Source organism: Calypte anna, chromosome 1, assembly GCF_003957555.1.
Source record: "Calypte anna isolate BGI_N300 chromosome 1, bCalAnn1_v1.p, whole genome shotgun sequence".
Lineage (NCBI taxonomy): Eukaryota > Metazoa > Chordata > Aves > Apodiformes > Trochilidae > Calypte > Calypte anna.
Window position 1 is genome coordinate 156,964,571 of NC_044244.1, and position 144,179 is coordinate 157,108,749.

The following is a 144,179-nucleotide window of genomic DNA, read 5'->3' on the forward strand; positions in this document are numbered from 1 at the left end:
TGCCTTCCACTGCTCGGTGACCTTCCTCTCTTTGCGGACCACCTTCTTCCCCTTCCCATCGCGGGGCCGCTGGGACGGGTCGGCAGCACCTGGCAGAGCTCAGGCCACGTCGTATTTTGGTTTGGAAGCCGGGGCGGTACCGTCCCACCCCTCGGCCGAGGGTGGCCGGGCCTCGGAGACCGTTCGGGGCGTAGCTTCTGCGCTCCTCCCCGGGGCGTTGAGAAGGAGGAGGAGGAGGAGGAGGAGGGAGGCGGTAGGCGGGGGTGACTCGGTCGTCCTTCCCCTCCCCAAAGGCTGACCCCGCGCCGGCAGGCAAGAGGAGGCGGCTGCGCTCCTCTGGACGTGCCCGCGGGATGCGCATTTAGCGGCGGCCCCGACCGAGCCCAGGCCCCGCCGGCTGCACCTGGCGCCGGGAGAAGCGGCCACCAAGCGCCGCGCCCCCCGCCCGAGGGACCCGCCATGGAGAAGCGAGAGGAGGGCGAGTCGCTCTCCCACCCTCTGGAGCCGGAGCCCGAACCGCAGCCGGCCCCGGCGGGGGAGAAGCGCTTCAGGCTGTGGTACGTGGGTTGGTCGTGCCTGGACAGGCGGACCACGCTGCCCATGCTGCCCTGGCTGATGGCTGAGATCCGCCGGCGCGGGCAGCGGCTGGAGCCCGCAAGCGCCCTGGGCAGCGGGGTGCCGGCCCGAGAGGTGCTGCTGCTGCTGGGCTCGCCCACGCTGCGCTGCGTGCCCGCCGGACCCGCCAGCCCCGGCCGGCCCACTGGCTCCGGCTCTGGCTCCGGCCCCGCCAGCCCCGCGTCCACCGTCTTCATCTTCGAGCACAAGGCGCAGCACATCACCCGCTTCGTCCACAATAGCCACGACCTCACCTACTTCGCCTACCTGATCAAGGCGCAGCCTGACAACCCTGACTCCCCCGTGGCCTGCCACGTCTTCCGGGCCACCGACCCCAACCAGGCGAGTGGCGGCGGGGGCAGAGGGAGGGGGCGTCTCCCGGGATTCCCTCCCCAACCCCCGCTTTGCTTCTTACCCCCTCGCCCGACAGCACCGGAGCGTGCTCCGACGGGGCAAGGCGGCTTTGCCCCCTCCTCCACCCTTCGCCCACACATCTACCCCCGGGGTGTATGGGGAGACCACCCGGGACTGCCCGTGCCCTCTGGGCTCTCCTGGGGGCAGCCGTCCCGGGGCTGCATCGCGCCGAGCTGATGGGGCGGCTGCAGCGCCCTCGGGATCCGCAGAAAGGGGGGTGGGGAGGGGAAACTCCCACAGAATCCCCATGGCAGTGGGGTGCTGTGCCGCCCCCTATCCCGAGTCCGCGGCTCACGGGGGTACCGACCTCTGCGGAACGCGGGTGCGCTGGGAGATGCAATCCCATTATTTCTCCCCGTTCCCTCCTCCCTGCAGCCGCCTCACGTCCCGCAGCAGCTCGGTGGCACGCACAGGTTTTTCTGTGTGAGCAAAACGCAGAATTTGTGTCACACTCGGTTGGAACCGAGTAGCCAGGACGGGGTTTTCAGGGCTCTAGAGACCCGCATTTCCCCCACGCCCCCACCTCCGGTGATGTGGAAACCAGCAGGCCGTATTTTGCTTACGGGTCATGCTAAGGACACCTGGCCGTGCTCAGGCACACTCGGTAGTGCCACAAACAACCCTAGGTTTGGGTGGAGACATTGTTGATAAAGTGCCAACTGGAAAAAAAGAGCCAACAGAAAGACACTATTTTCCTGACTCTTTAACAGCCTTTGGCTTATGCATCAAATGTGCACCAGACTTCTTTCTCCTCCCTGTTTGGAGTACGTGAGAGATGGTGGTTTGATGAGTAGAGCCTTTATTTAGTATGGTGACAGCAAGAGAAAGGACTTTCAATGGTAATCCCTTCCCTTGAGTAAGTTAAGACACCTTCCCCCCTGTTTTCACAGATGCATATGGAGGATAAACAGGCACAGTTATAAACACTGGACTTCACTGAAACTGCTTAGCTGACTCATTAGATCTACTGAACAATTGCCTGAGTTTCTTTTTGTTGTGGTTTGGATTGTCTTTTTTGGGGGGAAGGGGCGGTAGTGTTTGTGTTTTTCAGTGAGGAAGGTAGGAAATATTAAGAAAACAACTGTAAAGTTCTTAGTGTGTTAATTTTTATTTGAGCCAACATACTGCCAGAAATAACATGTGACAGATTTAGATTGCATGCATAGCTATGGCTTGAGCCATCATCCAAGGTAGGACAGGTGGTATCCTAGGTGGAGGTAACTACACTTAACTCATTGGCAGCTTCTGCTGCTGTTGCACTCTGCCAGGAGAGAGCATGCAGGAAGAGCATGAAACAGGGGATTGTATCAGGCCAGGCAGGAGCCAAAATGTCCTTTTAGGAATCTGACCATATGGACTGAAGGTAACTGAAGTTCCTGCTGCTGGCAGAAGATGCCAGATTTTTTTGTGGGGATAGGGCTTTTTCTGGTACCATGACTCTGTAACAGACAGTCTCATTTCATAAGATAGTGGATCCCGATTACTCTTGTGGACATGCAAAACATGTACATTTGGGAGGGTGTTTCTGACTAAACCTGTAATCCATGTATCTTCCCTTCTTTCCTCGTGGAGGATGTCCTTATGTGCATGGAATTAAATCAAATTGATACTTTAGGTAAAGCCTTCCATTGAAGAACATTAATACTATGAGCAAGTTCCCTTTTATAACCTTCTATCCTGTTATCGTGTTCTGACAATGCAGTCTAAATTTCATTTGGCAAAAATTTATTTAGCTTTCTTATCTTTTAATAAAGAATAAGCGCCTTGCACAAGGGTTGCTCAGCACGTGATTTTCAGGCAAACTACAGCGAGGGTAGTAGATGCATAGCCAGTGATGTGGTTCACAAATATCTGACTTAACAGGCAAGTTTCTTTCAGGTATCAAAAGGAGAAGGTGGAATTTTTTTCCCCTCCTGAGTTTTGTTACCAGTTATTGAGGCTTGGTTGGCTAAGTCCCTTCAGGTCTGTAGCAGTTTATCTGTGCTTAAGCCTAGTCCTGAGCGGATGAAATCAAGCTGCAGGTTGCTAGCTCTGAAAATCTGCTTCTGAAGCTCTTAATTGTTTGCTAGAAAATAGGTGCTATTCTTGCACACTTTCACAATCAAGTATGTGCTCCTGTTTCAATATTGGTTATGTGAGCTTAGTGGTGTATATTAGCTTAGAAAGTATTTTTCACAGCTGTTATTTTAAGACGACCTCATTTTCCATCATGGGCCATACTCACTTCCAGCCAGCCTAAGTTGGCACCACTGCTGAGAGGAGTGATCCTCTCCTCTTCAAGCCTCGACCTCTCATTCCTCCTACTCAGCTTTATCCTCATTGCAGCATGACTGTTCATGCTACCACACAGTGAACAGGAGCAGGGAATTGACTGGTATTAAACTCGATTTTCCACTACCTTTGCTGGTTTGGTTCCAAACCACTTCCCTCAATTGCTGTATTGTGCATCCTTAATACCGTTTACATCAAGAGAGGTAGGCTGGAAGCACAAGGCAGCAGTGAGTGCCCGAGAAGGGGAAGGGTGGGATAACCTTTTCAATGCTTATAGTGCCTCCAGACTACTCAAAGATGACTGCAAAGCTGTGGTGTTACCCATCTTGGCCATACTAAGTTCAGCAGTATGCAAAGTCAATCTGGAATGAAGAGTGCAGGATTTGTCCTGTGGTCTTTGAGTTAGAAGACAGCTTGTCATAATTTTTAGGGGAGGTTGTGAATTATGAAAGTGAGAGGATAATGACTGACTGCCGACACGTGAGTGCTGGTGCAGTAATTCAAAAAACAATGTAGGTGAGAATGAGAATTTTGGCTTGAAGCCTGTTGCTTTGTCTGCCAGTGGTGTTGCACAGTGTCTAGGTGCACACGTGTTCACTGTGACTACAAAAGAGTTTGCTATTCACAGAAAAAAACCCATTACTTTTTGCCAGTCCTTGCACTTTCTTTAGCAGATGACCAGTAAAAAGCCAGTGTAGTGTGTGCTCTGTTAGCATCAGGCAGGAAGATAACATCTTTTAATGTTATTTGCTGCAGCTGGAGAAAAACGAGACAGTAAAAAACACCTTCATGTTTTATTGGAAAGCCTGCAAAGCTGCAAAGTAGGAGCCAGTGGATCAAATCCTATTCTGTACTTGGGCACAGTATCAAACCCAGAGCTCAGCTGTTGGCATGGGGGTGGGTCCTAAGATACTTTCAGTAGAATGAGTCTCTTTTATGCTTTAAATGTAAGGGGAGTCAGAAATTCTGGGGCCATTTGACTAGTGAGGATGGGAACAGAAGTTTTTGGACTTTTTTTTTTTTTTTCCCCTTCAGAATTACTATAGTGTTTGCCATTCCTCAGAACTTTTCAAAGCAGCAGCCAGATGAAGTGGATGGAGGGTGGTTATCTGTTTGGTGCTAACTTGTAGCTTCTGAATAGCAGCCAGAGATTTTTTAGGTTTGTACTGTGGTCATTTGAGAATTATTTAGGATGCATGGAGTCTGTAGGCATCAGATGACAGCATTGTCTCATTTTATATTTGTCAGCTTTTCTTCACAACCCCAGGGAATAGATTTATTACTTATTTATAAACTCTTCTGTTAAAAAGAGCAAGCATACCCTTCTCCCAGCCACCCACAAAAGCCTTTTTGATTCGTGTTTTCAAGCTCAGCTTCAAGTTTTTTTACCATAAAATAGTGATTTTTATACTATAAACCAGATTTTAATTGTGTGAAATGAATTGATGATGTTTGACAATTGCCTTGAGTTCTCTGTTCTCTAGGGGAGAAGTTTATGGTCTGGTTTCTTTCTGCATTTAAAAAAAAAAAAAAAAAAAGGATTTTGCTGGGCTAGACTTCACATTTTCCTCTTGAAACATGAATAAGCCTGTTTTTAGAGATATTTTTTTTTTTAACCTGAGCTGGGATCCTAAGTCTAATTATACTATAATTGGTTGTTAGTGAAGATAGTTGGCTCCTCTGAGTGAAGCAAGAGCTTACTTGATGCGTTCTGTATTTCTTTTAGAAACCTTAAAAGCAACGATCCAAGCTGATTGCTGAGGTTTCAAAGCTAATCCAAGGTGGCTGTGAAAGAAAAACATTCTGGTGCACAGACCTCAGTATGGTTCAGCTCTTATGTGTGTGATACAGCTGCAGCGTCCTCCTGCAACCACATGCCAGGGGGACAAGGCTGTCTCAAGGGGAAGCAGGAATAATGGGGCATTTTGCTGACCAAGTAGAGCTGTGATAAGAGCTGGAGAGGTAGAGGGCTGGAGACAACAGCCGGAGGCAGCCTGCTTGTAACCCAGATTGCTGCACAGGCTAAAAGTCAGAAACATTTGTCTATTGCAAGAGTGTGTTAATTGTCTGTTGGGCCACAAGACGATTTATTCTGGAAAACAAGCATCAGGACAAAGTCTTTCAATTTAGCTATCCAAAGGAGGCTTTTATGCTGTAATACCACATTCTCTAAGGCTTCTTATTGAAAAGTGTAAAGTTAGAAATGGCCGGAGAAGAAAGTTCATGAACTTTACATTCATGTTTTTCCTGTGCTTTGATTTTTTTTTGTGACACGGGAGCACAGGCTGAATGCTAGGAAATTCTTGGCATATTAAATACATACATACAGCATTGTCATAGTTCATATTAAAATGCTGCACAGGTTGAGTCATCTGATAAGATGTGTTTTGAGTAGGTATAACAAACACGAGAAAGAAGACAGGCTCTGGGTTTTGAAGGATTCTTCAGGAAATGGGAAAGATGCACAGTTTGGTTGTTAGATTGACTTGAGTGCGCTGTGATTGAAAAGAATTTTCATCAGAAAGATAGGTTGTCTCAGTTTTAATCAAGAAAACAAGCCTTGGAGAGACCAAAAGAAAATTTTCTCTAAATTTGTGTGGGTCAGAATTTCTTTCATGGGGTGACAAACTGAAAAGCAATAACTCAAAACAAAGGCTGGATGCTAAAGGCTTGCAATGAATGCAGAATTGCTCAGTGAGCAGCCTCATTATCTCCAGCCTGCATGAACAGTACAGCCTCAGATGAAAAATCTTGCACTCTTTTTTTTGTTGGGGGTTGTTTTGTTTGTTTTGTGTTTTTGTTTGCTTTTTGTTCTTTTGTTTGTTCAGTTGTTTGACTTTTTAAAGCATCTGACTTTAATATTTAGGAAATGGAACTTACAGTTGAGAGATTAAAGTTTTGGTTTTGTTTTTCTTAATGATAGATTCTGCACTTTTTCTGAAAATGACCTTCTGAAAATGACACTTCTCGTTTTAGGCTTGTAAAGCTTTCTTTAAGTTCCAGTTTTGAACTTCCTGTCCATGGTATTTTTCTCCCAGGTCCTGAACACAAGAAATCCTATAAACATTAAAATTGTTAGTTTTTTCTGAATGGATGGTGATATGTAACCTTTTTCTCCCTTATTAATATTTAGGAGAGGAAATGTTTGTTTAAAATAATCTTATCTGCTCTGTTTGTAGAAAGAATTAATTCATTTTCCCTTTTGCAGTTTTGGGGAAAACCACCCCTTACTGGGGGAGTAGATGTGACATGAAGTAGGACTCTGTTTTCAGCAAGGCAACATCAAATATAGAATGAGTAATATAGGAAATTATGTGAACTCACTGAGAGTGGCTGTAGGCAATACAGTGATCAAATAAGGCTATTTTATTTAAATGAGCTTGTATGCATCTGTGTACACCAACTCAAAGCTCTCTCTCCTTATTATCTGTTTCTACATTTTTTTTGTTCTGTTATTCAAATGTTGAGACAGTTCCTTTTTAAAAATAATTAAATAGAAAACTGACTTTCAAAAGGTTTGGCTAGCTTCTGCTCTCCCTCTTGGCAACAGAAAGAGTCTGATTTTTAGGGATGGTAAAAATCTCAGACCAAGATGCTTGAAGGTAATGTTTACAAAAGTGAATGTGGTACAGTTTCTAAATGATTCAATTTCTAAAGAGCCGTTGCAGAGCAGTAGTGTGACAGACTCCTGCCAATGTCTACTCTTTTCTAGAATTTGCTGTAGTATTTGATGTTCACAGCTCACCCTTCCATGCATCTCTTCCATATGTCTTCCCTGTTTGTCTGGAATTTCCTGAGCCTTTTGTGTTTCTCAGAGGTGAAGTGGTGAACACCATGATGAATTTTTGAGCCAGCCACAGAGATTGCTGTCTAGGCTGTAGGCCATGCAGAATTTTCAGCAGTGTTGGCACGGTCTCCTCATGGCACCAGCTGTCCTCTGCCACCTGGTTTTATTTCCTTTGTGGTTTCAGCTACTAATTAAAGTTCAGAGAAAAAAAAAAGTTATTTCCATGTGGCTTTTATTATTGAAATATGTGGACTGTGGCATTGTCTACCTTCAAGTTCTACACTCTTCTGAGAGACCACAAGGATATGGACTTGAGTTAAAAGACCAGACCTACTGAAAGTCTCAGTATATTAAATAATGTGGTGTTTGAGAGTAGATAGAAAGCAAACTTAAGACAACGAAGTAACTTAATTTATTAACAGGATCTGTGCTTTTTCTGTTCTGTGTAGACTATTCTGTAATACAATATCTGTGACCTTGTATTCTGACACAGATAGGTAGGTATATCAAGACCAAATGCAATAACATGGGTTCTAAAATAAAGCAGAGCATTGGTATTGCAAGATACTGTGTGATCATCATGTCACTAAAAACTGCATCTGCCCTGAAGGGGCCTTCAAAGTTTAAATAGACAACACTGAATGTTTGAGGGTGAAGGGAAAACTAAGTTTGCAAGTGATTGCCCCAGGATGATGCATGAACTGTGACCTCCTGTTTATGTGATCTGTTTTGGGCACAGAGAATGTGCATCAGTTTTGGAAATGCATGTTTTCATCCATGAACATGATTTTATGTTTTTTTGTTTGTTTTTTTTTTTTTTTTCTTTTTTCAGGTGTTTCAATTAGGTGACAATTGGTAGATGAGTGAGGTGGGAAAGTAATCATTCTTGGCAGTCCTGAAGATCTGAAAAGACCCTGGAAATTCTTGGCTGGGGGGTTAGCCTGTTAGTGCTGTAGGGGATTAGTTCTAGTAGTATATTTAGGACTACAAGGAAAGGACATTAAAAAACAAACAAACAAAAGGCAAATAAAAGCACATAGAGTTGCCTCGAAGGGTTCATCATTTGTAGCCCATATAAGAATTTTAATTTGCATGTTTTTATAAAAGCTAGCTGGGTATCTTGAAAAATCCAGTGAAGTCTTCACTCAGAACACAGTCATGCTTAACCAGCACAAAACTACCATGGTCTGAAGCTGCACTCCCTCACTCACCTCTGCCCATTCGCAGCAGCCAAACCCCCTGAAATAAACAGGGATCCATCCTGCTGGTTCCAGTGAAGCCATCCCTCTCTTAAGACACTGCTGCTTAGTCATTCCCCTCCCTGCTGCAGGGAATTAGGACTTCCAATGAGAAGGTTTTCTTCTGGTGCCGCTGGGATTTCTGCTGTTCCCTGAGCAAACCCTCTCTGGGCACAGAAGGGAAGCTGTAGCAGCAGTGAGGCCACTAGATAGCATTTCACCTTCCCAAGGTGAAATTCTGTGTGTTGGCTTCAGCTGCAGTGCTTAAACCTGGCTTTTCTGTCCTTCAAAGTGGTTTTGGTTACTTAAGATAACTGAAAAAAACCCTGCAATGTGTGCTTCAAAGGCTATCATATTATGAAGACTATTCAGCCAGGGTAGTTGGCATATAGTAAGAACATGTATAACATGTCATAAATTTTATTTTTATGTCAGAGCTTCTGAAAGATGTCATGAGCTACTAAGCAGTTACATGGATGTGTTAACAGTTCTCTTCAGTTTGGGTCCTTTTTAAGAGAGGCAAAATATTTCAACTGAATACTACAAAAAATTGTTTGTGTATATATACACACACACACAATATAGGTATGCAGTATATATTTAAATGCTTTCCCAGTGCCTTTTAGGCATTCTGCTTAGTGCTTTGGATAAGTTCTATCTATTAAACCATATTTCCCAACTTCAGAGGTTACGTGTGGTAGTGAGTTGTCTTCATCTCTGCTCAGATCAGGTTGCTTTCTCATGGAGTCCATAATTTCCTTTTTTATCCTTTTATCTCTTCAGAATTAGGTAGGATTTTACAAATTATCTCATCTGGAATTTTGTAAGGTCCGTATGTATGAGGTTTTTCTTGTTTTACATCTCTGGACTCGCTCAAGATGGGTGGGATTTTACAGTATTGGGCATGTGACTTTTTAATGAAGGATTACATTATTGTAAAATGCAAACATGAGAAAGACCCTTGTTCAAAGCCTGTGTAAAAGACTTATAGAAGCTATTAGATAAGATAAACCAAACCAAATACCACTGAAGTGTGGCTTTTTCCCAACTCTACCATCCCTTACTCTGTGGTTTTCCTCCTTCCATTACATCTGACTTAAAAGTGTACTTCAGTTGTGAAGTTCATTTTTGCATGTTAATAAACTTAAACCAGCAGCTTGCTCTGCTAAAGCAATTGGGGTTATTTAATTACTTTTCATGGCAAGAGTGTGTAGATCTGCACAGTGCTCTTTAGAGATCCTTGATGCACTGAAAAACATGTAGGAAGTCAGAATATTGTTGTTGAGCAAGGGGTTGTTCAGCGTGGAAAAGAGGAGGCTCTAAAGTAACCTTATAGCAACCTTCCAATATCTGAAGGGGACCTACAAGAAAGCTGGGGTAGGGATTTTTACATGGGTGTAGTGAGAGGACAAGGGGAAATGGTTTCAAACTTGAAGAGCAGAGGTTTAGTTTAGTCATTAGGAAGAAATTCTTTAATTTGAGGGTGGTGAGACACTGGCACAGGTTGCCCAAGGAAGCTGTGGATGCCCTCTCCCTGGAATTGTTCAAGGCCAGGTTGGATGGGGCCTTGAGCAACCTGGTCTGGTGGGAGGTGTCCCTGCCCATGCAGGGGGCTTGGAACTGGATGACTTTTAAGGTCCCTTCAAACTCAAACCATTCTATGATTCTGTGAACATTATCCTTAGGGGCATAGCAATCAATGCCTTCCAGACTGTTTATGATTTTGTTATTCCTCCCAAGATTAACAAATATTTTTTTTTTAGGATGCTGATGTTAAATATATTTCATGTACTCTGTGACACTGACATGGGTTTCCTGTTATGTTCATTTAAAAAAAAAAAAACAAAAAAAAAAACAACGTCCCAGGAACGTTTGGGAGTAGTCAGTGGTCTGTGGATTCTTGAGTATTTTTTAACTTGAGTAAATATCCAGTAACAGACTGGGACATGCAATGCTAACTTGCTGAAGCTTATTTTTATATGCCTTCTCATAGTTTATTTCTTGCTTTGGCTTGATCAGCTTACGGTAGGATTTCTAAATAAAAATAGAAGTAGGGTAGTACATATTTAACAGATCTGTGTTTGCCAGAGAGGAACCAGTTACTTTCTTTAGTACTGCTCAGCTGGAAGGGTAGAAACAAAGCAGCACATAAACTCCAGCTCTCCAGCTACACCCTGTGCCAAAAGCTGGTGTATGACCTTCAGGTTGATGCTCGTGGTGAACTGCAGCAGACACACAAAGCTCTGAGATTCCAGCCTGCCCCAGCTCTGCCATAGCCTGCAAACTCATGGCTTTGCTAGCCTAAGGAGGAAAAACTAATTGCTGCTAGTGTGCAGATCAGAAAGAGAAGTGATTTGTGTGTATGACCTCCTGCCATACTTGGCAATGGAAGTAAATACCAAACTACCCTCAGTGTAGTGGTTCTTTGCTGGCAATCTAAGAGTTTAGGATACAAATTGCCAAACAAGCTATTGTAACTGTATGTTAAAAAAAAAAACACAAAACCAACAACAATCCCACAAAAAACCCCAAACCAACTTCCCCCACAAAAAAAGAAACAACCACCCAAAACATGATTTAGGATGCTGAAGCATTGCTTTGTTGTGCAAATCCCATAGCATGTGATAGGAGAGCTTTCTATGAAAAATGCTGCTCTTCCTGTAGCATTTGTAAACAAGACTTCCTTATTTATGGAGATTGTAAATAATTTTCAAACAAGTATCACTTCTGTAGAAAACACTTCTGGCCTGACTTTGTTGTGATACTCAGTGAAGAGTCTCTTAATTTTCTGTGCAGCTTGAGCAGTTACAAAACAGTCTCTGAAGAGGATCCACTTTTTCTGTAAACTAACTGCATTATAAATAGAGGCAAGATGTTGGCTACTCTTCAGCACTACTTTTTTTTTTTTGAGCAAACCTTGCCAAAAGAGCAAATCAAGTGAGCCTTTCAGTAAGACCAGCACATCATATTTTTATCTGAATTATTCATGAAGGAACACACCCAGATTATCCATGGCATATGTGTGCATGTATTCAGATTTATCCTTGAGGAAATTTGCTGACCTAAACATGGTAGCAGAGTTGGGAGCGAGGCAATGTGATTAAATCCAGCTGAGAAGGAGTGGGTTTACATCCTGGCACTGTGCCTCGGATTCCCTGTCTGCTTGATGCTAGGGAGAACTAAAAATAATATCTGCAGTTTAGTGGGATGGTGTGAAGTTTACAAAATGAATAGGTTTCCTCCATAGTGACCTTCTGACTGCAAAATCACCACAGAAGGCAATGTAAAAAAATTTATATAGAGCACATCTGTGGATCTGTATGAATGCTGGTTTGTGTTAGGTGGTGGGTTTTGGGTTTTTTTGGGGGGTGTATTTTTTTATTTTGCTCAAAATGCAGGTTGCCCTTAAAATGCACAGCATCACAGTTGGGAGTGTGAGAAATGTGAAGACCAGTCAACACTTTGTGATTATTCTAGATTATTATTATTGTGTCCAGACATTGGTCTGTGCTTCATCTGACTGAATTAACAGTATACACTTGTTAGTTGGTGGTGCTGGATGGGGATTTGAAAGGGAACTTTAAGTTTAGTGAAAATTAAAGGTTGAAACTTAAACAATCCTTTACAGTGATGCCACCAAAAGTAAGATGAGTAAAAGCTATGATGTAGTGCCATTTTATTTCTTATCTGAGTATATTTTTTCAGATCTGAGAGGCTATTTTATGTGCTTCTGCTCTGAGTTCTCCCATGACCACCATAAAAAAGGTCAGATTTTGAGAAAACAGTTAATACTTGATTTCCCCACCATAAAGCAGTGGATGCTCTAGATAAAATATGTTACTTTTGGAAGTGTCAGCCTCAGGCAACTCAGGGAGGTATATGTATAGGTTGCCATTTATTACTTATTGGATAATACATCATGTTGTAAACTGGCATATCACGAGCTTTGCCACTGTGCTAAACTTGAGGTTTCATTCTGTTACTTTCCTTCAACATTGTAGTGCTAATACATTGGATTTTATCTACTTAGTTCTACAATTGCACTTTTGGATTTTATAGTATACCACCCCCTGAAAAACCCAGAGTTCCACTGTCTTTGATGTTCACTTTGCAGATTTTACAGTTCTTGCTGTTACTCTGTCAGAAACTCAGAATACTCTACCAAGTCCCACTGATTGTTGCCATCCTTGTAGAAACAGCACCCAGCCTGTGCATGCCTGCACAGCCAGGTACATAATCATTCACTTAATGAGGCAAAAAAAGTGGTAAAACTCTCAACTTGGCTATTTAATCCTTTTGCATAATGATTTGAAGCATGCTTGCACCTATGTTGTATTTTTGAGTGGGATTATTGGTTTCAGGTAATATCAGGTAGGCTGTTAGGTTTAAATTTAGGGTCACCTGGGTTCATCTATAGAAAGTTCAGGCTTTTTTTTTGCGTGATATTCTTTCCATTAGTCATATATGTTATTTAAGTCTGTTACCTGTGTAGCATACAGAAGATAACTTCCTCTCAACCCTGTACTGGGCCATTTTGTTGGGAATAAAGAGCAGGCTTCATGGTGTCCTGTTACAGAGGTCAATTCATTCCCTTGAGCTGGTTCCCCAGCCATATTCCAGGGAGCAGCATATATGTAAATTGTAATGGATCACTTTTGGAAAGGCTGCTGTTATGTATCTGCAAGAGCCCTGCATGAAACTATGCAGGGTCTGCTTCAGGCTTTCATCCTGGACTTTATTGCTGTGGGTTGCTTTCAGTGGACTATTCAGTCATCAGCTGCTGGATCTGTCCAGAGAGCCCTGTTCTTAAATAGGAACTAAGTCACTGAAGTCATTCTGCCCATATTGCCCTGTGTTTCCCTATAGGGTTGACAGCTGCTAGGAGCTCACACTACTTTACTGGCCTGTAGGACATTTTGGGTTTTACAACCCTTTCAGTATAATCCTACCATCAAATATAGCATCCTCTTTTTATTACAACGTCATAAAAATAGTAATCTTAAAGTTTCTTGTTTCTGATAGTATTGTTCTTATTAAAACGTCAAAATATCTTTCAGCTGAATAAGTGGGTGGATAAGGATGTGACAGACTTCTAAATCAGATTCAGTACATGGTGCTACTGTCATTTAGAGCCCTGCAGAGACCTAAGAAAACATAACAGCTTTTATTGGCATGCAGATTTACAGGCTTTGTTTGTTGTACACACCAGGAGCCTTCATCCAGGGGAGCACACTTCTTAAAAGGATGTTTTCTCTGGTTGATGCCTGTGAAAGACTCTGATGAAGTCAGGGCTGGGAACCATGACATGAAGGTAATAGGGAATCTGGTACAGAAATCAGAGCTGTACGCAGAATAGTGAAGAACACAGATCACTGGAAGATCCTTTACTACTTGTCAACAGATGCATTAGTTTTCAATTTTTCAGGTTTTTCCAGCCTTTTTACTTCATGGGTATACAAAGCTCTTGCTTATTTTTTTCTCATGTCATGTCTCTTGTTCCATTTTTCTCAGCTCCTTAAAACTGTCAATCTAGGAGTATAATACTGTTATCTCTACTGACTGTTGGCCATGAAGAGGCAAAAAAAAAATTGTTGTCCTCTTCCCCCCCTCCACTGCTTCTCACAGTCTACTTGCCCCAAATTAAAACTTGCAAGAAAAAAGCCATTCATTCTTTTAATCACATGTTGCCAGGAGCTGAGCCTTTCAGATATCACTGTCAGTGTTAAAATAATTTTAACTTTATATCTGTTTGCATTGCTAGTCCCAATATTTCACATTTTAGAAATATCACAAAGTCCAGCTCCTCTATTTCTTTTCCCATTAACTTTTTTTTTCGATATTTTTTCTAGTAACAGCTGTTTATTGAATAAAAATTAAAAGAAATTGTGTAAAAATAACCATGCATGATGATCGTTTCAATTTTAATAGAGCTATTCTAAAGTTTTTACTTGCTCAAAGTTCCCTTGCTTTTAAAATTTATCACCTTCATGACCTTTTTTAAAACATGGGACCTCCCATGTATTTATTTTTAAATCAGGACTATATGGCTGTTGAGAAGTGAAAGTTGGCTTCCTTGGCAGTCATATCATGTTTTGGGAAGAAGGTATGTAGCCAAAAAAAACCCCAAATAAACAACAACAACAAAAAAACCACTAAACCCAGCACACAAACCTCAACAACACAGCCCTACGATGGAGGGGAAGGGTTCTCTGCTGTGTTGTAAAAGGCTGTAAAGTAACTCTAGGACATGACGTGGAAGCCGAATCAAATTGCTGCTACCAAGACAAATTGCTGCTGAAGGATGCTTGTTCCTGCTGCTACAGCTGGTAGATTGCCTGGTCAAGAGCAAAGTAAACTTGAGCCTGGTAAGAACTGCTGTGAAAAAGTACACACCAGATAAGCATACTTTAATCTCTGGAAGATTTAATTGGTTCAGCGGCGTTTTCTAGTGCCTGAAGTTTTCAAATGTGCAAACATACTCATGGAATTGACATAATTAGCAATTTCTAATTTATTCTTCTCTCTTAATCCACTAGTAATAGTATGAGAAGAACTCTTTTTTACTCTTAATACAGTTATGGTTCATCTATCAAACTATGAAGTTAATATTTGTTCTTGAAAGTCTCCTGACTATTACATCTCTGCCTCTTAATGTTATACAAGGCTGTTATTGTAGGTCCCTATGCTCATCTTTTGTCTACCTAATGAGGTCTGAATGTGTTTAATATGAGTATATGAGTGTGTTTTCTATGCAAATATGTAAAATTATTTTTAAAAAAAATGTGTATTCAGTTTGTGGTCTTTGAATATCTCTATTGGTAGAGGTTTTGTTTTGTTTTGTTTTTTGACAGAGCAGTTGTTGATGATTATTTTTTAAAAACATGTTTAACTCGTTATGATAGGCCTGACAGGAACTATGAATCAGATACTTTCATACATAAGCTACTGTTTGAAATTTGATTTTAAGACTGAGAGGACTTCTGCCTTCCTTAATAGACCCTTCAAGTGAACAGACTCAAAACTTTTTAACTGATAAACCCTGCCCAGGTGCACTGTGGCAAAGGGTGAGCGGGTCGAGTCTTTAGGAAACCCTTACTTCTTACACTGATCTTAAAGAAGCTGTAGAGTTCACAGGACTGGAGTGGTATATAACAAAATTGCAGTGTGCTGTTCCTGAGACGATGTTTCAGTGTAGGTTAGAGTAGGAGGGAAAAGAGGGAGCAATTGCCCTTCTTCATGAGGGAATGGTAACCCTTCCAATGGGGTGCTTGTGGTCTGCTGGAGGAACAATTAGTGGCTGTTTGGAGGAAAAGGGGAAGCTTCTAGTGTCCTGCATAAGTATCAGACTTGTGAGTAATTAACCATTGACCTTGACAAATACCTTGACAAATTCCTTCTGCTTCTCAAATCATGTTAATTTTAACACCAGACATGGTTAGTCGCCAGTAGAGGTGTAGCACTACAACTTTATAGAATAAATAACTATCTAAATATCTCTTTGGGTGTCATTCCTCCCATTAGCCGTGGCATCTCTTGTCTATTTTTGCTTTGGTGCTCTTTTTCCTCTGAACTCTATTTTTTTAATCCATATTGGGTGGTAGAAGGTTGTTCATTTGTTTCTCTGCTTTATGGAAATCTGCATAGTTTGAATATAGTAACATGACTTTAAAAAACCCCCCAAACATAGTAGTAATTTGCTGAAGTCAATATTTCTAGACCCTTACAGATTCAGGAACCATAGAGTACTCAGACCCTTCCCCTTGTCTTCTAACCAGGGAGCTCAGAGTGCTACAATAGGTCTTCATCTCCCATTTAATCCAGTCACTTATTTCCATCCACCTGGATGGTCTTAGTCTGTAGCAGCATCATATATATGACAGTACACATCAGTGCATATTTTTTGCCCCAGACCACCGAGAATAAAGTAACAGATGGCATCAGCTAAGGGAAGAGAAGATATTAACTACATGAAAAAATTCCATGTTTTAGAGAATGCTGCTGCATGAAAACGTTTGAATAGCTCAAGCATGGGAATTCCATTCATAAAAGTACTATTTCTCTGGGGTTTTTTTGCAAGTTGGAACTAAATTTATTGAATTAGACTAGCCATAATCTTTTAGAGAGAAGTAAATTTAAAAGAAAGTACTGATTGGAGGGGAGTGTTGGCTTTATGTGCAGAATGCTTATTAGTGCTGTAAAAAAAGATAAGATGCTTTCAGGAGTAGATTAAGCCACTAGCAATGTTTAGTAGTCCACATTAACAAAAATGCCTCTTTCAAGTCTTTGGGGAGTTCCAATGCTTGTGTATTTCTCCAGCTTGTCTGTGTCGGATGACCTTGTATCAGTAAAATTTCCTCTCAGCTTCTACCATTATTCTATTTTCACAAGCATAGGTGACTTTCACTTTGCTGTTCAGGTTCTAAGTATCTAAGCTTATATACAAGAACTGCATCTTTTGCTGTGCACTCCCAGGAATTCCTTAATGTAATGATATAAAGCAGAAGCATCCATGCCTTACAAAAAACCCTATAAAATGGGAGCATCTGGACCTTGTAAAGTAATTTGCATGTGATCAAGCATAACTGATTTTTTTCCTGCCTGGTTCTGCAGTTTCACATAAAGGAATCTGCAAATATGATACTGATGCCTGCTTTAAACAACATGAATCCTGTTCCAACAAATGGTAACTTCCTGTTCACCTGACTGATCCTCTTAAAATTCCCAGCTCTCTCTCTATTATATAGATAAATTCTTTTTCCTTAAGCCTTTTCTTCTGGATCCCTGCCTAAGAACATGCAGCAGGGATCATATATATATAATTTCTAATAAAGTACCTTACCTCAGGTTATTTTCCAGCTTACAAACAACCTTGCAGTCATGCTGCCTGCCTGTGAGCTGCAGTTTTTGGCTGAGCTCAGGGTACAATCGCCCAGTGCTACGGCTATTATTATACAGAACTATATTCTTATTATATTTTACAGAACTATATTATTCTGCTAATATCTGTACGCTTAAATACTTAGAAGTGATGATTCTTTCCAAGCTTATTTCTAAAGGTGGAAGCTTTTCAGATGTTCTTGGACAAATCGAGCTGACTTCAGGGTGCTGGCTCACTGGTATGGATTTTCCAGAAATTGGCTGCAAGTCCAAAATTTGACAAACTAATCTGAAGAGTGCCATAGTTACATCTTGTTCACACCTGAAAGCTTCTGTGTAAGTTTTAATTTTTACGAAGACTTTTTCATAAGATCTTTTTGCTTGTTGGTTGCATTAAAATGTGCCTTAATAGGAAATTATATCTTCCAGCAGGCACATTTCACTTTACTGTGAAATATCAACTTTAAATAATTGAAAAATATTCCAAAAAGAAGCTGTTACTTGTTCTGCCACAAACTCAGGTACTTGAACCTGCCATTGGATATTTCTTCCCAATGCTTTTTTTAGCAGATTGCGTTTATATGACCTTCTCATAATTCTGGGATCTGTTGGAAAAAGCAGTTTAATTAGAGCTGTGATGTTAACTGTGAAGACTTTTTTTTTTTTTTTTTTTAATTTCATGAGCCCCTGTAGATGGCACAAGGTACAAGAAGTCTGTAGAAAATAAACTGGTGACAGTTTGATGTATAGTTACTATTTTTACAAAGCATTACAAATATTTGTATTTATACACCAATGTCCATACTAACTGCTCCAGGGGGTTCTCTGAGCTATTTGTTACTGTTGGATATGGATGTTTTACAAAGGCATAATTAAATTCATTTTCATGTTTGTGAGTAAAGGGAAGAGGTGTCTTAATTAAAAAAAAAACAAAAACCAAAAAATTAAAGTCCCAGGAAGAGATTTTTAACTGGATAGAAAAAAAAAAAAAAAGTCCGAATGTTCAATTTAGAGTGTTTAGGAGCTGTCTTGTCAAAATGGTTGATATATTTAGACCTTATGCCAGCTTCTGTTCCTGCTGTAACTTCTAAGCCTTCCATCTCAACAGATTCCAGGGCCTTAAATCAGTCACTCAGACACTGAAAAGCACACAAAGCATTGGACACTAAAGCAAAAGCAAAGTTTAAACACTTTCCCTCGCACCACAGGAGATCACAGCAGTAGGAGAAAAGTGACAGTCTCATTTTGTACAGTTTATCTTCTGTAACTACAGAGTCATCATCCTCCTTTTTTTGATTTCTGTTCTTTGGGCCATGGGAAAAAAAAAAAGGTATCTAACCACAGAAATTGTCAAGAACTTCACTAGATCCACTGCAAATCTCCGTCCTGTTTGGGCTACTTGGATACCTAATGGCAATAGAAGCCTCATCCATCAGTGCTAATGGAAAATAAGAAAAAAAAGGAAAAAGTTTTAATTTTTTGCCAGACATTTACTGAGAGAAAACATTTCAGATGCTGGTGTGGTAATTATAGTGGGTGCTGAATTCTGCATTCTCATTCTGCTTCCAGTTTACCTTTGCTTAATCCCATTCCTTTGCTATTGCAGCTCCTTTCCTATTTGCAGGCTGCTGCCACTGCACTCATTTGTACTCAGTATGACTCTTAACTTTTCGTGTCTTTTCTTAGCTCTGTGTTTTTGTTAAGTCTTTTTGAATTTGCAGACTGTGGTCTGACACAGGTCCTCATCAGTCTCTCTTTCTTGCTACTATCTTGTTCCTTCTGTTGTGTTTGGCCGAAGTCCCTGTTATTCTTCCTTTCAGCTCCTCCTTCAGGTCTTTGTCTTTTCTCAATCCTCTTTGGTCCTCTTCTTTCTCTCTTTCCCCTCCCTAGCTTGTTATCTAAACTCAGTCTTTCCTTCACACATCTGAATTTGTGGATTCAGTCATATTGCAAATCCACTGTGAGCTGTGTTTGCAGGCAGAAATTGCTAAAGGTTGTATAAAAATATTTTCAGGGTCTGGTTGCACTTTATAGATACATTTATCACCAGATAACTATTAGCCCAAATCTTGCAGAGATTTATAATTTGGATAGATTTTGGTGGAAGCAAGAATCTCAAATTATACACATAGACCAAACTGAAGAGTTAGCATGTCCAAATGCCTTGGAAGTGTTGCTTGCATTGATTTATTATTTTTTAAAAGGAAGCAAATACCCAAAGAAAAGTATAATAGTTCAGTAACTGAACTGTTTTGAGGATGTCAGTCCAAAAACCTTGGCAATGTTCTGATCTAAAACCAGAGCCATGTAGCATGAGCTATTGGTTTACTTGAGCATTTGTTCATTCCAAGGGAAATGAGAATTCTTTATTTTAAAAATGTTCATTAGTGAAAAAACAATCCAAAGTAGTGCTTTTCCATAGAGGTTTAGACATTAATTTAAGTTATCAAATGTTTCATTGAGGTTTTAATAAGGATTTTCTGGAGTGTGGGGGATGTCTGTTTCCGTAAGACTTTTTCAGCTCACAAATTATGAGAATTCTACCAAAATGTGAGTGGAAAAAAAAAAGAATGAAGCTGACTGTGTTATGAATTAATTTAGTCTCAGACATGGGTGTGTGGAAATGGGCAATTACATATGTTAAAAACACATTCAGATTTAGCATAATGAATGTTTCCTTTTTTATGCCTGAGGTTATACTAGAAGAGATAGCATTTTGAAAGTGATTAGGAGGCAAAAATGTCCATCTTTAACACCAGACCTGTGCTAAGGGCTCCATCTTTCCCTGGCTTACAAGCCTATGTTTACGGAGTAATAAACTGGTACAGGTGAGTAAAACTAGTTGAAAGCTCAGCTCCTTCACAGAACATTCATCCCTGAAACACAGGTTAAATAGGGTCAGAATTTTGTTCTGAAGTAGAGATGCTAAATGTGAGGTGGATCTCCAGAAAGAGTTGAACAGATGAGAAGATGGATAACTTGCCTTTTGGGCCTGTCATTGGAGACCAGGTTTCTGACACTGGTTGTCTGAGTAGGTTGACAAATTCGAGCCAAGATGAGGTGTATTTTCTCAGATGTGGGAAAGAGGCATGTGCTCACATCTTATCAGCTGATGCTAGATATGTGCAGGGTTATTCATTGTGTATGTGAAAAGAAGAAAGGAGGGAAAATCCACACCTCTGGCTTTCCCCTTCACCACCACCCTACAGACACACACACACACACACACACACACACACACACACACTTAAAAGACAATTTTACAAATATTGAAATCCACAGATGCCTTTTGTATTTTGAAAATACAAAACAGACAAGGAGAGAGGAGCTGTACTGTGAACTCACCAAGGCATCAGACCTTGGTGACTGAGCAGCCACAGATATGGTGGGCAGCTCACTTTTGCTACAGGAATGCTTGTGCCCAACTTTTCAAACAATTAGCTTTCTGAAAGCAGCACAGATCTGCTGCTACTGAAATTTCTCCTATTCAGAAATTATTTTCATTCATGTTTTACAAGTATATTGTATTTTCTGATGTATTTTAAGCACCAAAGCACTGTAGTTTCCCTCCAGATGGACCAACAGACCAGCAAGGAGAGAAACTGTAGTCTTTGGGGACAGGAGAGTCTCTAAAAACAGAGATTTCTTTTTGAGACTATCTTCAAGGAAGGATGAAAGGTGATGATGCTGATATCAGATCCTTTTCCCACCTATTCTTACTTCTGAACAAAAGCTAGGGGACAGAGCATCTTCCTGACACACCAGTTTAGGGTTAGGAAAAAGTAAAGCTCATCAGACCTTCTGTGCTGGTCATCCCTTCTACCTTAAGAGTAGACAGTAAAGACAGAATGCTCAGGCTGTATATTGTATGCAGTCTGGAGGGCTGGTGAAACCCATGTGTGAAGTCCAGTGCTGAACCTGCTTCCAAATCAAGAAAGCCCTGAAGAGATGCTTTTCAGGACACAGTGAAACCAGAGAGATAATTGCATGGCTCAGCCGTAAGCATCTTGAGCCAGGAGCATGATATAAATTCCCCTGATGATATGGAAAAAATCGATGAAAATACAGTTTATTTCCATAATATTTCAAAACAGCAAAAGCGGTAGAGATGCTGGGAAATCCTAGAGTTAATGAATTCCCTACACACTTCAGAAAAAGTAATTTCATTTTAAAGAGAAAGGCCTTCCAATAGCATTAAAAGTAGTTTCACAGCTTAAATGAATTCAGTCATGCCTCTTAGTAATGAGTGCATTACCCTTTTTATTACCAAGTGTGAAAACTGCTCTTAGGCTACCTTTGAATTCAAGACGTGATGGTTTGACTGGTCTGTGCATAGTTGAAAGGGACTGATCTCATTTTGGGGAAGATATTTCTTAATAAATTCATCTGTTTATAACCTGGAGTTTCAGAAGGGAATGATCACTCATTTACTGAATCCAAATATAAAAGGGCAGCTTTTTATAGCTATCCCCTAACTTTTAGTAATTGCTCTCAATATACATCAGCTACCTTTTTAAAATATGTTAACATATATTTAAGAGCAGATATGATGCTTTGACAATAAAAAAGACTGCCAGCTACTAAAAGATCTCCTTTTACCTAAAACTAAATATAAAATACCCTGATACCCTTTTGAGACAGAAACTTGATATTTGGGAACAATTTTTAATCATTCATTCAGATTTCCTCACATTTTCAGTGACTGTAGCACCTGGATTATCTGTAATCTATCCACTTGTACTTCAGTTTCCCTTTGAAGTTTCCAGATTTATTTATTGGTAAAGGTTTATAGGTCCCTTTTCCTTCCCATTATGGGGTAGACAAACTGTAACAGTTTTTAATTGTTCTCAGGTATTTCTGTATTTGAAACAATCAATTTGGAGAGACTGAACTCGAAGGAGAAACAGGTGCAATGCCCTGTATCCATTCAGTATTACAAACCTATTTAATATGCAAAGATAAAAATTCTTTGCCTGCTATGGGCTGGGGCAAATGGGCCTAATATGGAACAAGGTCTGTTAAAATACCTAGCACTTTATATGGGCAATATTGTGGACCATGTCCTTTATTTTAGAACTGGAGTTAACAGGAACAGCTGATTTTACTTCATGTCTGTGGTTAACTCATCTTTTCTTTTAGGTGGAGTGCCTTATAGTTCCAGCTGAATTGCACTTGAAAAAAGTTTTTGAAAGTATAACCTAACTGCATGCAAACATTCAAAATTCAGACATAAGCTGAAATGTAAATCACTCACAGAGAGACCATCATCGAGTCTGACTTCTTGTTGACATAATGCTGCAAAGGGTAAGCACAGTAGTTAAAAAAAAAAAAAAAAAAAAAAAGCCAAAACCAAAATACAGACTCAGTGGAAGCCAGTGCTTCAGGCTTCCTAGCTTTTGAAGAAGGTTGGAATTGTCCTGTGGAATTTGTCCCTTTATTCAGTTCTGCATCCAGCCAACACCCCAAAGCATCATCTCACCCTTTTAGCCAGAATCTTGCCATTTACTAGGAACAAAAATAGACAAGAATCTCATTTCTGGATTTCTGTATAAATTTACACACCACAATTGTGGTGTGCCAAGAGAAGAGATATTTCATTAAGATTTTTTTCACATTTTTTTTTTTTTTTTTAAGACTGTTAATGAGCCAATGAGGTTTAGAAACCTTTTCAGTTTCTTACCAGCACATTGTTTGAATTAGGATTGCAAGAAAAAGGAAACTCCCACGGGAGGTTGCCTCATGTACCCAGCAGAATATTAATCTGGTTTAGTTGCTCAGTGCAAGTTTTATAGAGCTTCAGTGTAGTTTGAGCAAAATTGCTTCTCTTTGCACAAATGAGCTGCTCTATTCTTTTTTTCAAGTCAAAGGTGGGTGACAGATTTGTCTTTACATCAGAAGATAGCCTAGGTTCTCAGTTGATGCTTGTAGTATGGGAGACCAGGAGTGGTCTTCACCTTATGCTTATGCTGTTTGCTGTCTGTGGCAGGAGATCTGAATTCACACCATCTCCTACATCCTTTTATTCCTATGAGACACAGAGACTCCAGAGGAGTAGGGGAGCTATGGAGTACCCCAGAAGGCACCTCAGTCTGAAGACCAAGCCTACCTCATTGTTCAAAGGGTGTCATGGAAAAATGTCACCTTGCAGAGTTAGCACTGCCTTATCAGTGTGTGCCACGGGAAAGAGTCGGAAACCAGGCATACCAAAATAAATAAATTTTCCTCAGAAACTGGAACTGCATTCTTATCAGAAGATTTTTTTTTTTTTTTTCTGCTTTCTGCCTGTTTTTGAAAGCAGATGTTTGGCAAAGGACTGCTCCCAGATTCCCAGTGTGGAAAGATCCACACTATATCCCGGATCTATGGGTTAGCTGGAGCTGAAGCTGGTCCCTCAAGACCTGGTCCTGTCCTCTGAGCAATGAGTCAGGACATGAGAATTTCTGGAAACATGTGTTTTCTAAGGCCATCACTCAGATGTTAACATTAGTTAATAAATAAATAAATTCAGATATATTCTGACTTTACAGCAGTCTTAGGTTGACCATGTAGCTCCTTCTGGTGGTTTAGGGTTCCTGATCTGAATACAGTGCTTTATTGTGAACATCAAAATACTTCAGTGGGACATAGCTTCCAGGCATCATGGACAGGCATTTTCTTATGCAATAACTATTTCTAGTGTATTAAAGGTTAATATTTATATAGAAAGCTAACTAAGAATAAACATCCTGTGCTGATAAGGTAAAAATAATTCTCCATTTAGTAATCACCTCTTTTTTTAAATGTTCCCAAGTTAGATCAGAAGCATGTTTGTTGCACTTTTGGTTATGAGCACAGTTAATCATTCAGCTGATAGAAATATTGATTAAGCTTAAAAATATGTTAATTCAACTTGCAAATATTTATTAAAGGAAGCGTAAATTCATCTCCGGTCAGTTGTTAAAAAATGCTGTTACTGGTGCTCTTAGGTTTCAGTACAGACACAGATAAATCAGTGTGATAGTAACTGCTGTCCTAAAGGTAGGTCCTAAAGGTCTAGAATAAAAATAATAATAATTAAAAAAAAATTAGATTTTTACAGAATAATCTGTTATATCAGTAACATTTCAACTGTATGACATTGCTGCTTTCTCTGGAAATGTCAAGAACATATTTTCAAAAACAGCAGACTCAATGTGTTAAAAGGGACTAAGAAAAAGTGATGTATTCCTAGGGGTAAATTGAGATACACAATTATTAAGGAGAAGGAGCCTAAAATCTAAGGAAGTGTTGACTGCAATAAATGTTCTTTGGTATGGTGCCTATAGGCTAAGAAACCAAGTCATGATTGATTTTTGGAACATGAATTTGCATTTTACAGTTGAAACTGCAAATAAAGTACATAAACCAATGAGGAGATAATAAATGAATAGGAATGCAATTGAAGGTGGTTTTTTTTTCTAAACAGAACTTGAGAACATGATCATAACATTTCCAGAGTTTTTGCAAGTGTCAAAGCTCCACATAGTTGTAAACAAAAGAAAAAGGTCACGTACAGTCAGGGAGAGCACAGTGCAGGAAAGCTTGAGTTTGCTGAACCTTTCTTTGCCTTGCATCTGGCAGTGCAGAAGTCATATGGATATTGCTTATTTCTGGAGATTACTCAAGCTCTCAGCATCTTTGCTTTATCGTTAGATATTACAAGTTTTCTTAATGTTAAAATAAGCTTCTCACCCTTGGAAATGGAGCAGGAGATTGTCATTTGTATTCCTGAGGTTTCGTGGGAGAGATTAGATGTAACCCTGCTTCTTAGTATATATTAGAGAGGCTTTAGTGTTGGCACAGAAGGGCAGAACTTGCTTGCTTTCATGTGCAGCCTCCCTTGACCTCCAGCAAGTTTTTTTGATTGCTTTTGTGGTTTTTTTTCATCCCCTTGGACAAACAACTGTGGCATTTCCAGGACCACCTCACTGTTTAGATGTAAAAGAACACAACAAAAATTAGTTTGCAAAAGCAAATGGGAGTAATAAGTACTTGAAAGCAGTGGCCCTGGGGACATTTTCCCTGTCCAGTACAGCAGGAGAAGAGAAAACAATGGGAATCACGTTAAGTTGCTTACTACCTCTATCTGTGTTTAAATCTTTTCCTGTCACAAGTCACATACTGCTTCTCCTTTGGAGGAGTGAAAAATGGGTAGGAATTTTGTGATAAAAATGCCTTTGGAAGGGCACTATATCTTCTCCTGGGGAAGGGGGAGAAAAGGGTCAAATATATCATCAGCGTTGGACTCGCTTCCCTTTGGGCTCTCTTCCAGTGCCAAGGCAGTTCTGTTTAGAAATTCCTAGTATTTCTATCAGTCTGCAGGCTTTGGGCTGGTGTGTCTCTGTATTTTAAGCTGTCATGTTTTGATTGAAGGGGAAGAATGTCAGGTTTTTAAGATTTTTTTTTAAGGTTTTCAGAAATGAAATCTGCCTTAACAGTGATGTGAATCATGACAATAAAAGATTTGCATCTCTTCAAAAGCCTTAGCTAGCAGTTCTGGCTAGATTTTTCTTGGACTATTCCTCTCAATTGCTTAACTCATTTTAGTGGTTCAAGGACTGTCAGAAACTGGCTGAACACATCACATCAGCTAAATCGGTTTGAAGTTGGCCTGAAATTCTTAAATCCAAAATCCTATAAAATGGAGAAACCAGGGAAGATGTTTCTGCTCTAGTCATCCAGCTAAAGTTATTTATACTTATCTGCTTCTATATTTAATTTTGTTGCAATTTAAGTTCCAGTTGGAATACAGCTACAAGATGACAGACGATGCTTTTAAGCAATAACATAGTGCTGTTCTTTCCTGGAAAAAATGTGTATATTGGATAAATTATGCCATAGTTGACAGGCAGGATTAGTTTGACAGTAAGCTTTAAAGCAATATGGTTGAAAAAAAATTCTAGTGGATGTCCATATTTGCTGAAGAATCTGGATTTGCAAATTATTGAATGTATTATGAATTGCAAATTAAGAATACTTGAAAGCTTCTCCAAGTCCTGTGCCTGCAACTGTATTCTAGGTCTCCATGATTTGAAAAGCTTTTCTCCTTCTAGATTAGAAGGTTGAGAGAGTCAGCTTGGTTAGCCACTTGTTTCATAATGCAGCTCAACAGCCATAAATGAATAATGGCAAACTACAAAAGCGTTTTGCTAGTAAACATTAGGACATTAGAAAAAAAAAAGGCAAAAATATTTATTTGTGAAAGGCAGAAAATCATAAGGTTTTATGATATCCATTATAGTGCTTTTATTTTAAAATAAACTTGAGTGTTTCTTAGAGGGAGACTGAACTACAGGGGGAAGCAGTAAGTGTTACTGAAAACCTGGGTGAATGGATGGCACCAGGACCTGCAGGAAACAACTCTGGAACAATAAAAGAAGGAAGAACAGTTCAAGGGTTGTTACCATCTAAATTTGGGTATCCAGTGACCCATTCACTGTTGCTCTGTACAAGAAAGCTACATACTAAGAGAAACCCAGACCTTTATTTACAGGAGATGCTGAGATTTCTTAACTTCAACCATAAACTTTTAGGGTGGCTTGTAGTTTGCTGTGTCTTATCACCTTATTTCACATGTTCTTGTATTTCTGTAGGATGTAGATTTTTTTTTTTAAAACTGCTGAATGGTTAAACAACTTCCACCCAAGATTATTTTTCTGAATGGGACAGGACATAATTTTAAAAGGTCTGTAGTCTTTTCTTTTTGTTGTAATTTCAGCAGTGCTTTATCTTCCCTTAAGTTGAAAAGATCCTATCAGACAGGTCTTGAATAGCAAGTGCAAAAGCAAAATAATCAGCGTAACTTAAATTAACTGAGGGCTTCAGCTCGAAGTTGCTGAATATTTGAAAACACTCATTAGTGTTTTCATTAGAGAATGGAAACTTTGGCATAGGTTTTTTTCCTTTGGAGGCAGTGACTGAGAAAATTAACACATTTATCTGCTGTCCTGTTCCTCATGCACGGTCAAAGTTCTTGTATATTTTGCCATTTACTGGGCATGTTAACATGTTTCTAATTGAGTTGTCAGTGCAGAGCAGGTGGCCCATGAGCTGTTCTGTCTCCCAGTTCAACCAAGTGAGCTGCAGGCTCTGCCCTCAGTTACCCTGATGAAACTGCAGTCAGAATTTACAGCTACAGGAAATCCTAATGCAATTGAAGGCAGAAGTTTATTGTTAGATTTTATTAGTCAGCAGAAAAGTACACCCCTCAAACAAGAAAAAAAACCCCAAACCCGAACAAAAAACACCAAAAAAAAAAACCCCCCCAAAACACAAAACAAAAAACCCCCCAAAACCACAGCAAAATCCACTCCAAAAATATGGTTTGAATTTTAAATTTTAGGCTGAATTAACAGAAGCAGCAATGGAACACAATAAATTGTTGTATTAAAAAAGGTTGTCATTGAAGTACTGGAGAGCAAACTGCCATTTTTGAGTTATTTGGGTTATCAAGGTGTTTTCTTTCCTTCCTTATTTTAAGGAAAATTAAGGAAAATCAGATAAGACTTGAGGTCTAGCAGTGCAAACAATGAATAATGCACAGATGGAGCAGTTCTTATATACAAGACCAGCACATAGCTGGTGTGCTTGATGAAAAGCAGCAAAATAAACATCTGTGAAATAAACATCTTGCCAAATAAACATCTGTAACCTGAATGCTCATAGTTGATCATTGAAAATACAGATCATATTTGGGATAGTTTTTAAAGAGGCTGGTCAAATCAAGGCATCTCGTGGTTTGGATCAGTAAAACACTATGTAGGACAGGCAGAAATGATTGTAGGGTAGCCTAAAATACAAAATGTTCTGCAGTTAGGTACTTCTTGATGTGATGAAGCAGTCAAACCACTCCTACTACCTAAACACAGGAGATACAATATGAAGCTATTCCACTTAGAAACAAGCATTTTAAGCAAACACAGTATTTTTAATTGTGTATCCAAATCTGAAGTTTGCTTTCTAGCAAAGCAGGGTAGAGTGAAAGTTAATTTTGTTAAACATTCTAATGTAATGACATCTGATTGTCTCTCATCTGAGGTCAGATGAGCTTGCTCTCCTAAAAAGAGAGCATTGAAATTTGTTCATCTCCTATAAGACGGGCTGAGAGAGTTGGGATGGTTCAGCTTCTAGAACAGAAGGCTTCAGGCAGACCTTATAATGCCCTTCCAGTATCTGAAGGGGCCTACAGGAAAGCTGAGAAGGGACTATTTACATGGACATGTAGTGAAACAGCAAGGGGTAATGGTTTTAAGCTGAAGGAGATCAGATTTAAGTTAGACATTAAGAAGAAATTCTTTAGTGTGGGGGTGGTGAGGCACTGGATCAGGTTGCCGTGGGAGGCTATGGATGCCTCATCCCTGGATGTGTTCAAGGCCAGATTGGATGGGGCTTTGAGCAACCTGGTCCAGTGGAAAGCATCCCTGCCCATGCAGGGGACCTTGGAACTGGCTGATCTTTAATGTCACATTCAACCCAAGTCATTCTATTATTTGTGAGTTTTTGTAGCATGCTAGTTACATGTCTCAAACAGGGCTGGAGGAGTAGCACAGAGTAAGACTATTTTTTTAAGCAAATGAACACGAGGAGGAAGTTCTTCAGACTTTGTCAAGAATAAGTAAATTCATATTTTCTTATTTAGAGCACTTAGAAGCTAAAAAGAACAACTAGAGTAAAGGAGAGCTTAGTGAAAAACATATATGGCATATAATAGTCTAAGAATATAAGAAGACAAATTAAGCAAATATTACCCTGGAAGAAAATTGAGGCCTATTATCATCTATGAATAAGAAGGCACAATACTTCTTGCATCTTTACTGTACTAACAAAACACAGTTGGAAAGGATAGTAAAGAGTAAGCAGGGAAGATCCAGGAGATTATAGCGTACAATAAGTATTTGAAAATATGCAAAGTATTAGTCAGATTTAAGCTTCTATTCTTAAACTAGAAAATGGTAGTATATTTAATTTCATGATGACTTTAAACCGGATTCTGGTTGTTATGTAAAGTTTATTCCTAGTTCCTTTTTTCAGGAATGTAACAGATTTTCTTTTTTCAATAGATTTTGAGACACTCTTCAGAAGTATCACTTTCTGGGTAGTTTGTAACTATAAAGACTGAAAGTAATTTCACTAACAAATATGAATAGTTATATTTTGTATAGATTCTGGATCAGTGAACTAAAACATCCCATGTTTTCAGAATTAATTTTTGTACCTTATTTATAAACCCCCTCTATTTAAGAGGAAAAAAAAATGAAATTCTAGATGTGTTACCTTAAGCAAACATTACCTGTATTTTTATAAGCCTTTGAATGTGCTCCCAGGTGTTTTCTATGTAAAACCTTGGCTCCACCTCCTCAGTGCTCAGTTGCCTTAGTTGCATTCTTGAGGGGAAATGGTACTTAACATGAGTGTGCTGCTAAAAGGAACTTCTCTATAATAGCTTCTTACATGTGTTTTAATGGAATTTTATGGTGTCCTTCAGTATATTAATAGATACAAAACAACGGCTTTCGTAAAAGTAAGTTTTTTGCATTTAATTTTTATGTTGTAGTTAAGCATTAGTTTTTCAAAGCTGTGAAAGATAAGTAAGAGAATCAAAGAAACTACTTGGGTTTAGTATTGTTTCAATCATATAAGTGGTCTATTTGAAGATTTCTGATAGTTTTTAAAGATGTCTCCAGAGCTAACTTGTATGATGCCTTCTTTAATTTTCTTGCCCTTCTCTTCCTCAAAAGATGTTCTTTTATGACTATTAATGTGTCAGTGTTTCACATCTCCCTCTTATTCCCCTATTTATGTAGTCTTTTCTTTTAAAAAAACCTATTTTTTTCCTTGTGAATCATCAGCTAAATCCTGATTTTTGTTTTTTGTTAATTGCAAAAACTATTGCATAGAAGAAATCCACAAATAGTGCTTTTGTGCTTGGGATTTGTATGGAAATTGTTACTGCTGCAATGAGGAGCTGAAATGATTAAAAAAAGTGCCAGTCCTAAACCTGTGCAGATGATTTTCCCAGGCATAATCTGTGCTTTAGCTGTAGGTTTTTCATTCCTGTTTTTTTTCAACTTGCCTTTGTTTTCCTGCTTACACTGTTATGAGATTTCTGTGGTGTCGCCTTGATAATAAAACTGTTCAGGATAGTGAGGGCAGGATAGGCTCTTCAGAACAGCTTGCCATGTGGGTTATGCTTAAAATGTATTCTGGGGTAGTCCCTTTGGAGAGCATTTCTAAAATAGCTTCTCCTTCAGGAGGAAACTCCAACTAGAATAGCTATGTTATGGGGACATCTTATTTTCGGCTGCATTTTGCACAGGATGAAAACTTAGATGAGAGCAAAGGAAAAACAAAGGAGTGCAAAAGTTATGGCTTATATGTTTTTCTATAGATTTAGAAATTGCTTAAATACAGATTTTGCTAGGTGCTTGTGCTGAGTGTTGTGTTTCTGTATCTAAGAGATTCCAAGACATGAGTGCTGTGAAACTGGTTCTTCATGGGTCTGTGAAGAAGGGGGACATAAAGGAAAGGAGGATTATTTTGAGCAGTGTGGCCTTTTCTCCAAATACATTGGACAAAGGTGGAGTTGAATTTTGATATTCTTTTACTCATGGGAGAGGGCAAAAGTTGAAGCCAGGAGGGAAACTACTCTGTAGTACAGTGACAGAGGCTTTAATGCACTGAGTTATGCATCAGGCTGTTTCTTTCATGTATCCAAAGGGCACATACCTGATGCCTTCACTCATTATAGCTGGGATTTCAAATAGAGGCATATGTGGGAGATAATGGTGAAAATCTGTGTGCCGTGTTTCACAAAGCACAACTTTTTTGAAATGATGCCTCCATTTTGAAATGATACAGGATGAACCTCTTTCACGAAACAGCATTTCAGTGTTCAGGTAGGAACAGAGCTTAGATCTGTTATGGACTCAATGTGATTAAAATCAGTGTTTTCCAGTGGGGTCCTGTCAATCATAATGAACAAAACTGCCAAAACAGTAAGTGTTAAACATATTGACCCGGAAAGCATTTGAAGGCATCACTATGCTAAATTGCAACATTCTTGAAGGATAATGACATTGTGAACAGCACTTGCTTTGCCAGATGTTGTAGTGTTCTGTGTGAGGTACAGGTTTGAGTGCCAGCTCTTATCTAATTATGCTGAAGCTGGTAGCATGAGCAGTTGCAGTCTCTCTTGCACAGCTCAGCAGCCAGGGTCAGTGCTGCACTGCAGTGGGAGCCATGCAAGCAAAAATAAAGATTCAGTCTTGTCCTTGAAGAGCTGCCCATTTGAACCCATCCAGCTATAGGCATCTCCTCTTGGAAGTCTTTGCGTTCCAGCTTGCCCAGCTAGCTCACTCCTGAGGATACAGGTTGTGTCCACACTGCCCCACTGTGGGGTTTTATCTGGGTCACAGGGTCTCCAAGGGTAGGTGGGTGCTTTGTATGGCTGGAAATGCTTTTCAGAGGTGAGGTTGGAGTTGGCAGCTACAGTAGTGACACAGAGGCTTGGTGTTGAAGTGGTCATATTGTGCCCTGGGAGTTCACCGAGAGGAGGAAGTGTTCAAGAGTTGAAAGTGACACTTGGGGGTTAGTATTAGAAGTGCAAGGAGAAAAAAAGTTTTGTGCAGATTGTGTGCACTGTTTTGCCTTACTATAAGGGTGCCTGTAGCAGATAATCCTTGGCTTAATGCTTCATGTTTAAGGACATGAACTGGATAAGACCATGAGAGCCAAAGCAATGCTTGGGAGTGAGTTTGTGTGCAGTGTTGGGCAAGCAAGGGTGAGACTTAGGATTGAAATTGGAAGCAAGCAGCAAACTTAAAGGCATCAAACAGCATTTTCAAGGTATTTTATTTTGGTGGCCTGAAGAGCATCATTAGTAAAAATACTTGGCTAGCTACTTATCCACAGTGAAGAAGAGAAAGCTGCTAAATGACTTGATGTGAAGAAGTAAACTGCTGAGGACACTTTTTAAAGGGAAGTAGGTGTGAGGAGACTGGCTGTTGTGTTTCTCTGGAGGAACTTACAGGCAGTTGTAGCTGCTCAGACTGATAGTACAAGAAGCAAATGATCAAATCAAACACAGGAAAATTTCTGGATGTGCAGGTGAAGCTTGAGGTGAAGTTTGTTAGGAAGCTGGTCACATCTAACAGCAGCTGTGCCTGCTTACTTATATAAATGAAATAATCCTTCTGGTGAAGAGGCATTTTCAAGTTGGGAGATCCCGCAGAGAGCAAATGGGTAAAGCTGGACCATCTTCCTCTCTCTGATGAATGTGAGGATTTAGGCGTTTGTTTTTATGGCTCATTTCCTTTCCATTTACACACGAAGTAAGACATTAAAAATTGTTTATTTTATTGATGCAAAATCAAACATTTGTGAATGATTGTTTATATTTAACAGAACATATCTATAGGAATACCTAATTCATTATATGTAAGGAAAATGTATGTGCCCATTTATAAAGTGATTATACAGGCGTATGACAAAAGTTAAGTGCTGTAAATTACTTGGGTTATTCTTAATGTCAAATAAGGAGTTTGCCAGTGCCTCTCATAATTCATGCCTGAATGCTTATATGACACTGCCTTTGTATTTAATTAATGATAAAAACTTTGGCTCTGAATTTGAGAGCCAGAAGTATTTCTCTAACAGTATCAGGAAATGTTTCCACAATAGGGTTGTCAAATTGCCTGTTGATTAAAAGTGTCATAATGAAAAAAACATGGTAATCTTTTCTGCCCAGATCTGTGAAATTTCACATTGCAGTTTAATATTGCTAATGAAATCACTTGGCCATCACTTTGTGAGACTCTGTCTCACACTGTAGTCACAACCCATGCTTGGGTGCAATTACAGGATTTGGATGCTTACAGTGCTGATGTTCTCCTATTCTGTACCATTACTGAGTGAGTGCATAGTGAAGGGGGTTTAGGCATTGTGTTGTTTCTGTGGGTTTGTGTTGTTGATTTTTTTTCTTTTCTATTAGTCTCTGACTTGAAAAAATGTCATTGTCCTAGCAGTACCACAGCACATGCCTCTGTCTCCTGGGTTCTCTGATGCTGCTGCTGAAATTACAGCAAATGCAAAATACTGATTTGAGATCTTTAGTTCTTTAGACCGAAATTGTTCTCTAATAATTGTAGTAGCTGGTCGGCATTTTGGATGCTTTCAAGGTTTTTTTTTTCTCTATTGTCTTGGTCCTATGACTTCTGGATTATCAAAGCACATAGATAAGTGAGGCTCAGTGTGCTGCAGGAGTAAAAAGGCTGAGTGTTGAACCCAGGCTGGGGCTTAAGTGTCTGTAGTGCAAATACTGAGTGGTTATGACTTGGTTATGAGCTACAGGTATGGTTTAAGAAAATAAAGAGCAATGGGGACAGGGGAAGGGAAATCACATAAACCATGCATTATTTCTTACATTTAATTAATTAATTAAATTAATTTTGTCTACTTTCTTACAGTTCTGAATTACATTTCTTTCCCTGCTACTTATTCCTCCTCTTGATTACACTAAACAGCACCAAACAGGGTGGCTCAGGCCACTTAGGTGCTTGTGCAGGTGCTGTTTGCACAAACATGGACTTCCTGGACACGTGCTTCTGCTGTGCAGAATCTGCTACACCACAATTACAGCCCCAGCTTCCTAAGGAGTGGGTGTTTTAACATAAGCTGTGTCTGTTTCCTTGTCCACACTGCTTTCACTCTTCCAACAATTTGAGGTTAAAGAAATATAAGGAGAAGTGTTTCATTCACAAGCTTAGGGTTTAAGTGGTCCAGCAGCGGAACTTATGCGGTAGTTATGATACATTTACTAGAATAATGCTAAAGGAGGTAAGGGAAAGGGAAGAATTACTATTGCAAGTAACTGAAATAGTCTGGGGACAAAAATCTGTGTCAGTGTCTTTAAAGGATTGTTTTTATGTTCTTTTAAATAATTTCTAAAGTCTTGAAATTATATTATAAAACTTCACAAAAAAAGGAGGGAAAAAAAAAAAGTCTTGTTCCTTTCTTATAATTCTGTATTAATTCATTGTGGTTCTCAACTGATTTGTGAGGGTTCTATTTCCAGTAAGGAGGTGATGTCTTTTTTTTTTTTTTTTTTTTTTAATTTTATGTCTGTTCCTTCATAATGTTTGGAATGCCTTGAGCAATAAGCATATGGAATGGGTGCTGAACTTCCATGCATTCCCCTTTTCAGTGCTAAAGTCTAAAAATTCAATACTGAAATCAGGTGCAGCCATGCACAAATAAATGTGGCAGGTGTAACTTGGTCACTGTAGCGCTTTTTTCAGAGTGGTAAAACTAAAGGTTTTCAGCCCCCAGTTACATAGTTTCATTTAACAAAACTGATAAAACCTTTGTTGAAACATGTTCTGTGTTTGTGCCCCTCGTGCTCTTTATCCACATTTGAGGAGCTGCTTTTATTTAGAATTTCACTACTCAAGCACTTGCATTAATCATTAATGCAGTATACAGTTACACAGTAAATATCACTTACACAGAAAAATACTAGTACTTCCTTGCCTTCCCCCCTCTCCCACCTTACCCATGAGCATCCCCCTAAAGCAAAGCTTCTATTTTCTGTACTCTCCTGCTGCCTCATCCTCATGGCACTGCTTCTGTAAGGAGCATCCTGTCCACCCCATCTATGGGTGTCTGGAGCTGGATGTGTGAGACCTGGGCTTGTGGGACCCTTCCCATGCTGTATGAACAAGGTGCCTGAAGCAGCTCCTCACAGAGGTGAGGTGTGGCTGGGCATCTGCCTGTGTAGATTCTAGATTCTTTCAAAAAAAAGCAAAGCTTTGAAGTCCTTCAAAGAAGCCAGTGGTATGCGTGCCTTTTGATACAAAGGATGTTCAGTACAAATAGGAGAATACATTGAAATGTTAAGATAAGCAAATTTTGTGGTCGCAAACAATGATTCCTAGGGGAGAGCTGGTGGTGACCAGAATGTACCTAAGCAAAACCATACTTTCACTCAGTGAAATCGCTGAATAAACAAACAACCTTGATTAAAAAGAAAATGGACCAAAGCACAGGAGTGACTGTTGGTGTTACGGGTAAAACTAAAGTCTTCACACTACTGAATTTCTCTAAACATCAGATCAGCTGTGTCTGGGCTTAGTTTTATAGATTTTACTGCCAATACCTAACAAGTAATGGGACTTACCATATCTTTTTAAGTGGATAACCATCCTGAAAATGTTTCTACTTATATTGAGGTTCTTGGGTTTTTTTCTTCTATGGAAAAAGGAGGTTCAGATTTTGGTGGAGGGTGAGTAGTCTGTAATGTAACAGAACTTGGTTCATCTCATGCCAAACACCAGCACTTAGCATCAATAATCTTTGACACAAATCTTGCTTTTGGGTACATTTATCAATCCCATTGTTCCATAACACGGAGGGAAAAACAGTCTTTAACATTTGCCAGCAGAGAAAATCTGCACGCAGTGGGAACTGGAACAGTTCTTGCAGTTGTGTAACAAAACCCAAAAATGTTGGCAGTGCTCTGGACCTGGAAGAGGATTTTTGTTGGTGAATGTTAGCAGTGGTTTCAGGCTGGTGGGCATTATTCTTTTCACTCTGTGTGTGGTATTGAGTTACACTGCACGTACAAAATATAATCCTTAAAGGATGTGTGTTTTTCTCCTCCCCATCCCAGAGGGAGTAACTTGTAGGGAACATGACTTGTAAATTGTGACAGTATGAATTTGAATTTTCCTATTGAATGACTGGCAGTATAAACCTGGGTGATGTATTTGTACTGTGTAGTTAGGTCAGGCTTTTCTGAAGTTCAGTGGTGCTAGCCTCTGCTTTGGACCATGTGTAGATTTTCAGGGAAAAGAAAATACAGGATATTTCCCTTCAATTTCTTTCTTGTAAAACTGACTAAAGCACAGAATGTTTTCTTCCTTTCTGTACCCCTGTTGCCACAAACTGTGGTAAGAAACAGAAACATCACTTCCTAAGACAAATAGTTTTAATTAAACTTCAGTTGGAGTGCCTTCTGACTTTAAAAGATGATTGTTTGAGAAAATAAGATATTTCTGAGGAAAGCACAGAATGGTATCTCCCCTGCTCCCAGTTCAGCTACCTAGTTTTTCATGTTTGGGGAAAATAAATTGAAGCCCACTTTAGGCTTAAGTATATTTTTGTTGTTTTGATGCTGTGTGAAAGTGGAAGATGAGATTTCCATGTCCTTAGGAAGATGGGATAGTGCACTTCCCTTGTTTCCTCTTCTGGCCCTACTGCCTTCTTAGTCTTCCATGGTGGCAACTGGGTAGCAGACCCCAATGCTGGCTGTGCTTAGGTGGATGCTGAGGATCCCCAGTTCTAGTAAACTGGTTCAGTGCTGCCTTTGGGTGGGTTTGTGTTAAACCCAAGCTCTCATCCATTACACTGTGGCATCAGTGTGGAAAGGCTTCAGACCAACCCTGAGAGTGTCAGAGGTGCAGGCTGCAGCATGAGGCACATTCCAGCTCTTGTTCAAGCCTGTCTGCTTTGCAGTGAAGAACACAGGGAAGGGAGACACTGGCAGCCTCTGCAGCAGAGCTGGGCTTTACTCAGAGCAGTAATGCAGCAGACATTCAGCACCTCCATCACACCCTCAGCAAGGATAAAGTGTGTCAGCACAGGCAGCCATGGGACATGCTGTGCAGAGAGAGTATGTGAAGCACATAGTGGAGCTTTGCTCGGGTAGATTCATGAGGCTCCATATCAGCTGCAAAGATAGCAGTTGCCTGATAATTGTACAGTGAAGATGCAGACTCTGTCTTCTGGTTATTGAGATGCTTAAATTTTTTAATTCTCCCTTTTATTAAGATGCTGAGCCTCTTTGGTTGTACAGTTTGAGTCAACGCAACAGGAGGCAGGGTTAAGAAAGGATTTCTTTATGAGGAATTGATCCATAATAAAACTTATCACCCAATAGATGAATCAGCTTTTAAATTTTATCTCTTGAGTGTCTCAAGCATTTGTGTTAAGTTAGGGACAATTTCTGGGATGAATTCCTTACTCTAGAGTGTTTGCTTGCTTCCTTTCAGTTAGTGGGGTCATTTCAAGGGATTCTAAAAGGATCCACTAGTTGGTAACAAACTGCTCTGACTTAATGATTCCAAATACTAATATTTGGATAAATTGTTAGCCTGAGTCTTATGCCTGAGAATAAGTGTTCCACCCACAAGAAGAAACTTGCCCGGTCTCAGTTTGCCTGAAAACACTTTTTGTTCTGGGTGCATTCAGCTGCCTTGCATTTTGTAATGAGAGCAACTGTGTTAAATACCTTTATCAGCATGTCTGCTTGGTGCACAAGACCTCTTCTGTTTATGTTGATGGTTTTGGAAAGACTGCCAGGTTGAATCACTGATGTAGCAATAATATTTTATAATAATGCAAGATAGCTGTTCCCTTGACTCATTACCATTTTCAAGAACAAAGTCTAGGTAGGGAGTTACATGCTGCCAGGTGGTGTCTGCCTACGTCCCAGAGCAGCCATGCTGATCTAGCAGAGCTGTAGTTTGGGATAAATCTTTACATTTTTTTGGAATATTTCATTGTGTGATACTTGGTACTTGTGACTAAAAAGGATTTTCTGATGTAGGGAGGTATGGTGGACTAGGTATGTTCTTAATCTGTTATGCTGGTCCATTTAAGTAGGAGGTAGGAAAAGCAGCTTCTGCCCACTTAGCATCAGAATGGGTTCTCAGTAAAGAGCAGAACTTGCAAGGGTTTTGTGCAACTTTCCCTGAAGAACTGGGAAATTACCACCTGCTGCTCTTCCACCTTCCATCACTGTGACCAAAATATCTTAGTAGTTTTTGCAGGATTCCTAATGGTATCTTTTGACTTCTGACATAATATTCAATGAAAGGCTGTCATTTGAAAGCTCTAAGGCTGTGTAAGATTTAGCCTCAATGGCATTTTTCATGTTTAAAGTTAAAATTAGTTTTTCACTGTTACTCAACATTTTCTCCTTTGCAATTGAGCTGTCTCCGTAGCTATTGTAATAGTTTGGATAATATATTTCAGTTCCTAGATGGAGGTCAGGAGTGAAAAAGCAGTTGGGGGAAACAGTGGAAGCTATTATGTGGTGTTACTCTTGATTAAGTACTTTGATAAAGGCAGTTATGGACAAATAATCAACTGATACATTGTAGCATGCTTTCCTTGGCTTTAGCAACACCTTGTTTCCCAGATGATGGCGTTGGAAGGTGTTCAGTTTGCCTTCACAATGCCATGCAACTTCCAGGAAAAGATTATTTCCTACAGGCTGGTACATCATTGTCATCATTTACAGATGACCCTCTCTGACCTCATTTGCATCATTTCTCCCACATGCACTTAATTTTTATGTTGTCGGAAATTAAATTGCAGAGTTGATCTCTCCTACAAACTGACTAAAACTGAAGTCTTTTGTATGATTTGAACCTAAACATGGATTTATTTTCCAAGTTTAGAAAAAAACTGCTTTCCTTATGCTAGCAGTTCAGACAGAACTAATTGGGAGAGAGGTTATCTGCAGCAGGCATGGGTTTATCTTTCACAGAACTCTTGAGTCTCCTTATTTGTGTTTCTCTGTTTAGATCTGGTACCTTTTGCTGCTTCTAAAATAAGAAAAAAAACCCCACCAAAACACAATAACCCAGAAGTGCCGAAATAATAGAATTAAGGTTCTTTGTGTTTTCCTCAAGTGGGAGATATTAAACTGGAGAAATTTTCTTTGGGGTGCAAAAATGGCTTCTTCGTAGGCATAACTTCATCATCACTATTTATTGAATTGAAAACTTGACTATTTCTGTATCTTCTTTAACCTTTTCCCATCCTACAATTTTTTAGAGTTTGCTTGTTAAACTGACAGCTTTGCAGAGGTATCTCTTTTGTCTCTAACTTTTAAGCTAATTAGTTGTATATGACTACTGCTTTCTGAAAATTCATATGCTTCTCCAGAAAACAGCCAATACAAGGCACAGTTTTGATGAGGCTGGTCTGCTAATTAGGATCTGTCATAAAAACCTGTCTGGCAGACTCCTGAAAGTTCTTAATGAGTATTGTTGCCTGCAGTTAACCACTTGGACATAGCAGGACCATCTTCCACACAAAGAGGAATCTGTGTCTCAGACCAATTTTAAAATGTTGAGCTGCTTTCCATGAGCAAGAGTCATTGAGAAAAGACTGATTAATATCTGAAACTTCAGCAATACTTTTTTAGAAGCTAGAGACTCCCTGCTGTAACAGAAGGGCTGGAAGGACCTCTGCAGCTCCCAGGACTGTCAAAGTATGATAAATTATTCAGTAAATGCTCAAGAGCTGATCCTGTAGCCACTTGCTAGAGCTTTGTGGTGGGACTCCCCAAGGATCCCAGGCTTGCTAGACATGATTTGGTTTAAGCCTCTGTAGGATTTATCCTGCTAACCATAAGCTCTGAGCAGAAAAGATCCAGAGCTGATAGCAGGGAGATTATTCCCTCTGAAATCAATGCCTGTTTCCAGGTTTATACATTAAAAAGGAAACCAGCTCTTAATGACCACAGGAGGGAGTGATGGAAGTTGTAGAGCAGAAAGCTGTTAACACTTACTCAGGTATAGATGTCTGAACATTTTTCTGTCATTGTGTATTTTTTACCAGACGTTGAAGTGGAGGTCTTTAAAATGCATCTGTAAGACAATGCTGAATGTGATATGAAATGCCCTGCCCAGATGTTTATGCTGTGTATGATAACAAGTACAGTAAGCAGCACAGATGGCAACTGCCCATTTAGCCATGCCTAGAGGGTTATAAAAACCTTTGGATAATAGTGCAGTATGAAAACAGGATGTGAAGGTTTGTCTTTTTTTAAAAAATTTTTCTTTAATAAAAACTTGTCTTCCTTGGAGAAGGTTAAATTCCAGATAAAAGCCAAAATTTAAGCACGTTAGTTCTCATAAGTAATTAGTTTGAAATTAGGAAATGCCCTGTTGCCTTAATCCTTTTCTAAAAAAATTATAACTGAGGAGTTTATGAAGGGTTTTCTTTGGGAGGAATAAGTTTCTTAAAAGTAGGAATTAATCTTTTACTTATACAAGACAGCAAGGAAAAACATATAAGAAATAATTAGGAGGCAATTGGTAAAGAAATAACTAATATGAAGTAAAAAAAAGTTTTAACCTCTTCAATATAATCTCAAATAACAGCTTATGTTCAATAAACTTGATTCTGACATGGCCCTTATGAAAACTGAGTCTTTCCAGTGTCTTCAGTGGAACCAGAATAGATTTTTTTTCCTTATTGCTTAATATTTAAATAAACTGGAAAATGGAATGCAACAGAGGAAGATTAGATGTGTTAACTTGTCTTTAAAGGGACTTTTGCTTAGTTTGGGGTGCTTGAAAAGTAACCTTGGGCTTGGTGTGTGGAGAGATGATAAAAAATTGAGCTCTGTGTTAGTGAATTCTTGCCCTGTTGCTGTTTCACAGTCTTGAGTTTATTCACCCATTGGTCCCTAACACTTGGGATTAACAGATTCAAAGTGCCACTATAGTTGGTGATAGTCTGGCAAATTCTGTGCAGCCTGGAGTGCATGTGCCTGACCAGATGTCAGCAAGATGGAAGGCACTCTGCAGTCTTAACATTTCTGCTGCCTGCTTTGAGAATATCAATATTTCAGTCAGACTCATTTCAGGAGGGAAAAAACAAAGATGTTTGGGGATGGGGCAGGGCAGGATGGGATTCAGCTGTAGGTTATCAACTGGCTACTATACCTCATTCACATGTTGTAATAAATGTCTTCATCTTTTAATCACCATCTGCTAAATTATTAATCCAGTTTGTTTAGTCATAATAAATGGTCTTGTCTAAAGCATGAAAAGTTCTGTTTTCATCATCAGTCACAGAAATAGTGTATGCATGAATTATTCTAGCTCATGTTGTCAAAACTGATCAGTGTAAGACCCAGACTCAAGTTTTTGAATTTTAAATAGCTATACAGGATTTGAATATCCCTGACTTGCCAAACACAGTACTTCTACATCTTTTTGTTGAAAACAAGTACACAAAAAGGTCAACTTTACTAATTTTTTTAATACTGAACTTGATCATACCTAAAGTAACAGTGGCATTGTCTTACAGGACAGCAAAATCCTTTCTGTCTCTGCCAAGTGTTGAGTTGTTTCTCTGCATGAGGGTTGTGTAACACTCATTAAATTTAACCAATTAATCATTTCAGTCCTTGAAGACTCATAACAGATACACCAGCTTGGTGGTATAACACCCTTGAAAATGCTCTGTGGAAGGAGGTGAGGAATAGTTATTACATATTAGGAAAATGGGAAGTATTTACATCTAGAAGCTGTGGACACACTTAATGCTCCAGAGAGCCATGATTGTAAGCAATGAAATATTGCAAGGTGTCTGGTTGAGAGGGAGCGTGAAGGAAGCCTTGAACTTGTAAAGCAAAGTGATCTTCCCTTGGTGCCTGAAATGATTAACACTGGGTGAGTGTTCATGTAAAACTGTAATACTCAGTAATGGAGAAAATACAGATTGCTGCAGAACCAATGTTCCAGACATTTCATAGTTTACAGACTTTCTTGTTTTGATCCACTTCCTTCTGTTTAAAAGAGATAAGAAATTTGTATTATAATCTGCTGGATAGCTAGGAAGATTCTGCTAGGCCTTCAGCATTTCCTGGAAAATGAACATGAAATCATCCAGTGAGATGAAGCAGAAATGAGGGAAGAGAAAACACAAAGTGCACAATAAGAATTTCCTCCATATAAGGCTATTTATCATCTTCTTTTTTTTTTTTTTTTTTTTTTTTTTTTAATCAAAACACTCTTTTACTTTTCCAGCTTCTCCCATGTTCTCAGCAAGTTGCTGGGCAAAAGCAGTGTGTTATACCAGATGCAGCTGATGTTTGCTATACACACATTTATGTATGTGTTGGCCAGCTGAGCAGAACAGGTGCCTTCAGTACATGGTTGACAGTTCTTCTGTGTGTGGGTGTTTCTGGTTTACACAGCCACTTGCTCACTTTCTTTTCCTTCCCTGAGAAAGGTCATTCTTGAGGTGGTGAGATAGTGGTCAAAGTTAGTAGAAGACATGGACTGTAAGTGCTTGTGAGAGTGGGGAAGACAAGAAGGAACTGCTGATGCAATTTAAGAAGCCTTTTTTTCAGGTGGGAAATGAGGCTTACAAGGTGCCTGTAGATGGTCCTTGATGTTTTATATGGGACCTGTGATTATTTCCTTCAGTCCCATGTCCTGGGGATGCAACTCTTCTGTTGTGAGAAGCCTGCCAGCACACTAGGAAATGGGGCGCCTCCAAATTAGCTATGGAGATCCCAATAAAGTCTTTCACTCTGTTTTGTAAATAAGTAGATGTTCTCTCTTTTTTGCTGTCTAGGAACTGAGGAACTCTAGTTTTCCCCTGAGGGGATCAAATACCCAAGGCAAGGAATCAAGTTTCAAGTGCTGCACACTGGTTATCTTCAAGCAAAAGAAGGCCACTCAACGTATGCTCTCTCTGTCTGTGCTTGAGGATGTCATTTCTCAGTATTACTCTTCTATTCCTCATGATGCTGGGGATGGAACACAGCTAGTTGTATGTGAGCAGCATTCTCTATATTCCTGTCTTCCAGGAAATTGCTTGAGATGCTACCTTATAGCTGTAACTAACACAAACACCTCTCTGAGCAATAGGCCTTGTCTAAGACCAGGACAAATTCAGACAATGTGGAATCCCTGGCTGAGTTCTGTTTCTGAGCACTAGTTGGATGCAAAATGGAGAAAAATAAGCATTGCTATGTTCTGCTACACTGCACCTTTACTTTAATAGCTTCTTCCTGTAGAATTATAAATCATATTACTTTCTAAACAAAAATCAGTTTTGCCTGGGCTGGAATTTAGTAAGAACTTAAGAGTGTATGAAAAATGAATGTAATAAGTCCTGTTTTTCACTACAAGCACTTGTTTACCAGACTGTGAGCAGTATGAACAGTACTGTGAATGGTTACACTGGCTATGTTGACAGCAAAATTTATGATGCACAGATGCAGGCTACTGTATTGCCTGGTTTCTGAATCCTCAAAACAAGCTTGTGAGAACAACTGAATCTCTTCCCAGCTCTGAATTGGCTTGAAGAACCAGAGTTAGCAAATTAACTTCCTTCCTAAAAGGTGAAGCTTTTTCAAAGTTCCTTGAGAGCCTATTCTTAAATAGGAGTTGTGGAGAATTTATTTTGTCTTTGCAAAAGCATTGTAGAAAGGCTTTGTCTTGGCTTGTTGCAGGGTGAGTTGAGGTGAAATGAGCAGGGTTTTTTTGCAGTCTCTGCATTTATGAGGCCGTTCCACTTACCCATGGCATATATCAATGGGCTGATGTCCTGTCTGTTGTTTGTCAGCCACCACAGATCAGATTGCACTCTTTGTGCTAATTATATGCTATGCAACATAAATCAACTTTATTAGGGCATGAAGTATCTGAAATCACATTTTTTCAAGTAGAAAGAGACAATCTGATGCCTACAAATTCAACCTTGCCTATCAGTTGAGTCTGACTTAAAAAAAAATGGAGCTTTTAAATATTCTATTCTCACCAAATTTTTATAGTGCTTGCCAATTCTTTTGTTTCCATACAGAATTCATTATAAAGCACACATATATGATCTCTCTCCAAGTTCACCTTTAAGTTGCATGGTTGCAATGTTTTCAGTTGTTGCATAAAGATTCAGTACTGCATGGTATTTTTTTTCTCTTTAAAAAAATATTATTTGATGGTGGCTTTTCCCTGTTGCTGGAATCTGAGGTGTTGGCATCTTCCAAAGCATATCACATTCCTTAAATGTATTTGAAGACAATGCTAGTGTCAGGGACTTCAGTAAGAGTAACAGAGATACTAAGAGGACACTGCAGGCTCACCTTTGTGCGAACTATTGTAGGTTTGCTGGAACCTGGATACTTTAGGAAATATCAGCTTGCAGCTGAAAGTAGGAATGACACAGGTGAAATGGAGCAAAAACTTTATCTTCCATCATCTTCATTTTGAGAAAGTTTGATTTTATTATTTGGTTCAAGTTTTGTGGAGAGTTTCCCCTCTGCCTCACTGGAAGAAGAGAGGAGGACAATGTGCATATTTAACTTATTCATTAGAGGCTACAAGATATAATAAAGATGTAATAGCAACTTTGGTTGTTCCTTTTGTTTGTTTGGTTGGTTGGTTTTTTGGGGGGTGTTATTTTTTTTAAAGTCAGATGGAAGTAGATAATCTTTTAAACTCAGACATACTGTAACAAACTCCAGAAGAGTTGCATGCCACTTTTTCTATGGAATTCTAGCCAAGGTTGTTTTTGTTTAAATGGTAAACAAGAGGGAGAGTCCAGATTTTGAGCAAACCAGTTTCTGTTTCCTCCCCTCCACTGCTCACAAATGAAATGAAGGGTATTTCCTCTCTAGCTTTATAGTCAAACATCCAGGACAGAAGGACAGAAAAAAAAAAAAAAGTAACCTTTCTAAGGAACAAAAGAGCTGCTACAGCTGCCAGGGTGAGAAAAGTAATCATCTCAAAACCAGAAAACAAACATACCCACTGCTCCCTTCCCAAGGAAAACCCCAACAAACCCTTTTGGCCTTATAGCTAAGCTGCTGCTATTTAAGCATTCTGATACAGAAGCAGCTCAAATACAAATGGAACTAATTCACATGCAAAAGTTTTGCTGGTTTGTTTTGTGGGGTTTTTTTCCCCCTTTTTTTACTGGGTAGCTTTTGCAATTACTTAACTGAAATCTTAGTGCATACTTCAGATCAGATGAAGCTATGTAGCTGTTTAAAATTCTGACCTTCCAAGTGAATTTGAGAGGAAGACCCTCTGTCCTTTATTCATAGTCACCTCCTGACTAGAAATGGTTGAGCAATCTATCTTCTGGATATGGCCTTGAAAAAGAGGATTAAAGTCTGCATCTTCACAATAGTAGAGAAACATTATTGGGGCAGGTGAGAGTTTACTGTCAAAAAGAACAGAGGTCTCAATATTTCATCTCATTCTGGAGTGTTTCAGAAAAGTAAGTTGTTCTTTTTCCCTCAAGCAGTTTAAACACTAACAAATTTGATACTTCTACTGGCAAGCTTACCTGGAAAAGCTGCCAAAGAAATGAAATAGCACTTGTAAATGTAACAAACACTGTCATAAACAAATTATTTTCTTTTTTTTTTTTCTTGCCGTTCAGGATAAAATGAGGAGTACTTTAGTAGCTTCTGCTTTTAAAATTGAAAGCACTTTCAGAGGGCCCCCACGGAACCCTGAGAATATGGCAAAACAGCAGGACTGAGGGTAGGCATTGGACCCTCTTGGCCACACCTCTTTTGGTTTCTTTACCAAGTGCCCACTGCACTTGTTGCAAGATTTATTTACATTATCTTTGCGTGAGAGTGTTTCTTGTCCCCCTCCTTGATGCCTTCAGGACCTCATCTTAAAAAAAAAAAAAAAAGCCTTGCTGTCTGGTGGTTTTCTCCCTATATGGGAAGCTCTTAGCCAAAATGCTCAGCTGAACATGACTGTTGATGTAAACAGATGTAAAGGTTAAAATGCACAAATCTCAAGTTAGAGTAAAAATCAAGCAGTGGAATGCACCCTAAGGCCTGCAACTCAGGTGCTGCTCTAAGCAGAAGGTGTGGAGGCAGCATTGGTGTTGTCAGGTGTTAAATTTCTGCATGAATGTCTGAATTCTGCCCCCTTCTTCCTTGTGTCTGTCAGGTGGTCACCAGTAGCAAAGGCACACAGGGCTTTGTTGGCTTTCCAGTTCAGTGGTGTTGCTGCATTGGGCATCCATGCTAATGCTGTAAAGCAGTTTGAAAAATGCAGGTATAAAACCAGGCTGGGGGTAGAAAGTGTCATTACTACTTCCCACAAGCTGCTAAATAAAATCATAAGGGTCTCTGTGTTTTAACTGTCTGTGCTAAGTTAACCTGGGCCAGCAGCCAGACACCCACCCAGCTGCTCAGTCACACCCCCACCCCAACTGGATGGAGATGAAAATAGGATGGAAGAGCCTGTGGATTGAGGCAAAGATGGGGATATTGCTTACCAGCTATCATTGTGGGCAGAACAGATTTGACTTGGGGAAGATTAATCCAGTCTATTGCCAATTAAAATATATTTGGATTTGGAGAAAGAACAATGACTAAAAAACCCTGAATGAGCCACTTTCCCCTACTCACCCCTTATTTTCCAAACTCAGCTTTATTCCTTCATTCACAGCTTCTCCACCACCCCCAAGCAGCACAGGATGATGGGGAGTGAAGGTTGGGGTCAGTCCATAGCAGTTCCTCTCAGCTGCTCCTCCCTCCTCATCCTGTTCCCTCCTCCAGCATGGTGCAGGGAGGGGCAGTTCGCATCAGGAAGGCCTGATAGGATACAGTAAAGTGACTGAGTTTTACCATGTCAGATCATCGAATCATAGAAAGTTAGGGGTTGGAAGGGATTTCAAAAGATCATCTAATCCACCCCCCCCTGCCAGACTAGGGTCACCTACAGGAGGTCACACAGGAACATGTCCAGGTGGGCTTTGAATGTCTCCAGGGAAGGAGACTCCTCAACCTCCCTAGGTTGGGAGACTCCCCATCCCTGGGCAGCCTGTGCCAGTGCTCTGTCACCCTCACAGTGAAATAATTCTTCCTAATATTTCTATGGAATTGCCTATGATCCACAGCAGTCTTGTCCATGGGATGCAGGAGAATTTCTATTCCACCATAGAACACCTTTCTTTCCTTCTTTCACCTTGGTGTCTGAGGGGCTGTTTCTCGCACTTTCTTCTTTGCTTTGCCTGTATGTTTTGGTTTTTTTTTTCCCTTTTTTAAACACATTTTTTCTTAGGTGCCACCACCCTGTATGGGGTGTTCAGCTATGCCCTGGGGGGGGTTGCTTGGAGCTGTTTGGAACTGGATGCATCTGGCTCAGGGCAGCCCCAGCCACTCCTCACAGGGGTGAATTCTTCCACCTGAACCTTTCCACCTACACCCAATATACCATCCGATTTTTAATAAGTTGAGAGGGGGTTGCAGGCTTCTAAACTTCAGTGTGGCTTTATGGAGAGGGAGAAATTTGTAGAAGTCTTCTACTTCAAAAAACAAACTTGGAGTCTTAATTGTTTTTCTGTCCATTTTCCCTGCATGGAGGATGTAGGGTTTTTTTCAGACCCTGTAGATTAATTTTGTAAATCCGCTGATAGCTTTAGTTGACCACAACTGGCACAAGGTTGTAGCAGTGGAAAGTATTAAAAGTGAAGAAACTTAATTCTTCAAGGGAAAGTATGGGAAGGTTCACAGTCATTCTGGGGTTTTCAGAAAAGGGGGCGAAAACCCAAATCAACCCCAAACCAACCTCAACCAAGCATTGGGTCCTTCACTTCTTCTTGGGCTGCCTCTGCCATCATTGTGTCTGTCCCCACTTCTTATCTTAGGCAGTCAAAGCAAACACAGGACTCAGAACACATAAATTAATTATTTTTATTACTGTGCTCTGCAAACAGCAGCCCTTTGGCTGGTGCTCTTCCAGACCTTATGAAATGGCTGCCAATTTAATCCAAGCTGAGTACATAAACCTGGTATCAGCTGTTACTGAGGTGCTCCTAATGGGGCTCAGAACCCTGTGTTCATGTCCTGGTAGAAAGGTAAGGCTGCCTTAGATCAGTGTGTTCTGTCATGAAAGTGGGGTGTGTGTTTTGCTAGATAAGGTAGGTTGGTGTTCAGATAAGTGAAGAATTAATACAAACACAGCTTTATTCTTAATGTGATGAAGGAACACGTTGTATTATAGAGAGCAGCTCCCTTCCCGATTCAGTCTGTCAGATATATTTAAATTATTTACAGCCTTAAGAACTCTGTAACTCCATTTTAGCCAGTTCATGAGAAGCAGCTGCTGGATAGGTCACATACTTGCAGTTCTTGGTCTGTATTCTGGGAGTGCCTTCTCACAAAGCCTGTAAAAGCACTGGGAAAAGGTGCAGTGGCAAAACTTGACTATTTTTTGTAAATCAGTGTGTGGAAGTACATTCTTACTTTCTGAGGGTGTGAGCATCCAACTAAGCCTTGTAGAGACATGAGGATGTCCTCGACTATATTTGTGGGCAGTTAAAGTGATAAATAATGAGAAGTTAACATTTTTGGTATGGTAACTTGAGAAAATACTGGGGAGGTGATGGTGAGGAAGCATCTCAACTTCCAGGTGCTTCTCCCCCTTCCCAGCTGCCTGTAGGAACCATTCTAAGGACTTGTCATTTGAGGTACAGGTGTCCTTTCTGGTAGGGGTTTCTGTCATCACAAGCAGTGAATTCTTTTAAATTCAAAGCTTTTTAATCATGCTACATATAATTATGGGATAAGAAACATGCTGTTTTCTCCACTGCAGTTTTGTTGGATGCTTGGGTGGTTTGGGGTTGCCAGTGAGTGTGCTTTTAGCATCTGGACTGGATTTGCTTGCTCTTTCATCTCTTCCCCAACCTAATTACATGCCTTAAAATATCGGCCTTATCTGAAGGCAAAACTCTGCTTGGTTTGAGAGGACTGGTACTGTATCAGTAATTATGTGCTTTTCCTGCTTATGCCTGTATTACTGAGTTGTTAACTGCATGAACCATGATTTCAGCTCCCAAGAACTACAGAATCCAATGTGTTGTATAGTTCCACATTTTAACACCATAACTGCTTTATAAAAGTCTAGCATACACTCTGCTCTCTTACCAGAATCTCAGGTGTCAGGATTTGACAGCTGCTATAGTTGCAGGTAGGTTATTTCTTTTCCCTCCTGGAAAGTATGGTAAGTCACAGGATGAAAAAAACAGAACTCAGAAGAACGTGCATAAAAAGCAGTGGGTTAGTACTTCCTCCATCAAGTAAATCCTTTTGTTGTCCACAGTTTTTTTCCATGCAAAGAATCTTGTATGAATTCTGAAGCTGATGCAGTATAGCTGTAAAGCAAATAAAAGTGTTCTTTTAAAATCATTCTTTAGTATAAAAATATTTGTCCAGCTATCTGTATGGCTTTATCTTGCAAGATAAAACTGTAGGGTATTTCATAAACTGGGAGAAATTATAAATTTGCTTTTCTGTGGTTTTTTGTTTTTTTTTTTTCTTGGAATAGATGACAGCTCCCTTACTATAAATTTCTAGGCTGTGAAATAAGATGTAATTTAAAGTTTAGGGGGAATCATAATTTGAGTGGCAAGTGTTCACCTCTCAGGTTTAATTGAGGTGTGCAGCTTGTGCAGCATGAGTAATTCTCAACTTACTGAAAATTTACAGCAAGCAATTGGTGTAGTTATATATTAATTCAGGGCCCTTGGAAAAGTTGTCTGTAAAGATGACTCTGCCTTATTTCTGGTAAAATGCTTATTACAATCAAGGTATATTACATCAGCATGTCCTCAAATTGATCTTAATTTCCTGCATATACTTATAGGTACCTAAGAACTGAATAAAATAGTATCATTACTTCTTATTCTTTGCCAGTATCTGAATCTTGCAGTATTCAGATATTTGCCATTGGCAACAAACTTGGTATGTCTGAAATCCTACATTTTGCCTTCATGTCACTTAAGAATACCCCATATAATACTAGGATGTTATTACATGATGTGTATCTGTTGTTACCTAACATGTCTCTTTGAAGTGCTGCCTTAAAATTAGCCTTCTGCTTACCTATTTATCCACATAAGGCACTGACTGATTTCCAGAAGTGATGAGCACTCAGCTTTGAATATATTTTTTTTTAAACTCAAAAGACTATAATTAAGTCGTACTTAAGAATTTCAAACCTATCAGTCCAGCAGCTTGTAATGGGCTTTGTTCTGTGTATCCATAATTAACTGAATTTGTAAGTAGCAAGAGTTTTTTATGCTTTGTTTTCTTTTTTTTTTTTTTTTTTGGGGGGGGGGGGTGTATTTGTTTGTTTGTTTTTGCTTTTGTTAATCCTTATTTCAGTATGTTATTAACATGGATTGAATACTAATGGTTGCTCAAAGTGCTTTCCTCCTGTGCTCTTAATACAAAAAGCATATGCAAGTTTTAAACTTGCTGTTTGGCTGCATTTTTTTACTGTATATATATAAAAAATACTATTAAGCCTTACAATTCCCTTGCAGCAACTTTAAGAATCCTTCTAGAATCTCTCTCCACTATGGTCACCCTCAGAGCAGGCATCATCTAAATATGTTAGACCAACAGTCATCATCAAGGTGCAACTACTTGCAAGTTTCTCAAATGTCATGTCCTGATGACATTGGCAATTCCAAATTGTTTCATTCCAAGGCTGGTGTTTACATGAGATGGATCTCTGAAGCAGTCAGACAGGCTAAACAAGGATTCTGATAAGCATAAGGACCTTGGCATAAAATAAGTCTTATAAGGCTACTTTGCAGCTTGGGGAGAGGAAGTATATTGTCCATATTAATATTGTCTGTATTAATTTCTCAACTTCATAGTTATAATAAAATTATCACGATAAACTATGAATCTGCTACACCCACTTCATTGTATTATAAATCAGTTTTAAAGTCACCAAATTCATGCAAAATGTTAAGTTTTTCGGAGAGCAAAAACACAAAAATGAGCCAACTTGTATCCTGTGGTAGCTTCAGCTCCCTGAGAGCTCATGAACAAATAAACTACAGCACCTGGAACCAAAAGCTTTAAAAAAATCCCTGAAGAATAATAAACCCAATTACTATTTTATATTTCTGTCATGCTTGGGATAACCCTTGAAGTAGAGATTTCTGTTGTTCTTCCCTGAAGTGTACTAGCATCTCCCATATAGCAGTGCATGGAATTTGGGGGGGGAGCCCAAAATTACATCTGAAATTGGAAAGCATGCTTACGAATCCCACCACCCAAAAGACTGAAGCTTGATGAATAAGACATATCTTGTCTTCTTAGATACGATACTGGGAAGCACAGAACAGATGTATTATGAAATGTGCTTGCTCTTATTGGTACAACTGACATGTTTCCTTTCTGGCTTTACAAAAACAAGTTTCAGCCTTGACTTCAGTGAGAACAGAGCATCCAGACGTGACCAAGAATGAATTCCTAAAGCAGATAATTCCCAGATAGGCTGAGCTACCCCAGGGGAGGGAGAATTGACTGCTGGGAGAAATGAAGTTCACTCCCCAGGGGAGCTTGTTTTCTTATTTCTGTTAATAGTTACATGTTCTCTGCACTCACCAGCAAACTGACTTTCAGTTGCAGAGAGAAATATTTCATAATCTGGCCTATTGTAAGTCAAAGATAGCTTCAGATGTAGAATGATGAAATTACGAGTAAATTATGAGTTTTAAATTCACCAGTGCAGAGAAAATTGCTGTGTTTTATGAAAGAACTTGCTTACTTTTTTCTGAAACTTTTAAGCTACTTGAAGCTATCTTGCTTTGATTGTGGCTGAGAATGACAAGTAATACCTTAGCTGAAGTGATTTAAGAAACTGCTGTTGTAATCTGAGGTGAAGGGGATTTATACTATCCTTCAGAATAGCTTAAATGTCATGAGAATGCTGTTGTGTCAGTGGCAAAACCCTTTTTCCCTTCTTATCCCTCTGCCCATCAATCCAGAAAGGCCAGAGAGGGACAGGGATTGCCATGTTATATCTAAGCATACTTTTGTCAGGCTCTAGACATTAAAGCTATGCTGCCCTTCTTCTCTATGTGTAGGGAATGTATCTAGGTACCCAAGTAAGATATGCTAATACTACCAGCCTGATGAAAATGCTGCTGCAGAACATGAAGCAATGTGGGCTTTCATAGGATCACACCAGGACAGAGGTTGGAAGGAACCTTGGGAGATCATCCAGCCCAATCCCCCTGCTAAAGCAGGTTCATCTAGAGTCAGTTGCATATAATCATGAATATTTCCAGAGAAGGAAGCTCCTCAACCTCTCTGGGCAGCCCATTCCAGTGCTCTGCTGCCCTCTTAAGTAAAGTTTTTCATTATGTTGAGGTGGAACTTGCTACTTTTCCAGTTTGTTCCTGTTGCCCTTTGTCCAGCTGCTAGGCCCCACTGAAAAGAGTCTGGCCCCATCCTCCTGATGTTTGCCCTTTGGATATTCATAAGTGTTGGAAAAATCCCCTCTCAATCTTCTCCAAGCTAAACACAATCAAAACTCTCAATATTCCCTCAAAGGTGATGCTCCATCACCTTTGTAGCCCTCCACTGAACTCTTTCATGGATTTCTTTCTTTTTTTGAACTAGGGAGCACAGAACTGGACACAGTACTCCAGGTGGAGCCTCACCAGGGCAGTGTAGAGGGGGAGGATAACCTCTTTTGACCTGCTGACCATACTCAGTGCACCCCAGGAGATTTGCCTTCTTCACAGGGGCACATTCCTGGTTCATGATTAACTTGTTGTGTATCAGGATTCCAACCAGGTCCTCCTCCATAGAGCTGCTCTCCAGCAGGTCAGCCTGTAACCTGTAGAGACACATGGGGTTACTCTTCCCTAAGTGCATGACCCTCCACTTGCTTTGGTGTGCATTGGTAATGAACTTAAATTCCAGAAGTCCTGGGTATATTTGTGATCATGTTGCTGGGACATGATAAATCCTCTGCCACTCTTCCTATGAATGTTGTTAGCAGTGTTAGCTCTAGTTAATCCAGCCAAGTTAGTTAATCCAATCTACCTGTTCTGTTCACCTGTGTATACTTAAGCCAATTCCAAAAGCTGGTTCCGTACATCTGGTTTACGCTATCAGGCAGCACTGGGCAGCATCTGGTTCAGAAATATCTATTTCCTTCCAGGCATACTAAATTGAGAGAACAAGAGTTAAGAGCATTGAAACAAGCAGCATCCACAAGTAGCAATTAGTGAATCACTGCAGAAGTAACTTTTCCTGAGTTGTATGAAAACATTGCCTGGAAACCAGAGAAACTCCCCATATACTCTCAGAAACGACTTCTTCTTGTCTGTGTTGGTTTTCTGTATTAATTACCTGTTCTGTTTTCTTCTTTACACAGTAACTAAATACTTTCATGCTCTCTTTTTCCCTACATTTTTTTGAGGACCCAGATTTATAGCCAAAACAAGACACACTCTCACAAGCTTTTTGGGAATATATACAAGTGGTGTCATGGGTCTTTATCAGACCCTTAGGTTATTTATCACATATATCTCTACAGGGGCAAGAGTCTGACTTTTTAAGCTACTTCTCTGTAAGGACCTTACTGTCTCTTTACTTCATTGATTCATTTGTCTCAAAGCTCTCTGGGAAAGCATTTCCTTTTTTGTTGCCTCTGAGTCTTGTGGGTTGGGTTTTTTTTGTTTATTACTATTAATAGTAACCCTGTAGCTCTTTTGTAATTCCTCTTCATGGAGAAGTAAAACAACCATGCATTTAATTACTTCCAGCTATTAAACCCGCAATACCTACCCATTCAGCTGTGTCTGTGCAGATTTACTTTTGAACACAGTAACTATCTGCATCTAATTCTTTGTGCAGCTAACAAGCAGCTGATGAAATCAGTATTTTTTACGTACAGTGATTGACAAGATTAGACACTGTTGTGACTCCCAGCGAGAGCAGCAATTGGTGTTTTGTGGGGTGCTAGTCCTGCTTCCAGGCATGGCATTCAGTATCGCTCTGTTATCATCAGGCAAAGGGGTGATCCAAGACTTCAATGCTGGAGGAAGTCCAGTTAGGTGGAACTCCCTGCTCTGCCCTTCAAGCACCTGAGAATTCAGCATCTGGGTCAATATGGCTTTGAAAGCCTATTTCACTGTTTGTGTTGGGATTGTTTGCTGGTTCTTATCAGGGAAAAGGTAATTGTAGTAATCGTTGCTTAGGCATTTGATACTGTTGCAAGATAATGCAGCTGCTCTTGTGAACTGTGGATTGCCAGACAAGCTGGAGCTTGTACAGGTATTTCCAAAGTGCTGGAAAACTAATGAGAGTTACTTGGCATGGGTACAGAAGGGGTTTAAAGGCTATTAGATTGCAATATATATATATATATTTCATTTTTTTCCATGTTGATCACTTGTATACATTTGTCTTTCACAGTTTCTTAGTGGATGTCCTTTTGAGAAAAAGTTTTGAACACAGTAGTAATATTTGTGTCTCTGCTGCAGTGTCACCTGTTGCTTGGCACTGGTGTTTGTGTCCTCCTTTCCATAATCAGAGCCATTTTTAAGGAAAGTCTGTAGTCTGAAAATTTTCAGTACTGCAGTTGAGTTCTGGGAGAACATCAGATAGGCAAAAACCTGACTTCTAGGCCTCGTGTCACTGAGGAACTTACAGCCTCATTAGGAGGACTAGAAGTTACTGCTGTACCTGGACCAAATATGTAGACATCTGCTACATCTCAGACTGAACAGTCTATAATTTTTCCCAACTCCCAGAGGGAGTGCTGAATTACTGTAACCATTAACCATCTTCTCCTTCAGTGAAAAAAAGTAGTGATTGTAACAAGTAATTTACAAAGGTATTGGCAACGTGGCAATCAGATGGAGGGGGTCTTCAGCCAAATCTGGGTTGATACCAACTTCAGGAATTGTCATGGTCTGCCATGTAGGAGTCCTGAAACCCTGATCTCTCAACTAGGGAAAAACAGACTTTCCAAGGTATGTTTTTTTTCACAAGGAGTCAATGTGATAGTTCATGTTTTTAAGTTAAAATCTTTAGAGCTTCTATCTAAAACTACTGAATTAAAAAACTCTTGTCTCTTAAACATGGTGCATGATGTACTTCTTCCAGTCTCAGCACTTGCACTTGAAATCTCTTAAAATGAAGTTCACTATCTCAAACACTATTAGGGTTTGAGAAGTGACCATAAATGGGCAAAATACTTCAGTGAGTTCTCCAACTGTAGCTATTTTTTTTTCCCGAAAGGAAATGAATGCAGAAAATGTATTAATTGTTTGGGACTATCCACGTGACAGCCTTATCTTCTCAGGCAAGCCCTTTTAAAAATAGAATATGTGCTAAATATGATGGAATTCTTAAAAAACATATTTAATAAATCTCTTACTGGAAAATGAAATAAATTAATTTAAAATTGCAGAGTTTTCTGGAGAAAATTCCTAATTAATATCTGAACTTGCTCTTTCATACTTTGGAAAAGCTTGCGTTAAAGCAGTTGTAAAGTTTAAGGTGAACTGATGTCACAAGAGAGGTGTACATTGCTAAATCTTTCACTGAGAACTATGTCCTGAACTTGGAAACAAACTTGAGAGTACTTGGATATGCTCAAAGTACATAACTGGGAGGTGAATTGGGACTTGCTGTTCAATATATTCAAAGAACTTATGATCCATAAGACCTTATGAACTTACGGAACTTCTGAGCTTTTTATGACAGCACTGCACTCATACTTCTGTGGGTTGCAAAGTATTCATCAGAGTGAGTGGGAGGTGTATCTGAGAGGTGGAAAAGTGTGTCTGACTGGCCTAAACGTGGGAGTGAAATATTGGATACAAGAACCTTCCTTACATATATCAATGTTCCTGTTGGGCTATGTTGTCACTGCCATCACTGAAGTTCTTTGTACCACTGTAGAGTGTTTGTAAGTATAAAAAAGGCATCTGTTGTCTGCTCAGGCATCCAAACAATCTTGTAACTCTTACACATTCTTTCCTGTTAAGTAACTTGATCCACCATCTATCGCTGTAAGGCTTATTTAAATTTGCATACTTGGCAAAGCAGCATCTGTGTAGCACACAGAAAGTGTTAAATGATCGATGAGTTTCCAGTAGCAAATTAGGTAATGTGGTGTAAAGTGTAAGCTGTGCAACTCTGGTAAGAGTTTTTTTGCTTGTTGACTTTAAAAAACAGCACAAGTAATTTTTGAGTTGGTCTCCTATAAGTTACTTTGTGAACTGAATTTTATTTTATTTTAGCTTACTCAACTGAAAGACTCTCTTTCTTTAGGCTGGTTTAATGGTAGTCTTCAGCTTTGCCTTCAGCAGGATTCTATGATCTCCCCAACATATGGCAAGAGGTTAAATTTTAGATTGAAGTGAGTGCATTGCTGTGTAGGAGTTCTTTAGAAACAAATGTAGTTGGGTCCTGACCAGTGACCTGGAAAAAACAGGCAAATAGGAGGAAAACTCTTGTCTCCTGAAAGCAAAACTTTGCTACATGCAGTTTGTGAATGGATTTATTTCTCATGTTCCTGTTGATGTAAGCTTTGACTACACCCATGAACCTGTAAACAGCAGAAACATGGAAGCAACAGCTGCCAGGAGTGACAGTCATCTTGAAGCTCCAAAGGCTGCTTTCACTGGCTCTTTTTTTACCAGCTCCTGTGTTCCAGTTTTTCTGCCACTGGGCTTGTGTTGTGTTAGCCTGGACTTGCAGCAGAATAAATTGGAGCTGATGGCAGGTGCTTTTTCCTGCCTGCTGAGAACCCAGCTTTCTATTTTCTAAACTGCATTTTTAGAAGTACAGTAAGTGTAGGTGGGTTATAGAATGCTTAACAATTTGGCTGTTGTTCTTTTTCATTTATGAGCATTTTTCTTGGCTCCAAATCCTCCTCGTGTCTGTAAAACTGAAGATGTTTGGTATTCCTTCAGCACTAAATCAGCCAAGGGAGACAAATTCTTCTGCTCTAGTTTGTAAATATCTGTAGCATAAAAAAACCCCCAAAACCTCAACAAATTGCTCATTTGACTCCATAAACTGAATTGCTCTTTTATCTCTTTATCTTTTTTAATGGTGAAAACAGTTAAATGGAGTACTGACACCAGTTTGGAAAGAAGCAGGCTCCTGTGGATTTAGAAGTGCAACAGGTCCAGATTATCAGTGCTGTACTAACTGGGTGGCAGTTATTACATTTATAGCAGTTAAAATATTTATAGCAGTAAAAACACTTCTTTTTCCCCTTTCCCACCGTTGTTTAGAATAGTTATTGGCTTCTGCACATTGGCTTGCATTTAGGTGTGTTTTTGTACAAGATAAGAGCTTTGCCTCGGTGTCAAATGCCTGATACATAGCAGGATGTGATATGTGGCTTTTTTTGTCTCTGTTTATGTTTTACTGCTGTGGCTGGGTTCTCCTATCTTGTGGATATGTAACTTAATGCTAACTGAAAGGAGAGCTGTGGCCAATTGCTCCTTATTTTTCCTTCCAAGTTTCTAATCGATAGACGTCAAGTTCTTTCTGTAACTCTCAAAGCACAGGGCGTTGATTTCTGGGCAGTATCCTGTTTCTCTTTTGTTCATTTTTTTTTAAATATATACATAGCTAGATCACGAGCAGGACTCATTATTCAAATCCCAGGCAGCGCGGGTGCTTCCAGCCCTGGGTCAGGAAGTGTTTGGCTTTTGAAGCGTAACGGCTGCGGCGTGGAGCTCCCTCTGTGCTGCCGTACCATGAACCCAGCCTGAGGAGATGCTGGGGATCTTTCTGTGCTCCCTCATCCAGGGAATCTCTTCCTGAGACTTTCCCCTTCATGACACCGAAGTTGGGTGACAGTTTTGCTTGGACATGCCCGTGCTTCTGAACTGGATCCCACAGCAGAAGGTACTGACTGCTCCTAAGGTGCATGCGTGAGGTTGGTTCGTCTCTCACCTCTGTTCGTGTTGGAAGGGATCTGACACTGCACCTTGAGTGGTGATGGAGTGAGAGGGGCCCAAGCTTCTTCCTTGCTTTGAAAATGATCTCCTCGCTAGAACTGCTGCCATTAAGTAGCCAGATTTGTTAAGGGTGTTTGTTAGATTAGTACTTCACTGTGATGCTGATGTTTATAAGCCTTATGGTATGGAGAGGGCCTTTGCTTTGTTAATAAATTCCAGACTGAAATTTTCCATGTGGAAGCTAGAAACAAAGTAATGAGCTGCAGCTTCTCTGCACAGTGAAATTCCATCCAGCTGTAGAATATGCAAGTGAATTCTGTTCTTCTTTGCAATAGCACTGAAGTTCTAAGTTTGTGTTAAAATCAGAACACTGATCAGTAATTATTGCAGGATGTGTTTGAACGTTATCCCTGCAGCAGAAAGAGGAACTCCACCTTTGTTTACTGGAGGCTGTTGCAAATTTAAAAAGAGTATATTTTTTGAATGCTTCGTCTCCTTTCACTGCTATTCAGGAGAGCGTGCAGTGTCACCATGGAGATACTCTGCATGTTCTGGAGTTGTGACAAACTGTTCCAGTGTTATGCTGAAGCATGGATGATTGAGTAGGCTTGATGGCCTCTCTGTTTTTCAACTTCAATATACTGATGATAAACACCTCGTAACTGAAGTTCTCCTTCAGAGTTTTAAAGCAGAGTTGATAAAGCTGGAATTAATGTTAACAAAAACCTAGTCACGTAACATGAGAAGGCATGCAAAGAAAGTTTTAATTTGACATTGTTTATTTTCCTGGAGTCCTGTCTTTGTTTTCCATCAGGACAGGTAAAAGAACTTGCATTAATTTTATCAGCTAAGCTGGTATTTCCAACATGAAAATATATTTCTATCTCGAACACAATGATGCTTCTTGGTGAGTAGTAGAATAGTCCTTGGCAGTACTACTCAAATGCTCTTTGAATAGCATACTATTTATGCACAAGAAAGGTGTTTTCTCTCCATATGACCCTGTTGTATTCTAGTCACAAGGGACATAACTGGATGGACCCCATGAACTGCAGAACTGGTATTAATAAATCTGTCTTCTAGCCAGGGTGAAGTACTGCAGCCCTATTCTGCAATAGCTGGCCAAATGGATGATGTACTGCGGTAACTCATAAAGTCTGTAACAAACATCATGGGGTTTGTGGGGTTAAGATGGTGTAATGTGCAAATGGAATAGATTTGGGGACCATTCATGCTGTTATTAGTTTCAGCTTGCCAAAATTCTACCGTCTCTGTTAAAGAGTTGTGAGAGTATAATATCCATCATGTTTTTTTCTTAATATTCAGATTTGAGTCTTACTGTAGGTGATGCAGAGCTTGGTCAGTGCCTTCTGTTCTAATTTGAGTACAGCTGACCTTGCTTGTTGCATCCCCACCTATTGAATCAGATGTAATTGATTCAAGAGTGATTCATACGACCGTAAGCTATGCAAATATGAATAAGAAATTCAATTTGGTACCCAGGTGAGGGTTTTTTCTTCTCCATAATTAGACTTATTAGATCAATCCAGTTTCCTTGGAGTAAAATATCACCTCTTTAATGTCGTCATTATGAAGCTTCTCTTACTTGCTTCTTAACTCAGTCTTGTATGTTCAATTTTGGTGGTTTGGGTTTGTTTTTCTTTTGTTGCTGTTGTTGGTGGTGGTTGGTTTGTTGTTTTGCTTTTTTTTCCCCCCTCTACCTCTTAAACCAAGTTTTGGAGTGTTCCTTACACCGAGAAACAGACCTACTATCACAGGTCTTGTTTTGGCACAGGCCCTGAACAAGGATCTCTGCTCTTCCAAGTTCTCTTGGATCTGTTCAGAGATTTAGGAGTTAGTACAAGCATTGTTTCAAGGGTCTTAAAGTTCACATGACCATGTTGTCTCCTGACAGGCCTGTGCAGCCCTTGAAATCCTGGAGCATAGGAAAGCTCTTGCATCCATTTTGTCTGGTATCAATTTATTAATACCTGGCAGAGTTCAGTGTGCCTGTAGCTGTTTAAGCATGAGGTCTCTGTTGTATAAGAAAAAGCTTTGTGTTCTGTTCCAACACATTTGGGTAAATACATTGTTTAATCCCTTCATCTGGATAAGATGCCATATCTATCTAGTTCTTCATGAAGCTTGTCAGGATTTTTGTTTGCTTTTCTGAAAATTTTTCATATGTTTGCCTGGTGATGTGTGTGGTCTTGGGTCTTAGCTCCTAAGGACCTTGAAGCTCCTATTCTTCTCTTCTCTGTTTTCCTTTTCTCTTCATCACTTGAAGATTTTTACATTCTGGCATCAATAATGCATTATATTGGACAATTAACATTTAGAGTGTCAGTTTACGAGGCTTATGTTAATTTGTATAGACTGTGGATATGCTTACCTCTAACAAGTTTGCATTGTCTTATCACTGTGTTGGTTTTAAATATTATTTTTTGGTAACTGTCTTGTTACACTTTATGTTGTAGCCTGCTACTCCTCAACATTTTAGGGAAATTTTGAGTAATACATATTGAAGAAATACATATATATAGGCATGGCTTCTGATTTCTCTTTCTGGTTTGTGAACAATCACAGCACCACTGGCTCCTACCTTTCTGACTGAGGAGGTCTCTGCAGCTCCTTTTGGGATGTAGTCATTATCATCTTCTCTGCCCAGTAATATTTGGAAAAAAAGTGATAGGCCTCTAGAGCATGGGACTTGGGAGAGGAAGAGCATGGGAAAATTAACTTTGTGCGTTGTTTTGGCACTGACACCACTGGGTTTCTTTGGGCTAGAAGTGAGCTTGAAGAGAAATATTCTGCATATGCTAAATAGTTTACTTCTTTAAATATTTTATGGATTTATTTGCTTTATATATAGGTGGGTTCTACAAAACTGTGTGATAACTCATTTGACCTTTCTTCTTTGCTCTACTGAAACAGCTGGTAGTATATATGTCCAGGAAGATTTATGATGGTCCTGTGGGTTTCAGGGATAAGAATCCCACTTCTCCCCTTTGGCTGCTTGGTTTCATGAGACTGCTATAGGGAAATACTAGAACTTGGACACACTTTAAGTTTTGAATGTTTTAGGAGTCTGTCTTGGTATCAATAAACTGTTCTAAAAATACTTAAGAGGTTTAACCCTGCTAATTCAGTATTTTTAAATCACCTATCTTGTCTAAACTTGCCCTGCAATTTCAACATATAAGCTAATAACCTAATATCCAAATAAAAAAAAGTTACACAACTTCAATGGCAAAACTAGGGCTTCTTGATATACAGAGGAACAAAATGTTAAAAACCAACAACATTTGCCAGAGAAATGTGTAAGAAGCCACACTGGTGTGGTTGCTGTGCTTGACAATTGTGTAACTTTCCCTGTACCAATTTCATGAAAATGTAGATGCAAACTCCTGTTTAAACTCCACTTGATCCCAGTTAAGGTTTTATGTCCAAAGACAAAACATGAAACAATAATACTGTAATCTGATCAAGTACCTCTCAGGTGGCAGTGGCTCTTTATTCTTGGTAGGGTAGTATAGCCCTAGAACTGAAGACGATCAGGTCTAACAGTTTAGGCTGGCACATAATGAATCATTTGGCTCATTGTCATCACTATACAGTTACTCCTGTACACTAAAGACTAGTAGCAATATTAGTATATCTCTTGTACCTCCTGCTTGAAGCAGTTTTTCACACTGTACTATCTTCAGAATCCATGAAACAACCAATGAGAATGTGGAGCTGGTTCTAGGTTGTCTGGCACATATTTCTTATCCATTGTGGTGTGTCTGTATTACATGGTTTTTCTCTTCATCTGTGTATAAGAAAAGTATTCATAACTATGGAGATTAAATGGGTCTAAATATTTCACTTTGATACATCACTTTAATTCTGGGAATAGGAAGTAAAATGGGAAAAAAGTGAACACAGATGAGGGTGCACACTAAAAAATAACTTATTAGCTTGTAAAAAAGGTTATCTAAATAAAGCAGGGAATAAAGACTGGTATGAAACTTCTGTTCTAATATTAGGATCCCTCTATGCTGAAAGGAAAATACTGTAGCAGTAAATGCAGTAGGTACCAGATATAGAACAAAAAGCTACACAGGTAGCAGGGATTGTGAAACAGAATTGTGACAGAAGTAGTAGTGACTGGTACATCTGGAAAAGATGGAAATAAAAAGCAAGTGATAAATAGCAGGATGGTAAGGTGGTTTTAAAAATAGAATTGCTTAAAAGTCTGTATATGTGCTCGTGGAGGAGATTTCTGAGAGAGGAGGAAATGGATGGGGAATCCTATTGTATTAGAGCTGGTCGTGTCTTATCCCCAGACTGTTTGGACATTTGCTGGTGGGGGAGGTGAGGGGGAAGGATGTGTTAGGAGTCTATTGGGTATTATTGCAAAGACTTCAGAATTTCTTCTCCAGTCTTTTATCTCAGAAGAGATGAACACGCGATGCAACCCAGTTATTGGAGTGGAAGTGATGGTGCACTTCTTAAAAATCCAAAATGCCAATTAAGCAGCTGACATTGTTTATTCTAGTTGACTGCCTGTACACTTTATGCACTTTGAGTAGAATTATTATTTGTCACTGTGCTTGATATAGCAATATAGCTGAATTGTCATGTAGTAAATGCTTCATTTTAAAAAGGGAAATGTAAATTAAAGCACTGCTAGTTTGTGAATTCTGCTAAAATAGAGGGCTAAGGGATTTAAACTCTAGCCCTTCTTTAAACATGGGCCATAGAAAGAGTAAGAGGACTGATCAGCAGAAGAGCAGCTGCATCAAGATATTAACTGGTAATGTACACAGGGACAATGTCCACGCCCAGCTCAGCTGGCTTGCCCTAGGAGGAAGCACAACTTGGGCAATGGTAAAGCAGCCTGGTAGTGAGAATGAGTGAAAATTAAATACATTTTAATGTCTGTATCAAATGAAGACTCCAGCGTTTAGCATTACTGAAAATTGAGATGATGATGGCATCTATAGGGATGGAAGCCAAAAGGTCAGTAGATCATAGGGTGGTTGAACTTCATTTTGCAATAACTGAACTGGAAGCAGATTTCAGTTCAACGTCCAATGGATGAGGAGAATGTAATAGGAGATGGGAATCTAGAGGAGGTAGTTTTCCACTGTGACTTGCAAAAGTACTGGGATACAAGATTACTGCCTCATTAGCAAGTTGCAAATGTCACTGCAAAAAAAGATACTGTATCGAGAATGGTTTATTTACTAAGGTGTAACTTCGGAGTTTTGTTTTTAATAGAAAAAATACTTGGGAACAAATTATCATATATTATAGATACAGTGGCAAGTTTTATTGAATATAAAAGCTGCTGATTGATTGCATTGAATTAGGCAACTGAGAACAGATTTATCTTACGAAAAAAATCAGATATTCTCTCTTGATCTCCTTGTTGCTAGTAACATCTCCAAGGCCTGTAATGTGATGCCATTTGTTACCTTTCCAGAGATGGTGAGACCTGTTGAGAAAGAGAGTTGGTTAAGCAGAGTTAAGAACAACTAGTTGTTCAAAAGAACAACTAGAATCACTCTGAGCTGTGGTCAGGAGATTTGGACAAGTCTTTGTTTTCTTTAGTGAAGGCAAAATGAAAAAGGACCTTTCACACTAGATATGTTCCTGCCAAAGGCAGACATCTCCTCAGGATGGTTGGGATAAAATGGAAGAAGAACCAGATGCCCTGGAAAGACTGGGTAATACATGGATAAAGTCCAGAGTTTTTGCTGGAAATGTGTAATATGGCCTTCTAGGGTATGGTAGGAATCTGTGGTGGTAGGGAAGCATGATGAGAGGAGGAGAGAGATTTGGGTGTGCATGATGACTGAGGCAGCAGGGAAATGTGACTTTAAAGTAAGCTGTGCCAGAGCATGGATGGGGTGAAATTGTTATAGTAGAACATAAAGGAGTTGTACATGGTACTTCAGTAAAATTTCCATACTCTTCCTGTCTCTGTTCCAAACCTTTCAGTTGAAACTGATGGGGAATGCTGGTCTCTCTTTCACAAAACTGTTTCAACAGCTGTCCTAAGAATGAGTATCTAGATCTGCAAAATAATGGAACAGTGATGCCCCTACGCAAAATACATCAGCAAGGAATGCTGATGTGGGAAGAGGGAGCTACAGAGAAGGCAGTCTCAGAACAAACAGAAAAAAAGAGTGTGAACATTTGTCAGTGGACTTTCTGGTAATTTAAAACTCATGTTCTGAAACAGGTTACAGTAAAAAGAAATTAAAATTATATACCAGAAATTATTAGCTTTGTTTCCACTGCATAAATTTTCTATGCAGAATTTAGAATTTACTATTTTTATATTGCCAGCCAAGAAGTTAATGGCACTTCACTGGAGAAATATGTTGTGTGAATACTTCACTTTAGCATGTGTTTGACATATCACTGTCTGTGTTTTCTCTTTTGTGGCTACTAACAGACCTTTCAAACTGTTGCTTTAGGTTCCTGATGTCATCAGCAGCATAAGACAAGTCTCCAAAGCAGCACTAAAAGATGCCAAACCAAGTAAGGACAATGAAGATGCCTTCTATGACTCTCAAAAATTTGAGGTCTTGTACTGTGGGAAGGTGATGGTGGCTCACAAGAAAGCTCCATCCACACTAATTGATGATTGCATTGAAAAATTCAGCCTTCATGAGCGCCAGCGCCTGAAACTATTAAACGAGCAGCGGAACAACGAGTCCGGTTTGGACTTAACCCTGTGTGAAGGAAACGTGCCAGCTTCTCCCATAGACAGCCCATTTGAAGAGCTGGACTGCCCAAATAACACCACAGGGCATCATGCAATGTTTACAGTTGGCAGCCAGAGCAACTTGACCAACCTGGCCAGCACTCGTGGCTCCTTTCCAGAACGAATTTTGGAGGACTCTGGTTTTGATGAGCAACAGGAGTTTCGCTCCCGGTGCAGCAGTGTCACTGCAGTTATGCAAAGAAAAGTTCATGACACTAACCTGAAAATACAGTCACGCAGAAGACATGCAAGTGCCCCCAGTCATGTTCAGCCCTCTGATTCGGAGAAGAACAGGACAATGTTGTTCCAGGTTTGTGGTAGGATGAGCAATTTCTCGTTGGTTTTTGCAGCGTATCTTCCGCTGTGCAGTTTGATTGAGGCCGGGGCAAGTTTTGCAAGATAAGTAATGTGGGTCCAGTATGGTTTCATGATTTGTTCAAAAATATTTATGTATCTGTTCATAAATGATTGGAACACAAGTAGCAGTGAGGTTTCTTAAGGAAGTCACCTTAGCTCCTGAGCTCAGGCAAATTTTAAGAAAAAGGAATCATTTAAGGAGTAATTACTTATTCTAGGAAAATCATTATTTTTTGTGCAGTTCTGATCCATCTGTGTTGGTGAGATTTAGGACATAGCTGGAAAAAATGAGTATACTTTAAAAAATAGAATCGATTAAGACTTCCAAGTGAAACATCCTATTTTTTTTCAATACAATTAAAAGAAACTCACAACTTCACACGAGGCTTTCAGAGCCTTATGTTTGAGCCAGCCTCTTCTTGATAACTTGTTCTGATGTTCAGTTTGTCTTTCCCTGGTGAGTATTCAGATGTCTATTCACTGAAGGCTTCTTCCTTCAGACCTCCTGGTTATTTCTTCTCTTGCCTGGAGAGCATTTGACATCTTCAGAGGCTGTGTTGAGAAAACAAAAGGACACTTAAAGGAGGTGACCCATAAAAGAAAAGTTCTTTGGACCTTAAAATAACAGAGGGCAAAACGCCTGGGCTTTAAAGATCATTCTTGCCTTTTATTCTCTTGGGGAAATGCTAACTCAAGTGAGAATACATTGCCCTTTAGAAAGCCACGGCCATCCTTAGTAATGAAAAGGATTTGTCTGAGAAACTCCCCAATCCCTATGGAATAAGTTTCATAGGCTTGTGAAGCAGTTTGGAAAAACTGAAAGATAGCTTGCTGCAAAACAAGCTATAGAATTATGACAAAACCAAAAAGTATCACCTTAAGATCAACATAGTTTATCAGATGACCTACAGCATACTTTAAAAAAAAATTAATCCACAAATTTTGGGTTTTGTTGCAGCTGTTAATTTAGTCTCATTTTTTCCTAAAGGTTTAAGTATTGTCCATCAGGCATGTGATCTTTGGACCAAAATAATTCAAAGAGAAAAGGGAGGGGGAAAAAAGCTGTTTTCTTCCCAAGTCTTTTTCCTATTCAAGTGAGTGTATTGTTCTTGCTGAAATATTCTTGCTCAGTGTAGTCTGAATTATGGCATCCTTGTTCCTGCTGAGTAAGCTGTTGTGCTGAAGGTACTGTGTGTTGAACCAGAAAGGGCTAGATTGTGACAGTTTTGTTGCCATTAATTTGTGTCTCTAAGGCACAAAAAGACATAAGCTAAGCTTATATTCTTTCCCTTAGGTTGGAAGGTTTGAAGTTAACCTCATCAGTCCGGACACCAAATCTGTTGTGCTTGAAAAGAATTTTAAAGATATCTCCTCATGTTCTCAGGTAAGCATTAACAAAAAGCAATGTGTAGATCATCAGAAGAAAAAGAATTTACTTTTTCTTCAGTTGGATTGTCCTTCTGTTCTATAGGCAACAGAAAAAAAAGAAGTACTGTGGTTTTTTTCAGCATTTTATGCTGTTTTCGTCTATACAGTCTCAAAAGCCATTGTAAAACAATTTATCCTATCTAAAGTACCACGAATAAAAATAAATTTCTGATTTACCCTATTGGCTCCTTAATTAAAAAAAAAAAAAAAAAAAAAAGAAGAAGAAAAGAAAAAAGGGCATGGGGGGATTTTGATGTAATTTTGCTGATTGTGACTATGTGTATACAAATCCTGGATGAAGTTTGAAGCATTGATTTCTTTGGGGAGTACATCTGAAGAAACTGGATATTAAAGTGATTGCTTCATGGAGACTTGCAGCAGACTTGAAGGACTGATTTGCCATTACAAGGGTGACAGCTGTTACTCAGATCAGGGCTTTCATTCATCTGGCAGCACTTGCAAGTAGATCTTGCAGAAAAATAATTCAGTGCCATTCCCAAAGAGCTTAAGTACAGAAAAGATAAGTGCAAAATAACAGGCTGAGTTGTGGTAGTGGCGACTTTGATCATTGATCAGAAAACAAGGCATAAACTGTTCTGCTTTGGGACAACACTGGGAATAACTTTGGAAGTAGCTTAATCTCCATTTAGAATGCTCTGAGTGTGCTCTCTCTGAGGAACTAAGCTCATGAAAGCTTCTGCAGTGCAAGGAGGAGAGCATCAGATCAGCCCTCCAGAAGAACAGCAGTTTGCTTGAGTCATTTCTTCTAGAAAATATGATGATAGATGAGCCTAGCTATGTCTAGTAACAAATAAATGTGTCATCTAGGGTTAAATGCCAGGGCTGAGGGACTCACATTCTATCTTTTTGCTGGTTTTGTTCAGCACCTATTACTTCTGGCACGTATTGTTTTATTACCTTTTGTCCTTCACTATGCACATGCATCATTTCACTATTCCTTAAAACTTGATATTGTAGTTTACAGTAAATTTCCTGGCATGCTCTAAACCTCTAGTTCATCCCCAAGTGAGTTTTTTCATTTGAATGTTAATCTCAAATCTTCTTTTGCATGACTTTATTACCATTGCTAATACAAATTAAGACCTGGTCAATACTTGTAACTCCAGTGGGGCCTTGAGCTACCCCATAAAGGTTTAGGCCTTTAAGTCAAGTCTGCTGTTTAACTAAAATTTGTATTGCTCTTGGTAGAGAAAAAAAGAAAAGGAAAATATAAAATGGATCAGTATAATCAAGCAATCGTATTAATAGCTTTAGGTTAAAGAAAAATCAAATTGTTTCTTGAAGCAATGGTATGGAAAGGAAAATTTGCAGACAGCTTGAGTCTTCTTCTGCTTTGTGGGTGTACTGAGCTGAGTAAAAGTGACATTCAGGTCCACGAACTGTGCTCCTGGGTTGCATGTACATACTGTAACAGACAAGCCAAACAGGCCTAAGCAGGGACAGTGTTTATTCTGCTAACTTCAGAGCCTGGTGGAGACCAGCAAGACCATGACAGACCTTCAAGAACTAGTTTTCCTTCAGTAAAATAACTGTGTACAGGAAACAGTGTTGAGTGATGCTGTGCGTTGGGCTTTGGACATGGAGTTTTTCACTCCACCTCTTCACTTTCATTTAAAGCAAAGCTTTTGTTGTTTTGCACGCTTGCATAACTCAAACAGGCACTAACAATACTGTGGAGGGTTTCGTTGTTGAGGATTTTTTTAAATGAAAAACTAATACTTTAGGGAAGCTGGGTGTTTTTTCTGTGTCCAATAGAAATGAAACATTAATTTATTTGGATTTGGTTGCATAAACCTCATCAGTACTACTTATAAGAACACAGTGCTAGCCACAGGGCTTCTCTGTTGTGGATTTATAGAGTAGTGATTTACTGCATATTGTGAGACTGCAGCTTAGGAATGTTTGCTCATTTAAGCTTTACAAACAATGAAAAGGAGGTGTTCTCTTCAGTTTTTATTCTGGATACTTTTAGTCTGGCCTAACAAAGGTACTTTTATTCTGTAGTTTAATTATGGTTGATCTGCTGCATTCAATAAATTATCTGCAGTCCATATAATTGTCAGAGCAGCAAATATAATTGATGATAAACCCTTGTGCGTGCCACCTAAGCTCAGGTGTCAGACAAACCATAGAAGTTTTCTTGTTGCAGCATTGCTGACCTTGAAGGAACCCAGTACAACAACTCTACTATTTTGGCATGACAGGTGTGGCCACCCTCTTAAGGAAATGTGGTGGAGGTAGTGTTAACTGAGGAATGTACTGTGCTATTTATGCTTCAGTGGTGCAAGTGTCACGGCCATTCACCCCCCACGCACACACACAAATGTTCTCTGGCAGAGATTGAGAAATCAAACAGCAGCAGACTTGTTCAGACACTGTTAGCTGTGAGAGAAATGGCATCTCACTGAACCACCTTAAGTAAACATGGTGTCCTTGCAAAACACAGGGCAACGTTTTGCTGTTAAATATATCTACATATGTGTATACATCTGTTCCTTTTTATTTTATGGTTTTGAAGTCTTCGTGTGTCGCAGGAAAATGGGTTCAATTAAGTGAGGATCAATGTGGTACTGGATTAAGGGTCAGGCTTTTGATGATCTCGGAGGTCCTTTCCAACCTGGCTGATTCTGTGGTTCTGTGATTCTGTGGTAAATGAATGTCATTTGTGCCATCTTAGGTGTCATCTGCACCTTTGTTAAGTTTTGCTTAAGTAGTACAAAGGTAACTTATGGGGTTTTCTTTCTAAAAACTGCAGCATGTAGTGACAATATGTTCAGTCTGTCACATAGTGCATTACCAATTCTATCTGGAGTGTTTTCTGTAGTGATTACTGTAGTGACAAACAAGTTGTTTAGCCTCATCCTCCCATTTTCTAAGATGCAGGTATTTTCTTTGGAAGTGGATCCAAGCAACAGATTTCTGCTCTTTGTTGTATTTGAACTTGCAGGATTAGGCTTTCTTTTGGAGAAAATCTACTATTACCGTACTCAGATGATAAAAACATTGGCAAAAGCTTTAACAATAGTGAGTCATGTTCTGTGAACTGAGCCTGAAAATAGTGTTTCTTAGGAAGCAGCTTTCTTTGATCTTCTCAATGCTGTTTCTAGCAAGGCAGTGCTCCCTGTCAAGCAGCTAGACTGGAATCTTGCAAGAAAGCATCAGTAGTAAGTCATGAAACTTCTAGTATGTAACTCGGTCCCAAAGAATCTAAGAGTTTGGTTGGAATTCTGCATGTCACCACTCATTCCCTGATCTTTTTGCTGTAGTCCAAACTTGTATTACACAGCAAAGCAAAGATCTGTTGCCACTTTGATGCTACTCCTGTGTTTTAACGTGGGCTTATAACATCAAGTTTTCACTGCAGAGGCAATTTCAAATAAAATCTAGGGCCCTCTTCTTCACTTCCCTGAAATTTTTCTAATGGATGAAATTCAGATCCAGATTCAGATCTCTTGCTGTGTAACTTATTTTATTGTGTAAAGAGCTGTATGTAATCTTTAAATGCAAAAAAGCAATTAAAAACATAACTACTGTAGTTGTAAAATAAATCATTAGGAGTATGTATAGATAGTTTCTCAGTTTTTTTGTGTTGGTGAGTGTAGGAATCTGGTAACTATTTTTAGGATCACTCTGGAAACTAAACTTGTTTATGACTTATTCCATTAATGCTGGTTTTGACCTCTTTTAGGGCATTAAACACGTTGATCACTTTGGCTTCATTTGCCGGGAATCTGTTGAACCTGGACTAAGCCAGTATATTTGCTATGTGTTCCAGTGTGCAAATGAGTCTCTGGTAAGTATTAATGATCCTAACCTTCCACAGGAAGATTTCTAGGCATTTTCTGAACCATGGGGGGGGTGTTACTCTGCTATGTCAGCTGAGCCTCAGGGGTCACATCTTCTCAGGTTTGAGACCTCAGCTGTGAATATGAAAACATGCAATAGGAAATACATTATTTGCAAATACAACTGTATCCTGGTACTCTGCTGATGCATCTGGATGGATAAGTTCACACATGCAGACTGAGTTTATTTGAGCCTTATATTTGCATTTAACTCTTGGATTTCTGATTGTTGAGACACTTGGTTCCTCATTAAACATGCAGTTATAGATATAACCTGTTGTAGCTGGGTGGGGGTTGGTCTCTTTTCCCAGACGACTTTCAACAAGACAAGAGGGCATGGTCTTAAGTTGTGCCAGGGGAAGTTTAGGTTAGATATTAGAAAGAATTTCTTTATGGAGAGGGTGATCAGACATTGGAATGGGTTGTCCAGGGAAGTAGTGGATTCTCCGTCCCTGGAGATATTTAAAAAGAGACTGGATGTGGCACTCAGTGTCATGGTCTAGCAACCGCAACGGTGGTTCAAGGGTTGGACTTGATGATCTCTGAGGTCCCTTCCAACCCAGCCAATTCTATGATTCTATGATTCTATGATTCTATGATTCTATGATTCTATATTGAATTGGTTACAAAGATGATAAGAAAAACCCAAACATACTTTCTAGGTTAGGGTTTAAACTACTGGCCTGATCCTGCACACATCTGTAGTCTGCATGTGGCTTTAGCATTTTCCCTATAGTCTGTTTTGCTCTTCAGGAGGAGAAAGTAGCAGCATCTGATCAGAGCAGTAGAAAGTCATGAGTGGATCTCTGTAACTGTAAAAAAAGTGCTTTGGACATTTGATTAAGTATGTATCAATGAACTGAAGCTGTAGGTGCCAGTGATTTGCTGAAACCTAGCTACAGTTTGTACTACACTTCCTTTGTAGTCATAATCCATGTGTTTAGCATTGTTCTGTAGGTCTTCCATCCGAGAGACATTGTTGCCAATTTGAAAAAATGATCAGTCTGTGCTGCAAGATGTTTATTCATCCTTCAGTGCCCTGCTTTATTGCTAACAAGAGAGAGCACCTAGACAATACTGATAGAGTTTAAAATTCTGGAGCTTAATAAATAAAACCTAAATATATCAGGACACAAAGTAATTAAAATGTTTACATTCAGATGCCCCCTTCCCTTTCTTTTTCCCAAGTGACAGACCCTCAAAAAAATCTGTGTGTTTCCAATGCTAGGCTGAATGATTTCTCAAATATTTCAGCTTTCTTCCTGGTTATTAGAAAAGTGACAGGAAAGAGCAAGGACCTGATTCTGAAGTACAATACTGTCTTCCTTCCTAAGATTATCCTCAAGCTCTTGTCTCCTACTTTCTGTACTAATGCAAAGACTCACGGGCACAGCTTCTAATGAACGTTGTGTTCCCCTAAAATACAGAGAGGGGAACCCCAAGTGCTTTGTATTTAAGGCCAGGGAGTGTATTTGAATGAGTGTGAAGAAACATTGTCACTCTGACCTTGCTTACACAAAAGCTGAGCTTCTCCAGTGCTGGTGTGTGGGACCGTAGGTACCTCTGTGTTTGTGGCAGTGGCAGAGGAAAGATCAGGGCAGACTGCAAGGCAGGCTGGCACTACTTATCTGTATCAGCTGGAGATTGTAACAAAGCTAGGTGCCAGTCAAGTAGCCTGGAGAAAAGTGAAATGCTGTGGAAATGCTGTCTGCTAGCAGGATGTGTCTGCTGGGTTTTGTTCTAAAATGGTACAGCAGTGGGAGGAAAATTGTTGAGAGGAAGCACGTGAAGTTTACAGGGGAAATGTGAAGCTATAGGGAAAAGAAATTAATGGTTTTTATTTATCCAGCATATAATCAAGCCAAAAATTCCCATTTGTGGCTTCATAAAATAGTGGCTGCATGCCCAGTAAGCTCAAGTAACTGAAGTTCAGATATTAAACATTACACTTTCTGGCTGAAATTGAACATGATGAGACAGAAAACACAAAACCTGGGAAGGCAACCTTTATCTCTTCAGAAGAAGGCAAATAATTTGGGATTTTTGTTGAGTTTTTTGTGATTTTTTTTTTTGGTTATATTTTTGGTGGGTTTTTGTGGTGTTTTTTAGGTTTTGTTGTGCTTTTTTTTTTTTTTTTTCCAGATGTAAAGCACCTATCTATGAGGTGATTTATAAATCTAATTTGAAGTATATGGCATACATTTTTGTTCATATATTGTCTTTTGCCTCCCTCCCTCTTAGGTTGATGAAGTAATGCTTACCCTGAAACAAGCCTTCAGCACTGCTGCAGCTCTGCAAAATGCCAAGACACAGATTAAACTTTGTGAGGCCTGCCCTATGCATTCATTGCACAAACTTTGTGAAAGAATTGAAGGTAGTAGCTGAGTTCATTTTCTAATCGTATTTTTCTGATTATTCTAGACGACAATATATCAGTTAGTTTTAGTTATTGCAACCATGCACTTTCAACTTGTACAGTGTAAGAGCAGAGGGAAAAGCATCCCAGTAAGCAGTTCTCACCATCACTTCGCAGTATCTGTAAGCACGTGTGATAGCAGAATGTTACCACGACTAAATGTAGTATAGCTTGCATTATAAATACATACTGTTTCATCATTGTATCTCTCTTAAATATTAAGCATAGCAAGAAACCAGTTCATCTTCTGTCTTTTCTGTTTGTTTTTTTCTGAAGATGCATGCTTGTAGCAAGTGTGAAAAAAAAAAAAAAAAGACAGCTGTGGTCAAAAAGAATCTTACTTTCTCATGTGCATGTTCTTTCCTGTGTAGTGTTATTTTTTCCTTCTCTATCTTTATTCTCTTGCACACTTCAATCCTAATTATATTGTGGGAAATAAATTAACTCATAAGATTAACATATAACATAGAAAGTTAAGACTACCTGGCTTCAAATATGAATATACAAACATTTGTAGTTTCTCTGGGGGTGAGATATTCTAGAGCACATGCAAAAAATCTTATACTTTTTTTTTTTTTAAATTTAGTAGTAGAATCCCGTTTGTATAGTTACTCCAGAATGTATCCTTGGAAAGTGTTACATGCAAAAACCCCACTGTCTGGTATCCTCTGGTATGGTGATGATGGTGCTGATAATTGCCCGTTCTCCCATTCACTAGAAGTCACCATTGCCACTTACCTCCCTCTGGTGGATGAAAAGCAAAGCATAAAATCTTGGTGGAGCGAAATTCTCTCAGATTGTGATTGGTATTTTTGGGGTTTACAACAGATAGTCAGAAATGGTAAAACTTAAATGGGAAAGTCTTCTGTCAGTGAAAAACTATAGAGGCTGCTGTATTAGTCAGTTTAACTATCTTGAATATAGGTACTTGCAAACCTGGTGAGTATCCAGAATCAAATAAAATCTCTTCTGGAGTAAGAACTTGAGTCCCAGAATAGTAGATTCATAAACTTTGTATTTAATGACCAAGTTATTTAGTGTCCCTTTACTTGTATCTGTCTTTGTTTAGTATCTAGAATCTAACTGTAGTCAAACCCAGAGCTTCTTCATGACTTTGGAAAATCTTGTGCTGGTTTGATTCCAGTTCTCTATGAATGATATCTACCATGGGTGGAAAAAGCATGTATGTTCATCTGATCCAGATTTGTTTTCCCCACAGTTTTTGTAACTTCCTAGAATAAGCTCTTTGAGCAAATATGTACTTTACTGAATGTCAGCAGTTCTTAATTCTTAAGCTCTAAAGCTGCCCTTGTTTATAAAAGTATCTTCAGTTCTCTGGTATGACCTGTACCCTAACCTTTCCTGTGTAGAAATGCATCTAAACTTTTTGAAGTATCTGAAAACTTCTGAGTATCTCATTCATTTGAGTATTTTTCCATTTATATTCCTGATCTCTTCCTCTCTTCCTCCTCTTCCATACAGTTGTCAAGCTGCTGTATTAGTGATCTCTTGGTACTGTGACAAAAGGCATGGATAGAAAACCATGTGGTTAGCAAAGCCTGAAGTAATTATATCATGGATACTTCAGATACACAACTGTGACGTGTTAAACTTGTATAAACTCAGATGCAGGCTTATTTTCTATTATAATTTATTTTTCAAAAGTTTTTGAGAGAACATCTGAGAATCTGGAAGCTTTAACGTTCCTTTCTTGTCTCAGGACTCTATCCACCAAGAGCCAAACTTGTGATTCAGAGACATCTGTCATCCCTAACTGATAATGAGCAAGCGGACATTTTTGAACGTGTTCAGGTAATATCTTAGAAGCTGTTTTCTCCAATTTGAAAAAGACCATGATGAGATGGATGAGGCATTATTTTCATTTGATTATGTTTGTTTGTTATGCACTTGAATTTCTGATCTTTCCATCAAACATCATACTGAAATAGCATGTTCCAGTATAACCTTATGCATTCGCTGCTATCAGATAAGTCTCAGTTCCCAAGTCTGCCGAGGTGTTCTCTGTTCATGCTTTTATTTTTTGTTATTATTTTTTTTCTGAGCTTAGTTCTTCACATTAAAATGCATTACTAGAAAGTGATGTGGGAATTAGCTGAGAGCCGGTGAGATATGCAGGTACAAAAGAGGTGGTTGGTATTTGTGGAAAGTATCTTTTGACTTATTCTGAAGCAAAAGGTGTAAGCAAGTGTACTGAGCAGATGAAGTATACAGTCATTTGGGCTTCCAAAGGCTGCACTCCTCTCTAGCTGCCTGAAGCAGGGAACACCAGTTTGTTTTTTTAGCTTATACAGTGGCACACAACTTTAGAAAACAAAATACGCAGGTTTAAGGCTCCCTCCTCTCCACAGCCTATAACAGTTTCCACATGGAAGGTTTTACAGTTGTGAAGGCACACAAACAGAAATGCAGTTTGATGCACTAATAAGCACATGCTGGCAAACCACTATATTAACTTCAAAGAATATGCATGTATAGAGGGGAAAAAAAAAGCAAATCATGACTTGAAAGACAACTTCTTTCTTTTGTTTGCTATTACTTACAGAAAATGAAGCCTGACAGTGACCAGGAAGAAAATGAACTTGTGATCTTACATTTACGCCAGCTCTGTGAGACTAAGCAGAAAACACACATTCACATTGGTGAAGCACCATCGGTAAAGCTTGGGTTTATGTTATTCCTCTCCCTTCTCCCACCCTATTCAAATGCAGCCTTAAATACTAGTAGGGCAACTGCTAGAGTTCATCAGTGATAGCTGAAAGCTGGGTAGTGTAATTAAGAGAGGACTGAGAAAGAGAAGTAATTTGATTCGATTTACAGGGGTGTACTTGGGGGTTCTTGTTAAATTTTGGGTAGCAGGAAAGGAGGGAAGAAAAGCAACCAATTATTTTTTGGTCTGGATTTCATTACAGGTTGAGGATACCTTTTCTGTCCTTTTCCTTCTTCCCTGATCCCCATTCACAAACAGTAATTTCTAGGGGGGATAGCTAGGAAGGAAGGCACTGGTTTCAGTTTAAACTACGAACTTACCTAGCAAAGGAAGTGGGTAACAGTATTAATAAAATCATAAGGTTTTAAAAGATAGTCCTTAGGGATGAGATGTGCCTTTAGTGGTCTTTTTTTGTGAGTTTTTTGAGTTTGGGTTTGTGGGCTGGTTTTTTTTGTTTGTTTGTTTCTGTGGGTTTTGTTTGTTTTTTTCTTTTAATAAAGGCCAAGGGTATGTTGTTTATTATGTAACTTCATTCAGCTCCAATCTTTGGAGGTCTGCAGTTGCAAAAATAATTGTCAAAGCTGAATTGTGTCCTTGTTCTTTTCAACAGACCATTTCTAACAGTACGATTCCAGAAAGCACCACGAGTGGTGGCAGGTTTAAACTTGACGTTCTGAAAAACAAGGCCAAGAAATCCTGGACTAGCTCTCTGGAAAATATCTTCTCAAGGGTAAGATTAACAACTCATTGTCAGCAGCTCTCCCAGATATCCTTGACAGTAAAGACCTATCAGATATTTTTGTTTGGGTTTGGCCTTAGCCTGATAAATACTTAATGAAGCAACACTCCTGTTGTGAAATCTGAGGGTTTTAGCTAGGTTGATGGTGACTTAAAAAAGCTTATGGTAAGGCCACATAAATAAATGGAAAAAAAGCAACTTTTTCTGCATAAAGAATGTTTGTTCTAGGTGGCAATTAAGTTAGATGTGCATTGTCAGATATGTTTCTTCAGAATAATTAAAAAAAATAATTGGTATGGTTGCGTGATCTTATAAAGAGACGCTATCATTTTTCTGAAAAGTTGGCTAAATGTGGCTCATTAACTGGAAATAACTAAAATTACTCATTAGTCACAAAGATTCTTTAGTAACAAAGTTGTTCTTTTTCAGCAAAAAGAAAGGTAGAGATTAGGGAGAGTCCTGAAATCAGAGAAGAGTCATACGGAGTAGTAACTGAAGAAGACTAGGTGCCTGGTCCTGGTCAAATCTGGCCTATGTTGTGTAGCAAGTTTTATATGCTAGGGACTATGTCTGAAGAGAGGGAGAAAGAGTGCACAAAAGTGAGCGATGGCAGTCAGATGATCTGGGTAATTTCAGCAGTCTGGAATGTCATCAAATGGTGACAGCTACAGTCATGCTTGTGCTGAATGTAATTTTTTTTCCACGTCTAAAGGACATGTGACTGGAAAGTGATCTAGCTTTGATGGTGGGTCACTAACCTTGTGGTGACTCTGGAACAGGAATACGTCACTGGGAATAACACCATAAATCAACCCTGCCATATACAGACATACTAACACTCTGATCATGTCAGGGAAGAATGCATTTAGATGAAATACATTGCTAAAGCTGAAGAGTATCTGAAGGGAAATTGCCTATATATTGTTGTTTTTGACACAGTATGTTTATTCTCACCAGGCCCACTGTGACATGCTGCATGTTTTATTACAAGCACCTAGTGTCCATGTTTGTGTTCAGGAGGAGTGCAAATCACGTGGTATTGATGTAATGCGATGCTAATTATTGCATGACTTAATCATCTTTATGTTAAAGTACACGTAGGTAAATAAAAGAAATTTGAAATTCAGGGTTTTTAAAATAATGGCATTCAGCATCCTTTTGTAGGTAAAAAAAATTAAGTAAAAAGTGAGTAAATGTCAGCCTCAGTCTTAGCAGAATTAGAAATAAGTATGTAGTCACCAGATACCTAGGAACACTTTAAATGGATGGCTCCTTAGCTAGATAAATAGTATCAAGTGACATTTTAAGCTACTTGAAGGAGTAGCGTCTCACTACTCACCAAAAGGGAAATATGCAGGGTTCTGTGCTATGGCTTCCCTTAGTCCCAGAGGAATGTTGCTTTTTTGCTTGTTTGTTTTGCTGGACTAATCATATTTTTGTCAGGTTTGAACTGAAAACAGGCTGTGGCTTCCTAATTGAGTTCCTCATAAAATAATAATTACCTTTGTTTGACCTTATGAATGGATTTCTTATAGCTCATGCTGCACTAACTTCTTCTGTTGTTTTTTCTGAACCAAAACCCCCTTCTTACAGTGCAAAAAAGTGTGTGCTTTTAAAGCTAATGAGAAACTTCCACGTTATCCTTTGCTCCTGTTTTATTGTAAGGGTCAGTAAAGAGCTTCTTCGTGTCAGAGTATTCATTGGTAATGAGTTTAAATGGGGTAATGTACTTAAAGGGCATTTTAAGTCTTGAATATAAACCCTACCAAGAAAAAGAATGCTAAATAAATACTGCTGATGTTGGCAAAACTTCCCCTAAACTTGCATGCATACCAAGAGGAGCTCTACTTGTTTTTCCAATGTAGACTATTTTTCCCCTGATGAAAGTGTTGAAAGCAACTTACTTTAGCAGTTGCAAATGTCCAACAACACGTTGGACCATCATCCACCTTTCATGTGAGTTTGTTAGGAGTGGAAGGTAGTCAATAGTATTGTGGTTCTGTCACCTTTTCCTGTGAAACCAGATTACTCTAACATTTTTGGGAAAGATCTGCTAACATTAATTTCTAGTAAATTTGCCTCACAGTTGTCTTCGTAATCAAAATGCTTGTTTATATCTGGCACTATTTGGCTGGATTTGCGGCCAGAGAGCATTTTTTTCCCAGTGCTAAATGCTTTTATTACTTTTGCTGAAGAGTAACTAGTTTTTCAGAAATGTCTAGATATGGCATAAATTCCCTGTTTAGGTTGCAGCATGTCAAATACATCCCTTATCTGCAGTGCATGCACAGTACTGAAGTCTGGAGCTTTTGGAACTCAGTTGTTTAAGCCAACTCAGCTGTTTTGCCTCAAACAGATCAAGAAATAAATACTCAAGATGCTTCAGACAGCTGAGCTGCTGAAGATTTAAAACTTCTGGGAGCAAGGGGGGGCAGAAGTTACACTTTTGACAGCCTAATGTCACTGCTTTAAAATCCAGTGCTTGTCCCATGATTTGTGGTCTTGTTTAAAATGTCACGTGCTTGAACTGTCCTGCATCCACCTGCACAGCTGTTGCCATCTTTGATTAACCTTCAGAAAAAGAGGAAGACAACCAGATTAAATTACTCACCTTTTTTTTGCAGGGAGCCAACAGAATGCGAGGCCGCCTGGGAAGCGCAGACAGCTTTGAGCGCTGCAACAGCCTTGCTGCTGACAAAGTATGTAAGGAGCTCAGGGAAAATGCTCACGCTTTCATTCACCTGGGTTAACGAAGAGTAAATATGGCACTCTGCTTCAATTTGAAGTAGCACAAAGCACATCAATTTGCAATACTCAAATAGGTGTTTCCACTGGGAGGGTGTAAAGAAATCTGGCATGTATGTTGACTTGGAGCTTCAGCTTTATCTCTTGTTGGATTGCCAGTCCTTTTTTCTACGCTTGTTTTTACAAAAAGTGCGGAACTTCTGGTCAGCTTCTCTCTTGCTTCATGGAAGTAATTAAAAAGAGGTCATTTCTTAAGGAGTGGAAATGTTCTGGAGGTGAAGAATCCTTTCTCTAAGTAATAATCGCTTTAGGGAAGTAAGACTTTTCTGACCTAAAATTGTTGAGGATGCTGTATGGGGGCGAGCGGGCGGAACTCTGTTCACTTTCTTTGTATTTCCTGTTTTTAATGTTTTACCTCACGTGAGGATTGGTTGCTGGTTTTCCCAGGAGGTGAAGATTCTGTTATGGTTTTCCTGCTACAGCTGCCCATAAATGTGGCTGTGCAGTAACAGTCTCTCCTCCAGGATATCGCTGTGACGGTACAGGAAGTATGCTCGCGATATGTCGAGGAAAGTAGTTGAAAGCGATTTCCCTTGTTGTTTTGATTCCTCTGTTTACCTGAAAGAGCCAGAAGTCTGGTAGCTGGAATGCCGATCCCTGTGAGAGGGTGCCTGGAGTAATCAGTACGTTGTTGTTTGCCTTGGGCATTTTTTGTTTTGGTTTTGGTTTTTTGAAGGAGGACGCTGATGCTTTGGAGCAAATCACCAAAGGATGTCTGGTTTTGGTGATAATTAGCATACAATAGGCCGTGACCAAGAAGGGGGGGGAGAGGCTTTGGTGCCCCAGTGCAGCCTGTGGCCCATGGGGTTAAGCGGATCACTGTGTCAGGCCTGGGAGCGGCAGGCCTCACCCTGCCACCGCTTCCTTTCAGGACGCTTCGCCGGGCGATTCCCCACCAGCTACTCCTCCGGCATCCCCCGTGTCCTCGGCCTGGCAGCCGTTTCCCGAGGAAGATTCGGATTCCCCCCAGTTCAGGAGGCGCGCACACACCTTCAGCCATCCCCCCTCCAGCGCCAGGAGGAGGATCACCTTCCAGAACGGGAGATCCCAGAGCGTCCGCTCCCCGCTGCTGCGGCAGACCTGCGTCGGGGCGACAAGGTGAGAGTCCGGGTGTGCCGTGGTTTCAGTGCAGGAGCCTCTTGCCCATCTTCCTTCTTACAGAAGCCGTTCCTGCACCGCTCTGCTATTTATTTATTAAATTACTTATTTTCAGCCTCTCTTCTCCGCTTCCGAGTAGTTTGGCGCTGTGTGGTATCGCAGCATCTCTCTGCTAATCCCTGAATTTCCCGGGAAGCGTCAATCCCGTGAATTGTCATCAGGCTGGATGCTGGTGCTCTTTGTTATCTGTCACCTCTGAGCTGAGCCTTTCTGGCAGTGTTGGTAGTCAAGCCCTCAGTCAGAAGTGGTCCACGCTGCTTTTAACTGCAGAAACCATAGCCTGGCGTTTTAATGCCAGGGTGAAAAAGGCAGTGGCAGCTTCCAGCGTCAGCTGCTGCATTAGCCGAGCTACCAGAGAGTATGTCCAGAGTTAAAACTGGTGAGGAGTCTCAATGAGAGGACTTGAGGGCTGAACGCAAACTGAGAGGCATCCAGTTTCCCCGTTTGCCTTTTTCCAGAGCTTCCCTCTTAACTTTTTTCCCCTTCCTTTTTGGAGACTTTCCAGCTACTGGCATGTGGAATTCTGTTCCTTCAGGAGTTCCTTCACTCAGTCAGAAGAGGTCCCCATGGTTCCTTGTGGCCTCTGAGGCTGCACTTTCTTTCTCTGCCTCCATCCTGGCTATCTACTTTAAGTGACTCAACTCCAAAACCTTTACAAGATTCAGGCCCAAAAGAGATGAATTTTTTTTTTCCATTGAAAGAGGACTTTCTCCATATTATTTGTCTGTTTCAGTTCTTGGCTGCAACTCTGTAGGCTCTTTGTAAAAAAGGCTTTAAATAATAGTTTCTCACTCATTTGTCTAGATTTAGAATAGCAGTGTGAATGCTGCACCAGCTTGTGCAGACAGTGGAAGAGGGTGAAGGGTAAGCAGCTAGCCTTGAAATAGCTTTCTTGCATCGTGTTTCTGAACAGATAAATAATGTGTTTTTTACTGAGATAAACTTTGGTTATTTTTTTTTCCACTGACCATGTTGTCTGCAAACAGGAAACCCTGACAGTTCAAACTGAAGGACTTGCTGACTTTACTTCTTTGTAATAACTTTTAAGAAGTCGCTGATTAAGTGGCATCATCAGCAGATTTTCAGTCAAAATACAGCAAGTGTGACAGCCTGGTTCTGGGCTGGGAGTTTTCCTTCTCTCCTTTGCTATTGAGGACTAATAAAAAATGTAAAGTAAAGAAACCAAATTAATTTTTATGTTGCCTCAACGTTAACTATTATTAAGAAGTAATACTTAGCTGTGTTGTAGGACTATCTTGATTTAAAGCCTTCACAAAAATTTATCTAGAAGTACTGCATCTAAGTATATTGCTAGAACACATAAGAAAGGACAGACTATGTTATTTAAAAAAAGACAAAATTGAAGGAAAGAAACAATGTGGTTTATGCTGTTGGAAGCAGCTTTCTAAGGGTATTTTCTGAAAGTTTAACAGACTCTTTTTCTCAATTTACTTTGAGAATAAATAAGTCTAGAGAAATAAGGTTGTCTGCCTGTTCTGCAATGTCACTGAAAGGTTTCTTAAAAGGAATCGGCTGCAACAGCAAAATCAATGTCACCAGAGAAACTGCCCAGTAGTACACTTGACACATTTCATCTCCTGGAAAACAAAGTTACTGTAACCCAAGATGAGGTACTTGGCCAATATTTTTAATCTGGGTGTTTTGTTGTCGTATCTGAATCCATGCTGACCCATCTGCTGTGTTCTCTTGTTGCCTGCACAGTCCTGTTCTCGGGGTTCGGCGCGCTCTCAATGAGAGTGAATCTGTGTCACCTGGTCTCCCCTCCTCTGTCTCTGCCCCTTCTTTCCTGAAAACCTTTTACCAGAGCTCAGGAAGGTTGCTCCAGCACTCGGAAGGTGACCTCTCCAAGAGGTGAGAGCGTGGTATCCTGCCTAGTTCTTCAGTGCCACGAGCTTAACAATGGGATTCCTAGTGCTATGCAGCACATGGGATCTCTCCCTTGTGCTCCTGCATTCCTAACAGACTTCCTATGTAGTTAATGCAAATGAGTGATCAGGCTTTTAGCCAAAAATGAGGCTTGAATGCTGACATTTAGTAGCTGTGACCCATTACTGTTGCAGTGTTGCAAATCTCTTGGATTGGTTTGTCACTTGAAATGCAATCTTTTGTAGGAGCATCACGCCAATTTAATGCTTTCTCTGCTAAATGCAAGCCAGCATGTGTTGCTGTGACCATTGGCATGTGAAAATAAGAGACTAACGGTGTGAAGAGTGTACAGTACTAATGTGGGATGCCTGTGCATGAGGTAGGGGAAGTGCCAAGTTATCTGGGTGGCACTAGCTGTGAGATGTTTAGAATCGGAAAGTAACTTGCCATTAAAGAGGTAGAAGTGAAGAAGTGAAAGTACAAGAAGGGCTTTGTGACATCAGTGTGAAAGACTGAGTGAATGGAAGTCACGCTGCTTTTTACTGTAAGAATAGGCTCTCCTTCAGGAGGGTGCTGGAGGAAACTGCATATGGGTTGTTTTTCTGAAGTAGGCCTGTAGCAAATAAGGTGAAGCCGTAGTTTTGAACTTCATAGTGTTTTCTTGCCATTTGCTGGCCTTCTTATTTCTCTTCTGTCAGTGACAACTCCTTTTCTGTTTGTCAGCCTGTCCTTGTTCACTGAACTTAACTCGTGTTTCTGGTGCTCTGAGTGTGGGTCTCCCCTAATCATTCCCAATAGAAACCCAATGAGTTGTACAAGGTCCTTTTGTGACTGTTTCTCCCTGGAAAAAATAACAGATTTCATTCTTATCAAAACCAAGTATTTGTGAGATATGGATTTTTGGTTTTAGGACCAAAATGGTCCTAAATCCCCTACTACATGGGGATTTCAGTTGTCTGAGATGGATGTGGAAAGTTTTAGGGGTGCCTGAAGAATTTTTTTCACCTTGCAGAGTGCAGTTTCATTAACCACAGATTAGTTTATAATCTCCAATTTAAGTAAGAAATTACTTAAATATATAAACTAGTGTGAGAGGCAGTTGACCTTAACATGGCTTTAAAGTACAGTTTGGTCTAGTTTTTTCAAGTAATATATAGGTTAGGATAAATAGAAAGTACATATCATCTCTTTAAGAAAACTGTATCCTACCACGATTTTTCTGACAGCTGAAGTATCTCTTTTGGAACTCTAATCATTGATTTGGTGTAAAGTGTGCAGCCAAAACCTGTAATTTAGACACACTTCAAAAAAAAAGACCAACAAAAAAACCCACCTAGTGGTAAATTTCTAGAGTTTAGGTACATCCAGAAGGATAAACTTGTGTATAAGTGGAATAAAGTGAGACATCCTTAGAGGGAGGTGTCTGTGTAGTCTTAGTGGCAGGACCCGGGCCAGTCCTGCCCCTTGTACCCCGAGCCCCACAGCTTTTAAAAAGGAAATGGTAATTGTCTAGATTCGCTTTCTAATACAGGGCTAATGTAAACTAATAATAAGACCTCCTATGAGGTCTTTTCAAAACTGGTCTTAGAAATATTTAACAGTTTTGAGGAGGAAGTCATTTCAAGGTAACCCCATCTTTCTACCCTAGCACAAATAAATAAGGAATAAGCAGTGTATATTGTTGAAATCTTAGAGGAGAGATCGACATCTCATCCAGCATAGAAGCAGGGCTTCAGTATTGCCTCTTCTAAACCTTGTGTCCAGTAATAATCACTATATAAGTGAATTGGATGCCTAAATATTCCATTTCCTATTACACTGCAGTAAGTAGCAGGTGAATTATTAAAGCTGAAATTAAAGGAACTGATGAGTGCACACCAGAGTGTGCAGGTAAATGGCAAAAAAATAACTTCTCTCACAGACTGCCTCTCATTTTACTTCCAGTCCAACTTTGTTTCTGTGTTCCCTTCAGTAAGCAGACTTGGTCCAAGCTGAACCAGTGCCTAGGTTAGTTTGTACACACAGAGGAATGGCATGAAACCTAGCTTTCTGGATTTGAAAAATGTGTGTACTGAGTATTAATACTATGCTTTAATGCCAGCTAATTCCAAGCTGAAATTTCTGAGATATCTCTCTTTCTGGGGTTGGTAATGGATGCTAGTCAAGATACTGCATTTCATTGTAATGGAGTTTGAACTGTAAGCTGCTGGACATCTTCAAATTAGGAGTAGTTCCCAGAAGATCATCCTCTTTCTACTTAGGTTTTGTAGTATACAGGTTTATTCTGCTATTTAATCTTGGGTTTGTGCGAAAAGTCTCGTGAAAATAGGATTTCATTACCTATAGGTCTTGCTGGTAGCAACTGAGCCCGAACTGTCATGGTTAGGAAATTACAATAAAAAAGGTTGAAATGTTGGCATCTAGTTGGGCTCATGCAGAGAAAACAACAAACATAGTCAGAATCAAGTGCTGAGTGAATAATGCTGATGTGATAAGAGTGACTGAGGTGATTCAACTACCACTTGACCTGACTTATGGAGAATGAAATATATTGTCTGACTGAAACTCTTTAATGTGATAAATCTTGCAAACGTGTGTCATGCCACCAGGTTTACGAATGGGAGAGAGTTTGTCTTTTTCAGCATGGTTTTTCTTGTGAGTTGTTTTGTGGGTTTTGTTTTTTTTTAATTTCCTGTGGCTATTTTTAACAGAGGACTATCTTCTATCTCTGATAAGCTCAACATGAGGTGTTCTTAGCATTTCCATGTGAGTGTTAGAATGGAATTGAAGGTGGTGTGGCAGTCCTTCACAATCTGAACACTATAAGCTGTCCAACTGTTAGAAACACTAATTAAAATCTCAGTGCGTTTCTCCCCAAGAATAATCACAGAATAATCTACATATGCATGAAATGTATCCTAGCCACACTGCACGGGAGAAAAATTCTTTATTGTGAGACTTGTAGCTTTGGGATGCAGCAGGCAGTTTTTCTTTGTATACTAGTGACAGAAGCAGAGCCACTTTCAGTCAGAATTCATTATGAAAAGGTGTTTGGGTAGCAGTCAGATAGGCTTATGCAAAGAACACAAGGTCAGCTGAGGAGCTAGGTGTTAAAGGCAGCTCTACTGATCATTTGTGTCTTTATATATTAGCTGCTTTATAGAAGATAATTCCAATTCATGTTAACATTGCAGTATTGGAGGTACAGGGCAGAGTGGCACTCAACTGATTGTAGATACCTTCATCTCATCTAATCAAAGGAGAGGAGTTGGTGTTTCTGCACCACAGTTGCTCTCATCCTAGTGGGATGGTCTGTAATATTGTGACATTTACAGAGCTGATCCTGTGTATTTATCTACCTTCTTCCATGAACACTAATACAGCCAATTGCACAAGTCACTGGGAACATGTTCATTTAGAATGCATAAATCATGCCCTAAAAGATTTTTGGCCTTCATTGAACAGGAAGCCTCAGTTGGCTTGGTCGGATTTAAATGGCTGTGTTGGAATATCTAAAGACAGGAAAAAAAATTTTCTCTAGGTAAATTCACTATGATGAGAAATGCCTTTTTTTTTTTTTCCCCCTTACGTTTATGGGGAGGTTGAGCTCCGAGTTCAATTCTACTACTGTGGCACTTTTTGTGGAAGAGATAAAGCATCTGTTTTCTGCTTTAAGGAATGCACAGTATAGTAAATTTGGCATCAACACAGTGTTTGTAGGTGCCTTCAGACTGTTTCACTGCACTGTCGATTAATTTCTGTAGAGAGAATTCAAGGATATGTTCTGTGCAGAGTTTAATATTAAAGAGAAGCACACAAAAGGATTTTAAAAAATAGCCTGCCAACATGGAGGTAAACAGCAATTTCAGAGCATAATCTGTATTTAAGCTTCTATTTCTGTAGCTTCTGAAAATTCTGGCTTTTATCCAACAGCTATAATCTGTTTTAATGTAAAAGTAAAGGCTGCATTTTAAAAAGTTGGGCAAGTGTGACTTGCCCTCACTGTCTCTGTTCATTGTATTGTTATGGAAGGATAATTTAAGCTCATCTATCACTGCTTGAATTGAAACAAATAGATTAAAAAAACAACAAAAACCAACCAAACAAAACCCTTTGTTTCTTATGCAGAAAATAAAATACATGAGACTGTTATTTAAAGAAATTAGTGAAAAGTAATTATTCAGAATAAAAATACATGACAGGAGTGAGAGCCAAGGAAGGTATGAACTGCTTTGAATTAGTTTTTCTTCCTCACAGAGCAGGAATACTTCATGTATTAGCCTTACATATAGGCTTCTGCCAGCTTGGAGCTGAGATCCTAGCTGTCTTTCTGTACTTGATCTGGGGGGTTTTGTACCATCTTAACATCCAAATTACAAAGTAGGTCACATTGAATCAGTGCTGCTTAGTGTAATCAAGAGAAGCAGTTGAAATTAAAATAAAGTGGGAAAAAATGCAAACCTTGACATGAGCAGAAACACAATTTATTCTCCAGTCAGTTGTCTTGCATGAACTCAAGTGCAAAGTAGTTCAGGTAAGTGTTATGTAAGGAGTTCACAAGAAACTATTTAACTTTGAGGTTTTTTTGAGTATTGGGCTTTGGGTTCATTTTAAAGAACAGTTTTGGGAAGAGATTTGGGTAATTGAAACAAGCAATAAACATGTTTGAACAAGTTGTGGGGGTTTGTTTTGGTGGGGTTGTTTTTGGTCTTGGTCTTTGTTTTTTTTGTTTCTTTGTGTGTTTTTTTTAATGGTTGTTGGGCTTTATTTTGTTTTTTTCCTTTTTTTTCGGTAGTTTTTGTTTAGTTTTTTGGTTGGTTTTGTGTGTTTGGTTTTTCTGTTGTTGTTTGTTGATTTGTTTTTTCCCCTAAACTAGCTGTTTTCTCTCATTATCTGATAGAATAGTGAATGGGATGCTTTTGTGAATTTTATTTACACTTATCTAATGTAAAAAGCTTAGGTGATCAGTATACTCTCAATACTCTTGGGAACTCGAGTTATCACTTTGAACGGGTTAAGGATGAAAGTAGAGACTGAGATGTTTGAGGTGTTGTATTGAATTTATAGCTTTTCACTTCTTACTGCATACAAACTGATGAATGCATTTTTGTTTCTGTGTTGGGTCAGGAGGATAGGCTCAGTAGCCTTGTGGAAAACCATGAGCCTTCAAACTGAACTTGGATGAATTTGTCTAAATATAGAGTATTACATTGTTACAGTTTTCTGGAGCTGAATGTGAGGTATGTTAAGTGGTTAAAACAGGAAGAGTAAGTAAAAGAAATAGGAAATATCCAATTGTGTGGAATTTATCTATTGAACTATTTGGCTTTGCCCTTCCATATGTTTTACAAAACTGAAATATTCTGATGTCCTCTTGTCCCTATATCTTGGTGTTTTCAGAGGTGCCCAGGCCTTCCATTTGAGATGGCAAGGTGTGTACATTAGACTTTCAAAAGTTTTCCTCAAATCAGCCACCAGACAACTCTGAAAGAGGAGGTGATTAATGCCAGAGATTCAAAATGCCAGGGGAATTTTGGAAGGGTGAATTTAACAACAGACATACAGATGTTCAGAACTGTATGTTTTGCAAACTTCACAAGGCTGCACACAGGACTAATCAATCCCACTGTAAATTCTGTTACTCAAATGGTATAAACAGCTTTGTTTCAGATCCTAAACCAGCCCCACTTACTTTCTTTTAAATTTTACTACTGCAAATTCAACAAGATTCTTGGGCCTGTCTGAACGTTTAGGGGCACAGTAGCTGAATGTAGCTTTTTGTACAGAGCAATAGAAAGGAAGTGGTCATTCCCTTGTTATGTAGCTTCTATTTAGTAAGCCTTGGAATGAGTTAGTTTTTGTGTTCTAACATGTGCTATGTAAGGCTTGAAATAGCAAGAAGTGGTTTCACTACAGTTATTTATAGAAATATGAGCTACAGAGGTTCACATATCCAAACTCAGTAGATTCTCAAAGCTTGTTGGACTGAAAGACCTCTGGAAAACAGCAGGTCTAGATTAAAAACTAGTTTTGTAACCTGTGTTTAGGTAGCACAAGCAGTGATTACCCCACTACCAAAGTCTGTAAGAGTTAGCCAAAGACAATTGTCACAAGGCTTCCTGTTGCTATTTTGGTTAGTGCCACATGGGACTCTGCTGAGACCACCTACTAATAGAATGATGCATAGGGAATTGAGGCAGTTTAGGAACTAAATCAGAAATAGAGAATAATTCAGATTATCTCTTATACAGGGATCCCAGCCCATAGCTCTGTCACGCTGTTGAAGTTGCATGGTAGGGTTTGTGTCAGATACTCAATGTACACATTGCTACACAAGATCTATACACCTACTTAACTACCACAAATGCAAAAGGCTGAACTAGTTTGAAAGTAGCTTGAGTACTTCTGAAAGCTACTCTCTTTTATCTGGCAACAGTCAGTAGAGAGATTTGCTTGGTGTCTTCTTAAAATGACCTCCTAGCAAAACTTCCCTGTAGCTTCTCCTAGCCTCTTTCAGCATCATAAGCTACTATTAAAATTACTGTGTAAATATATTTCTGCATGGCAGCTGGGGGGAAGACCAGCTCTTTTCAGGTCCTTGTGGTAGGATCTGAACCTGCCCTCCCTTGGCAAAAGCTGTGTTCATTTAGCAGGAGACGAAACATGAGGACATTTGGCAAATGCAGCCTGATTCCCATGTAGCCTCTTTCCTATGCTTCAAGAAGGCTAGAAAATTGTCTTTAATGAAATATTCACCCATGAGCTCATCGTGCCATTTAAAATAGCAGTAGAAGGGATGTTATACTCTGCTAAAGCAACATCTGCTAAAGCAACTTGTGTGCAATTAGGGGTATTACATCAGGTCACCCCTCTAAAACTAATGTATGGCAAAGCAAACCCCATTGCTGTCTAAATATTACTATGTTTTTCATAGCTTTTCAGGAAGTTTAGCTTTTATTCTAAGCTTTCAGCTGAACACTTTATGAATTCTTCCTGGTGGTATGTAGCATGAACTTCCAAGCACTTTGTTACAAGAAAACCATTGGGCTATTCAAGGTGAAGCTCACACCCAGCATGCTTTGCCTTCTGATGCTTCCCCGCAAATGCTCCGGCAGGTTTGATTGTACATTAGACAGACTTACTAAAGATTTTTATTTTTTTTTTCCTTCAAAGATGACTGATTTTCATTACCCCATCTGCTTTTTCTTTCCTTCAGTGATGGGGAGGGAAAGAAAAGAACATCAACTGTCTGCAGCAGTGAATCTCTAAATGCTGGGGGGGCCACACTCACACCTCGCCGCATCTCCTGGCGGCGAAGAATATTCCTGCAGGTAGCTTCACCTATGAATAAATCTCCTCCCAAGATGCAGCATCCAGGTCTGTGTGTGCTTTTAAAGAAAATAAACAAGCAGTTGTTACTGACTAGTTATTGCTATAGCAAACTGCAAACTTTCTTTATCAGGGAGGAGAGGGGGAATTAATAGAGAGCATCTGTTATTTGGTTTAATTGCTGGGCCAGTGTTAAACCCTGACAGATTTTGCCATCAAAATCAAAGGAATTGCAATCTACCATGGCTGCAGTGGAAGCAGGGGAACTAGAAACTACCTCTCGCTGACAAAGATACCCTCTTTAGCAGTTAGCAAAATTTTACCCTAGCATGCTTACATAACAGCAGTGTTGCAGAAAATGGTAATTCTTCTGCTTTGTCTTTGTGCTATGCATTGAACCTGTTGAGTGTGTTAACTATTCTTACAGCCTTAGGTCATTTGAGGTAGCAACCTCTGAAGTATCTCAAATCCTGCTACCAACATACTCTAGCTCTACTGGGGGAACTCACAACCATAGTTAAATAACAGACTCTATATTTAGTGACCCTAAAGTCTTGTAGCACTGCCTATGGCATGGCTTAGCAGGTGGAAAATGTTGCTTTTAGTACATCACAGCAATGTAGTAAATCACAGCAGTAAGCAAGCTCATCTGTAAAGGAGACTCTATGGATGAGTGCCTTTTTATAACTCCAGAAGGAGCTAGCAGGGGAAGGGGTCAAAATACTGGGTGAGCCTTTATCTAGCTTTATTTAATTTAAATAAAACTTTAATTTGAATAGAACACTTTATTTTAAAATAATTCTCTACTGTTGAACTACATTTTTTATCTTTGGAATCAGCACCTCACTGCTGAATGTGGAAGACAGCTATTTTTGTTCTGCTGTGACTTAGACTGTTTGACATATCACAAAAACCTGAATTTCCTGTAATAGCTTTCTGATTCTTTGCAGATGGTCTTGACGGAAGTGAATTGTTACCATTATCCCCTCTTGCTCCACCCTTGGAGGAGGACCCTTTTGTTTTAGCATTGCAAAATGAGGATGGTTCAAATAAAACTGGAGAAAGGAAAAACTCAGAAGAACTACAGAGTCTGTGGAGAAAAGCCATCCATCAACAAATTCTGTTGCTTCGAATGGAAAAAGAAAACCAGAAGCTGGAAGGTTAGCTATTTAGAAAATACCCCTTAAAACTATTACAAGTTCTGCTGTCTGAAGCTGAAAACTGTACAGATGTTGGACTCCTTAAACAGAGATGTGGTTCTGTAACCTACTTGTTAACACTGCTAGTAAAAAACCATGTTGGTCCAGTCCTGTCTCACAGTTTGCCAGGCTATCTGGCCACTTGCCAATTCTTAGACTCACCTTAGTTAAAGGAGAAAGTTAAAATTTTCCCATTTTGAGTGCATGTTAGACAAAGTTTGCTACAGTTGGTTTTCTGACTGACCAAGTCTCACAATTCTAATGTGGGGTCAGGAGAACAGATGCCATGTGAACATTTAGGTATGGTAAACCTTACCCTCTACATTTTGTTTCAGTCCTTTGTCTCATGTGGCATTTCATGTCCAGGCTTTCTGTCCTTTGTTATCTTCATCACTGCATCACAGTGGTAGTTTATAAATATCTGAAACCAAATATGATTTTTGAGCAACTAACTATTGAGGTATGTCAAAAAGTTCTTTTTCTCAAGAAGATGAACATAGTACATTGAAAATTGAGTGCTGCTACTGGAGGATCTGAAGTTGGATATGCTGATTTGTCAGCTCCCTGAGCTTCTGGCTGTGATATTTTATTATGACGGCTCAAGATTTGCACAAATAAAAGTCAGATGCAGTGTCTGTCCTATTATAGAAGTTCTTCAGTATAATAGGGTAATAGCTTTCAGTGCAAGTTGAAAATTTCAGATGTCCTCTCTGCACAGAGTAGTGCGATTCTTCAAACAAAATGTAATGATCTTGTTAAAGTTAGTTAACTCTTTTTCATTCTTTAGTGGTCTTTACTGGGAAGACAGCAAAAACAGGAGGACAACAGGGGTACATCCTTGAATGTATTCCCTTACTTGTAGTGTGTTTCTCTTTGAATTCTCTGAAGTTTGTTTACCTGCTTATGCACACTTCTGTAGAAACTCCTGGATTCATAGGGAACATCTACACAGAAGGCTGTTTTCGATTCAGCAAAAATCTTAATTTACTGTTTTAGCAAATGGTCAAGTGTACAGTGGTGGGGTGGGGAAGCTGGTTGTTTCCAGGAGTGACTAATGTCATGGTTTTGCCTCTGGTAGTTTGAGCTGCTGGGGGAGAAATTATTTTCTCTACCCACCCTGCATGGCTGGAGGGTCCTGAAAGCTGTTAAATTGGTCCAGTTCCTTAAGACTCATAAGTTGTTTCCATTTTGTAATGGAAAGGAGAAAATCTGCCTAATTATTATTGTTGAAAATAGGAGTGTCACCAGTGGAGGCTCCAAACTGGCACTCATCTGACAGCTACATCTTGGTTAGTGCTCCAAGGAGCACATCTTCATTCTTGTATGCAGGTTTTTAAGTAGTGCTGGTGAAACTGGTGCTCTGGCTAGCTGGAATTCATCACTTTGTTTTCAAAGGATGAAAAGTAAACTGTCTTAGTGCCTGTGTCTAGGCTTCCTTCCTGTGGGCTGGTGCAACATTGGCTGCTTTATGAACAGGACCTACACAGAACAGATAAATTCCAAACAAGTGCTGGTTGGGGCAGTGGTTGGCATTGTAGTCTGTGGTTAAATGTAAGTCTCAGGAGCAGGAAATGTAATAACAGAAATGCAGCCATTTCTCTACTCAAAGTCAGGTTTTATGAAATTATGCAGCTGTCTATAACTGGTTTTTGCCCCTGTACTCAGCGCTGGTGAGGCCACACCTCGAGTACTGTGTCCAGTTCTGGGCCACTCAGTTCAGGAAGGATATCGAGGTCCTGGAGCAGGTCCAAAGGAGGGCAACCAGGCTGGTGAAGGGACTCGAGCACAGACCCTATGAGAAGAGGCTGAGGGAGCTGGGGCTGTTCAGCCTAAAGAAGAGGAGGCTCAGGGGAGACCCCATCGCTCTCTACAACTACCTGAAAGGAGGGTGTAGCCAGGCGGGGGTTGGGCTCTTTTGCCAAATGACTTTCAACAAGACAAGAGGGCATGGTCTTAAGTTGTGCCAGGGGAAGTTTAGGTTAGATATTAGAAAGAATTTCTTTACGGAGAGAGTGATCAAGCATTGGAATGGGCTGCCCAGGGAAGTAGTGGATTCTCCGTCCCTGGAGATATTTAAAAAGAGACTGGGTGTGGCACTCAGTGCCATGGTCTAGCAACCGCAATGGTGGTTCAAGGGTTGGACTCGATGATCTATGAGGTCCCTTCCAATCCAGCCAATTCTATGATTCTATGATTCTAAGACTAGAATTGTTGTGGAGTTGTTTTCAGTGGTTTTGTGTTAGTTTTGTTGATTTTTATCCACAAAATATTAATAGAATCTCTTTCCTGTTCCTTTCGCTGTCGAGGAGACTCGAATACTATTAGCTCATTGTTTTACAGAAGGTAAGTTCTGTGAATTGTACTATTTTGCTTTAGCTGCTTTTTTTGTTTGTTTGTTTTATTTTTACCTGAGCACGTAAGAGCTCCTTTTTCCTGTAGATCCTAGAAATATTAGAACTAGAAAAAGTAGCAGGCCACCTAGCAATTCTTAGGAAGAATGCTACCATGCTTGGCATATCAGGTAGAGCAAGTATAATCAACAGGCTTGCAGACTATCAGTAGGCTTAACTGCAGAGCCAAAGTGATTGATAAGCCAGTCACTTAATTCTGGAGTCCATTGTCATGCTGAAATATGTTTCTGTTGTCTTGGATCTGTCACATATGAGAAAGAGCTTTCTCAAATGAAAACATACAGCAATAGGGTAGCATTAAAACTTGCTCCAGCTGGTCTGCAAATTCTTGTGGGGAGATCATATTCCCTTTATAATGGAAGTGCACTGCACCTTGTATAGTTGTTGCTTCTACAAGGTCCCCTATAGTCATGAATAGATATGGCCTTTCTGGTGAAGCATACAGTTTTTGGAAATTAAAATTAAAAATTACCTACATTTTTGGAGTAGGCTAGGAGGAATCTTATGGATTCCTCCAATATTTACTGTATTCAAAGCGTGCTGCTTAAGTGAAGGAAGTGATTGTCTCGTTTTTCAGGTTGTATAATAATGTGAGTGAGAGTTTGCCTTCACCTAAAGATGAAGGTGGGGAAGGGTGTTCATCTGTAAGAGGAAGGAGTCAACAGCAGGGAACAAGTACTGTTCATGGATCAAGGCAAATTTGGGATAAGCACAATTGTAGCTTTCAGAGATCACATTGTGAAATGTACAGTTCAATGATAAATGTGTCTCTGTTAATTAAGACCCCTTCAGGTGTTTATTCTAGTTTTACAGCAGTAGTATGAGAAACTGGAGTGCATTCCTGTGTGCATATCATGCATGTAATGGAAGTGAAAGCTGCTCCTCCATGAAATTCCAGAGCCTTATTCTGCAGCTTTATTTCAAAAAGAGCAAGTCCTCCAGAGTAAATAATCTTATGCCAGGTAGTCCTGTGCAGCAAATCTGTTAAGTATACAGCCACATGAGTTCTGTGCTTCAGTACAGATGTACCTTTCTGGATGTGGTTAATGTTGGTTCATTCTGTTTTCTTCCAGTCAGCTTGATCAGGCCAGGTAGCAGTGCCAGGAGATTTTATGACTCTCTGAAGGGACATGTGAAAACAGACTGTTCTGACAGACTTTGGTTTAGATTTGCCTGGCTTGCTTGCCTAAATATCTATGGAAAATATTCATATGTTTGGTACTTCCCATATTAAAATAATTGCCAAGTTTCATATACATACATAAAAAAATTATCAAAGGTGATTTTTTACAGTTGGAAGAAGCAGCAGATGGGGTGAAATAAACTGTGCTGAATGGGTTTTTCTTCTTGCCCCAAGCCTTAAAAAATGTTTTCATGTACTTCGTGAATTACTGATGTTCATGGCAGAGTAATAGAAGTTAAAATGGTACCTGCAGCATCGTAAGACAGAAGGCTGGCCCCATCTCAGCTTTTAACTGATGAATTGTAGGTGTATTTATCCATTGTCAGATAATCAGATGGGTATCTCTAACTTAAATGGGTGTTGCATGTTTGATGTTTCTTGTAATTTTCTGATGTTCTGTTTTTTCCTGTGCTATTCCTTTGTCTTCTGTGCTCTAGCAAGCAGAGATGAGCTGCAAACAAGAAAAGTCAAACTGGACTATGATGAAGTTGGTACGTGTCAGAAAGATGCCATAAATGTTTGGGATAAGAAGTTACTGAACTGCAGAGCCAAAATCCGATGTGACATGGAGGATATTCATTCCACTTTGAAAGAAGGTATTTAAATAGGATGGCTTTTGCCTATGTAGTCTAAGGACTTTTTTGTTGTTGCATTTCAATACTGAAGAAAATCTGCCAGCAATGCTTTTTCCAGTAGCACGAAATCATGAAAAAAATGCCTTTTTTTTTTTTTGCAATGCACCTACTTTCTGCTGCCAAACAGAAAATAGGTTCTGCTGTGTCTACTGAATATGGTGTCAGCAATGTCAAAACATGTATAGTCATACTTCTGAAAGAAGTAGATTTGTGCCTGTGTATTATTATGTCAAAGACTGAACTCGGATTTTCTGCAGCTAATACTGTGACTTCTGGATTTGTGACTCCTATCTAATTGACACTGATGTGACACAAATGCTGTGATTTTTACTTCCTTAAAAGGCATGACTAAAATGTCTAAGGTGGACTTTGCCCAAAACCTAGTGTAATCATAACCAAACTTCAGAGAGTTAGAAATAGCATATTTTTCTGGAGTTTAGACTTATGGCCTTTTAGTATTTTATTTTCTCAAGTGAAAGTCTGGGGTATTTGACTAGAAGTAGATCTTCATGTGGTCTAGCCCTAGGCCAGAAGAGGAGCCAAAAGGCCTTGTTACTGTAATGTAGATACAGAGTCTGATTGCACTGTTGTGCCCTCCTCCATAAAGTCTGATGTCTGTATTAGAGAAAATGAAAGATAAATGTTTTAGTGTAATCTGGCTGTGGTACAGATGGGAAATTAGAATTGGTACCAAAGAAATACATGGTAGAAATAGTGTTGCTACTGGTGATCCTACTCTGGCAGTGAGGTTGGACTCGATGGTCTTCGAAGGTCCCTACCAACCCCTAACATTCTGTGATTCCTTGCTGCCCCATCTTCTTCTGCTGTTCTGAGTCAGGAACAAGGATGTGCTTTTCCTAATGGGCATTTTTTTTATATCATTATTTGCCTTGAAAGTATTAGCAGAGCTGACAATTTGTCCTTACTTTTGAAGTTGGGTGTATAGTCTCAGGGGATGGATGTATGCAGAAGTCCAAAAGTAGTGTTTTAATTCAGTTGATGCTTTCATAGGTGGTTGGCTCACATGAGAGAAATGCTGTCTTTTCATAGGAGTGGTTCTGTGTCCTTCCTTTGGTACACAGAGTTAATGCTTTTTTGTCTTTGAACTATTTGGTAATCTGTATGTTTTTCTCCAAGTCTTTGGACTGATGTGAGCAGCTCCTTGGGAAGAGGATAAGGAGGGAAACATCCCTGTGTTTTACACCTCTGAGTTCTATGTAGCCTTTCTAAACTGTATGATATACATTCTGGGTGTAGTCATACATCTTTTACTGCTGGAAGCCAACAGCACAGAGGTGGCCAAAAAAGAGATGTCTGTGTTTTTCTGCTCATTGTAATCACTGTAAGTTTGTAGTTAGTGTTTAGCTAGTAGGACTGAACTGTGTCTACCAAGGGAATGCACTGCAGAGTGGATGACTTCTGAAGCTGTTTGTAAGGGATCCTTCAGAGTGGTTCAGCCAAGATTATGACAGGCAAAGATTGAGGCAGGCGAGATTACAACGAAGTAAGTTCTTGTGTGATACCACTAAAAGTTGGCTTTTGCTTAGGCATCTTTCTTTTTTTTTTTTTTTTTTTTTTTTTTTTTTTTTTTTTAACTGACCTGCAGGTGTACCAAAAAGTCGTCGGGGAGAAATTTGGCAGTTTTTGGCTGTGCAACATCGAGTCAGACACAGACTGCCAAACAAGCAGCAGCCTCCTGACATCTCTTACAAAGAACTTCTGAAACAACTGACTGCTCAACAGCATGCCATCCTTGTAGATCTAGGTATGTCTGTTTGTAGCTATGAAGTTAATTCTGGCTTGTTTCATGTGTGTGAGTGGAAACACTCTTACAGAAAGGTGTTGCTGGAGGCAGGAAGCTGTTCTATAAGCACCACTTCCTGTGTTGTAAGGATACATTCTGTATATGCCACTTAGAGTCCTGTAAGCAAATGATGTCTTAGGTTCTGCTGTTTTTTATTGATGTTCTTCTACAATTTTGTGAAAAGAGAAATCGAGCTCTGTGCAGGTGAGAATATAAAATGAGCTCAATGGATACAGTCTAAAATCTGTGGTAAAATGTGGATTGATCTGACTGAAATCAACCTGCATGTGAAAACCAAGAGAAGTGCTGGTTGTCAAACACATTTGGGGTTTTTTTAATGAGAAAAATTCAGTATCAACTACTCTTCTCTCTTTACATCAGGACGGACATTCCCAACACATCCTTACTTTTCTGCCCACCTGGGAGCAGGACAGCTATCACTTTTTAATCTTCTGAAAGCATACTCTTTGCTGGACAAAGAAGTGGGTTACTGTCAAGGTATCAGCTTTGTAGCTGGAGTGCTGCTTCTACATATGAGTGAAGAACAGGCCTTTGAAATGCTGAAATTCCTCATGTATGACCTTGGTTTCCGGAAACAGTACCGGCCAGACATGATGTCACTACAGGTAAGTCAATCCTTTCCATGTAGAAAACCAGAGTTTTAAATGAGGTTTGAGCTTTCAGAGGTTGCTTATATTCTCTGGGGTCTTATGAAACATCATATGTTTTTTAAAGGGTTGTTAGGTGCATGAAAATGTTATTGTCAAACCTCTTTCTGAGTCTGAGGTTGCAAACAGAGAAGTTCAGAGCCAGCAGACTTTTCCTGTCACACATCCCCATCATCTCCTGTGTGGAAACTCTGCTTTCTCTGCTATTTTGCTCTTCCTTTTATTTTTCTAACTTCTCTGTCTTCCTTAATTCAGAACTCTTGACATGCTTGCATGTGTATAATTTAAAAATAAATTTGGTTTTGTTTTCCTTCAGTCCATAAGCACATAGATGTAGATTTGTTTTCCTTATAAACTCCAATTCAAATCCATAGTGACACCCAGTGGCCACTCAATGTAATCGACAGGCATTTGTACTTGGGACTGCTCTGGCTTGCCTCATTATTTCCACCTCTTTTCTCTCATCATCCTCTACTCCACCATCTCCAACGCAGAAGGAAAGCAGACGAATTTTTAACCGTTTCGTTTGCTTAGGCAGTGATTAAAGGACATGCCATAGTGAGCATGGTGATAGAGATATATATTTTTTATTTTTGTATTACTGGGGGGGGGTGGATTTTGACTGTTGGACACAGTGATCTTAGAGGTCTTTTCCAACCACAGCAGTTCTGTAATTCTGTGATGCATGCTCAGAAATATTAGATTTTAACAGGTAACTACAGATATTCAAGGCTGCTTCAGAAGGAGACAGAAAATCTTTCAGATCTATATAAATTCCAGGGTTTAAAATCTGAAGAATATTTCACCTTGAAATGCAGCTCTCCACTGGCTTAAATAACTATATTCTGTAAGTTCCTAATATTATAAAGGATATACCACTGCTGAGTGAAAGCTTGTAATCCACAGTGGACAAAGAGAAAACTAATGAGACAAAAGTCTCATTTTTTTTTCATTCTCCACACACAGCAAACACTTACAATTAACTAAAAACTTAAGTGGGAATTTCAGTCCAGATTTCATGACCAGTCTCTTTAGGTGCTTATCTGGCAAATATAAACAACTATGGAATAGATTTTAATTGAAGAAATTGATGAAGAGGAGTGCTTTACTGTGGATGTAAGTATGTTACAAGTTTGTTGAGATGAATTAAGAGTGAATAGCCATAGAGCATCTTTCTGATCAATCTTCACTGTCTCATTTACCACTAAAAATATGTTTTGCACCAGTGGAGGCCAAACTATGATAAATGTGTGGCTGTGGGGTTTTTCTCCCACCAAGATTCTCATTTAATGTTTGTATGTTATACTGCAGTTGTAGGCAGTAACATCAGATGTTGTGAGAGCATTCAGATATCCAGCATTTCACTTCTTAATTGAAATGAGTCTGAAACTTTCATTATCAGATGCTTTTAGGAAGAATGCTTTTTACATTTGAGAAGGTTTACTACTTGTAGTACTGTTTACCTTTTGAATGAGATGACCTTCCTTTCTCTGCAGTTTGCTTCTAGGCAGTTAACCTAGATAAAAGTACAAGTTTTGTTTGAGACAAGCTGGACTATTGAAGATGATTTAGGAGGATCTCACTAAAGCCTAAACCCTTATTTTGGTTTTCAACAGTAGAGTACTTGCAAATTTTTCTGCATGTACAGTACTGAAACATGAGTAAGCTTATATGAAGAATTAGCTTCTGTCCTGTAGAAACAAAACTTTGGATGTTTCTTTAAGATAATGAAAACTAATTTTGCTTACTTTTAATTAATTGTCTAGAAAAAGTAGTTATCTAGATCCTTAGTTCATAATGAACTCATCCAGTTTGTTTACTGCCTCTGTGAAGCTGTCCTAATTTCATATGCAAATGTGTTTTGTTTTGACACTGTCCAAAATGTGTTTAATTAGTATCTTTGGCAATCAAAAGAAGGACTCAAGCACATGCACAAAGTTAGGTAATTTGCTGGAATGGGAAGTAATGTTTCTGTTTGCAGACCCTGCTGACTGATTGTTTCAAGTGCAGTTGGTTTTTGGTGAGGAAGAATCATGGCCACTAGAAGGAGGAAAGCAGCTGGATCTAATAAGTAATTTTCTTGTTGAGGAATGGACTCACCTTAAGCATAAAACACTGGCAGCAAAATTGGACCTGACAGCTGATCAATATATGCCTGTTTCTCGTCTTCTGCTTTCTGAGAGAAGTGTCATTCTGTTCTGTGAGCAACTTACTGTGGAATATAAACTGTCAAAATTCCAAGGAAATGATTTGCCTCAGAGTGATATTTTTAGCAATGAATAGCAACTTTTAACCACTCTGCAACCTTTTACAGGTTGTATAGCAGCATTTTTTGCATCGGTGTCTTAAATTTCTCTGGACCACTGGTGTGTGGGGGGTGTGCTGGAAAATATGTATGTGGTACTCTACTGACTTCCTATACCTAATGTACTTTGTGGGTATAGAAGCTGTCCAAAGTCATGATTTAGCATAGGGGTTCTAAATGGGGAAAAAATAAGGCCAAGATTCAAAGAATGAAATCTGAAATGTGTACATTTTGCCAGAAATGTACTCTGTGGGTACAGAAGCTGTCCAAAGTCATGATTGTAGCATAGAAATTTTAAATGGAGGAAAAAAATGGCCAGGATTCAAAGAATGAAATCTCTTGTGTAAATTTAGCCAGAAATAGTTCAACTGTGTAATGGAGAGCTTTGGCATCTTGGAAGAGGTGCTTCTATTTTCATTGCTGCAAGACCGAAAGTTCTGGTTTGTTGACAAAGTTAGTTCAATATATTCTCTTCCTAATATAAGCCTGATGAATCTAAAATTATAATTAATAATCAGCTTCAAGCTGTTCTTTTTTAGTGATTACCAGGTTGATTTTGATTCATTAGGGGTGGGTTGTTAATACACGAGTAGATATCACTCAAGATCCTATGCAATAATTGAGCTTCCTTTTACAGTGCCGTCTGAATTGGAGTTAATTTCCCTTGAGTGAAATGTGAATGGTTTGAAAAAAATGACTAAAGCTGAACTTTTCTTTCTCTTCTTCCCTCCCTCCCCCCCCCCCTCTCCCAAATCCCCTTATTCACCATAGATTCAGATGTATCAGCTCTCAAGGCTTCTTCATGATTACCACAGAGACCTCTATAATCATCTTGAAGAAAACGAAATCAGTCCCAGTCTTTATGCTGCACCATGGTTTCTTACACTATTTGCATCTCAGTTTCCATTAGGATTTGTAGCCAGAGTATTTGGTAAGATAGTTGGTTTTTTTTTTTTTTTTTGCAATAATAAGCAGAACAATGTTGTCCATTATGTTTTGAAAGTCTGAGGGAGCACTTTTCTACAGACTAGGGACATTTGGGGTTACTGTTGTGGGTGGCAAGTAGTAATGCTTTTCATGGTGGGATGTCAGCTCCTTTTCAGAGAGGAAACTGAAGTGTATTTTTTGAAACATCAGATTTGAGCAATTAAGTATGTCTGCAGTTGTTAGCCAAAAGATTTCTCAAGTGTGAACACCAGCAAGTTTATTCTTGCAAATGTGTTTTATGCATCAGGTATTCAATCTGTGTCTACAGAAAGTTCATCCTGTTGAAAAAAAGAGAATGTATTGATTTTCAATGACATTGTGCCTGAATAACTGATTCCAAAGTGCTTACTAATAAAAATTCAAGTAAACTTTAACTTAAAGGGTATTCAGGTATTCATCTATATATTGAACAGTTTCTTAGTGTTAGTATGCCTCTTATTCCATTTAGGTTTTTTTGGTTATATGCTCCCCATCAAATAATGTGTAGTATAGAAGCTTAAGTGTTAATTGTGCCTTGCGGAGTTTACAGTATCAGCATGTCTAGTACTTGGTTTTGTGTTCTGTTCTTCTCAATAAGAACTGACAGCTTAATCAGATCTCTAGTAATGAAGAATTTTTAAATTTTTTTTTGATTTGAGACTTGTTGCACTCAGATACACACCAAGAAACAAGGAGCGTATGTCATATACTTCCTCTGAAATCATGTTTTTCCATTTGATTTTTCTGTTATCACATTACACCTTTTGAGTTATATATTTTTATTATTTTTCTGTTTAATTAATTATTTATTTGTTATTTATTTTCTTAATTATTTATTTTACCCAGTGATTTCTCTGTTACTATTTTTTTTTGTGTACAGGAAAAAAAAAAAGGGTAAACAAATGATTGTATGTGTTTCAGTGATACTCACATGGTCAGTACTTCTCTTTCCCAGTGGGGTTGTTGAGTTCTGGGATACTCAGGCATATCAGGGTTTTTTTGATTTTTTCTTTTTTCAATTGTGTTTTTCAAGGTTAAAGTATTTTGATCTTTTTTTTCCTTCAGTAAGCTTTGAATTTGGAAAATTAATTTTTTAAGTGTGGGGAGACTCGGTGTTTATTTCTCTGAAAATAAGCTGAATAAGGCACATTCCCATTTTAAAATTCAAAAATCAATGTTATTTTCCTTCATTGTGCTTTGGATTCCTGCATCTTCAGTGTCTTATGTGCCAATGTCATGTGCCAGGAATGGATGGTTCAGATCTCTCCCTCACAAAGTACCAACTTATCCTTCTTGAATGTGCACTGTAGACTTGACCAGGGAGACTTTTAGGAACTGTGTAGGAGTGGGTTGGCTGTGTCACCAGGGTCCTGATACTACCCTGTAATACTGAATTAGGGCCAGGGATGACCTCTTGATAGCAGGATCAGAAGTTGAGTTTGTTCAGTGGTGTGACAGAGCCAACAGCAGAGGAAGCTTTTTTGAACTGCTCAAGTGCTGTGCTCATCTCAGTAACTGCAAGCCCACCACTACTGGGGAGGCTGAGTTTCTACTTACTGTGAGTGTTTTCAGTTTCTGTGCAGTCTGTCTCTGCTGACTTCTGCAAAGCATGGACTTCCATCTCCATGTAATTGTACCTCAAAGTAAGGGCTTGGGTCTTATTATAATTATATTATTATTATTATTATTATTATTATTATTATAATTATAGCCAACATGATTGCTGCTATGGATTCTGAAAATACTGTGATTGGGAAAAATACTGTAAAATACTGTAGATGGAATCTACACGACTGTTTGTTAAGGGCTAGCTTCTCCCTGTAGAAAAGAGTAGAACATCATCACTTTGTTGAGATTCACTTCCCAATTGCTTTTCAGCCAAAGATGCACTTAAAACCAGTTAGCAATTAGTTAACAGTCTGTAGTCAACAGTAAACAGTAATGAAATAGTTATTTCAGACAACAGTGAGGGATGTAACAAGCAAGCAATGTTTTCTTTAATGCTTTCTCACATCTGTAAGATGACAGAAAATGTTTTTATGGGCTCTAGCCTCATGTTGAAATAAGACAGATTTCATTTCTTCTAAACTGAATAAGTCTATAGTATGATTGATTAAAAAGAAAATCATCCCAGCAAACACATATCCAATGGCTTTAGCTCTCATTTTCAAGATATTTTAATGATTTTCTTTTTCAGACATTATTTTTTTTCAAGGAACAGAAGTCATATTTAAAGTAGCACTGAGCCTGCTTAGCAGTCAAGAAACATCTATAATGGGATGTGAGAATTTTGAGAACATTGTTGATTTTCTTAAGACCACTATTCCAGATATGACTCAGCCTCAAATGGAAAAAATTATTACGCAGGTAAGGTTGGTTTTCTCTTCACTTTTTCCCCTCATTTAGTTTACTTTAAACAGATCACACCTGAGGTATATGTAGAAGACTCCTCAATATGTCCCTTTTGGTTTGAAATGCAAAGGAGTCATCTTCCCAGTCAGTTCTGTAGATACATGCTAATATCAGTGGGGTTTGAACTGCATTTTCAGAAATACTTTAATTGCTACCTCAAGGTTTAGTACAAAAGTTCTTTTGTGCCCAGTTATTGGGAAATCATCACTTAAAAAATTTCACGTCACCTTGAGAAGGGTAAAAGCAGTTTGTTTTCCAAACCCAGATGTTGCTTCCTGCTAATGAGTGAGTAGTGCAGCAGTTTGTGATGGGAAACACAACTTGCCATGGGGGAAAGAGGCAGCATCACAACAACTTCTCCTCCTGATGCTTCAGATTTCTGGCTGCACAGCACCAGCTACTTCAATAGGAACTTTTCTGAGACCTCCAAGTTAAGATCCTGCAAGTTACAATGTTGGTGAAGCCCCCTTTTCATGATCTGTATTAAACTCCAGGTCAAGCAAACTTTTACTGCTCTGTTGTGTCAGCAGCATCTGTCCTCCTGGGCAATAACTTCCAGGGTGCCTTCATCCATCTTCCCCTTCCCACCCCAACCCTGTCCTTGGAGGGATCACATTTGCCTGGTGCTTGGTGCCACAGATAAAAGCCCCTCTGGATTGATCCCTGCCTTTTTTGGGTAGGGGAAGGGAGGACTGGTGTAATCTTATTTCATCAGTTTCATTGTAACTTCATGACAAAGGGCAAGAAGAGAAATAGAAAATTATTGGTGCTGATAATAGGAAAAGCACCTGCTAAAGCTTCTTGTGAAGTACTCTCAGTGGCTGGGATCTTAATCTCTCTGTTTGGTCATATTATAAAATTCTTAGATTAAATAAAACTTTTCTGCTGGTACTTCTGATAGTAAGAGATGGTATTTAGTAATTGTAAACATTATAACCTTGTTTATTCTAACATCTATGATTTATTATGGCTACGATAGGAACTCTGGCCACTAAAATGCTCTTATTGTAGACTTCCCCTTAACACATATTTTTTTGAGGAACAAGAAAAATTATCAAGTTAATCAAGCAGACTTGCCTCTTAGCCAGACATTCAAGTTGTATAAGCACTCTATAGTTATAGACAAAACTTGTTTTTTCTCTCATGGCAGGTATTTGAGATGGATATTTCAAAACAGCTCCATGCCTATGAAGTAGAGTACCATGTTCTGCAGGATGAACTGCAGGAAAATGTGAGTCCCTGTGATGAAGGTGAACCCCTGGAGAAGCTGGAGAGGGCAAACAGTCATCTAAAGAGACAAAACATGGATTTGTTGGAGAAGCTACAGGTAAATGACTTAAAATCAAACTGGTAGATGATTTCTATGATTCAGCCAGTAGAGAACTAAATATCTTTTTTAAATGTCCATGAAAAGCCTCCTAACAGCAAGACCATATGTAGTAGAGCAGTTCTCTAAATCACAGTGATCTATTTGTTAGGCATATTTTTAACCCTTTGTCATTCCTTGAGTTATTCCTTCTCAATTGAAATTTCTTTTCCTCAGAGTATCTCTACCTTTACCTCTCATAAAATCTGTTGGCAAAAGTTTGTCTCTCTTGCTGAAAAATAAGTTCTCTGCCCCTTCATCTCTTTGTTTCTCTATTGAAAAGAATCCAGAGTGCAGTAGGGTTGCTTTCTCCAGACCTTTGTAGGCAGTATTGTTGTGTTTCCTTCTGCTGAAGCTCATAGTCTTTGTTTTGAAAGGTGGTCTCTCCCAGCAGACTTTGAATGCTGCTGAGCACCCGGCAGACTTTGCCAAATAAAGTCTTAACTTACAAGTCTTTTCCTCCTTCACTGTTCACCTTTCCTTCCATAGCCTGGCCAAGACTTGCTTCAGGCTTCAATATGTATGTTTTTGCATTTTCCTGAAAAAGAAGATTTTCTTTCTGTATTGCCAGGCCATTTCTTGTTATATTTGTTAATATGAACAACCATTGGGAAGAGCTCAGAGAGCACCTTCAGCTCCCAAAATGTGGAAATAGAAGCAGGGGGAAAAAAGATCAAGTCCTCATCATTTTGTGTTTCTGAGCTAGAAGAGTGCTGTGCTCTGTTCTTCTGATAGTGAAAACAAGAATTTCTTTCTTTTTTACTATTATTACTTTTGCTTCATTGTTTTTATTTATTTGCTGCTACTTGGGTGTTTACCTCTGTTCTGAAATACACCAAAGGCATAGAATAATTATGAGTGACAGATTTGAAAAGCTCCATGGAAGCTCTTCTGTTCTTCCAGATTGTGATACTTCAGTTCATCTTCCTCAGTTTCTTAACCTCTTTATCTTCTTATTTGTATAGCTTCATTCCTCTGTTTAGGAACAATCAGAATTCCCCCCACTTTTTGCTGAGAGACATTTGCCACTGCTGAGGTTCAGAGTTTCTGATTACCAGTCAGTGTTTTTGTGGGTTTGGGTTGTTGTGTTTTTTTTTATTTGGTTGGGGTTTTCTTGTTGTTGTTTTTGTTTTGGATTTTTTTCGTTTTTTTCAGATGGTGCTGTGTGTCTTTTATTGGAGAATAGGCAGCACTGGCTGCTTCTACATGTAACTGAGATTCTCTTTCCCTCTAACCTCTCCATCCTGCTAATTTACTTTATTGTATGTGGTTCCCATCTCTCCATCACTCCTTCAGTGCTACTCCACCTGCTGGTTTCCTTCTTTTCCCTACAGGTCCAGTTGCTTATTACTCCCAGCTGTCCCTTGCTTGCTGCAACTTCCATGTCTCCTTCCTTCTGTAAAGCTTTCAGAAATCCTTCAGGTCGATTTGGCCACTATCAGGAGATTGTGTATGATACACAGTAGGAATTCCTTGTATCTTTTAGAAACATCTATGTTATTAAGTCCTATCCTTAACATGTAGTGGATCATAATATAAAAAGTTATTTGTTATTTACAACATTTCTATTTATTTATAATGTTATTTTTTACAGGTTGCTCATGCTAAAATTCAGAGTCTGGAATCCAACCTGGAGATGGTGTTGACTCGAGAGAACAGGATGAAGACTGCAATTCAGTCCCTAGAACAGGAAAAGATAACATATCAAAAGACTCTTGAGCAGATACTGAAGTATTTGCCAACAGAAGCATTGTCTGACTGTGAACTGCTCCTAAAGGAAATAAACTACAATCCAAATAATAAAATAAGGAGTAAGCCATAAACCAAGGTTTTCTAAGCAGCATAAAAAAAAAAAAAAAAAAAGAGAGAGAGAGAAAGAATGCTGCTTTCGAAGGACTTAGCAATAGGCAATGATATGACCCAAAAACTAGTGCTGGGGCACTCATAGCTACACATGGGCCTTCAACTGTCAGTATGCAAATTCAAGCTATTAATTTTTTTATGATTATGTAAATAAATCACAAGGGGGAAATAAAGGATCCTCACATGTAATTATGATGGGCAGATGTATATTTAGAGTTGACTGAAAGGAAAAGAGAAAATTCAGTAGTCAAAGCCGAGATAACGGTGATTTACAAATTCACTCCAGATGTGCTTGTCTTTTAGTGAAATGAGGATTGTGTGTCTTTATATATATATACATATGTTGAATTATACTTGAAGAAAAGAAAAGAATGTAATTTTCCCTCCAAAGAGCAGCATGTTTCACATCTTCCATGGAAAATGTGTGAACTCATGCGTGCCTCTCTTTTAATTCTACTGACGTTGTGTGCACAGACCAACAAGCAGCATAAGTATCATGACTTGGTGTGTACAGAAAGAGCTCTATTGCCATCTGCTGTCGAGGCTGTACTGCTCAGCAGTGTAATTCCACATGCATGTTGGAACTGGAAACAAAAAGTATCATGTCATAGCTCCACCTCCATAACTCCAAGCTAAGAAATAGTTACCTATACACACTCGCATAACTTGTAAAGGCAAGAGCTAGAGGTGACTGAAACTTCCTTCCCAGCCTGTTTGCTTCTACCTGTCCTGGGGTTGGTGAAGATGACAGGAGGAAGGAAGCATGGCTGCAGGGTGGTATTCATTCTGATGTTACTTTTTTTGCAGGAGACTTGCTATCTTAAGAGTTAGGCGTGTCAGAGGTTCTCATCTAACCAAAGAAATACTGAAAAACGCCTGTAGCGGGAGCCAGAAAGCTGTTCTTAAATTTTATTTGGAGATAAAATCAGGGCAGGTTTCAGGAAATTGAGCTTAAGTGCATGAGAGAGGACCAAGAAAGTTTCAAATATTATGTACCATTTCAGTTTTCTCATACACAGTGGATATACATTTCAAAGGGGATTCTGAAGTACAGGTGCAGTTTTAATAGTGCTTTCCAGGTTATCCCTGTTTTAATACTGCTTTGTGGTCTTCCTTTTAAAACAAAAGTCATGAGTTTGTGTGTTCTGGACAGAAGGTGAGGTAAGCTCTGATCATTTCAAGGGAGAAAATATGTTTATAAAAATTATAAAAAGATGCATATAGATTTGAATGGTTTTGAGTGGAGTTTTTTAGGAAGGCTTAGGCAAATGTGTAATAGACACATATTTTGGAGTGCATGTCTGAACTGTTAATTGAGTGTTACAGTGGCTCGTGTCATCTCTTACCATTTATACTGTATTTCAGAAAACACTCTTTTTAGTAAGAAAAACAATTAAGCAAAGTGCCAAATCCAGCAGTGTCTTTATGTATAAGATTTGCCCAATTTAGAAAGCAAGGACTGAATATCATTGCTTTCTGAGTATTATGCTTTACATCAACATGAAAATGAGGAACAACAATGCTGATTTGCTGCACGCAGCTGTGGAACTTGGGGACTTGGGTCTCCTGGGGTTTTTTTTGCTGTTGTTGTTTTATTTTCATGGCGTTTTATTTGATTAAAGATACTGATTTACTTAATAGTCTTTCTTTTTACAGTTGGAGTGCAAGGTCTTAACACTGTGTATAAAATTAAGTGGAATTTGTCTAGATATTTCAAGAATATTGTATTATGCTATGTGGAAAAATGCTGAGTGAAAAGGCAGTTCTTTGCAGTTTTGTTCAGAGTAAGTTTTAGAGGATGTGTACATACAAAACCAATCCCAGGAACTGCAGTACTGTGTATTACAAAGAATCAAGGTTATTCAGATAATTCAGATAAAATTTTATTTTTTATTTTATTTTTTTTATTTTAAGGTGCACTGAATGTGCTTCATCCTCTGTTTCACTTATAAAAACTTTCATGTAATGCCTGGAGAATTCCAATAAATGTCATTGCTGCATTTCCTATGGCCTCCAGCTAGTTTTATTTTTTTTTAGACTTCAAGTGCCAATCTCATTCTCAATAGTACTTTTTAAGTGACAAGTAAAAAGGCTCTTTTTGCTTTCTACTTGTGCAGGAAAAAAACAACACAGGCCTTGTAGATGAACATGGGGAGGGTATGAATTGTTATCGGGGAAAATAGTCTTGCCCGGTTCTCAACTGAAGATGAAATGATTAAAAGGTATTTTTCTTCTGCAGTAGTTCATTTAGAACATACGCATGTTGAGAATGCCTGTAATTTGGTGAAGTTTGTGCTTTTCCTCTTGCTTGGGAGGGGGAGGACACCAAATCAGGCAGGAGTAATAAACTGCAGAAGTGAAACCATACTGAGGTAAGTGCCTCATGACATTAGGACATCGTGATAGTGTTTGTATTTCTGAACACGTGTGGCTTGTAACTGAGTATTTTTAGGGTGTCTCACTCGAAATCTACACTCAAGCAGGTGTGCTCCAGACCATCTTCAGATGAATAACCAGCAAGAGTATCTAGAGGACAGAACGATGTGTGTTTGTGTCCATCTGTCTGTCTCTCCCTGTCTGTCGTACGGATGGCTTTACAGGAATTCTGTTCTGGTCACAGCTGTGTCACTCTGAAGGGGGAAATCCAAGGTGTGGGATTGGGGCAGAGACAGAGCTGCAAGGATATTTGCTTGGGAGAAGAGAGAGATCCTGTCTTGATCTTCTGTCTGGAAAAGAAGTTTTGAGGATGAAGGTATTGTTCTGTTGGAGCTCAGCACAACAGCCCTCGGATTTTGCAGCCAGCTTGTGGACAACCAACTTGGGAGGAAAAAGTATCTGCTGTTTTCAGGAACAACTAACTTAGACTGGTTTCTGCTGGCAGGGGGCTTTTTTAAATGTCTGTCTCCTTTTAGCTCCTTTTAGCTGGTGACCACCTCCCAGGAATACAGCTGAAATAGGTCGGTCTGTTAAGAAAGGCTAACTTCTTGCTCTGGTATTCACATCTTTAATGGATGGAAATCTTGGTCAGAAGATGGGTTTATTTTGTCTTTTTTTTTTTTTTTTTTTCCCCCCTCTCCTAGAAAGGGCATTATGTATTTATCTCTTGAAAATAGGAGAAATTATTTAAGTGCCTTTAAGTTGATTTTTTTTCCACTTTTCTCTAAAAAAAACCCCATTAAATATTACTGAAAAATCAGTCTCCTGATAAATGGCATGTTTCAAAGACCTGACCTGAAATCAGAAGTCTAGCCAATGTTAAGGGGTTGGATTATGCCCTCTTCAACATGACACTGCTTTGTTTAATATCACTGCAAGAAAGTCAAACAATTTGTGACCTAGGAAAGAATTTCAGCAGTTTGGTCTAAGAATTTGGTATTGCCAGCATGATGCAAAGGGTCTACTTTTGGACACCTAATCTAAACCAAAACCAACAAAGGTATTAATAGCCTTGTGTGTGTTGAGTAAATAACCCAGGCACTGTTAAGAGTGATTATCCACTCCATCTTTGCAGTTATAGATGGGTGTTGACAGGCATGTGCAGACCATAACATTTCAAGCTTTATGCCAGGCTACAGCATCAATTTCAAGTATTGTAATTGATTCTGTATTTCTGCAGTTCAGCTTTCACTGTTCGAGTTAGCTATTGAATGTACTTAGCAAATGCTTTGCTTTCCTTTGTCTTTCCAGTGATCGGAAAGAACAAAATTTAACTTTCTTTTCCAAAAAGGCATATTGAATGCTCAGCTATATCCTTCTTCCAGACATCTGGTGTGCAAGGCGTATAGTGTTTAGATGCTTTAAGTTTAATCTGGTAGCTCACTCTGTCTGGAAAGCATATTAAACTCTGCAGTGACAGTAAAAGGCTGGGGAGTGAAGCAGAGGTTCCTGTCTGCCTTGAGCTGCTAAATGGGTTGTGTGTTGACAAGCTTGCAGTGAAGTGGTACTTTGTGTGGACTGACACTTGATGTGTTGTTTGGTTTTACTTTAATGCTGACCTTCAGTTCTGGACCAAAGGAAGGATCTGCTGATGCTCCTTTAACAAAATACTGTGTAGGGGATTCATTTGAATTGAGAAGGTTTTCCACTCCTTTATATTCTCTTCAGAACTCTTGCTCAGCAAGCACTTCTTAACAAGGGAATTTGGAATTGTTATCTGTAGTCTTACCATCAGAAAAACTTGCAGTTTATCCAAACTGTTCCTGTACTCAAATTGCAAGTCTCCACTTTGATGAAAGAAAGTTGGATTGTTTAAAGGTATTGGGTTTATTTCTGGCTAGAGGACGTGCTGAGAGATTACATAAACTCCATGCATCATGTCCTGCTGGAACATATGTGGAGAAAAGTATTGAGTAAGCTTGTGCTTGTAAAGTGCTGGACTAAGAAGTAACATTTTTTTAGTGTTGGAAATAGCTCTCCATCTGACTTCAAAATAAAGACCTACTTGCACTGGCTCTGTGTGCTCTATGCTGTTTACCTGTCTGAATGATTACTTCCATCATGTGTGCACACTTTATATTTGGAGATGCTGATATTTCAGATGTATATGGCCATTTTTGGCCAAAAAGTTTAAATTGTTTGTACCATCCATATTTGAGAGTGAATGAAGAGTGTCTCATGTCCAGAGTAGTCACAGTGGTCATTCAACTAAAATCATGTTTCAGAACAGAAGAAACACCACGCAGGAAGAGCTGAGTTCAGCCTGTAGTTACTTTTCTCTTGATTGGGCAAGTGAGCTACCCAAAACAGAACCATAGAATATCTCAGGTTGGAAAGGATCATGGGGTCCAACTCCCTGTTCCTCGTGTGACTACCTAAAAATAAATCATATGGCTAAGAGTATTGTCGAGACTGTCCTTGAACTCTGGCAGACACGGTGGTATAACCACTGCCTTGGGAACCCATGCTAGTGACCAGCCACCCTCTTGGTGAAGAATGTTTTTCTAATGTCCAACCTGAACATTCACTGATGCAACCTGATTCCTGTTCCTTGTGTCAAGTCACTGGTCACCAGAGAGACATCAGCATCTCCCCCTTCCCTGCCACTCTGGAGAAAGTTGTAGCCTGAGATGAAGTTACCCTTCAGCTTCTCTTCTCCAAGCTGCACAAACTGACAGCTGCTCCTCCTAAGTCTTTCCCTTGAGAGCTTTTACCCTTCTCTGGACACACTCTCATATTGTGATATTCTGATGTCCTTATATTAAGGTGCCCTGAACTGCACACAGTAGTTGCTGTAGTGGGGCTGCCCCTGGGCAGTGCAGACTGGGACAGTCACCTTCCTCAGCTGGCTAACTATGATGTGCCTGAAGGTACCCCAGGGAATGGTTGGCCCTTTTGGCTGCCAGGGCACACTGTTCACTCATTTCCAACCTGCCATCAACCAGATGGTTGCCAGCACCCCCAGACCTGTTTCCGCAGGGGTTGCTTCTCCAGCTTTTTGTCTCCCAATTTGGATGTATAAATGGGATTATATTGTCCCAGGTGGAGAATCTCATGTTTACTCTTGTTAAATTTCATACGGTTGGTGATTGTCCAGCTCCCTGGTCTATCCAGACCTCTCTGTAAGGCCTCTCTGCCCTCAAGGAAGTCCACAGTGTGTTCTGATTTAGCATCATTGGCAGTCCTGAGGGACAGAGGTATTCAGGGACAGAGTGTGAAGGGTAGATCCAGGCTAGCTGGAGCCTGGAAGCAGCCACAATAAAATGATGCAAAGCCTGGCTTGCTAAACATCCAGGAATGGAGCTTGGTCTGTGCATGGCTTTGGGAGGGCTGGAGATACCCTCAGTGTGCTGCATCTGGGGCTCCTCACTACATATGGGGTCAAGTCTATGGACTGAGCTAGCCCTGGTTTGTCCCATGCAGGTTGTGCTCCTGAAAGATGTCTTCCAGTTTAGGGTTATATGCTAAGGCAGCACAAACCAAATCAGTAAGTGATTATGAGTGGGTAGATAGCCTTCAAAGTGTACATCTGATGCTAACCTAAACCCTACTCTAGGCCCCCAAAGCCAGGCAGCATCCTGTAGCACATCTCCAGGTGGATGCCAGGTTAGTTTTGATTATGAAGCTGCTGTTTACACTGTCTTCTCCAGCACTCAGGATAGGACGATTTTTCAATTTTTTTTTTCCAGTGCTACCAAAAACATTTGCCTTGTTTTTTTTAGCGCTAAGTGTGCTGAAGTTGAGTGTCACAGAATTTGTAGCTGAATATTGCCCACGAGGTGTCACTGTTGCTTTTGTACGTGAAGCCTGGGCATGAGAGTGCCGTGGCTGCACTGCTCCTGCCCTATGAGCTGTGGCCCTTATTTCAGGAGAGTTACCTTACTCTCCTGGCTGATGCAGCATGATGCTCCGTTTGCACACTGTAATAAAATGTGATGTTAGTGGTCAAAAGAATTTATTGTAACCAGAGGACTTACTAAATGCCAGGTGTGTCCTTCTCAGATGCCTCAGTTGCAGTGTTTAACTTCTGTTCTTGTGTGAGGGAACTGTGGAAGCACTTTACACCCTAGAGCAGGCATTTAATCCCTAGAAATCTGATCTTGTTTGTCTCCTTTTGTACTGTTCTGATGGAGAAGGGTTTATTACTATTTTTATGTCTAAAGCCAGCACTGAGCTGGTCTGGTCTTAACTGCAATTCACTTATACAGTTACTTTTATTTGTTTTAAATAAGGCATTGTTGCAATAAGCTCCCCCATGTCCACTAAGTCTCCAAGACCCAGTCCTTCTCAGGTTTTCTTTTAATTCATCTCACTGTGTTTTCCAGGATCAAAAAGGACAAAAAGGAAGGTTTTGCTCCTGTTTTTCCCAGAATTACGGAGAAAACATGATTTGCACTTTCTCCCTCCAACAGCATTGCTTTCAGATGTCACACCTGCCCTGAAACGTGGAGGATGCATTCAAGATAATGTTCTGTTCCAACCTCCCAGACACAGCCGTTCTCAGATACGTCTGGACAACAAGCACAAGACATGTTTACCTCCCAGCCAGAGCTTAATGTTCAAATCTTACTCAGGTAATTATGGCATCAGCATTTCCCTGGGGACTTCTGGGCATAAACAAAGAGCCCACATCTCTTTGACAATGCGTTCGCATTTCTAAAAGCACCAAATTATAGATGGGCTTAATGGGTTGAAGGTGCTTAAAGCAGGGCCACTGCACTTCATGTGCAATATACCATCATTTGAAAAGCTATCACGTTGTGGAAACATCATTCAAGAGCTAATTTAAATAATACTAACATCTAAAATGAAGGCATGCTCTGACATTTATAGGTTTAATGTCTATTTCTGCACTCTACCAAAATAGATGGGCTGTGGGTGGATCTATGATTATAGCTGTGCATTAGCAAGGCAAAAATTGTGGAGGCAGCTAGTATTATGCCTGGGTAAATTTAGATGAGGGAGAATCTATGGAGTAATTTTTTTAATGTCACATGTTTATTTAAGAAACAATTAGAAACAGTGTTAACTTTAGCAGTGCTTAGAGCTTTGGAGAAGGAGAGAGCATCTTAAAAATGTGATGATAAGATAGAACCTTGGCACAGCCTGCAGTCCTGTTATCAGGGATAGTGGTGTGCAGTCCTATGAGGAGTGATTCCCTGTTGTCCTTTTTCTGCTGAACAGTCATGACTGTTTGGGCTAGATGCATTGCCAAGCATTCATCCTGACCAAAATTCAGGAGTTTTGTCCTCTGCCCTTTTGGTAATCCTGAAAACTTCAGGGGTCTTGGATAGGCTGAACTTAGTACTTTTTCACTGCATATTGTGGAAGGAGCAAAGGTCTTTTTGGAAGAACTTAAATTTATCACTTTCTGTCTAAAACAACTAAAATCTACATGGTCCTTTCTAGTCCAAATGGACCAGTAAAGGGAAGTGAGTTATTCCAAACCACTAGAGTGCTGGCAGTGACATAACATGTGCTTGTGGACATATTATGATAATACTATGTCAGCTAGAGGGTAACTTCTACAGTTTTCAAAAAGAGACCGATAGGTAGAGTTCATCACAAAACTTTTGGTTCCTCTTTCCTTTTAAGAATAAACTTGACATAGTGCTGCAGTATCCATTTTGGTCTCTAGGAAAGGGCCAGGTGGTTTGGTTATGTCAGTGGGTGGAGGGGAATGTCAAAGTGCAATGGAGAGTGGGGACACAGGAATGCACTGAAGGGGAGCCCAGCTTTCACTCTTGGTACCCACTCTTTTTACAGCCTGACCTGAGCAGGTCCACAATGTCTTTCTTCTCAGAACAAAATATGCAAATTGGTATTAAACTGTGTATGTGCATCTTTTTCCTCACATTTTTCCAGCTTTTTATCCTCTGCAGGAGGACAGGATCTGGCTGTGTATCCTGTTTTTCTTTCAGGCCAGCTGGTTCCCACTTGTTTAGTTTTTCCCCTCCTTCTCATATTCTTCACAAAGGATGAGATGGCCTTAGTTTGTGTGTTATGTTCTCACCACCCCCAGCTTGCAAGAGAAAAGTAGTTTCAAAGCGCTGGGGTTTTCAAAGAAATGTCAGCCCAGTGGGCAGTAGCATTGCTGCCCATCTTGGGAAAAAGCAGAGAGCCTTGTCTGGCAATTCCTTGGGGTTAGTTAGCATGCTCCTGCAAAGGTAATGCAAGAGGATGTTTCTCATGCCTGCCACAGCTGGCTCCTTGCTGAAGATCCAGGGTTTGGTTGACTGTAACCCCCTTACCTCTGCCCATGAAGTTGCTGGGATATTTTTTTTTAACTGTCTCTCAGTGGAAGTGAGCCTGATGCAGTTTAAACAGACCTGGAGGAGACTTTAGTTTAGGCTGGGGGCTGGGGACATGTAAAGTAACAGGGCTAGAGAGATCTGGTAAGACAGGAGAAGATGTACAGTTGCCCAAGAAATTTGCCATTAAATCAAAGAGGTGGGAAGGAGGATGAGATTGAGGTGGGAAAAAGAGCAGCAATTATGATCAGTTTAGGCAATTGTACAACTGTATTGTAGATGCCCGTTTTTAGAAGGAGGAAGGTTTGAGTGGATCTCCAGCAAGCTTTCTTGCACTGGCTTTATAGACACACCTCTGAAGAGTAAGTCTCACCCATTTAATTTATGAGGTATGGTCCCTCTTTCCTCTCCCTCTATATAATAACCTAGCACAATTTTTAAGGAAGCTAAAAGCCTGATTTCTGGTCAGAAAAGCATCGTGGAAAAAATGTAAGTGGAAATACATAACAGCCTACATAGCCTAATTTGTTTAGTCTTATACTTACAGATTCAAATAATGACCATGATTAGACCCTCAAAGGATCTCAATTACTGACTCTCCTATTTATGTCATGCTTTGAGGGGAATGATAATGAACATGCTATTAAACAAAACATGAACCCTCAGGCTCTGTGCTCTGGCACATCTTCCGCTCCTTGGAGTATGCAGAAGTCTCTCTCCCTGCCTCCCTGTGTAAGCCAGGATCCTGACAGAACTTTCTGGCCCTTCCCTGCTCAAGGACACCAGTGTTGGGGTCTCTAGATACCATGTCCAGGGTAAGAAAGAAGAGGGGAGTGTGATGCTCTTGCTGTGCCTCCAGTAGTTCCTCAGCATTCAGCAAGCATGTTCTCCAACTACAGTATCACTCAAGCTAGTACTTTTGTAGGATTGGGTTTGGTTTTTTTTTCTTTTTCTTTGCCTTCATCTCAGGGGAGTCAGAGTCTGAAGGGAGCCTCAGTGTAAACCTCTGAACACAAAAATAAATTGTAGTCCATCTTGTGTGAGACAGGAGAATTAATAGCAAAAAAACTTTGCCTGGAGCTGAAGGGAAAGATGGTGAAGAAACATTTGCTGCTGTAGATGCCTTAACCAGATAGAGTGATGGAGTTTAGGGTCTGGTTCAATAGATCTATCATAAAGTAAATGTGTGCCCTACCACCATCTGTAATGTGTGCACAGCAGCAGACCACTCCAGACACAGCTAAAAAGTAATGGCCCCAAGGCAGGGAAGGAAAAGGAGAAACAAAAGGGGAGGCAGGAACATGTATTGCATGAGAGAACAAGGACTGGGATTGTGTTGAACATACGAAGAAAAATCTGTGCCACTTTTCTTTGCATGCTGGAGGTGCTGTCACCATGAGGGCTGGAGTCAATAATCAGGTTGGTGTTACCACTCTTGGACTCTGCCACCAACCCTCTCTAAGCTGTAAATATTTCAAGATATAAGGTTTCTCTCCTTTCAATGTAACAAAATAGAGAGGAGAAAGCACCTACAAAAAAATGCTTGGTAGCCTCAGGATCCTGATGGCCTCCTCCAGTCACTGCTCCTTACAAGCAGGATTCCTTTTCCTATGTGAAACAAGCCCCATGCTAGGTTTTGCCACAGAAAAAGGAAGCACTTCAGCACTGAAGCGAGTAAACCTTTCCCCCTTCCACTTAAACCTCTGGAATCCAGGAAAGGAAGAGGTAAGCTTCTGAGAGAAGTGTCAGTGCACAAAAGCCCTGCCTCTGAACAGTAGGTGAAGAGGAACTCTTGTTTTCAGAAAAATCCAAGCCAGACAGTTGGAGCATGCAACCTCTTTGGGGTCAGCCTTTTGTAACCCTCCAAAGGCAACATTTTTTTTAATATTAAAAATACAACTTGCTATGTGCATACAAATGATCACTACAATCTCAGTGCATAGGGCTTGAGGGTGTAGAGCATATTTCTTTGATTTTACAGGGCAAATAAAACTTGCATATCAAGAGCGACTTCCTTTAGGCATCCTGTTACAGAAGCTGTCAATACTTCCTTTTTCTCCACATGAAAAACCACACACAACCATGGCTATTATTAGGATTAACTTAACGTAGGATTAACTTAAAGTACAGCACTGAGTCTGCAAAGGTTTGAGGTGTTGGCCTTTCTGCAGAATCAGCTACCTAAGTATTTAAGCACTATTCACACTTACATGATCTAATTGTTGTATTCATTAACAGTTATTCTCTCTTATAAATCCTACATCTGATCTCCACCAGGCAACTGTTGTCAGAGTGATTAAACTGAAATGCATTAGATGGAGACAGGAGAAAAAAGAGAGCAAAAAGATGACCACCAGTTTCCAAGCAGGGTTTGCAGCCCTTTAACCACAGTGCAGAACTGATGTGGTTGCTGATTCTACCTCCTTGTTCAATTTTGTCCCTCATAGCCATGGAAACAAAGAAATTTCAGTTAAAGTAACCTTTTTACTCAGTCCCTTTCGAACCACGGCATGCACTGAAAGTTTTGTCATTTGTTCCTTGCTCTGCATGCTGGGGAGGAAGGAGGAAGAAAGCAAAGGGGCTCACAGAGGGCAAGGATCACTGCAGATGTGTCAGGGAGGCATAGAGCAGCAGATTGCACGCTGAGATGGTGATGATGAAGGCATTTGGGAAGTGATGCAATGTTCAGAGGAATCAAGACCATCTCAGTACGCCCTCTCTCTGCTCCTCCCCCTGTTCCTGATGTTTCAGCCCAGAAACCTTAAGAGGCAGATCCAAGTGGTGGTGGTGGAGCAGAAGCAGAGAAAACTCTACAGAGTGGGGGCACCAAAGTCAAGGGGTTAAGCAGTTGTTCCCAGCTTTACTGTGCTCTTTCACCAGCCTGTCTGCAACCCCTTGGTGAAGACTGAGACAGGGCTGGGAAGCAGGAATGGGTGGCTCTAAGCAAAAGGAGCACAGGGACTATGAGAGCTGAAGGAGGAGAAAATGGGAGGAAGGGTAGTTCTTATTAGTGTGGCAAGTAAGAACATTAAGCTATGAGAAGAGTGAGCAACTTTTCTTTAAGAACATAAGTGGAGGAAGCAAAAAACAGAATAGGGGATGTGCACACATGGGCTGGGGAGGGCTTTCAAAAAGGACAATATCAGTGTTTCCCAGAGGAAGGTTGTGCAGTCCCCTGGATTCAGCAGGTTATACCAATTAAAAAAAGATGGAATTAGAGACGAAGACAGTAATATCAGATAGTCATGAGTAGTGTCAGGCTATGAATAGTAGTATTGAAGGTAGTGATTAAAACATTTCCTGCCTTTTTTGCAAAACCCTCAACTGTGATAGAACTTGGCATAAAGCAGCCAAAGCTGTTAGTACCCTTCTATTTTGTTTTCATCACCCAAACAGAAAAACTGCACACACATAAAAATTAACTTGCAGAATTTTATTCATTCCTCTGAGAAAGAGAGTTATGGGTGACTGTTGCTATGCTTTTTTGGGGGGAGACTGTGAAGACCAGCGAATGTAAAACTCAGGCTTCATGTAAACTTGCAAAATATACATAATGATACTCTTTCATAGAATTTTTTTTTTTTTTTAGAATTTAGAAATATAGAATATAGAAATTTTTTTCTATGAAGATTGGTTTGACCACAGTGCTGGTTTCAGTATCCAGTTGTCATCAACTTGATTTCCAGATAAATTCCTTCCAGAGATTCCCACTGAATGGAGATACCCACACAAACTTGGGTTTGCCCAGCATGGTTGTGAGCTGTCACCTCAATAGTGCCACTGAGTAGTCACTGATGACTGGGAGCTGATATTTTTGAGGATTATTTTAGAGTGTTGAACCACGACTCTTAAATCCAAAGGAGACTGGATATATGTCAATAATGATTAATGGTAGAAGGAGGCTTGAAAGGGAAGTACTGTATTAAATATGCTTCACAAAATTCTTACTATACTTTATATATAACTATATATTGAAAGAGGATAGTTTCCCTCTAGAGTAGTTGGGGCAAGAAATCTTGACTGTCTTGGATGTCCTTCAAACCACTGCAAAAGAGAAAGTCTCATCTGAAAGCAAAGGGAAAGGTGTTGGGCAGGAGGACATTTATTGTTCAGCTTTACCCCACAATGTGAGACTATTTTTGAGTATTTCTATGTGTACTCTGCAGGAGGGGAGGAGTGGGAGACCTCCAGAGCCTTATGTTAACTTACAAGTAATTTAGTCTAAGACTGGAATTACTCTGTGGAGGGACCTTTCTTGTTTCACTGCCTTCTGAGGAAGTGTTAAATTAATTGGGTGTGCCTTAAATTAGTTGGGTAAACCTAGGCCTAAATGATGGGGTTTCTTTTTTGTTGAAATGTTTCATGCTGTGTCCTGACTAGTGAACACCTCTGGTGTTGCACAGTACCCAAAAGGATTAATATCTTCCTTTAATCCACCTTACTTGGGCCAGCTAGCAGAACACAGGCATGTGGCAGAGATGTTAGGTCAGGGATCTCCTGCTTTTCAGAGCAGGTCCTGAATGTGGAGCATTTGATTGTTCAAGGGACTATCAGTAAAATGTCTGGGCATCTTGGACCAGGGTGCAGCCAGCCCATCACTAATGGTTTTTGGCTGGTTCTGCATGGAGTCCAACTGCAGGCAAAAAGGTCCAACCCCAGACAGGACAGACTCTGGCAATGTGGCTGCACTCAGAAATGACAACACAACACCAACATGCTCGTGCCACGTGTCAGCAGCAGGTGAGAGCAACAGAGGTCTATAGTAACTGCTCAGCAGAGGTTACCTCGTAGATTTTGCTTACTTTGGGTCAAATTTGGTGGTGGTTTTACAAGTCTGCTTCATAACCTTGGTTGTGCATGAAGCCCCTGTGTTGAAAGCCTTCTGGAGCTCCCCAGTTCCTCTTGATAATGGCTGGTTTTAGTTCTGTGTAGTTTTACCTCAGGGGAAATTAATAATTCTCTGCAAAATTTTCCCTGTTTTTTTTAAATGAAAGGATATTAGTTGAAGAAGAAGTATTAGAAACATCCCAGTTGTTGGAGTAAAAATCTCTTTTCCTGTCACAAAATTTCTGTTGGCTCTGAATAGCATCACCTACCTGTGCTGTTCATCACAGCTGGAGACAACAGGATAAATATTGCCATAATGCCAATACATTACAGATCCACTTTAAAGGTATTGGTTGTATTAATATAGATTATGTACACAAGATTTCCTTGTTCTGGAGCCTGAAAACAGCATAGTGAAATGTTAATGTTTGTGGGTTTTTTAATTTATATAAATTTTAGTAACTTTAATCATCTTTCTGTATTTCAGAGCGGGAATGTAATCATAAAAGTTAACATGGCTCTTTAGATTATTCTTTTTTTCTGTAAGGATGGATTCATAATGGAGAGTTAGTGGGCTGTAAACAGGATGTTGTATGGTGCTCTGTCAAAAATTAATGATGACAATGAAGATTAAATTATTCTTCCATGAAAATACAGCACATACACTGGGAGATGTTTGTGAGCAGGCTTAAAATAGGACATTCCCTGAGGACAGCCTGGGGAGTTTGCTGGCTTCCCCCTGTTCCTGATGAGAGTCTGGGTCTGCCACAAAGGGGAGCTGTGTTTAATTTCCATAAAACCCTGGGATACAAAGGGAAGCTTTTGTTTCTTTTCCTTCCAGGTGGAAGCTGTAGGCTGTGCTGCCTGGATAATCTGATATTCAGCTACCTGCAGTGTGCTCCCACTGCTCCAATTTGCATCACTGGCCTTCCACTGCCCTTTGGTGTCAGGGCTCGGAGCATTTCAGTCTGTGGGGATTCATTGTGAATTCAACTGTGCATGTTGGAGGGTGGAGGGAGAGGGGAAGAGATTTTACCACAAATGGAAACCAAAAACCTGCCATGTATCTATATGGAAAAGCTTTCCATTCCATCATCTGCTTCTGATTTTTTTTTTTTTTTTTTTTTGCCTCCCTAGATGTGGCGTGAGCATGTCAGTGGGGGAAAAAAATATTGTTTCCTGAGACAGGTTTGTTCTGATGCTGGCTAGTATGGGTTGCCTGGTGTGCCAAGCAAAGCTGTTTCATGTGAGGCATGGTTTTCTCTAATGCAGCTCTCAGGAAGCCTGTGCAGCTGCTTTCTATTTCATTTTTTGGCGGTAGGTGGCTGTCTGCCTCTGCAGAGGCTCAGCCCTGGCCAAAGTATTCCCCAAGCTGCCTATTTCTACATTCCCCAAACCTGTTTTCCATATTACTGCTCAGGAAAGATGTAAATATTAAGCAGAAGATTTCACTCCTTGCACAAGGGCACGGCTTTCTCAGTGAATTAATCCCTGATACTGGGGAGAAAATTAGGAAACTACATCTTGGAGGGGAGACGTCATCGTGACCTTTTATTCCCTTGTGGAAAAGCTACTACCATTATGCCAGCTCAATGATCTTTATCTTCTCACAGCTTCAGCAGTTGCTGGTTAAGATTCTGAAAAGCATCAGGTTTGGGGATTTTTAAATGTTTTCGAATGCCCTCTTAGTCTCTTGAGATGCCTTGTTTATTTTTTTTTACTCCCCCCATGATATCCTGTGCATCTTCTTATGTGAAAGCCCTTGTGGGTAGATTTCTTTTTTAGATGTGTAATCCTTAGAACTGTCTGTCCTTGAAAAAACACATCTTTCCCCCTTATTTTTGAAGCCTGATGTCTAAGAGGACAGTGCGTTGGCATATGCTTAGAATATATGAGCTAATAGAAGTGAAAGGGGAACAAGAAGTGGGCATGGTTTTGATCCCACCCCCTCGCACAGGCAGCATGGTCCTTTGTGGTGAAAAGTGGCTCATTCAAACAGGTACTCTGCCCAGCCTTTGGCATGCATGGATGTATAAACTGAAGCACACTTGACATTTTAACTCTACTTTGAAGCTCCATTAGTGAAACTAAAATGTATCTGATATGTAAAAAACAGCTATTCCCATCTCTTCACAAAGATCTCTGCTCTTTCAATTACTTACGTATTTACTACCCTGCTTCAATTAGTCTTTCAGTGAGCAGAGAAATATTGTTATTGCTCAAGAATTAGCTGAATAACATAAATCACACTGCTAAAGTTAACTAAATCAATGTGCAAGCATGTGTTTCTGTTTTGACACATCAGTTGGGTGTTACCAGCGCTGGCTTCTGCTTTGAGGCAGAGATGACCTTTCCTGCTCTGGGCAAAGGAGTCTGGCAGGGCTTCCCAGGTTTGCCTTTCAAGTAGGCACACTATACCCAGGCAGGTGCATGACATTTTTGATGTTGGAAAGCAGTGTTTTTAACAATTTTGGGGGTTTTTTTCTCAGAAAAGAAGATCTTACTTTACATGCTAAGACATCATCCCTCCTCTTCCAGTTGTACTGGGGACAACTGGAAAGTAGCCATCTAGCATGGACTGTCCACAAGACAGGATGAGGACAAAATAACACCCCTGTGCTCCTGTGACCATTGCCCAGCACACTGTGTACTCAAGTGCTGTGTGATGGGCAACTGCCTGAACCAATTTTCATCTTCCACCACATGAATACTTTCAAATTTTCCTATGCCAGTCACCATGTAGAGACCTCTGCCATGCCTCCATAGTGTGCATTGTATGATTCTGGATTCAGTGCATCATGGTGCTGGTCAAAAGGTTGGACTGGATGATCTTGGAGGTCCCTTCCAACCTAAACATCCTGTGTGTGTGATTCTGTATATGTCTGATTAAACCCTGTAAGCCGTGTAGCCACTTCTAACTCTGCAGGATGAATGCAGGTGAGGTCTAAAACACTTTAACAACAAAGTCCTCTTAGCCCTGGCACAGATCAGGGATTTGCCACCTGCTCTTTCTATCCAAGCAATTTGCAGCTGCTGTCACAGTCCAGGAACACAAGAATTTGTGGGCCTGGGACAGAGACCAGACCTGTGGGCAGCCTGGGGAGGGTGGATGGCAATGTGCTCCTTATGGCAGAGTAAGGTGGAGAAGTCTGCTGTGAGTTTCTGCAAGGCTGATTCCAAATGTTGCTTCAGTCTAGTGTGGGAAAGGGAAGGAGATGATGAAAGATGTCATTTGTGGATCATATTTACCAGCCAGGCCCTCTTTCCTGGCAGAGCTATATCTTATTAAAAAACCAACCAAACAAAAATAAACAAAAAACCCACCCTACTTCTGTAAAATTCTACCTGTGAGACTGTGGGCAGGACATTTGGGTTTAAATCCCATTCACATATAGGTGCCTGTCCAAGCATCCCTTTACTGCTGTTGCCTACCTGGGAGTGAAGAATCCAAACTGCATGGACAGTTTGAGCAGTGTATTGACACCTTTTGTAATGTCTGTCACTCAAATTAAGTGCAGATAATAACAACAATAGACGGGGAACCCTACTGCATTTTTAAAGAGTTCATCTGTAATTTCTTTACCCATTTCTTCACCCAAGGATTCTTGCCACCACATCCCCAGGAATGGTCTCTAAGCCTCAAAGTATGAGGCCAGCTGAAGTTTTATAAATATTGTCTAGTTTTCTTCTAGCTGCAAACTGCCTAAGAAGCACAATTTAAGGAGTAGTATAGGTACTGCTCACACTGACCTCAGGATGCAGGTCTACCTTACCTCCTGGATTTTTCAGGTCATTGGTGGAGAAGTCAGTTCTGAAACACAATTAAATCAAATAACATTTTATTTAATAGGTCATCTTCATTCTGGCATAAGTCGATTAAGTGGTCATACCTAGGCTTGCATTGGAATCCCTCCATAATTTGGCAAAGGAAAGATATTAGATATACTGAGAGGCAAACACTTTGGACCTAAGCAATGTGCAGCTAAGATGAATTTACAGAGTTGTGAACTCCTTAACCAAACAAATAAAGTTGTTATTTTCAGTTAAACTATGTTCTCCTTTTCATTTCTTGGACATGGCTATCAGTTAAATAGAATCCTAACCACTGCTTAAAGCCTGACTTTTCCTGAAGGCAGAGTAGCAGAAAATATGAAATTAGTTGGTAGTAACTGAACAACTGGGACTGCAACATAAGCACCTCTGGAGAGACTGCTATCCTTCACTTGACATGTGGTAAAACAGAGGTGAAAACTGTTCAAGAATGAATGACCTTCATCAAATTTTTGTTAAAGGAAAAAAAAAAAAAAAGAAAGACAAGGAAAAAAGGATGTGCTCTGTGGTGGTAGCAATGAGCTTGAGTAAGGATATTTCACTATATAGAGTCTACCCAAGCATGAGCAAACTCTGTGACTTGAAGTAAAATGGCTGAGTCTTTAAATTTACAGGGACTTATATATATATTATATGTATATTATTTCATGTATTTTTCAGATATTATTCTGTGTATTTCAGAATACTATTTGCTATTAATATACATACTTTGTGAAAAATATGGATGGTTTATTTAGTTAACCAACCTTTTTCTTCTATTCACCATTAATATTTGATTTTTGTAGCCATGTGATGCTGAACTTCAAGTAAGGTAGTCGACATCAGAGGCTCTCTCAGACCCAGGAGAAAGTAAATACTCTCTTTCTCCTCTGATTGTTATGTCAGAGAAAAAGACCATGCAAAACTTCATAGGCTTCTAACACATCAGACTATAAAGGCATCTGCAGTAGAAAACATTTTGTTGTGCCCAGTATTTTCAAAGATTTTTCTTCAACTTCTTAATTGAATAAAAACCAAAATGCCTTTTTCCTTAATCTGACCTCTTTCCCCAGTTTAGAGTAGGAAATTTTTTCAGGGTTCCTGTGTTAAGTAATATAGATCTAGTAAAAAAATTAAACTCCATGTATGCAGCTGCAGTCCAGGAAGGCTGTCCCAGCTGGGACACTACTCTTAACCTCTACTCTTTGTTTCTGTGGTGGTCTTAAAGAAGTACAAATGGAGTTAAATATATCTCTTCTCCTCAGCAGAGGCTGTATTTGCAAGTTACCATGTGAAGTAAATTTGCATTATTAAAATATTGCAGAAAAAAAACCCCAAAACCAAACCCAAACAAGAACCTAATAAGTTCTCAATCCCTGAGGCACTGCTGGCAAATCATAGTGTCCCAAAGTGGTTGGGGGATTGATGTGTCCTTCAGGAAATAACAGGTACTTTTAAGCATCCTTTGAAACACTACTGTGAGGGATGTCTTTCACATCTGAGCTGCTCTTGAACCCTGATGAACCTGATATAATAAGCAGGTCCACGTACAGAGCAGCACAGGTTGTCAAATGAACTAGCAAGTACGTGCTGTTGTAATGGAAAACGTGTAACAGAAAATGTCAGAGGGTAAGAGACCATAAGAATGGTCCCTGGAACACAGCTGGCCAGTCTTGTTTAGTCCATTTCTCAGGTTTTACTTCAGAAATGAAGGCTGGGAATGGTTTTGGTTTTTTTAGTGAATCTCGCTCATAAAGGGGTCATCTCCTTGTAGCAGTCTCTCTCTGAAACCTTCACTTTATTCTGGAGCTGACAGGCTGTATGGATGGTGTGTCTGTGTCTTTGTTCTTTCAAATGCTGCAGTTTCATTCACCCTCTTTTCCCCTGGAAAGACCTAGATAAAGTGTGATTGATTACCTGCTTGGTTCTACAGCAAATTGTTTCATAGAAAATGTTAATTTGAAGCCATTCGTGCTCAGGTAAGAGAGTACAATTTAAAAGTCTTTTTTAAAAGGCCATTTTCAGCTCCTAAGTTCATTACAAGCATGGAGTCACTTTAATAAACTTGAGGTTTTTCCTCAGGCATCACATTGTCCCACCCTGTCAGGTCCATAGGATACACCATGGGTGCTGTGACAAGGACAGTCAGCTGAGACATGTACTTGTATAAGGCCTGGTGTGGATGTGACACTGTAGTTGACAGGAGACCTGACTGAAAGTCCACAGACCTCCATGTCACTATTAATCCTGAATTTGAAGTTCAGTCCAAAGAAGAAGAGCAAAATGACAAAAATATGTCCCTGAAGAAATGACCATTGCCTTAGCAGCTGTATGAATGGCTTGGCTTTGTTTAGGAATCACAAAACTTCTGTTCATTACTAAACCATTTGTACACAGAGAATAAGTTGGTTCCGTTACATATTTCTTTGAGGGACCAGAGTGTTTTATTTCCTGGGCTAAAATTTCAGTTCCTGAGAACGCAACAGTTCCTTCAAAAGGTGATTCTAAATGTGGATCATATTCAGGACTGCATTTATGTTTGATGATTGGATCAAGTCGTATAAATACTGTGCACAAACACAAAAGAGATCGCTAATTTCTAAACTGAATGTTAGAATTGTCTTAGGTTTGGTATCAAAGGGTTAAAAATATTATAAGCATCTGAATCTGAACAAATTAATCCCACCCTTGTGATTGCCAATCATTATAACAGTAACATCCAGATTTTTGTGAACTGAGAAGCTCTTTACAGAGGAGGTCAGTATTGTTAACCCTGTTTAAGAAACAGCCCTGCATCACTCAAAAATGATGGAAGTGACAAGAACAGACTCCAGATCCCCTTTGTTCCAGCCCAGTGAACTTCACATAGGTCACTTAACATCTCTGTCTTCATTTTGTAAAGGGTAAAAACTGACCATAAGCAGAATAAAAAAGCCTGGGTCCTGTGTTCTAGCTGACATTCCAGATCTGGGTCTGTCACCTAAGGCATCACCACCCGAGGTCAGAGCCTCTGAAGACTGTTCCATTCCTCTTTTTTTTTTTTTCCTCAATATTTCTGCATTGCCTGTTCTGGTATTTGTGAAGAAAAACCAAACAAAAATACAACAAACAAACCAAATTCACTTGCTTTTCTTTTCTGTATATCAACCAGACCATTATGCTGAGCTGAGCATTTCTGAATTGAAGCAAATCCAACGGCAGTGGCCTTGCCATAGGCACACCCTAATTAACAGCAAAAAATTCCATATGTTCCACCCTTCACGCAGGCTGCTCTGTGACCTAAATGCTCTGATTTGTCTTGTGTAGGAGAGTTTCCACACTGGGGGCAACTTTGACTTGTGTCATTGCCTGCATCTGCTTACCTTTCAGATATTTTGTCTTCTTTTTCCCTTGAGCTGCTCTGTGGTTACTTTTCAAAGACCTTCATTTGCTTCACCAGGTATTTTTTACCTCACAGCCTGTTTTTCCATTCTTCATCTCACAGTAAAATTATAATGCTGAATTTATGACACAGCAATTATTTTCATGGCAACAGACTGTGGCATCATAAAACAGGATTATGATGACTTCACTGCAGGATCAGGCAGAAACAGCTGGGTTCTGGAGAGAGAAAGCTTCTTTTTAATAAACCTTGAATATCTTCAAAAACAAAATGAAATTTTTTGTTAAAGTCCAACTGTTAGTTGCATAAAAAGCTTTTTTTAATCTTTCCAAAGCCTTCCAGTGATACACAGTAAATCTCTGAGAATCTTTCAAATCCTGGAAACTCTCTTAGTGGTTGTTTGTAGTTTACTGTGATGAATTTTATTTTTTTTAGATTTATTTTTTAGCTGGTTAGGGATGTAGGGATGGGTTTTGAAGTGTTTGAAGATGAAACTTTCAGGAGAGCTTTTCAGTGCTGCTATTGCTATTGTAAGTATTCTGCTGTATATATGTGGCAAGAGATGTATATGGTACTTTACAGACAAATAAAATAAGAAGCTTTTGCCTCCAGCTTCCCTGAACCACCTAAACAAAGGAGAAAGTGAAACTTGGGTTACACTGGAATCTACTCTCCTGTGGTGGTTCTGTACTTTGAACTTCTAAACGCAGGCAGTCAATGATTTTTTCTATTTGCTCCAGGTTTTTTAGCCAGATTCTCAAAACACTCATGCTCTTTTTTAAGGCTTGTCAAATTTCAGGCAACTCATGATATGAATACACTCTTACTAGAATTTATTATTTGGTCTTTTCTCATTTCTTTTCCTTAGAAGTCATCTCTGGGCAGTTTTTACAGCTGCATGGGGGCAATCGATGCACTCAGATGGGTTGAGCTGGGTGCTCCGGAGCACTTGGACCTAAGGCTGCAAGCAGAGGTTTGAGGTGAGCAGCAAACCAGTGTGGGCAGTGGGAGACAAAGAGGAGCTGAAGCAAAAGCATCAGGCTAAATGAGGGTGTGTGTGTGTCTGTGTGTCCAATACTGTAAGGCATTTTGATTCAGTAGAAACCTTTTTTTGACCCAAGAACCACATGCCTCATTCTAGTGTAGGAATAGGCTGGGGCAGGTGTGTTGGGAGCTTGGCAAAGGTCTTTCTTCCCCTTTTTTCCATGCAGGAACCGGGGCAGCCTCTGAGAGAACCAGTAGAGTATCATAAAGAAATTAACAGGAAAACATAAGGTCTGATAATATTGATTTTTGTGAACATACAAACATGCAGTGAAGAAATCACTCAAAAGAGGAGGATGCTTGTAACTGGACTTGTAGTGCAGAAATGAATCATTTCTATAGCCTTAGTGCTCCTGACCAATAATGGCTGTTCCTGTGTAGGAGAAAATTGCTATGATATCTCTGTCTGCCCTTCCAGGTTCTAGTGGTAGCTGCATTTTATGTACCTGAGGATGGTATAAGTGGATGCTGACACTGCATTATATCTTTCAGAGTCAGTTGTAAATGCTGTGGCCTTCGAAACCCGACTGCTCTCTCTTTAATGGGGGTATGTTTTCTGTGTGAAGGAACTACTGTATCTGTGGAGCCATTAGGTTTAGTGGGGTACTTCATGGCACTCAAGCTAGCCTTCTGCACAGGGATGAATTTCACTCTCATCCTGTTTTTTGTTAAACCTCATGCAAATATGGCAATCAACATCTCCCTCCTTCGGGCTCTGTACCACCTATCTTTATTTTCTGCTAACTCCCCATAGCCCTAATTTGCAGTGCTAGCATGAAAAATCTGACAGGAACATATGACAGTTCTGGCCAATCTCTCCCCTTAGATGTAAGTAAGACAGTTAATAACCTTTTTAGAAGGATGAGGCAGAAAGCCTGTATATATCATCTCTCTGTATTAATAGGCTACATATGTGGCCCATCCACTGCAAGTGCCTGGGGAAAACAGTGGTTTTTTTCTGATGTTGCTACAGGCTGCTATTTTCAAGGTGCAACTGAGGAAGATGTTGGTGGCATCTTATCCAGTTATGTCAATCAGTCCCCTGAAGCACATCCACAACCCACACCATTCAGCTGGCTCAGCTAACAGGAACTCACCCACTATCACTGTTAGGATTTAGATTTTTCAAAAAGCTGTATATAAAGAGGTTCTTCAGATTGCAGACATTCTTAATTTTCTGTGTACTGGGGGAACCAGCTGTTAATATTTTAAATAGTTATGAATTGCTCTTTTTTTTTTTTTTCTTAAAACTTAAATTTACCACAGATGTTTCGTAGGTACATTCTGGGGCATTTTCATGGACTGTATATTCAGCCACTAATACTGAAAGACCCTTGGAAGACTTCAGAGCTGTACAGGGGTTTGTGTGCATTGGCCAAAGGAAAGGCAGATTCTTGGGTAGCTAGATGCAGAGGTTCATTTAATGCAGGTTCTCCATGGAAAAAATAAGGTAGGAGGCCTCTCAGCCTTCCTTTAGGGTAATAGAGCAGTCAGAGGCAACCTGGATGTGGCACAGAGGTTTAGCATCAGCCTCTGAACTGCTGCAGCCTCAGTGAGGCAGGACTATGTCCTGGGGCTATGTTCTCATCAAACTCTACTGTCTTTCTTCCCTCCAAGGATCTGGCAAGGAGTGACGGAGAGTGAAACAAAAAGAGTTTCATTCAAGGAACACAAAGCCAAACTGCAACTCAGATCTAGCTGGATATCCAAAGGTATTAGCTCACAAATGAGGATGGAAATGCTCTCTGAAAAGAGTTCAAAATTCTTTGGCAATCCGGCTTGGTCTGGGGCTGCCGATGCTGCAAATTAAAATAAACCAGTGCAAAGGCTTCTACCTGCCTGTGCTTACTGCCTGTGGACAGAACAGGCCAGGGCCTGAGGGTTTGCTGCAAATCCACTGAGGGCTCAGCTGCTGTGCCACGGGGCCACAGAGTGCAAATCGGCTGCTGGGACTCTGTTGGCAAGGAGAGAGGAAGCGATGTGCAATCTGTTATCCGGTCTAAATATCTGTGGCATCAACAGCCGCTTTATAATGATTACAGTTATTTGATCCCCCAGTTTAATTGTGTTAGGAGAATCTATTTATTATGTGGCTGCCTGTTTTCTGAGGGAGGCACAACAAAAGCCTTGGCATGGCCAGACCTGCTGTGTCTGTCAGTAATTTGCCAGGCTCTCCTACCAAGTGCTAATTTTTGGTAGGGTGAGAGAGGTCCAGCAGCGGGCAGCGGCTTTGTTAACTGAGGAACATCAGCAGTACGTGGGCACCCACAGTGAGCATGCTGATAATAGCTTGAAAAAAGGGAACAAAGGGAGGCAGAAATGCACATCCCAATCTGAATAAGCAAGGGAAGCTGCTCACCTGCCTGTTTGCCATGTGTGACGAAGGCAGTAGCAGAACGGGGACTCTCAGTCCAGCTCGGCTGCCTCCTCCTGGGGCTGGAGACTGGTTGCCATGGTTATCTTCTGATGGGAGGGCACTAGGGCTGGAAATTCTGTCTGGGATGAAGGATGATGATGAGGACATCCTTGGCTGAGGGGGTGCAGCAGTGGAGATGTTTCTAGCAGTGGGGAGGTGGAAGGGATTTAGGGGCTGGATGAGGCCTTCCCAAGAGTGGACTGTGCCCCATCATTGTGGCACTGATGGGGTCATTCATGACACCAAGCCTTGGGAAGAGCTCAGAGGGTTATTTCTGAGCCATACCTTAGACATCTGTATGTTTGTGTGTGTGTGTGTGTGTGTGCAAAATTTGATTGGGTTGTGCTTTGAAGCCTCTTGTCCTGCTCGCCAGCTGTGAGGCAGATGCAGAGCTGGCAATGGCAAGAAAATTGGCATTGAAGGAGTGTGTGTGCCTGCATGTATGTGTGTGTGTGTGTGTGTGTGTGTGCAGTGCCAGGATGTAGGTTATGGTGTGTGTGATTTTGTTGTTGGCTTTTTTTCTCTCTTGAACAAAGAACCTGGTTCTACAATTGTATTTTTGAGACAGTCTGCTGGTTTCAACAGTATATTTGGGTAGATACAAGTTTTTCCTATATGAGTGAAAACATTGTGAGTGCCTGAAACCTGTGTATTTCTTGCTCTGCTGCTCATGTGCTTCAGTCCCAATCTTCTTCTTTTTTACTGTTTCTCTGAAATGGTAAATGCCAGCGTGAAGAATAATAAACTGCAATTACTCTTCTGTTCTGCTGAATCCGCAGAAATGTACTCTAGGTATGCTTTTCTGCAACAATATTTAATAATGATATGTGACTAATGTTTTTACAGCCCTGATCCTTTGAAGCTCGCTACTGATTGGTCATCCACTGCCACAGCAGCTTAATTCAAACCTTCTCTGTCTGAGCTCCATCCCCATGTGACCCCATAAAAACAGGATGGAATTTACCTGAAATACATAAAACACATAGATTTGAACTTGTAATCATGTCCTCTACTAAGTAAGTCCTGAATAGGTGCTATTAAAGGCTGTATTTTCTGAGGGTAGAAACCAGCATGGGACACAGAGGTGAGGTCTGAGGAGGCAGGACTGGCCTTAGCTGACTTGTGACTCATTTAGCTGTGATGTATTGGTGATAAACTAGTCTCACTGAGGACATGGGACGAATTTATTTTCATTAAAAGAAAAGAAATACACACATCATTGATTCTTTATACACTGTGCATGGAAGCACATCAATGAAAATTTATTCCCAGAGGTATGCTCATCTCTAGGCAATGTTCCTGCTTCAAGATGCTTCAGAATGAAAGAGTGATCCAGTGGGCATGAATATGCTTAACCTTAGAAATGTGAGTAATAGCCACGTCAGGTGTCATTCAAGTCAAGCATTTGCAGGATCAGGGCTTTAAAGGGTGCAGTCTTGCAGGAACACTCTATGCATTCTGCTTGGAGTGCAAATGGCAGTATTTTATGGCTAAGGACATTTTGTGATATAAAACACTAATGCAGATAATATGTAAAATACTGAAGGCAGGCACTGTCCAGAGCATATTTTTTATTATTGTTTTCTACAGAGGTGATTATCAGCACTGATGGCTCTTCACTTAAAGACTTGGAGCTAATCACAGATATGACTGTCAGGTCACATTAATGGGTACCCATATACACCTTTGGTAAGTGCAACACTTAACCAGTGATAGGACATGAGGAAGTAGGCTCAAGCGGTGCCAGGGGGAGGTTCAGATTGGACATAAAAAATTTCTTTGAATGGTCAGGCATTGGAACAGGCTGCCCAGGGAAGTGGTGGAGTCACCATCCCTGGAGCTGTTCAAAGACCATGTGGATGTAGCACTTGAGGAGATGGTTTAGTTGGCTGTTGGTGTTGGGTTGATGGTTGGACTTGATGATCTTAGAGGATTTTTTCCAACCTTAAGGATTCTATGATTCTATGAACACGTGTCCTAAATGTCACAAGACAAATTAATCCCTGGTGTAATATTGTTAATTAGTAGGGATGTGTGAATGATTAGTCCATTATGAATCACCATAAACCCATTCTAGCTTTAGGACAGATTTTCTTCTTTATAGGAATAAAGGAAGCAGCCATTATGTTTCCAATCTGCATTTCTGGTCTGACTAATAAGGTTAGGACTGAATCCTTATTTTCTATATTTAATAGGAAGGGATTCTATACAAAGGCAAACAAAAAGGAAGATAATACATCTAACATGCCAGTTTCCAAAATTTAAGGATGCCAAAGCTAACATTAAAACAATTCAGACTCAAAAGTAACTACAAAGAGATTCAACTGAATGCGGAGTGAAAACCTGCATATTTTGAAAGAGAGATGTATTCACATTGACGTAACTGAACAGAAATTATGTAATTAAATATATTGTCGCCACTGAAGCAAAAATTCTCTCAGAAGGAGAATGAGTACACAACTAGTCTAGTTACTTTTTTAAAAATAAGGGTAACATTTAAAATTAAGGGGTTCAAAAGGTAAAATTTGAGTCCTTGGCTGGCACCATACCCATGTAACTAGTCAGGATGGGAATGGGCTTGGCTTTGAGAAGAAGGGGGGGGTTCACAGCTAAGATCTGCTGATCATTTGAACACAGATTATTTGCAGAGTTTCATGTGTTGATGTGCTTCTTGTACTTGCACAGGGAAAAGCAGGTAAATGTCATGAGAAAACTCTCTATCTTGCACCATAATTCACTCAAATAAATTTATCAGTGTTTAGAGAAATGTCCTTAATCATGTCCTTAACACTTATCACTAGGAAAATGACATATTCATAATGACTTTTTACCCTCCTGTAACTTAGTTCCCAAAGTGGTCCACATCCTCTTGTCCTGGTACTTTGCTCATCACTGTCATTATCCTGCTTATCTTTGCCATATTCTTCTAGCTCTTTGTTCTGCCCATCTACCATTTGCAGTATTATATCTTCCTACCCACAGGCCAGCACACACAAAGCAGTTCTGCAGTCATTTAAGCATTTTGCTTAAGTCTTAATATGCAAGGAAATTTTTTATGAAGTGTGGACAAAATAGAGATGAAGCTATGTTAATCTCTTCAACATCATCCACTGAAGTGGACACTGAATTCATAAGCAGTCATGTCCTTTCTCAATAGCAAGGACAAGCTAATGAGCCAAAGAAGTGAATCATTTTAGGTCTTTACAGAAGCATAGTTTAGGAAGCATAACATTCCTTGTCCGAGAGAATAGACTTAGCTAATAGAGAAATCAAAGATGACAGTGCTGACAAGCAAATCCAACCTATAGAAAATATAGGACAACCAAAACACTGAGATCATGGAGAAGTTTCTTTATATTTTAACTAGATAACATTGAAATATGTGGAGAGCAAGTGGACAGAATGACTTGATTTCTCCTCACAGTATCTACAGAACAGACTTCGGCAGTGTTATCTCTGTGCATTGTCATGCCACATCCATAGAGCAAACATTTGGAGTATTCAAACCATTTGGAGTATTCAGTTCAGCTGTGAGCTGAAACAACCAGGAGAGTCATCTGGGGAGATTTTTGGTATAGAGGCCATTCCACTTTGATCTGGATTCAGTGCACTGGGTCACTGCACTGGAGAATCTATTCCTCTTGAGCCTGATGAAGGGAGAGATTTCCCCTTTATCTCAGTCCCATTGCATGGTTGTGACACTGAAGGCAGCAAAGCTGTGGACAAACAACAGTAGCTGTGCAATGGTTGGAAGCCCACACAAGGACCCCTTCAACTCTGGTCTCCAGGAGGAGGCTGGTATTGAGAGGGCAAGTCCAGTGTATTTTTGTGGAAATGCAGCTGCTGCAAATTTTACAGTGGGCAATGTCAGCATAACATAAGAGCAGTGTTTTCCTATTCTCTCATTGCACTTCATGGTGAGGTGCTGTTGCATTCGGTGACTTGAATGTTGTGACACCATGGTGCAGGGAGCTGCGGAGCCATGCAGGGATGTGTCTCGCAAGACAACTACGCGGGAGTCATCCCCTCACCAGAGACTTGCACATGAAAGGTATATTTTTTGATAAACAGAACACTCACATGCATAATTAAGCAGCTACATGGTGTTGTGTGTCATATCAATTTGATGATCAAGTTGATGCACGATAATTTTCAAAAGTAATAAGGGAAATACAAACAGCAATCACACAACTGTACAGCAAGAACAAGACAGAACTGGTGTTTGTCTTTGTTCGAACAAGAGACTGTCTTTGTAGAGCCACAAACAATATGATCTCAGTAATTTCTGAACTTGGAAAGAGATGCACAGTATACTCCCTCCAGCAGTAAGATTCTGATTTTCAGCTCATCTGCCAGAGAAATTACAAACAATGAGAAAGTGGGTGAGAGGGGAAGAAAATGAAAAAATCCCCCTATCTCCAAGTGTCTTGCTGTGGCAGTATGTTTTCAAAAGCCACATTAGCTGAGTGACTCAATACTCTGAGACATTCTCCATTAAAACAAAACAAAAAAATCTTTCCTTGTATCCTAACCATTAATAACTCAATCTACTCAGAATATATAAGAAATTTAAGCAGAAAGAGGGACTGGGAACCTATTTGATATCCAGCTTTAGGGAAACTTTTGTCATAAGCAATAAAATAGTGCTCTACTTGCCAAGGCAAACTTGCAGTTCACTACAGGGTAGCTTTTCAGGACTTACTACCACTACTGGGCACTGTTAAATATCTGGCCCATGGTAGGAATGGCCCGTGGTAGACTTTAAACTGATGAAAAATGACATACCAAGTGCATGGGGAGCATAGCCCAGTGTCCAACTTGTGTCACTGAGAGAAAGACATGCCAGTAGGTTGGGCTCCTGCATGTCCCGAAACCAGAAGGATGGAAAGCTGTGGGAAATTCATCTGGAAATGTCTTGCATAGACACGGGCACAGATGGTGCAGTTCAAAGGCAAAATATCCTATTTTTGGAAAGACAGAGAGTCCTTTTTGAAAACAGCTTGTTACTGACAGGAGTGAGGGAGCATCCCTAAAACAGGGAATCTATGGTCCTCTTGTGTTTAGGCTTAATCCTTGTGTCAGGCATGCAGGGGCTGCAGAGAGCAACTACACATGATGAATGGGTCTGTTGCAGATGGCAGGGTCTCAAGGAAGTGAGCAGAATGAGTGTGATGCTCTGCGCTGCAAACCCTGATCCTCTTCCCAGAGAAACAACCAGCCAAGGCAGGAATGGTGCAGAGAATGGTCAGTGTGTCTATATTTCAGTCACTTGAAGCAGATCCAAAGCCAGCTTGCTGAATGCCGTTCAAGCATGTTTTGATATGGGTCTTGCTGTTGAGTTGTGCATGTTTCCTCCTAATCCAGAGAAATATGGTGTTATATGTTATAAAATGTAGATAAAGAAGGAAAGACCATGCCACTGTTGAAATACCATAGAATCACAGAATGGGTTGGGTTGAAAGGGACCTTTAAGAGCACCTAGTTCTGTTCCCCCTGCATGGCAGGGATACTTTCCACTAGACCAGGTTGCTCAAAGTCTGATCTAACCTGACCTTGAGCACTTCCAGGGATGAGGCATCCACAGTTCCCTTGGGCAACCTGTACCAGTACTTCACCACCCTCATAATGTAGAATTTCTTCCTAATGTCTGACCTAAATTTGCCCTCTTCCAGTTAAAAGCCATTACCCCTCATCCAATCACACCCTTGTAAAAAGCTTTCCTGTAGGCCTCCTTCAGGTACTGGAAAACCTCTTTAAGGTGTCCCCAGAGCCTTTTCTTCTTTAGGCTGAACAAACCCAATTTGCTCAGCCTGTCTTCATAGGAGAGGTGCTCCAGTTATTGTCTGCTCAATTTCTGCTGTGCATCTTAGCACAGGTGGAGCTGTTCCCCACAAGGGCATCAGAAGAGTTTTCCTCCAGGTGACACTGGCAGGGACCACTCAAAGACATTTTCAACCATAACATGGGAGCTTGGACAACTTTTTTAAGAACTTCTATGAGTGTTCCTTTCAACACATGCCCTGTTAGTGTAGGGATCTTGACCACTTCTAATGTTCTTGAGCTCTCCCACTTTTGTCCATGGCTCATGATGACTGTGTTTTCAGTCTTTCACTGTACAGCTAAATCTTGATACCAGATACTAAAAATATTCTGTGATGTGAGGAGAAGCTTGTAGAAGACTTTCTATGAACTCTTATGAATTCATCTGCCCTAAGCAGGATGTCTAACTTCTCAGCAAAATCATGAGGCAGTCACCAAAAAACTCCTTCAGCAAGAAGATGTAGGAAACCTCATTAATCTCATTTAATATTGCTGCCTATCCAGACTAGATGTAATGCCTGCACTCTATTATCTATAAAATTACCTTATGGGGTGTGGACAAACTAAAATGGCCAGAGAATCCTATCCTGAATGCATATGTCCTATGAATATGTCTGTGGCAGCTGTTTCCATCTGTATACCCCATTTGCCAAGGTATCCTAAGTGAAGAGATTTTAGTGGACATTTGGCTGTTTCACTCACTGCTTGCAGCACAGGTGGCAGGGAAGGAGAGGGCAGTGACAGCTCCATGAGGGCTTGGCATCAAACTGCAGCAAAAGGGGAAAGTCTCCCTTTCACTAACTTGTTACACTGAGCAGTGAAAATGGATGAGGAGGTCTAGCTCACAAAGAGCTAAAATGCCAAGAGATACTCACAGTGGGTAAAGGAAATTGTGTATCTTCTTATTTAGAGAACTTTTCATCCTGTTGCATAGTAAATATTTTTGGCCTTGCAGAGCTTCCTGCACCACCTTCCTTTTCAATACTCCAGTTATCAAAAAAGACAAAAGAAATTAATTTCACTGAGTTTGAAACACTATTTTATTTGGGTTTCCTAAGTTGTACAGCTGTTTTTTCTAACCAGCAGAGCTCAGGACCAGGAATAAATTAAATAAAGAAATTTTATCCACTCCCAAATCCTAATTTGTATTCATTTGGACATTTGTGGGAGGAGGCAGGCAAAGTTGTGCATGAGTTTGCAAGGAGCACGTTAACAAACAGCACAGGAGTTCACCCTTCTGAGTCTGAAAATCTGTTTCCCTTGGGCTAGCATCAAATTCCATGTGGTCCAAGATGCTGCTGGATTCATGATTCTCTTCTCTGCCTATAAATGCAGCACATCAAGTGCTGACTGTGAGCTGTACCAATGCTGATCTTCAGTGGATGAACCACGAAAACTGTCCAGAAGTGTTCCAGCCATGTGTGCCTCCATTCCATAGTTTCTTTCTGAACAGCATGTTAAAGCAGGTCTGAGTCTGATCAGCAGAAATGTCCATCTAAATGCCCATGGGACTTAGGCTATCAGTTTATTAATTAATTATTATTAATTATTAATCTTCTTTAACACAAGTCTAGCCTATCAAACACATTTGTCCTATTAAAGAAATTGCTATGTCATGCCAATTATAATTCACCACTTGATGGACTAGTCCAAGGCTACACTTCATGTTTAGCAAGCAAGGTTTTTCTACCTCTCCTTTGGGTTGTTTTGTTTTGTTTTAATGTCAGTTAGGTCATGTAAGGCAGTAGAAAAACACTTGGAGCTTTACAATTTTATTCAGTGATTGTCTTTAAATAATGCAGTCATGTGTCCAAGAAATGTGCAGACCCATAAAAGTGAAAAAAATGATTACTTAGTATTTATAGCCTTAGAAGCCTGTTAATCTTTCTTCCACTTTGTGCATCTGTGCCCCAGACAGGCACTCAGGAAAATTTTTTATTTGCCTCAGCTTACCAGTCTTCAGCTACTACAAAGATGAACATTTTCCTTTACTTCATCATATTGAAGGCAATTCCCAGAGAAAAAATTATATAATAATTTACGTTAGAGATAAAAATAATACCTCTTACCTCATTTGCTCTGTCATACTCACAAAGTATTTTTCCAATGAATTTCCAGTCTGATTTTAAGCAATAAAAACTTCAAATATGGTTTAAGACACTCCACTTATTTCTGAAACTAACCTAAACAACATAGTAATAGTTCTCCACCGAATTTTAGTGTTGACCAGCTTTTATATCCTCATGAGCAGAAGGCATAGCAAGTATTGCTGCTTAGCAAGTAGACCCATACCTGCAAAGAGAGTTCTCAGCTGTTTTTAAGGCATATGGAGAGTGCAATAGTGGCTAAGCAATGATTTTCTTCTATGAACTCCATGGCAGCATCAGGGATTTTACTTCAGACTCATGTTATTTCAGCAGTAGATGATCTATTGCCAGCTACCTAAGTACAAAGAAAACTTGCTGCGGCTGGGAAGTGCCCACAAGAGACCGATGCTTCCCTGCAGCACTTCATTTTTTTTTTAAACTAGAGATAAATAAATTTCTTCAAGTTCTCACTCATGGATTTTCCTTTTCATAATTCTCCTAGTGAGGTGCTGGCTCCTGCTAAAAAAAGTTCTGGGGATTCAGGTCCCAGAATTCTTGTAGTCTTGGAGATGTGGTGAAGGTTGTAGGCAACTTTGTTGCTTCCAGACTGTAGCTCATGCTCCTTCTGCTCCTTTCACAGGGGGTTCCTTTCAGCACAGCCCACCCTGGCTATTGCTAATGTTGCTTCAGAGCCAGAGAAGGATTGGAAGTGATTCTTCTGTCTGAAAGAGAACCTGTGAGGCTTTTTCTAGCCTTACTTGGGATGAAAAGATGAAAACCTGGGGGAGGGAGGGATTATCTTGAAAGAAAAAGACATAAACAAACAAAATTGGACTGGGCCATTTGTTTGGTTTTTTTTTTTTTCAGACTTTAGTCTTTGTTACTATAAATTAATTTTACAGAACAGTTATTTTGGTCTCCAAAAAGTCATCTATATTTATTATGAAGAGTAATTAAAAACTGGCATATATTAATAATTAAAACCTCATAATGTCATATCACAGAAAACAATCCAATACTCAGCTATTTGATAGCTTAAAAAAAAAAAAATCAGACAAAACTTCTCAATCAGAAAAACTCAGTAGAAAGATTTCTGAGTCCATCATTTCACAAACATCTCTGCTTGTGTAACTAAGAGAGCCCCAGGGAGCAGCAGTCCCCTCTCTCCCATCCTAACCTGCTTCCTTCGGCCCTTCACCCATCCTTTTCACTGGGACAAGGTAGTGTGGCTGAGGAGGATGCTCCATAGTAAGGTTAAGGAGCATGCCTGGTGGCTGGGAATGGAGTGCAAATATTGGTGTTCCGGTGAATTTCCCATCCCACTGCTTCCTTGCACCAGTGCAGAAAGCATTGCTCATCTTGTGGCTTGCCAGTTTCAGAGTTCATCTAGCAGCAAAGTAACTAAAATAATAAAAGGAATACTTTCCTGCTAGTTTAGATCCTACAGAGGCATGCCAGCCCAACAAAGGAAGATGGGCTGTGTGTTTTGGGTTGGGAAGGTCAGGACTAGTCATGTGGCTGCTTCTTGGTCAGCTCAGCTGACCCAGAATCACACTTTGAATTTGGTCTGGATCAGTTTCCCCAGCGGATTGGCCACTCAGATGTTTGTGCCTGGCTTAGAGAAACAAGTGTGGCTGTGGGAATTAAGGGCTTGGGGCACAGAGAGTAGGACAGAAGAGGACAAGGTTCCCCAGTGATGCTAGTGTGTACACAACCTGTAAAACTGCAGCCAGCTCTGCTACTGAAGAAACACTGAGCTCACAGGGGCACCAGAGCTTTAACTTTCTCACTGAAACCATCATTAGAGCTTAAATGAGGTGACCAGAACTCCCACAGCCTCAGCTACACTAAAGTCTTGTCCTGCTGGCACATTCCACATCATCAGCAGCAGAGTCTCAGCTGAGATCTTCCATCTCAGGCCACAGAAGCAGCACTACTGTGAGAAAAGGTAGAGGCTGGGTTGGATGGAGAGGGGCAGAGAGCTGAGGAGATTGCTTGGAGAGCTGTGAGTAAATATGTGCTGCAGGGAGGTGGGGGTGGTGGTCAAGAGTTGTAGCTCTCTGTGAGTGGGTCTTTTATCCCCAGTAGATATAAAGGGATGGACACATTTCTCCTGGAGAGAGGAGAAATAGGAAGAGCCCTCTGTAATGCCTGCTTTATGACACATTTTTCCTCTGGTGACATTTGTCGAACCTGGTTGTCTTCTGTAGATTTTCACGGTAAAGACAAAACAGAGGCATTTAATCAATGCAGTTTCAAAAACTTTACAAATTAGTCTACAGGGGAAAATAAGGAATGAGGAGACACGTAGGAAAATAAGGAAGGAGGCATACAGCAGACACGTAGAAGAGGTCTCTCTTGTGTCCTACCTTGGTACTGTCTCAGCTAGACAATAACACCAAATCTTGCTTTTTGGAAGACAAAGAATAGGTTTTTTTGACAGCCAGTAAGATGAAGGTTTGGCTCTTTCTCTCTCTACTAATTCTCGACAGAAGGAAAAAAAAAAAAAAGGCAGCTATAACCAGAAGATAAAAAGTAATGTCAGCATATTTACTGATATTGCACCTTTTTTACTATAACTCCTCTGCAAAATGGAGCCCAACTTCATCAAAGCATTAATAATCTAAAATATGAAAAAAATAGAAGACGCACTTAGCAGTTCTTGCCCACTTCATGTTTCAGTTGGTTTTGTATGTCTGCCTAAATTTAATAAAAATAAAAAGGTCTAAGAGTGTTCTAAGAGCTGACACTGATTTATATTGATTTAGAAACAGTTTAGTTTAAATGATGCCATCCCAAACTGCTGAACAACTTGAGAAATAATCTCTCTCACCGTTTCTTAGACTAGAAAAAAATGACCTATCCTCTTTCATTTTTTTCATGTCCTCTTTGTCTCCTCCCTTCTGTTAAATGTGCATCCCTGAGCATGAAAAAAACATCATGGGTGAGAATTTTAATAGCTGCTGTTAGCAGTGGTGGCACTAATGATTTCAAAGGCTCCTCTGCTTCCCTGTCAGTGGCTGAGCAAGGAGTGGAAGCAGCTGCTTTCTCCTGCAGCCCACTGGAGAGAGATGACAGAGCTCTTGGCTGTATCTGCACAGACCAGAGCAGACAGACAGACACTACTTTGTTCTGTCCAAGCTGAAGCACAACCCCATCTCCAGCCCAGGAGCTATACATCCCATGGTGTAAAACACTATGCTACAGGCTCCCATCTGTGGTACTAAACCATTTGTAGTGCTCTGGGATGGCAGCCAGTGTGCTGGTTGCAATGGTATCAAGAGCTAATCAATTTATTAGTGTGCTGGGGAAAAGGAGATACTGGGACTGGCTGTACTTCCACTGCTTCCCTGAAAGCTAGAGCTGGGCAGTGAGCTAAAGCCTGACGGATTCCCTGACTCCTGGGTCCTCCGTGCCAGTCACAGCAGTTATCCTTCTGGAAGGAGATCCAGGAGGATGGGATGTAGTGAAATGAGGCAACCAGGTGCCACTAATTGCCAGGGAGTGAGCATGAGCTTGTGTCAAGCCCACCTGTGCCTAATTAGGGTGGGCCCCCACTGCACATGAGCAGAACCAGGGGGCCAATAAAAGGTAAGACCTAAGACACAGGCTCAGCTCACACTGGAACTCACAATCTTGGCATGCTTGGCTTTAAGTGCTGCTTTCAGCAGTGCACTACCTTTATTGCTCCACTAGAGCTCATTGCCAACAGGGTGAGGTTTTGAGGAGTCTCAAACTCGTGGCCTCCAGCATTGCTTGGGTGTGTCGTTACGTGCTTAGCCGGCTGCGCCACTCAAGCCTCACCCTATTTAGGCACAGGTGGGCTTGACACAAGCTCATGCTCACCCCCTGGCAATTAGTGGCACCTGGTTGCCTTATTTCACTACAATGGGATCCTGCTGCCTGAGGAGAGGTGCCGTGCTGAGCCCATTGCCAGTGTTTGAGATAGTGCCAAGGTGTAGCCCAAGGCAGTTTTCTCCTGTGAGCATGGGATTTGAAGGGAAATCAGGACCTGAGGATGGTCTCGGACCTTTGCTTTAAAAACACTGCAGATGTCCCTGCTGAGACAAAAAAACCTCAATGACCGTGACCAAAACACAGCTCCCCCGGGGAAAATTGGCAAAAATGGCTACTAGAAAGTTGTGCTATTGAGGGCAAGCTTAAAAACTGCTAAACATTGGAGATCTTCTAATTTGTAGATCAACTGTAGTGTAGAAGTGGATAAAATAACACCTGTCTGTCAAAAGGCATAACCTACTAGGAGGAATTCGATGAATAAAAATTCAATTTTCTGCTTTAATGTGTATTCCAGCATAAATCAGACATGATGCAGCACTGTCTCTCTTGTTTATATCTCATGGAGACATACTCCAGGTTTGGCGCATTTGCCAAACCATTTTGCTCTGAAGGATCCTGTGATCAAGTGTTTGTGGCTTTAACATTATGCAGTGAAGAAGGAAGAAAATGACACTGTAGCCTTTTGTTTTGACTCCAGGAAACAAAGCCTTAGGAAAGTAGAGTCATTATAATGCTGATTCTAAGGATTAGTTTACTTCAAATGAAAATCTATTCTACAAATATTCCAGTTAAATTGAATTGGCCATCTTTTCCTCCCCCATTCCTACTATTTTTCTAATGCTGGGCTTTCTATTATCTTCTTACACCATGCTTAAAAACCTATCAACCATACATAAAAAGATAACCAGCTATTTCTATACAGAGAGAGAGATTATAATAATATGAAACAATGTTTTCTGTGTAGAACACCTAAAATGCAGACCTTTTTATTAATTTAAGCTAGCTTAGATCAAAATAAGTCATAATCCCATATTTTTATGTATATAATGTGCACATATACGATACATATCTATTTATTAAATGAGATATAAATTTGCCTCTTCCCTGTGTTCTCTGTTACCTGAAAAAAATTGTGTATTAATATTAAGCCAGCTCTCCCAAAACTAAAAAAAGAGAGGTCTGCATTTAGGCACACATACTTATATATAACTTGAAAACCTAAAGATAGCTGCATAGTGGTGCTCTTCCTTGCTTCACCTCACTTTAGGCTATGTCAATACATTTGTCTTCAGTATTTATAGATTGATTAATGCATGGAGCATTTGTAGAGGTGTTAGCTACCTACAGGTTTTCCAGGCTGAGCTATATATTATATACCATCCATGAACTTCTCACCACTGGCTCTTCCTCTGGAGTTCAGAGTATCTTCACACTGTAATATGCTTTTACAAAGGAAACAAAATAAGTGGATCTACTGCAAATACATTTTTTTCATCCATCTAAATGTAGATATATATTGGCTCAGGGCAAAGCTCAGCTTTTGATCAGTGGTTGATTTCTATTTGCAGTCTCAAAAAAGTTAAAATAGGATTTTTATCCCACTGGGAAAGGTAATTGCTCAGCCCTCCTGTGGTCTTCAGGGAGGTACAGAAGTGCTGCATAATAGAAATCTCTATGAATATTGAACTGTTGCTCATAAAACCAAAAAGCAAGATTTCACTAAAATGATGTAAGGTACTAAAATAATGAAGCTGAAACCTAGGAAATGCCAGTTACCCTGTTTATATTTGATTACTCTCCATTATGATGCTGTCTGAAGGCCAAGGAGAGGCTTTTCATATAATGTGGGCTACATATTTAGGTGTACTCCGGTATTTATGGGTTCTCTCAGATCACTTCAGGATCAGAGCAGGGAGTTAATCAAATGGTCAGGAGTTATAAGTGGGATGTGGGGTTCGGCGTGAGCTCAAGACAATGAGGCAGGTGGGGTATGGTATAATAAACTATCTGAAATTGAGATTGAACCAGTGCTTCACCAACATCCATTAAATTTTCTAGTCACTGGATTAGCGGCTAAATTAACCATTACTCTGTATTTCATTACTTCTGTAGTAGAAGTACCAGCAAGCTTAACAGAAAGGCAAATTTTAAGTACTTCGATGCTAAGTGAAGGTCTTTTAAGCCAGAAGTAGAGGCATGAACCATGAGGACCAACATCTTGGCCCTAGGTCACTCTGATTCAACTTGTAATGTTTTGATACAGATCAGAGACACTTTGC

At 39.9% G+C, this 144,179-nt stretch overlaps 1 protein-coding gene across 2 annotated transcripts; it reads left to right on the forward strand.

Annotated features, from left to right (window-relative positions):
* Window positions 1-437: 437 nt before the first annotated feature.
* Window positions 438-108,034, forward strand: TBC1D4 (TBC1 domain family member 4). 2 transcript variants are annotated; one of them, XM_030445204.1, is made up of 20 exons: window positions 438-957; window positions 64,215-64,814; window positions 66,156-66,245; window positions 69,999-70,103; window positions 72,397-72,529; window positions 74,292-74,383; window positions 75,135-75,245; window positions 75,910-76,029; window positions 78,663-78,737; window positions 79,715-79,941; window positions 81,724-81,873; window positions 89,105-89,265; window positions 90,168-90,377; window positions 94,448-94,606; window positions 96,252-96,410; window positions 96,831-97,075; window positions 100,194-100,353; window positions 102,586-102,755; window positions 103,951-104,127; window positions 105,761-108,034. In XM_030445204.1, exons 1-20 carry the CDS (start codon window positions 460-462, stop codon window positions 105,986-105,988), a joined length of 3,870 nt encoding a protein of 1,289 aa, XP_030301064.1. In that variant the 5' UTR covers window positions 438-459; the 3' UTR covers window positions 105,989-108,034. The 2 variants fall into 2 exon arrangements, with proteins under 2 accessions (XP_030301064.1, XP_030301073.1); XM_030445213.1 differs by lacking the exon at window positions 81,724-81,873.
* Window positions 108,035-144,179: the final 36,145 nt, after the last annotated feature.

Bases quoted from the DNA above. Each gene is read 5' to 3' on its own strand.
- TBC1D4 (XM_030445204.1), top strand. From the start codon at position 460: ATGGAGAAGCGAGAGGAGGGCGAGTCGCTCTCCCACCCTCTGGAGCCG. The intron at 74,384-75,134 runs GTAATATCTTAG...TATTACTTACAG, and splicing joins ACATTTTTGAACGTGTTCAG to AAAATGAAGCCTGACAGTGA. The intron at 79,942-81,723 runs GTGAGAGTCCGG...TTGCCTGCACAG, and splicing joins ACCTGCGTCGGGGCGACAAG to TCCTGTTCTCGGGGTTCGGC.